This window comes from Engraulis encrasicolus, chromosome 16, assembly GCF_034702125.1.
Source record: "Engraulis encrasicolus isolate BLACKSEA-1 chromosome 16, IST_EnEncr_1.0, whole genome shotgun sequence".
In the NCBI taxonomy this organism is placed as follows: Eukaryota; Metazoa; Chordata; class Actinopteri; order Clupeiformes; family Engraulidae; genus Engraulis; species Engraulis encrasicolus.
The window spans coordinates 43,247,325-43,366,428 of NC_085872.1; the positions used below are offsets into that span (position 1 = coordinate 43,247,325).

Here is a 119,104-nt window from a genome sequence, read left to right on the forward strand (position 1 = left end):
TGGATATGGATATGGATACGAAATGGATCTAAGCATTTCAACACCTGCAGTGCACTCTGATTAGTCTTACTCTCAACACACTCCCCCAACATCTTGGTTTCATTATTATTTGGACAGCTGTCAGCATACAGTAGGCTGGGATAATTGTTTGTAATTTGCTACTGCAAAGTCTATATTGACACATTTGATACTTTTGTCAGAGTTCAAATGTAAAAAAGGTCAGTACAATGTTTTATAGAGTAGTAACATATCCTTGTGATACTTTTATATTAAACGATCTAAAACCTTTCCTTGACCAGGCCCATTACCTCAAGGTGGATTCGTATTCAGCTTGCAATAATTCACACAGCCCTTCGGGTGCAACTTGGGAAATTTACATTCATTTCAAATACTCTTCAAGTGAAATGCGCACTAAAATATGTCAAGAATGACAAGTCCCCAATCATAAAAGAATAATATAAATAATAAAAAACAACTGGTAAAAAGAGAAACAGGCTTTGATCAGTTACTTGGAAGCGGTATTTGACTCTATGCAAAGAAAGTGGTGGTAGAGAGAGATAGGAGTAGCCTACTATTTGTTTGGCATTTCTTTTGCATATTATTAAGATAGACCTGATTTTCAGTTAAGTGGAGCTTGGGATAATTGATTTTATTTTTGCCCAAATGATTCTCGTTTTAATAATAAAAAAAATTGTACAGTGTACTTATCATAATAAAGATTTTATAACAGATTTCTGAATTTCTGCTTCCTTTTGTTACTGCAGTACTGACTACTGAACTAATGAATGATCATTAATTTTCCTTTTTTTAACAGCAGTGACTGATTTTACATGGAAATTTTGCCTATAGGATTACAGCACCGTGGCCCCTTAATGTATGCCGTACCTCCAGTGGCACGCCATAATGGTCATTGAAAAGTTAACAAATATAGTACTTCACCACTATAACATAACACAGGGCCTTTAGTAATGCACTATGACTTCGTCATTGCCATTCTGGTAACAGCAATTTTATTGCGCCATGTCTTAACGGGTTAAGGAATAATGTTTTTTTATTTCAAGAACTTGTAAGGATAATGTTAAGATCGCATCCTCTTGCACAATGAATGTCACTACAATACAACTGCTCAGTATACTGTACATAACATTACTGTGCTAGGGCTAGTGTGCTTTACAAAACACACATGCTATCAATCAATGGAATGACAAATTGGGTGTGCTATACATTTGTCAGTTAGCGACCACCAGGAGAGAAGCAAAACAGAAAGATTAAATTTTCCCAGAGTGTGTGAGCAAGCAATAAATAAACCTGTGGTCTCCAATCCCAGGAGCTAGGTTAGGTAACTGCTATTGCTTAACAGGGCAGAGTCAAGCCCAGGGCATAAAATGCTGTCAAATAACTGTGTGTGCACGTAATAATGGTGCCATTTGGGAATGACGGTTTAATTCAGATATTTATTTTCATGCTTACAAAAAAAGTCAAGGCCAACTGATTGTGTGTGTGTGTGTGTGTGTGTGTGTGTGTGTGTGTGTGTGTGTGTGTGTGTGTGTGTGTGTGTGTGTGTGTGTGTGTGTGTGTGTGTGTGCTAAGAAATGAACTGAGCTGAACTGCATTCTGCAATTGAACACCTTTGCTGAGCATACAGTATTGTTTGCTGTATACCCAATTGGGCACCCCGCTATTTACTGAAATTTTCACTGTAAAGAAAAGCGAAAAAAAAACTCACTTTCTAACTAGCATGGGGTGAGTTTCTCAAAAGAGAAGTTGTTAGCCTGTTAGCAACTTCGGTAGTTGCCAATGGGAAAATGCATTGAAAACAACAAAGTAGCTAATGTAGTAAGCAACTTTGGTTTTGAGAAATTCACCCCTGGTGAGCCGAATACTTCTCTTAATTCGTCATATTCATTGTCTGGAGGTTCCTTTCTGGGGAGGGTTTAATAGGCTACCAGGCCAGTCAGCCAATAAGCGAACCATTGAGTGAGAGCTGTCCAATTGTTTCTAACCCGAACTGAGTACAATCCTCCCGCCCTTCTAATCGCGTCAGGCCAAAGAGCTTCCAGACCATGGATAAGAATGAAGAGAAGTATTATGGGCAGGTCATACCAGACTACTTTCTAACACCCTCTACGGGTTTTGTGTTTCTAGACCACAAGCTGATAGCAAATCAAAGTCTTGAAATACCTTCATCTTGGCAAACGGGTCACCAATGTCTTCTTCTCTCTGGCAGCCTGGCCACCCATTTCCTTTTGTCTTATCTTATTTCCCATGTCAATTATAATTCAACGAGTGAAACAGGTGATTGAAAAAGCACTGGGGCCCTGCCGTGGCCATCCGGACCGGGGTTCGATTCCCGGCCCCGGTCCTTAGCCGACCCCTCCCCATCTCTCTCCCCATTCGCTTCCTGTCTACCTCTCATGCTGTCCTGTCCATGATGGGGTCTAAGGGGACCAGGGAAATATATATTTTTTTTTTTTTAAAGAAAAAAGAAAAAGCACTGTATATTTATCATTGCTCCTCTTCCACACCATCATGTGCATTAAGCATACACAACTACTGACTCAGATGACCTACTCATCAGAGTAAACAGCTAAAAGACTTGGTTGGAGCAAAACTTCCATACATTTTAGAGGAAGAGGTTGTGAAAGACTGTACAGAATACCACAACAAGCCTTAGCTTGCAGTAGAATTATACACTCACCGGCCACTTCAATAGGAACACCTCTATAATGCTGAGTTGGACCCCCTTTTGCCTTCAGAACTGCCTGAACTGCCTGCAACAATACTCGGGTAGGCTGTGGCATTCCAACAAAGATAAATTGGTACTAGAAAATATCCTTATGCCATTATATCCCCAGCCTGAAACGTTGATGTAAGGCAGGGTTGACCCATGTTTTCATGCTGTTGACGCCAAATTCTGACCATTCCACCTGAGTGTTGCAGTAGATATGAAGACTCATCAGACCAGGCAACATTTTTCTAATCTTCTAGTCTCGTTTATGGTGAGCCTGTCCAAATTGTTGCCTCATTTTCCTGTTCTTGACAGGAGTGGCACCAAATGTGGTTTTCTGCTGCTATAGCCTATTTGCCTCAAGATTTGATGTGCTGTGTAATCAGGGATTCTCTTATGCATACCTCGGTTGTAATGAGTGGTCATTTTACTTAAATGTTGCCTTTGTATCAGCTCAAACCAGTCTGGCCATTTTCCTCTGACCCCTGCCATCAACAAGGAATTTTTGCCCACAGAATTGCTTTTTACTGCATTTTTTTTTCTTTTTCATACCATTCTTTGTAAACCCGAGAGATGGTTGTGTGTGAAAATCCCAGTAGATCAGTATTTTCTGAAATACTCAAATCAAGCCCTTTCGGCTTGACAGCCATGGCATGTTCAAAGTCATTTAAATAACTTTTCTAACCCATTATGATGCTCGGTTTGAACGGCATCAGATCATCTCGACCATGTCTGCATGCACAAATGCATTGAGTTGCCACCATGTGATTGCCTGATCAGAAATTTGCCTCAATGTGCAGTTGTAACAGGTGTTCTTAATGTAGTGGCCGGTGAGTGTACACAATAGACAGAAAAAAGGAAGTTCCTCCTGGTTATCACAGAATGCCAAGGTCAGCCCCAAACTGTGAGACTCAGGTGCTGTTTCCACGTAGCAGGATATTTTTTTAGCAGGGTATTTTTTTTCTCCTGCTAGGTGTAAACGCAACATGTGGATAAAAAAATCCTCCATTGTAACAAATGCGTTTCAGACCCCTAAACAGGATATTTTTTTCTCCTGCTATTTTTTTCTCCTGCACCTGGATTTTTAAATATCTGCTACGTGGAAACGGAAGGCCAAAACCAATGCAAAACCAATACAAGCAGGAGAAAAAAATATCCACATATAAAAATATCCAGCTACGTGGAAACGGCACCTCACACTTCGAAGTATTAGGTCCTAGAAATATCAAACATCTAGTTTATGCAACATTTTGGCTCTTACAGTACATGCATTTGCCAACTTGGGGGTTAAACTACTCTTCCTTTTAAACCGTTAAGACACGGCGTAATAAAATTGCTGTTACCAGAATGGCAATAACGAAGTCATAGTGCATTACTAAAGGCCCTGTATTATGTTGTAGTGGTGTAGTACTGTGGTAGTTAACTTTTCAATGACTAGTACAGCGTGCCACTGGAGATACGATGTGCATTAAGGGGCTATGGGGCTTCTGTTTTATCAACTCAACAAACTCAGATGCTCACTTGGTCACCCATGTGACAGCAAACAAAGGAGTACTTGGGGTGCATCCCAATATGTGACCTTGCCTCCTCCACTTGCCTCCTCCACTTGCTTCTCGTCATGATGACATCACTGACAACAGCATTATATTTCAATATCTTGCAAAAGCTCAATTGTAAAGTCTTTTTCTCATTTGCAATTGGGATGGTGAATGAAAAGCAGTCCCTCAAAAGTTATTGTGGCGAGGCTGACAGCTGGGAAACTTCATAGTTTTCTCCACGGAGGAGGGGCCAGGAGGCGGGACGAGGAGACAAGCACAAGTGGAGGAGGCAAGGACACATATTGGGATGCACTCTTGGTCTGGTAAGGTGCTGCTGAGAATGGCTGCTAGAAATGGTCGCTGACCATGGTGCTGGAATTGCTGCAGCAGAAAAGTAGAAGCAGTCATGCCTGTTAACGCCTCACGAGTCTTAGGCTATTGCTTAGGCCATTTTAAATATTTGAGACATTTAAACACGGTGGTATTTTGAGGTTTGTCATAATATAGTAGAGTCTATCGTGTCATCATGCCTATGCATGGTGACACAAAATGGCAATGACGTCCTGGAGTCCGTTTCTCGATTCTTGTCGTTGCTAACCGTCTTAAGTCGGTCTTGAGTTGGTCGTAAGTTGCTCTTGAGTTGGTCTTAAGTTGGTCTTAAGTTGGTCTTTAGACGCAAGACCAACTTAAGAACAACTTAAGAACAACTTAAGACCAACTCAAGACCTTGGTTACAACGTTGGTCTTAAGAACGAACAAAATGGCTAACGTTGTTAGCAAAGGCACTGTCGAGAAACGACCCCCTGATCTACTGCTGGCACGTGGCCCAGAAATCATCCTTCTGGCAGTGGACAGTGGACATGTTGGGTGCATCCCAATATGTGTCCTTGCCTCCTCCACTTGTGCTTGTCTCCTCGTCCCGCCTCCTGGCCCCTCCTCCGTGGAGAAAATGATAAAGTTTCCCAGCTGTCAGCCTCGCCACAACAACTTTTGAGGGACTGTTTTTCATTCACCATCCCAATTGCAAATGAGAAAAAGACTTTACAATTGAGCTTTTGCAAGATATTGAAATATAATGCTGTTGTCAGTGATGTCATCATGACGAGAAGCAAGTGGAGGAGGCAAGTGGAGGAGGCAAGGTCACATATTGGGATGCACCCGTTGTGACGTGAAGCTAGATGTACTCAGTATGTGTGACAACACCTATTATATCACAATGCCACTTTTATCAGGAGTCTCTCCACGCTGTCCCCCAAAAACTATTTCCACTTTCCGCCAAGTGATCATTCACCCTGCATACGATACATGCTCAGGGTCAAGCATTTGTTTTATGTGACAATGTTTGACTGACTATTAGATTAACTGTTCATTGATCCTTGAAGATCCTGCTGCGGCATCTGACCTGAGGCATACAATAAGCAAAATAAAAGGATCAATAAAAGGGATCAATCAACTTCACTTCTCGCACCTGAAAAAGTCAAACAATAAACAAAGCCAGGTCCTTCTACAAATCATAATCCAGTGAAGTCGTGCAGAGCTCAAATCACTGTACTGTACTGTAGTAATGCAACAGGAGTGTGTGGAGTCGAGTGGCATTTGCCCATGCAGCCACATCTGACTGAACAAGGCTCAGAGAACATCACCCTGTGTGGGAGGGCTGAGAGGGAGAGGGAGGCTCATTTTTTCCTCCCTCTCTCTCTCTCTCTCTCTCTCTCTCTCTTTCTGATTGTGACCTCTCAAAGACATTATTCAAGAGGGAAGAATGAATTATATAACAGGCACAAAGGAACCCCCTGCTGCTCGAGGGTTTTTCGCCCTCCCTCTGAGACCTTTTGAAATGGGTTTTTGCGCCTCAGTCTCCCCCGCTGGCTGTGGCCGTCGGCGAGATGCCCAAGCTATGTAACTGTACAGCGGCGGCTGGTGGAAGTCTGGGTCATGGCGCGCCGCACTTAGCCCACACGCTGCTTTCCCGGTCCCTTCAGGGCACTCTGTGCAGTTGTGAGTGTTCGGTAGTGGTGTGGATCGGCACTGCCCGCACGATCCGATTCGATCACGATTCGGGAGGTAGTAGATCCGATTCGATTCGATTCTATTAGATCCAATCCGATTCGATTCAATTCTACAATGCATTGCAATGCATTACATTTCTACTGAACGCAAAGCAAATATTCAGCCATGATGAGGAAATACAAGTAGTCAGATACTGAGCAACAATTTATTGGCTGTTTTCTGTATCAGTCTGTATCAGTCTTGCAATGTTTTGAAGTGTTTTTATTTAATTTAACATTCATTTGCTCCCGAAATATCCATGGAAGTAATTGAAACTTAAAAAAATTGGCGGATTGATTCTGGAACTTGCCGGATCTGGATCTGGATCGTCCATGCCTGGATCGATTCGGATCGCCGAATCGATCATTGTTGACACCACTAGTGTTCGGCATTACAGGCTGCAAGGGACGACTTTGATAAGCTCACAATAGCGACGGGGTGGTCAAACTTCTTTGGGTAAAAAGTGAGGCTTTTGAATGCATCTCAGATGGGTTTCCCTGTGTGAATGAATAATGTGAAATGTTACATTGCTTCAGAAGAGATATGACTCTAAGTCTGTGGCTTTTATGTAAAATACATTAACTGCAGACCCTTCAGAGGTCAATTATCTCATTTTATCTCTGAGAGATGCACAAATGACCAGACTCTTTGATACATCATTCAAAAGTTGGTAGTGAGTTATGAAGACCACACTATTGAGACTTGATACAATATATTTAATGAGAACATGGCTGTGACAGAATGAATGAATGAATGGATGAATGAACTTACAAACACTTCAGAAAAAAATAAGATCAGATGCAACTCTGATGGTCTGTCAAAAGCATGCCATCCATTTTGAAGCAGGAAAAGGGAATGTTAATCCATCCCATCCTTACACCACCATCTGACTGCCCAATGCCTCTTTTCCACTGCTGGTTTTCTGGTTGGCCTACAGCCTGACACAGCGCGACTCGGCCGCCACTTTTTGCTTTTCAATTGGACATGACACAGCTCAATCGTAAAGCAAAAAGTGGCGGCCGAGTTGCGCTGGTGTCGAGCTGTAGGCCAACCAGAAAACAGGCAGTGAAAAAGAGGCAGAAGTGATGCTGACCCGTTCAATACAACCACACAGTACTGGGTTAACAATGGCACAGCTTTAGTGAAAAGACTTGACAAGCAATCCACCCCAATTTTGAAGGACCAAGCGATTCAGGAACATTCTTTGCTCTCAGACTTCCAACTTGGGGAAATTTTGTGAGTGATAGCATAGAAAACAAACAAGATATTTAAAAACCTCCAGAGATTGGGTTTACTGGTTCTGTGAAGCCTGAACAGGTGCTGGTGCAGGTTATCTGGCTCTAGCATCAACATCTATGGTTTAGTGAACATCAAGTTGTGGGTACACTTGAACTGCAATGCCAAGGAGGCTGTTGACCAAGATTCCAAGTCGGGTAGGGTGACTCCTCCGTTCTTTAAATTGAAAATTTAAAATGGCTATCAACAGGCACGCTCAGTCAGGACACTTCACAAATCAAATCCCATTTCTTATTCTGTGAAGATATTGCATATAAAAATATGTATTTCGTTAAAGGGGCAATTTTCACAGACGACAGTAATGGGTGAAGAGCTACATTCACACCCATTATTTTTGAACAAACCTGGTTCTTAGTATGGGAAATGTAGCCTGCGTTAGTTCTGCCAGGGAGACTCAGAGCACCTGTGCATTTCGCAGAGCCAATCAGCGGCTGCCATCGCCTTTATAGCGACGTGTCTAAACTCTCCTTTCTTGCTGGCTCTAGGCATGGCCGGTCCGAAATCTCCTCCTCCATCCCCACCGCCACCAGTTGGGTCCAGTCTTCCTGTCCGGGGGGTTAAAAGTCCAGTTCCTGCTGCACGGCTACGGCAGGCTCTACTGGATCCGCCAGCGCAAGACCCGGGCTGATGATTGGACCTACGCCAAATACTGTCTACTTATGCCAATTCTATTGTCAACTATGTTAACAACATTAAATTGTTAAATACGAATTTATCTCTCTGAGTCTTAATGGCAGAACTGTGACTATGATTCTTGGCTTCGGCTGTTTTCTGTTACAATATGGTAGAATGTAATATGATGATGCACTCTTACAAAAAAGGGTTCTTTTAGGTTCTATATAGCACCATAGGGGTTCAATCTGGGGTAATGGAACCTTTTTCTGATAAAAAGGTGCTATATCACGCTCGTGAAGAATTATTTGATTTCCAACGAACCTTTTCCACGGCAACAACCTTTCAGGGTAAGTGGCAACACAATTAATAAATATTCTCTCTTGTCATAATATTGCGCAAATAATGGTGTGTTTCTCTTTAACAACGTGAAGGGATGTCTCTGAACTTCAAGTGTGTGTTTGACTGTTTGATTGGTTGTGAATGATGAAGGGGCGTTAACTTTTTAGCCACACAGTTGTTTTGCTAATGTGTTATCCATTAGCTATTCGCAGGCATATTTGGCTTTGAGCTTGTAACGTAGCATAAACCATTAGTTGATTTCACAAAGATAACAAACGTCAACATTACGGACTTAACGGCGGATGATGATCTATTTTGGTTGTGTGTAGGCAAGGTGGGTTTTCCCCCCGACAAGCAGTCGTGCCGACAATTCTTGTCGGTGGTTGTCACTTAGCAATAGAGGGGCACTCTGTCTCAACAAATAAGATAAACGCCATTAATGTGCGAATACAACAGTAAATAGCCTACATAAAACCCACACGCTTTGTTTCAGATATGCGCTGTTTACGTTTCATAACCCAAACGAATGCTAGCTAAGCAGGCGTCTCAAGCAAGTTGATCTCTCGGCCAAATGTGTGCGCTTTGGCGTAGCAAAATGAATGCGTGTTTTGGGAAAGTAGGCTACTCTCTACGTCTACACAATCTGGCTGATCACTCGTTCCGTTCGCTGTGTCTCCCCCCTGTATAAAAGTATGGGTAGGCCTATAACACGACGGTTTCATCAACAGACCGTTTCATGCCTGCTCCCGAAATAAACGCAGTTTTGACCCGAGTCAGATAAAGTTTCAAAGGCGAGCCGTGGCTCCGATTAGGCTAGGTGACGACTCATATCAGTCATATCAGCCCAGGGCATACAAATAGGCTGTACATATTGTCTAGAAAGGATGTGCATTGGGCCTATTTATTAGTCTGATGTGCAAACTAAAAATAGGCCTAATACAAGTGTTATTGTCAAATAGGCTAGTGTTGCTTGTCCTCTGCATTCACAGCCCGTTTTGGGGATATTGTTAGGCCTACCTAATATGTGTGATTTGTTCTTTCTTTTTTGTAGATGACTTAGCACTGGAGTGTTGATGATGTCCTGTCAGCTTGCTAGCCAGTGTGGTCACTGTTTTGTTTATTACTAAGTTCAGAAATTAAACAATTTTCCTATGACTAATTTCAGAGGGCGAAGAGACACGGCAGATGCAGTCCAGACATGTTGGGGGAGCTTGGATACAACACAAGAGGTACAACAATATGAAGGATTTAAACATGGTTCATTGTTCACATGATTCATCTATTATATGACACATTATTCACATTGGCTATTTTCTGTATGTCATGTTTTTATATTGTAGTGGAACTTGAGGGGAGGATGACCTGATGACCCGAGTTTCCAATAACATGCCATAAATAATGAGCTGCGCCGGCGACAGCCAGATCTTCCACATATCATGGACAGGATGAAGCGTACTCAAAGGCTGAATGGCCAAGCAAACAGGTGAAGTGATGTTCCCCTTTTCTCAGATGCCTGAGCTGTTGAGAAGCTATTTGTAGCCCTGGTAAAAGACAGACATTCTTATCAAACTGACAACTAACCACCCCCTCCTCCAATTGTCCTTGTTTTTGGGTGTGCTTGTTGCATTTTTTTCTCTAGATGCGTTATGAAATGAGGCTGAGGTTGGAGATATGGAGATAAACATCCACAATGCCCTGACAACATTGGCACCAAATATCATCACGGCGGCTCTGCTGGGGAGCCACAAGGGACAATTCACCACCTTGATGACTGAGGCCAAAGCAGACGGTATGGGCAGCTCCAGTTGTTGTTGTTTTTTTCTTTTCCAGACTCACACCCTCAATTACCTCAATGGATTTAAAAAACAATGTTTATTTTGTCATGTTAGATCATCTGAAGAGTGCTGCGGTCCTCATCGTACCAGAGCAGAGGTTTTGCTGCTTGGATGAGGTATGTACTCTGTAATTGTACTTCTGTAATTGTAATGTGCATCTTCCTTTTGTTATGGCATCCAGATTTCTATCAGGATGTTACTTATACTTATTTTTCATTTATACAGGAGCCATCCAGCCCATCTCCAGTAATGGTGTCACACAACGCTGTGAGTCCCCTGCTGTGTACTACCCAACGCATCCACCGCGACTGGGGAGATGGACGTCCTTCATGCCCTCTAAAGCCTTATTGAAATCTATTTTATTTTTGGTGTGGAATATCCCAAAAAAATCGCCACACGTCAACTCTTTTATTATTATTTTTTAAATTCAAAATATGATATGTTTGAACTTTGAACTATCTTCCGAAATGTTTGTTAGCCACTTTGGCTTTCCTTCATTTGTTTACTAATTTTTAATACAGTTTCTCTGAATAGCATTCAGCTCCTGTGTGCGACTCCTTCTTCTCCACCTTTTACTTGAATTTTATAATGCTTGAACTTTAGAGTGTATTTCACATTCAGTCCAATCACACATAGGCCTGCCTGTAAGTCCATACACATATCTGTGCTCGAATTTTAAAATGCTTGATCTTTAGAATGGATTTCACATTTAGTCAGTCACATATAGGACTAGTAGGCTACATAAGCATGTCTGTATTTAAATATAATAATAATAATAATAATAATAATAATAATAATAATAATAATAATAAAAGGTACCATAATAATAATAAAGGTGCCTTTTAGCACCCTTTTTTGAAATCATAAAGAACCATTTAAGGTTCTTTTAATCGAACCCTCTGAAATGGTTCTATATAGACCCCTTAAAAGGTGCCATATACGTACCAAGCTATAGAACCCAAAAAGGTTCAATTTAGAACCTTTTGTTTTAAGAGTGTGGTATCATTGGATTTACTCGGCTGGCCTGGGGATTGATGGAGGAAACAGCACGAGCACTGACCCATTGCGGTCACTGACATTATCATCCCAAGAGATAGAGTACCGGGCAACCCATCATCAAGCCAGAACTAAAGAAGCTTTTGCATGAAAAGTGAGATGTTTCCAAAATGTTCCCCCAAAATAACGTATTGCAGTACAACTCCTATCTCCTCCAACTTCTGATGTGGATGATTGAACATTTTGAGACACATTACCCTAGACAGATAGACACACTCCAGTTTCAGGTCTTGTCATTGCCCTTGCTTGGACAGTCTCCATAGGTGGGGAACTGCCAGCCAAAGCACAGTCTGTGCTCATGGAGGGGAGCAGATGAAACTGGCTTTCCCAAAGACTAAAAGAATATCTAGTCGCTCTTCACACTATAGGAGACTCAGTGCTTAATTTGAGGGGGGGCAAGGGGGAGCTAGCTCCGGAACCTTAGACGAGTGCTCCGGAACCTTGGATGGAACCTCATGGAAATACATCACAGATCTCCCTCGGGGAGGAGCCACCCATCCTCTGCACTCCAGGACCTCCCGCTTGACAAATTAAGCACTGAGGAGACTGATAACTGGCTCGAAGACTTTGCTTGAGGAGCTTACAAACTAAAACAATGAAGCCTGCTTATACCAACAATGTTCTCAGTGGTCAATTTCATGTGCCGAAACTCAGTTTTGATTCGACTTCTTTTGTGTTGCAGAGTAATTCTGGTGTCTTGCAAAGTGCCCTTGGCATACTCATTCAAAGCCATTGTCTGCCAATTCAAAAACAGATCAAACAAACAACAAAGTAATCATAGTAACTAAATTGCTTAAAAGAAAAAGTCTAACTTGTGTCCAATCCCACAAATTCACCATAAATTGCATTATGCAGAGTTTCACATTTAATTATTTTTTTTGTTTTGCCAAGAATAGCCCCTCTGGGGAAAAGAAAAGCAAAAATACATAAAAAGTGAAATTCCAGGAATAGTTTGTGTACAGGAGACCTTGACTGTTATCACAAAGACAGATGACAGCCAGCATGCCACATGTGGTACCTACGGTACGGCTGTTTCTCAAACCTTGTCACCCAACCATGCCCTGTCACTCCACGGCAACATCATAGGTCACCACAGTACATTACTTCAGGGCTCATTCAGCAGGTTCAGGATCGCTGTGACTGCATAAATACTATAGAGCCTACGTAACCCTTCCTCTCTTTGTCCTCTGTGAAAAATAAAAAGGACAGTGAGATTTTGATGGAGGCTGAAGTGCAATAGAAGTTAAGTTAACTTACAATATGTGTCAGAAACACCCAATGGAATTACACAAGTAATTAATTTCAACATTTCACCTGGGAATCTTTTCTATTCTGAGACGATGAACTTTTGTTCTTACTCAACTACAGGAAGTGACATCATATCAGCTCATCATAAGCAGATTGCAGAAAGACAAAAAAAAAAAGCTTTGGACGTGAAATGACACTGTCATTGAAGGCATTTTGGGGGATAGGGGAGGTATTGCAGGATTATTTAATACACAATTCAATTGTGGCAGAATAACGGAAAAGGAAACAAATAAATCAGTAGTATCAAATCTGTACAGTTGTTACAAATATTTTTTCCCTAATTTGAAAAAAATTAAACAAGTTTATAATTTGTCAGATTAACCTGACTTAAATTCAGTTCGCATGGGAGAACCCACTGAAAAGCTGGTTCAAGTAGGTTCTGATTATAATGAGTTCCCCATTTCTTGTGAGTCGCACCTCTGGCACATGATGCTTTTCTGGCTTTTCAAAAGTAGCTGGTTGGATACAATGGCTGGTTTTCAACAAACCTTACACATTGCCTTGGCTGGAGTGGGGTGCCGTGCGGCTTTTATTAATAAGCTTACACTTAAGCACTCTCCAGGATAAAATATAATCATGAGTTTGGTAGTGATTGCCATAAGAGATTAAATGGTGCCCATAATAAAATAAACAGGTGGACACCTTGGTGGACCTTTTTGGCTGTCCTACCAGCAAAAATATACATAAGCATACAAATAAAAAGAATACAACATCATTGGCTTGGGTACCACCTAAATCAGTGTATGGGACAGTTGTAGAGAGAAAACAACTGAACATGGTATACACACAATAACCATCACATACTATAAGACACAACTAAAGGAGTCTTTACCAAAACAAGTGTAGTTGTCTTTTAAGCCAACAATGAGCAAACAACTGAAACAAATATTTAGACTAGGAGTCATGTAAGGCGGTCACAAAAAAGATTTAAGATTTAAAAATTACAAACTAGCAGATGATTCAATTCCTGATTCATACTGTATTTTGTGAATAATCACTGATACCTACCTTGGTGTCCAAATAAATCAAGCTTTCTCTGGCACAGTGCTGTTTCCGTCTCCCATAGCCAATAGTCCTATTGGAACCATCTTAGTCAGCAGACGAACTGCCTCTTAGGCATTTCAGTGCTCACACTCTTATCACCTCCGACCAGTTCCCCCGTGTTCAAAACACTCTGTGATTAAAGCTTTAAAAAACATCTTCTAGACTCGTCATTGACTAACATTGACTGAAAGTTGTGTATAGTATACTGAAATACGTGCCGCCTGTTTTCTGACATAATCATAAAAAACCTTGCCCAGTGGAAAATGTGAATGCCTTACAGAACACACATCATCACATTTTCACCACCCAGAAACAGAAGTAGAATAGAATAAAATAAAATTAAGTAAAATAATGCTACATCATCCAAGAAATTAAGAAAATCAACTCATCAGATAGGTACTTAGACCGTGGAAAGTGCATTTGTGTATGTCCACCCATCTGAGAGTCTGTCATTTTTGTGTATCAGTGCACGTGTGCATGTGTGCGTTGAGTGGAGTGAGGGGATGCTGAAACACATTGAGTTGCGTGTGTCCGTGTGTGTGTGTGTGAGAGAGAGAGAGAGATAGATTAAGAGAAAGAGGGAAAGAGAGAGAGAGAGAGAGAGAGAGAGAGAGAGAGAGGGGAGAGAGAGAGAGAGAGAGAGAAAGAGAGAGGGGAGAGAGAGAGAGAGAGAGAGAGAGAGAGAGAGAGAAAGAAAGAATGAAAGAAAGAAAGAGAGAAACAGAGACAGAGATAGACAGAGAATGAGTGCCTCAGCCCCCTAGTCACTTCTCCCGGTAGTGGAGCAGGTAGGCCTTGAGGGCGTCGGGCAGGGGCAGGCTGAGGATCTTCTCTCTCAGCAGGTTGACGCGCGGCTCCTCTGGCTTCAGCGGCTGCTCCTCACCCCCTTCCTTCTCGTCCTCGTCCTCGTCCTCCTCCACCTCCTCCTTGATCTCCTGCTCCGCGCGGTCCTCCTCCTCGCTCTCCATGGGCTGCGGGATCAGCTGGTTGCCCACAAACACGTAGGTGCTGATGCGTCCCCGTCGGCAGCGTCGCCTCCTGCGCTTGTGGGGTGCGCGCTGCGTGGTGGGGTTGGTCTCCTCGATCAGGCTGCGGAGCGCGCGGCGGATGTAGATGCGCGACAGGTCCTGCAGGCTCCGGATGGAGATGGGAGCTGGAGTTGGGGGGGACAAATGTCACAGAGAATGGGCCTCCTGAGTTATTTCTGCCTGAATCATTTGCCATGATCTTCGAATACGTATGCATTAACTTAATCTTCCACACAACATTAAATACTGTTACAAAGAGTGCCTTAAAAGGCTCTGTGAGTAATGGATCGCGGTAAAGGCTTTGGGGTGTTCGCTATAGGCAAATTTTGTCTGCCTTAATGTGATTATAGTCAAGTGGAACTCAAAGGTTTGATGTATGAATTCAGTATTCAGCTGTTACAATGACTTGGGTGACGGATCAGTCTTCACTACTACAAACCGGACACCTCGGAGCAGCATCTGCCACCTGGAGGCGGAAGATTGAAGTGCAGTGAGACATTACAATTATGAGCTGGAAAATGTCTTTGGCAGTTGATTGAAACTGCACTCGTGGGTGAAATGCAATGTAGTCAAGTACCTTTAGTGCTTTTGGTCACATTTAAACAGAAGTATTTAAACATCTCTTGAATTCCACTGGATAATGTGCCTGTTCTTAGTGTATGTAAGGAAATAAAGACAAGGACAGTTTTTAATGGACTTGATCCAAAAGGCCTCGGGTATTTTTTTTTTTTACATGGATCCTATAACTCCTATAAGGTCACGATAAATTATGTACTGCAGTTTTATAGTTCACAGTTTAATAGGATTGTTTCTCAGAGATTATATTAAATACTATATTTCACAATTGTTGACCAGACCTTGAAATTATTTGCGGCACACCTAGTACATACAGCAATGGCTTTTATAACGTGTAAAATCTCTGCTTAAGCAACTCTAAGATAAGTACTGGTCTCATTACATCTAACTCTTAAATCACTGGACAGGATTTTGTTGCCCGATGTAAAGTAGTGTTTTATTCCAAGTGTTTTGTGCGTAAAACAAAAGGCATAGCAATATTTAGCCACGTCTATAGACTATAATTACAGTTAATTTGTGGCAAACATGCAAGGCGAGGAACATTGTTTATTGACACTTGTTGCCCCAATTTGCAGTTAATTGGTAGTACAAACAACAGACTGTCAAGTTTGAAGCCCACATCCATGGTACTTGACGTAAGCTGCTAGCAAGTAACAGATAACATTTATTGGGGAATTGGAAATTACTTTGTAAGTGAGGTCAAAGGAGAGAGAAACAGAATTGAGCTAATTAAATTTCAGCAACCAGTGTCACTCAACAATGTTCCACCGCTACAGCGTAAATGTTGTGACTAGCCTACCTTTGGTTACCAATAAAGTAAACTGAACTGAACTGAACTATCTAACAAGGATGGTCAAAGCAGGACACAAGGTCTGATTACGCTTCACATGATGATGCAACAAAATATCAAATTCATTAGAAGGGGCACAGGGGTAAAATGTAAGTAAAATGGACAGTGAAGTGCACAATACAAAAAGTGAAACAAGATACGCCTGTATTAGTGGTTTGTTCCCAAATGTACTACTGTACATGAATGATGGGATTAACTGATGCATCTTAGTACCAGACATGTGATATAAATCTGCATCTATTGAAGACAGAGAGACTATCCTAAGCAGCCCAATTGGGCGGGAAACCGCCCAATCTGGCAACACTGACTGCACTAGAGAGCCTCTGCAGCATGGCAACAAAAGCGAAGAGAAGCAATGCGGAGCCCTACATCATAGACTGTTTGGTATATGGTTTTAGGCATACAATTATTTTTTTACAAAGGCACAGCAGACTTCTGAAAAATGGAATCAGCAAGTTTTGCTGGACTACATTGTGCTGATTTAAAAAACAAAGGAAAAAAAAAAACAAAGAAAAAAAACAGACTTACGGAGTTCAACTGTTTCTGGTTTGCTGCCTTCAGCTCTGTTCTGTTGGACGAGAGGTGCAAAGGAGACGGCCAGGATGTCCTTGCTCTCCCAGGAGCTCTGGCCAGTCCGGGTGATCTGAGTTAACTGCAGCGATACACAGAGACAGACAGCGAGCCATAAGAACACCTGGCATGATATGATTTCCCACAGGCACTATAGCTAAATAGGTTTAAGAGAGCAGTTGTCGGTTGGTGTGGCAGCACTGAAACACGGCACAACAAGCATATGTGACTGCAGACTTGGGAACATTTAATAATGGGCAGTAGTTCAGATGTGGACCTGTCCAAATCAGTCCTTTTCAACTTGAGTTGCCTACATTTTTTCATGTAGACATCTGTATGTTGCTGATGCAATACACCACAGGAGTCTAATCTACTTACAATAGGCTATGGCAGTGTTTCTCAACCTTTTTTAGGCGAGGCACCCTTTCAATTCATGAAAAATCTCAAGGCACCCCAAACCAACAAGCCGTAACATGGTATCGCATCCGATACCACACAAGCTTAGAAAAGTAACACATTTGGAGACGTTGCAGCTTTATCTCAGACAGGCTATGTGTAGGCCATACTGTGGTGACCTAAATTTAATTTATTGTGTGTAAATGGTGGATGAAAGATTCCACTGACTAAGCATTAATTTATTAATTTAGACAAATTTGGTCAATTTCACATAACGTCAGCCACGTTTCCGCAGCACCCCTGAGGGTGAGAAACACTGGGCTATGGCATTTATAGTATCTGCAGAAGAAACAGTAATTGCAAAAGAAGGATCTAGAAATGTGTTACATGTACTATTCAATGTACAAGACACAGAAACGACACTTTTTGCTCTACGTTAATATTTTTGCTACACAGTTTAGCTGCAAACCTATTTGGTCTTATTGCTTTTACAAGTGCCCCCATGTTAACTATGGAAAGCAATAGTGAAAATAAAATACGCAATCAAACAGCATACTGCTCTGTATTTAAATGAACCAATTGAACACGTCATCAAAGACAAACAAAGACCTGCTCTATGTATTGCCTACTGGCTGAAGTGCTCACTGAAACACAATCACAGCCATTTTTTCTCCCTCATCAACATGCAAAATGTACAGTAAATCGGCAATAAATGTGGTCACAACAAAACAGTGCTGAATGCATTGCTTTTCTATATGCAGAGAAGGTATTGTAATTAAAATCACTTCAACTGCACTGCAGTTAGCCCACTCAAACCAGGGTGTGTTTACTGAAATACAATAGACATATTACCTACTCCATCAGTGGAAGCAGTGCCTCTATTTAATACAAAACAATGCATTGTTAAAATACATTGGGGGTTTTTCAGAGCATATCTACTGGCACCCTTTCGTAATGAGACACAGTGCTTTTTACAGCATATGCATAATGACAGTGCAGGTACTTACAGAAGTGATTTGCTGGTGAAAAAAAATCCAGAAAAGCTCAGTTAATAATGCCACATCACATTCAAATATCCTGGAATGTCTGGCCACACATGGCAGCGAGATGACTAGTCCTTCTCACAGTTATCTTGTAATCTAAATGCAGTATAACGGCACAGTAGAAACACCTCTTATCCATTCCAAGTGTCACCTTTGCATGGGTGAGGCATAAATGCATCTTTGGTGTTTGTATTGTGTGCTGTGGTGTGCTACGTCACAATGATTCACTGTGTTTGGCATCTAGCAACCAGGCATCCTCACCATGCTCAGTCGAAGGGATCACACTAATATCTTGAAAATAGTCTCTCAGTCCTTTTACTGTATGTGATCTAATGCAGTTGTGCAGCATCCAGCGTATGCAGCATGCATTTTTGCCATCTTGATGATCACCTTGTTTTTCTTTCTATGAGACTTTCTTCACTAAATGGTAAAGCACCTTGATAGCCTCCACTTGGTGAAAAAGCAGCTGTTAACTGTTTGCCTGTGGTTTGGGCATAGTAGCTTCCTTCATTATCAAATACAATAAAGTATCCTTTTCACTACAATGAGATAAAAAAAACACTTTGATAAAACATTTTGTGTGTATTGCATTTCAAAGAACAATGCTTAACACTGTTATTACTGTCATTACCATGTTGATACTACTGTACCGTACGTGAGGGTTTGTTCAGGCAGACAATTACCTGACAAGGCACAATGAATTGTGATTACATTCCTGTTATTTGAAGGACAACACCGGAGCAGCACAGATGTATTTCTTTGTGTTTTTATTCAAGTGCACAACATGACTAACGTTTCGATGGTTAGACCATCTTCATCAGAGTCCATGGACTCTGATGAAGATGGTCTAACCATCGAAACGTTAGTCATGTTGTGCACTTGAATAAAAACACAAAGAAATACATCTGTGCTGCTCCGGTGTTGTCCTTCAAGTGAAGATTTCCTGCCTCTCTCCCGTCGATGCACCAGATGATAAAGCAGAAGCGCGAGGAACTACCCTTTTGTTTGTACATTCCAGTTATGTTTGTAGGCAAGGGAATACAGGTCATGTTCTCCCATTATTTTCCCACATTTACTCTATTATTCTCTGCATATGTACCAATACATTACCGTTCATATTGTCACATCTTCAGTTACATAAGCACCAATGTAAATGTGCAGGCATACCGTATAACCTTCTCAGGCAGAATCACAGTATACCTCACACTACGCAGACCTCCTAGCTATTCTCTGCCCTACAGCAGGCATGATAATTTAAACCAGGTGTTCAGAGCTCCTCTGAGGTCAGCTTTGGCCCCATGTTCACGTACTCAGTCACCGGTAGCGCCCGACATCCAACCCAATTTGTGTGGGAGCCTTAGAGTACAGCAGAGGTTGCGACTACAGCAATTAATCAAAGCCTGAGATGCTCCTTTCTGCCTGTATGACCATGTGCTGCTCTGGCTAGTCCTGTCCCCATTAACTTCCTCATAGCATTAGGGATGTAAATAAAATCGAAATGTATCGATGTATCGGAAGTATCGGTCAGTGATTTAATCGAATCGCATCGTAGGACATTCTTAAGAATCGAAAACAATGGAATCGCTGGCCCCTGTGCAATGCCCTAGCTCCATAACACAATAGTAGTGGAAAAGTAATTGGAAAAAATCGAATCGAACCGAATCGCATCGTATTGTGTGGAATTCTTAAGTATCGAAAAAAAATCGAATCCCTGATTTTAGAAATCGATACCGTATCGTATCACCATGAAGGCTGTGATTTACATCCCTACATAGCATATCGCCCTTCTAGTCATCAAACAGCAGTCCATTACAATGCCCAAAAGAAACAAACAAACATCAAAGACAGAATGGACACCTGCGCTGAACATCTTCACTGCAGTGAGCGGGGATGAATGTGTCTTTACCTGGTCTTCAATTGGCACAACAAGGATGCCGCCGACTTTCAGCATGATTTTCATGTATTCCTCGTGGTCCTTCTGGACTCCTGCTCCACAGTAAATGCGGTCATATTGGTGACTGTCAGAGGAGATTTCTAGACAGTTTCCCACCACAAATTTTGGCTCGCAAAATTCAAATCTGCAATGAAAAGGCAGGACGTAAACAGACAAAAGTCACGAGATATTAGATGAAAAATAAAATCACGGTGAGAATACCGTTTTACATCTGATATCATTTACAAAAGCCATGAAGCAGTGTATGTCTGTGTTAAAATGCAAAGGTCTGTTTTACTCACTTGTCAAAGCTATCACTGTTTCTAATGAAACTATCCAGTCTCTCCTTGGCATACTCCACCACATCCTTGTGCAGTTCAATGCCATGGTTCACTCCAAAAGGACCTGAAAGCCAGTGTAAAACAGTTAACTGTCAGAACATGAATCTGTGCACTGTAATGGAACAAGCTTAAGGTTTAACATTTGGATAGCATATGCCTCACCAGAGAAGAATCTAATTTGGGCAGCCATATGTAAACCTGCAGTACAGTGCACAAGTACACTGTATTTGTCAGTCACAGTGTCTGTGCCATCTGCTTCTCAAACAGATCACATATCACTCAGCTACCTTAAGGCAAGAAAACACGGAGATGCCATGCATTTTTATCTTCAGATATACTCAGGACTGGGCTGAGACCGAAAAGTGGCCCGGGCATTCTTAGCATAGAACGGCCCCGAACATGCATAGGCCACATTCATAATCAAGTACATCTTGACTGGCTGAATCCACTGTTGGATTGCCACGATGGACCAATGGGCCTCCCCCTCTAATTTGTGGGCCAATCCCCAGGAAACAACCACAACAACAACAGTATCAGCCCCTGGGGACTGTCAGCCCACCGGGAAAATGCCCTGTATGCCAGATTACCAGTCCAGTCCTGGATATACTGTAGGAACCATCTTGATTGAAATTCATCAAACGTGAACAAGCTAAATAGTTAATCGTAGTAAAACTGAAATAACATCAATCATATCCTGTTGGATAGAATTATAAGTATGTTCAAGGCGATACCTTTTCCAAATGAGAATCACTCAGGAAACTCTCAACATGCATTTCATTTTGATCAGGCACTGCTGCACATGGGTGGTGCTGATATCACCACACCACAGAACTGCACAGTCCAAATTGTTTTATATACAGTCCCAGGAAAAAGTTTGTACACCCTTTGAAATTTCTTACATTTCAGTCAAAATTTATCATAAAACATGGTCTGATCTTCCCGGAAATCTCAAGAAGGAACAATCAGAGTCTGCTTTAACTAATTCCACACAAACATTAAGATGTTATCATATTTTTATTGGCCATAAGGCTATAACATTCACAGGAGAGCAAGGCATAAGTAAGTACACCCTTGCATTAAATAGGTTTTAACCGTCAGTTAGTTGCAATATCCTCAACCAGACTTGTCATGTAGTTGCAGATCAGATTAACAAAACAATCTGGATGTATCCTGTCTCCCTCTTCTTTAGAGAACTGCCTCTCGTCAGCAAGGTTTCTGGGATGTCTGGAGTGCATAGCTTTATTGACTTCATGCCATATAATCTCAATTGTTTTTAGTCAGGGCTTTGACTGGACTATTCCAGAATGTGTATTTCATTGTTATGAAGCCATTCTAATGTCGATTTGCTTCTAAAATATGAGTTGTTGTCACATTTCAGCACCCATCCTCTTATGTGCTTCAACTGTGTGACAGACTTCCTCACGTTTTTTCTGTAAAATATCACAATAAACTTGAGTTCATTGCTCCACTGATAATAGCAAACAAGGCAGCAAGGTAGCCGCATATAATGATGCTCCCGCCACCATACTCAGAAGTGGAGACGTAACCAAGAATAACTAAAAATGGGGTTCATTCTGCCAATCTAAAAATAATGGGGTTTCTGTCCCAAAAAATATTGCTGCACCTTTGGGGTTTGCGAAAAAGTATTTATATGCTTCAAAAAATTACAGCTAAATATTCTGTAGACCAAAGTTGAAACCAAAGTTGATTTTTTTCAGGAGAACACATAGTATCATGTTTGGAGGAGAACTGGAGAACCACACCTTCACCAAAAAATCATCTCCACCTTTGAGTATGGTGGCAGGAGCATCATTATATGCGGCTATCTTGGTGCCTCAGGCCCTTGTCAGTTTGCTATTATCAGTGGAACAATGAACTCATAAGTTAATTGATATATTTTACAGAAAAAAATGTGAGGTAGTCTGTCACACAGTTGAAGCACACAAGAGGATGGGTGCTGAAATGGGACAACAACCCATATTTTAGAAGCAAATCGACTTGAAATGACTTCATAACAATGAAATACACATTCTGGAATAGTCCAGTCAAAGCCCTGACCCAAAAACATTGAGATGATATGGCATGAACTCATGAAAGCTATTCACTTCAGACATCCCAGAAACCGAACTGAAGTGGGGCAGTTTTGTAAAGAGGAGGGAGACAACATACATCCAGATTGTTTTGTTAATCTGATCTGCAGCTACAGGAAACATCTGGTTGAGGTTATTGCGACTAACTTAGGGTTAAAACCTATTGAATGCAAGGGTGTACTTACTTATGCCTTTCTGTCCAGTGAATGTTTACATCTTATGGCCAATGCAAATATGTAAACTTGTAAATGTTTGGGTTGAATTAGTTAAAGCAGACTATGGTTGTTCCTTCTTGTGATTTCCGGAAAGATCAGACCATGCTTTATGACCAATTTTGACAGAAATGTAAAAAATTTCAAAGGGTGTACAAACTTTTTCCTGGGACTGTATATATATATCGACACGACAATGAAGGATCCAGACTTATCTTCAAGAGAAAAGGCAGTGCCCTTTAAAAGATGTATTTGGTACGCTGTCTAGTGAATTGTATCAAAGGGTTTTTCTAGCAGCTTGTTGAAAGCACAAAAAAAGATTCTAATGTTTAAACGTATTCCAGGCTTTGTGGTTGGGAAAAACATAGTGTTGCAGATCCAAGCCATTCTCAACTCCTGCCTACAACCATGAAGCCTGTGAGGCAGTGTAATTAATTGTCTATTGATCTGAAACATCAACAGCCCGGTCGCTTGAGGTTCCCTTCATCTCACACAAATCTCTCTCCTTTCACTGAAGATTTCAGCGGTGAGGAAAGCCTCAGAGTTTTGTGGAAGTCCAGAGGCTGCAAAGTACATAGTTTGGTGGTTGTCTGGTGGTCAGTGATCTGGACTTACAAAACAACAGACAGAAATTGATTCCGAGGAATTCTCCCTATTGTAAGTTCACTAAGAGTCATGTTGAACGTGAGCAGAGATTCTTTAAGTATATAGAGGTATGCCAACATAATAGGTTGCTATGGGCACCTAACATGACCAGGTTCCGGTCTGCCTAAAGGGACGTGTCATAATACTCCTAGCTTTGAATAGAACAGTCCTCAGGTCTACCTAGGTCTGCCTAAAGGGGGATTTTCCCCCCAATAATAGAACCCGGAAACAATGGGCCAATGGAACCTCTCTCTCTCTACTCTCTCTGACGTGAGTGTCTACACAGTATTAAATACCAGTCAGTGAAGCTGAGCCAAAGTCTGTGTCTTTGATGCAGCTAAACCACTTGTTTTGTTCCTACTAGTACCTTTGAATTACAGTGTTCAACAAACTGCTTCACCTGACATTTTTCCTTAAGCTGAGATGTTACTTTCAAATGTAAGTGGGTGACATTAACAGCCAATATTTTTAGAACACTAAACAGTATAATACTATTTAACACAGCACATAATGATAAAGACCCAATGTCACTGACATTTTTTCCAAATCACTCTGACCTTCTACAACAAGAGAGAAGAGAGTGCTGGAATCCACATTGTAGAACCCTGTCTCTCTGTGCTGCCGTGTGGTTTTTAAGATGCTGGTGTCGGAGAGGCCATCCACAATCTTGCCACTTCTTACCTGACTGATTTTCTACAAAATTGCTATCCCCTCTCACTCCTTTCCTTCCTTCCTTCTCCTCCTCCTCCTCCTTCCTCTCGGTCCCCTCTGCCCGCCCGCCTCAGTACCATTGGGAGAAGAGCTTTCAGATGCTCTGCTTCCCAGCTCTGCAATGCCCTTCCCTCTGGCATCCGTAATATTGACTCCCTACCCCTGTTCACATCCAGACTCAAAACTCATCTGTTTCATTATGACTTTTTAAACTCTACTTTGTTTTCTCTTCTGTTTACATTCTCTGAGCTTTTAATGAGTCTTGTTTTTACTATTAGTCTAGTCGTGATTTAATGAACCCGGAAATGTTGAGTACTCTAAAGTTTTGTATGGAATTTAGCTTGTTTATCTTTGTATAGCGTGTGTATAGTGTTTTGAAAGGTGCTCATAAATAAAATGCAATATTATTTTTATTTAATGTACTGTTACCCAGGATGAGGCCGACCATGGTGCTCAGGTAGCCTGTGCCGCTACCCAGGTTGAGGAAGGAAAGTCCCTGGCGAAGCGTGAGGGCCTCCATCACCTCGGAGTAGATGCACGGCGCCGATAGGTGTAGGTTGCCATTTTTCCAGGCCAGGTCCTTGTACGCGTTCTCCCTGTAGGTGTCCAAGTAGTAGTCACCGCGGTCGACTGCGCGGAACGCTTGCTCCACCCGTTCCGAGCGGATGTACTTTGCCTCCTTGAGATTGTCAATCAAGTCATCATTGTCCTCTCCGGCGCTGACAGCTCCTCCCATGATGACTGAGACGCCGAAAGAAAGCAGATGTAGACGCGAGCCACCCCCCTCCCAAAGCAACGTTTCAGTGGCAGGCCAGGCCTCACATGGGGAGAGCGTGAACAGAGGTAGGAGCAGCTGCTGCAGGCTCTTTCAGACTGCAATCTCAAACAGGCAGTGCCGCCAGGAACAGCTAAAACACAAGGGAGAAGATGGAAGAAAATAAGGCAATATATTAATAATAATAATAATACATTGTGGTAGAAAACTATATTCATTTATAAGACAATATTGGTTGTTTGTTTCCCTCGTACATCGTTTCCTCTTTAATAGACTTCATTATATCATGGCAATAAGCGTATCATTGTAAAAAAGGAGAACCCCCTGAAGCAAATTGTCCCAATGAGCCATGAGAGTTTGCATTGCCGCCTACAAATAAGCCCAGGAAGACACCAGCACTCAGTTCATCCTCACTAAAGTAATGGAGAAAAAAGTACTCTGTTTAAAATGAGGAAGCAACGAGAGAGAGAGAGAGAGAGAGTACCATAAAACACTGCATTCAGATGAGATGAATAATTGGAACATGTATGTCCATTTGTGTCGAGACAGATTTTTATGCTTTTGAGCCTGTTCGTGTTCGCCATGTTTTGAGTTTTTATAACCCGTCACCATGTGTCTTGCCTGTTTTTCATAATTAGTTTTTTTTCTCCTGTCCTGTGCTTTTTAAGTCCCCGCTACTGTGTTACACAATTAATCTTTCATGTATCTTTGCTGATCTGCTGTTTGTATTCATGTCAGTACTCTCTGGTTCTTTGCAGTATTTTTCACTCACCTCATTGGTGATTTGTGCTTTACTCGTTGTGATTACAAATTCCTGTGCAGTCATGCGCTTTGGTTTTAAGGAATGACCTGTGCTTGTTTTATGGTTATTGTATTTGGGTCCTAAAACCACTTAGCAATGTACTGTAGCAGAATGGGCCGAGCTCTGAAATGCCCAGCAAAGATGACCCTCTCTGGTCTGGTATTTTATGAGAGGATTTTTTTGGTGATGGGGAGGGATTGTAAGGCCTTTCTTTTGTCTGAGACTGATAGAAGTTGTATGGAACATATGCTCTGCCACTGGGGTTCCTCTACAGATGTTTACAATTCCACACTGTCAGTTTCCATATGGACCCCATACCTCACTGAGTAAGGTAGCCTGGTGAGCCCCTCCATGGCCCCTCGGCCACTGCTTCCCACGTCTGAGGGGGAACTCACTTAATAGTAGAGATGCACCGGATCCAAGATCCAGTTCCGGATCAGGCAGCATAATAGGGTTTTTCACAGGATCCGGATCCGGTTCCAGGATCCAGGATCCGGTAGCCGAGACTTTTCAGTCAGTCTTTCACAACCCCAAACGCTGCATGGAGTGAAAGCCCTTTGGAAGCAGCCTTTGCAGGCAGCGTGGCAGTAAGCCAATGAGTCTAAAAAATAGTTTGAGCCAACGTGATAAAAAAGGGCCCACGTGTGTGAGTAGGCTATGTGTTTCAACCCTTTCGTAGGATCCGGTATCCGGTTCCAGATCCGGCAGGATCTTAAGCAGTGGATCCGGTATCCGGCAGGATCCTAAAAATCAGGATCCGGTGCATCTCTACTTAATAGGTCTACCTGGCTCAGCCCTCCACTCCCACCCTGACTGAGTCGACCTCTTGGGACGAGGGGACCGCAGAGGAAGTCAGAGCTGTCAGAGCTCTGCCACCCTGCCGGTTGACAACATACCTGAGCTCCGACTGGCTACACCTGTGCTACTTTTTAAACATGTATATACAGGTATATTGGGGGCTTTTTGCCTTTATCACTTATCAGGGTTTCCGCCACATTCATTTCACTTCGCTATGCCCCGCCCCCCTCGGAAAAATTCGGAGTCCTGTCAGGGTTCTAGCAAGCGCAAACTTGCGTTGGGCTACGGCCCCTTACGCTATGATTTTGGACCGCTTACAGAGTAAAGGCGTCCTGTCTGACATTGATCTGCCTTTATTGTACAAATAAATACAGTGGGCTATCGCCCTTCTGCCAAACTTGACACTTTTCTGTGGATTTTTTACGGTTTTTAGTCATCTCTGTGAGCGATATCTCTCAGCGCTATACAGGGTCGGAAATGGCACCTTGGCTCTCAGAGCTCTGCCACCCTGCCGGTTGACAACATACCTGAGCTCCGACTGGCTACATCTGTGCTACTTTTTAAACATGTATATACAGGTATATTGGGGGCTTTTTGCCTTAATCACGTATGATGGGACAGTGAGGACAATGACAGCAAGCAAGTGGGGAGAAAGAGACGGGGAAGGGTCAGTAAAGGATCCGGGCCGGAATCGAACCTGGGTCCGCCGTGTAGCAGACGAGGGCCCTACCATTAATGCCACAGTAGGGACGCTGCACCTGTGCTACCGATGATCCTCAATTATTTGTAAGGTTTTCTGGACATGGAAGAAAAGCTCCTTTCTGTAGAGATTTTTTTCGTTGTACACAAGAAGAGAACTATTAATCTGCTTTTTTGTTAAACTATGAGCTTTACATGAATGCCATTGTGAGGAAGTATCATTGCATCGGTGTGTGTGTGTGTGTGTGTGTGTGTGTGTGTGTGTGTGTGTGTGTGTGTGTGTGTGTGTGTGTGTGTACTCTACTTTACAAAAAAACCCTAACTAACCCTTCTCTGCATCTGCACTTGTTGTTCTGTATATTTCCTGTGCACTTTGTATCTGCTAGTGATGTTGGCTATGATTATGTCCTCGTTTGTAAGTCGCTTTGGTTATAAAGCGTCTGCCAAATGCAATGTAATGTAATAATGTAAAAGATTAATATTCGTCGTGCTTTTGCATACAGCTCTGCGCTATACATCTAAAAGATGATTTGGGGGAAAAGGGAGCAGGGTGGAGGTTAATTTGCTGAAATTAAAATAGTCAAGAAAACCCCATGAATTACATTGTGCATCCAATGGACAGTGTGTCATAACCTATATATTAAATGACTGCTTTTTGTCTTGGCGCACCCGGGCCTAAGCAGTCATAACCTCTTCTTCACTAATAAAACAGCCAGGGCAATCTTTGTCCTACTTTTTTCTACACCTCCCCAAATTGCTGTCCTTTGAGTTTTCTGCAGTAAAAATAATGCAGAGAAAATTGGGTCAGACCATTTTTCTCCCCTAAGCCAGACAGGCTGACAGTGAATCTATACCGCCCCTGGCATTAGGTAGCTTACCCTAACATGCGTCAAAGAATGTTTATCTGAAATACATGCAGAAAAAATATTGTGCTTAATCCTGGAGACAACTGTTGTTAAGGTTTTAAAATATGAGTTTCACCACACACAATTTCACATAGGGATATTTCATTGCCTTTAGTTGTTTTCTCATATAAAGTGAAACAAACACATGAAGTGGTTGAATATGCGTTCACAAACATAACCAAAACGCATACCAAGGGAACACTTACGGGACAAATATAAAAGCTTTTTATGACACATCAGCCTCAATGAAAAATCAGGGGACCAATTATCATTGCTGATGCTTATTTTGTGTACTCTAGTTTTAAAAAATACTTGGAATGTAAAAATGTTCATTTACAGCCGCGGACAAAATTGGGAGACCACCTCGACATTAGGGACCGTTCGTTATTTATTTTTGGGTTCACCGGAAGAAAATAGGGGAGGGTCGTGTCATTTTTTTCATTGCTGCGGGGAGGGTCATCAAAGTTTTTAAGCTCGCTAGGGGAGGGTCATCCAAAAATGTTTATTACAAAAAGCATTTCAAAGTAGCCTTGTTTGTTTTATGTTTCAATGTAACATAGCCTCAGAAACGGCCCTTTCGCTAAGCAACGTTGGTCAATCAACGTCAAAAATAAGGCAGAATAAGGCTATTTCTTAATTCTCCCTAGGGGAGGGTCATGCATTTTTTTGACGGCGTCGTGGGGAGGGTCATCAAAGTTTTGAAGCTCGCTAGGGGAGGGTCATGCAAAATTTGACGAACAAAGGTGGTCATCTTCCGACGACCCCGGAATTAAATAACGAACAGTCCCTTAGCAGTTTTTCTGGTTTTACTACTTGTAGCCATGTGTTTCAAGAAATGGAACATTGTCGTTTCATTCATTCAATAAAATACTGACACAAATTCCACTGAATTTTGAATCAAAATATTGTCATTTACATCACTTATTTGCCGAGAGTAACAAATGGTCAAAATAAAAATGTTTTCAGACCTCAAAATGCAAAGAATAAAAGATGATATTCACTTTAAAACAACATAATAGTAATGTTTTAACAAAGAACGAGTTCAGAAATCAATATCAGGTAGAATAAGCCTGGATTTTTATCACAGCCTTCATATATCTTGGCATGCTCTCCACCAGTCTTTAACATCATTCTTGTATGACTTAATTCCACTCGGTGCAAAGATTCAAGTAGCTGAGCTTTGTTTGATGGCTTGTGACCACCGTTCTTCCTTTTGATCACATTTCAGGGGTTTCCCATGGGACTCAGGCCTGGAGATTGGGCAGACCATGACAGGCTCTTGACCAAGCTGTGTGGAGCATTGTCCTGCTGAAAAAGACAGTCCTAAGAGTTGGGGGGCATTGTCAGAGTAGAGGGGAGCAAGTTTTCTTCCAAGATAACTTTGTTTTTCTCTTCAATAGCCTGCCATTCGCACAGATGAATCTGACCATTTCCAGCCTTGCTGAAGCACCCTCAGATAATCACCTATTCTCTGCTAAATTTTATAGCAGGTGCATTTTATAGCAACACTGTGGTTTTTAGACCTCCCCAGGTCTCTATCTAACCATTACTTCAACAGGTGTTAGATTGGATGTTAAATTTGTCCAAGGACAGGTGATGATCTGAGGGAGCTTCAGCAAGGCCAGAATAGGGCAGATTCTTTGTTTTTGTTAAGGGCACGCTACTGAAGCCAAATACATAGTTATCTTGGACCAAAACTTGCCTCCTTCTGTTCTGACAATGCCCCTGAACTCTGAAGACTGTTGCCATGTAGTTTAGTCAACCAAGGTGTGAATGGAGTACCACTAGATCAATACCCTGCCATGGACACCCCAATCTCCAGGCAGTTGTCCCATGTAAAACACCTGATAAAAAGGAAAAAAGGTGGTCACAAGCCATCAAACAAAGCTCAGCAACTTGAATCTTTGCACCGGGGGTGGAATTAAATCATTCAAGAATGATGTAAACGACTGGAGGAGAGTATGCATGAAAGCAGTGAGTAAAAACCAGGGTTATTCTACCTAATATTGATTTCTGAGCTCTTCCTAAGTTAAAACATTAGTATTATGACGTTTTAAAAGTGAATATCATCTTGTTTTCTTTTCCATTTTTAGGGCCTGAAAACATTGCATATTTTGTATTATTTTGACCATTTGTAACTTTCTGCAAATAAATGCTCTAAAGGACAATATTTTAATTTAATCCAAATCAGAGGAAATGTTGTAGCTTATAGAATGAAACAATGTTAATTTTACTGAAACACATGGCTATAAGTAGTAAAACCAAGAAAAATCTAATTTCAAAGTGGTCTCTCAATTTTTTTCAGCGGTTATACTATATACGTTTAGTTTTATAGAGATATTCTTGATCAGATACCTTTTTTGTTGTTGTTTGGAGTAAATGGTGAGTGTATAAAGATGTTGTTCATATTGAAAGTTTAACATTAAAGGAATACTTAACTGACAAGTTTGTTATTGTATTTATATGTGTATGTATATCCTGTATGTATGTATGTATGTATACCCATCCTTTACACTTTTTCTTATTTTTCCACTCTAATTCCCTAATATTGATCATAGGTCTTTGACATCAGTGCTTATGTATATTCATGCTTGGATTTGATAATATAAAGCAGAAGATAGCAATGCCAATATCTTTCAAATAATCTTCAAAAACATTGCCACATAATAGCATTAGCCACACTGCACTCTGCTTAACTCTACCATCACAACCTGAATGTCATAGGAGACATTAAAGAGATGAGAGGAACATTGAGATTGTGTCATTGGGAACACATGTGCTGACTTTTATTTTAAAAGAATAGGACTTCGTACAATATGTACTATAATAATTATACAATTATGTAATTAGTAAACTCCAACTTGACTGATTGTTTTATGAGCTACTTCAGTGTTACTCCATATCTGCATCTACATAATAGAAGGGACACACCACCCTCTCTTCTGACCTACTTTCACGACAGAATGTTACAGGTTCTTGTAATGACCTTTACAGAATTCATACATCATCCTTCTGTTAGTAGAGACATTTCTGGTTTCAGTAGAGGAGAAGTATCCCTGTGGCATGGTGTTCCTACTGCCTACTTCACAACTGGGATTTTATTTCTAGAAAGATTAGAATCGTTATGTTGATGAAATATTCTAGGCTGGCGATGCCATCCTTTGTACTCCACCCAAAGATTTTGGCACCGCACCAAATCTGGCGAAACTGATTGGTTAAGGTAACAATATTCACACTTTTGTTTTGTTATTTGTATGCTTCTGCGACACTATATCGTAACAGTCATGTTAATAAAACACAATATGGGTTTTAATTTGAATTCGGAACTCCAATAAATTTAAATGGCAGAGTAAGCTTTCAAGATCAGACCATCTCCCACCCTCCACGGAGACGGATTCCCCTTAGCTTTCGCCAGACTGTTTGACGGAGTCAACAGTCAGCTTCGCCCAGGCTAGAAATATGCACCCACTGCTAAATCTATATTTAAATACATTTATTTCTTCATATTAATATTTAATGTTACCCTCTGCCGTTTTTGTGGCGCCCACCAACAAGCCTGTCTGAAAATCACGTCCCTCATTTTCCATAAAGGTTTGTCTTTTTGGGACTGATCTTACAGTATATAACATCTGCTGTAGGCCAGAGAGTGGTGTTTCATGTACCCACACATTAAGTCATGTTCAGAGGGACATTTCAACATCCGTGTCCTATGCTTAAGCACCTGATTCAAATACTGTAACCTTTTTGGAATATTTACTGTACATTCTGTTATTTAATACTCTGACTCATATCGAAAACAAAATGTCTAAATAAGCAGAGGATCTTTAACCATGTATGACACCCAGTAATGATCTCTTTCAGCATACCAACTGAAGTGTTAAACCGTTTTATCAAATAGTGTAAATGCGCTGCGAGCCAGTGTAGATAGCATTAAGTAGTGACGGAAAAGAGGTGTGATTCTCTGAGAGGCTCAGTGAGAGTGTGCCAGTGTGGCCCTGGTTGACCCAGAGGGTCACAGGAGGCAAGGACTGGAGTGGGGTTGACAAGAGGACATACATACCCACAGCACAGCGCCTGCCAGGAGAGTGTCCTGTTACGAGACGACGAGGAAACCCACTGCACTAGGTGGTGGTGAGGTGAATGATGTGGGCCACGGATTCCAGGCACAACACCCGCCTGCAATCACACGCACAGTGAAATCAGATACATAAACAGAAGCGTCGACCAATGAACAGAGAGCAGGAACTAGTGAGTGGAAGGCCATGTGTTTGCACAATGCATGCACATAACATATGGCATGACTGCAGTATGATAGGCCAAACTTGTGCAACACTGGTAAACATGGATAACAGGAATAGTTATTATTAGTAACATTAGGCCTATCTAAACAAAACTGAGGTTGCAACAGACTACCAAAACATTTACAAGGGTAAGTTACATTGTGGCAAATAGTCTTTGCCAATTCATAATCCCTTATAGGCCTACAACCCATCATTCCCATGAAAACTGAGTTTCTGAGATGATCTTCACAGGTGCATTACAGTATGTTCTTTTTAACTGTGTTCTTGCAAGAAAATTGAGGCGTTCTGTGTCAATGTTGATCTTTGGTAGTGGGGCAAACCTGCATCATACCAGAGTGGTACAGCAGAGGGCAGAGTCAAGGCGCAGGAGAATCGTGCAGCAGCTACTGTAGCCTACTCTGCATGCAGATAAAAACAACGCAGTTCAGAATCAGACAGATTTCAAGCAGTCATGCCTGCTGCCACATCCGCACTGTGTGCGGGCCCAGCAGAAACAAAGCAGAAGCACAGTGACAGTGAGAGCAGAGTCTGGTAACTAATTCACGTCGCCAGATGGAATGATGTTGCAATTTAAAAGTCAATCCCTTCTGCTCAGTGAAATGCTTGATGTAACGACGAGTGTCTCAACTGTACAGAATATCTCACATTTTACAAACCTCTGCTAAGCTGCTAGTTCTTGTTAGCAGGCTACGGTGCGTGCGCACGCAGAAAGAACTAGCAGATACTTGGACGAGAACAGCGCACTTTAGGAAGATGGTTTTATAACAGTTAGCAGGCTAACAGGCTAGCTTGCAACTTGAGAAATTGAAATGTTTACTGTCAATAAAACGACTAACAGCAGTGTCATTCACATTTCAACACAGTCCACCCGGTATGAACTTTGATATTGATATGACGATCACGAAATAAGTGTATGTGGCGTGATTAAATACAAGGTGAGATTAAGTCAAACAGATGGGGGAAACCGTAACACCATCACGTATGTAAGGCTATTCTTTGCTGAACACTTCATTCTGATTTTAACAGAACAGGAGTTAAGAATAGACCAGCTGCCATGAGATAATCGCTTACTCGGCTAGGCTACTGCAATTAGGTACGCGATGCTACTTTGTTAGGTAGGCTCCTCTCTCGCATCCAGTCCACAAAGATTCTGTTACCTGTCGTGACATTTTGGTTATTATTTACAGTCGACAGATGTGCACAGTAGTGTTTGGGGCTAAAGGCAATGTAGCACAATAATGATGTTCGTCAACTTGAGACCACTAACTTGAGTAGGCAACAACAGCATGACGATTCTCCTCTCTGAAACGACACAAACAAAATGTCGACATCAACACACAACTCCACAAACCTTATTGACTCGTGCCAGCCGCAGTCAGATGGGTGAATTGAGTGATGTGCATTTCTGTGGCATTCTTGCAAGACTCTTCCGTACCGCTGCACAGCTCACATAATAAATATAATTCTTCTTCGATGAGGGTCGATTGCCGCTGTCTTTTCTTCAGGAACAGCTGAGAGGATGTAAACAGATGTCACGTGGTTATAGGCTAATCAAAACAGACCAGACAGAAACGTTTTCGCGGGATGACAAGAATAGAATTCTGCTTCGATCGCATCCTCACCTGGCCAGGGGCCCAAAAACAAGCTGTTAAATATGTGTTTTGGAGGACCTCTTGCTGTTTTGAAGGCACGACAACATGACAGGCACGAAGACGAATGTCTTGTAATGACCTACTCAGAGAGTATCTCAACACTTAACCCTAATCCACTGCCTCAGCTGTGAAGACGAGTGTCGCAGAGAGATGTGCCTGTTACCTGTCCTTGCGTGACTTGGGAGAAAATGACAGCTGAGCTGACCAGGCTACAATGATTTAGCGAAACAGAGCTCGCAAGCCTATTTGGCCCTGCAGAATGCACGCAGTCTATTCACAACTGTAGGCCTATAATAGGCCTATACAACCTTTCAGCCAGTTAGCCCAAAACCTATTCCTACCCAAATCAAACTATTAAATGAAATATTAAAGTATGCTACTAGACTAGTAGGTTGGACAAAGGGAGAGTGATGGTTGTGTGAAATATTTTACAGTAGGCCTACAAAGCATTACAAAAGTGTGTCAGCATGGTTCAGCACTTTTATGATAGCCTACCTAAATGGAAATTAGGCTACAACAATATTGAATGCCATTGCCCTGCCTTATGTGCCAAGCAGTTTCGTATTCACTCCCCACCCCACTCTTGTCAACACCAACCCTTGACAAACTAACTATAAACGAATATGAATATGAAGGCATAGGCCTATGTTGATTACCCATGTTTGTTGGGCTTGATCCAATGTAGGCTACCATCCCCTGTGCACAAAGGTGTAATTCAGAAGGCTTGTGATATGATGAATTACTTGAATTTCACACCAAGAGATGTTATTACATTCATATTAGTCTTTGCAATATAGGTGACGCCGCTCCACCTTGTCATGTAAAGGAGTTGGGATATACAGTCTTTGGGTTGCTCTCCATGTCACTTCAACTTGCATATAGAAACCAAGCTTGCTGAAGCGTGGTGTTGCAAGGTGAAGGTGGCAGGCAATAGTAGGTCACACTACTCCTGCAGTGTGGAGTCTACTTCCCCAGATGGTTAGGAGGTGACCTGTTGACTGAGACTCCTTTCTTTTCTCTTCTCTGTATCTCCTCTGTCAGCTGGGTGCCCACAATACTTTGAGAGGAGAGGCAGCAATTTGTGTTCATTTTACTATCCCTTGCAGATTCCCAGACAGCCAAGAAACCGTGAGTTTTAAGGTACATTTTGTGCCACAGCCACATAACAAATTTTGTCATGTCAAGTGCCATCCAAGCTAGCATTGCTTCAGTGAGCTTACAGCTAGGCAGGCATCAGTTGTCCCAAAAGTGGCACTTTCATTCTAGTGGGTGTTGTTGATGTTGTCAGCACACAGGCCTTTGCCAAAACAGCACTGGAAGGCTTCCTTGCACTGGAAGCTTGCTGAGCTAGTATGAGCTATAGGTCCTGTATAGCTCCCTGTTGGCCCTTAACTGTGGTGGCGTGGCCCTACGACTGTGGTGCAGACTGTAGTTAAGGTGGTGTTCTATGGGAAAGAAAGTCACCCAATATACATGTATGCATGTAATGAGGACCCAGATCCTGGGCCCTCATCTCTTCCTGGGCCCAAGACAAGTGGCAAAGGGGTCACTTGTCCCAGGCCCAGGGTGAGAGGGGGCCCATAATTGGTTTCACATTACATTGTATGTATTGGGTTTGGGGCCCTTTCAGATGTACAGTATTTGTCCTGGGCCCAGCCAAAGCTCTCGGTGGCCCTGTGTATCTCTGTGTGTGTGTGTGTGTGTGTGTGTGTGTGTGTGTGTGTGTGTGTGTGTGTGTGTGTGTGTGTGTGTGTGTGTGTGTGTGTGTGTGTGTGTGTGTGTGTGTGTGCGCGTGCGTGTGCACTGAGGGTGTGATTTGTTCATATTCCGTAGCCTAGCCTAGGGCCATTGTTTCTTATTAAATCACATTATGTGTATCCGACAGCCCCATCTAGTGGATGAGACTGAAAAATACATTCTCATCCTTGCCAGCTTTTTTCCACAGCATGGAAATAATAGCAAGCCTCTCTGCCCATAGGACAGTCAGCTCATGAGAGTAGAGTATACATTACATCATATGTGCCAGCTGGAAAAGTGCCCTCACCACAGACACATACAGTATATCACCCTAATAGTCTCTCAGTGTACTGAATTGAACTCAGTGGGTTATTCATGCAAGGCCCTGATATGAGCCTTGGTCCTCCTGAGCCACATGATCTGCTAAAGTTATCAGATGTAGTGAGGTGAACAAGGACAAGAGGTTAAACAAGTGGACAAGGACTCTACATACAAACTGGTCTGCCACAAAGCAAGAGTTTAGCAAGGATTTTGTTTGCTTTTTGATCGGCCAACATTGGCAAAACCTAGAAAGTTTGGGTCAGTTGCATCCAATGTCGTCTACCCTATAGACCTGTTATTGATAATAGTGCATATATTTGCTTTTTATCTTAACATCGTTGGAAATGACATAGAATGGTTAAAATAGTGCACAAGCTGTTACCAATAGACTCCATATGATATGTCTTCTTCTCTTCAATGCAGTTTAATAGTGGCATCAGTCTTGTATAAGCTAATCATCAGCTAACCAGTTAACCAAAGCTAACCAGTCAGAAGTATTGAGAAATTGGCAGGCCACTGCAGATACCTCGTCCCTTCTCAGCTGCACCTCTTCCTTCTAAGAAATGCTTTTCAACACATGTCTCCAATGTCTACACCTTACGCAGTTCATTCGGACCTGTTGGGCTCCTCTGACATTTGCGATCACCATGCCTAGATAAGATGATAGATATAGGCAATGGCCTGGCACCAAATGTAGGTCTCTGGATCTGAACTCAGAGAACCAATGACATTTGCTTTTTATAAGTCTACACATTATAACCATGCTGTGTACACTCTGAAAACTATAACCTGGCCTGTCAGTACTCTTTCCACTGTACCATCATTATGGTACCTGCACATTTTTGTTAAAATATTGAATTATAATTGTTCAGCAAAGCATTTTTGGATGTACGGTATTTTAGAAGAAGACTCCTGTTGGGAATCTGGGTCAGGCCAGCTTGGAAATGTATATCTCTCGTGACTTGGATTCATACAACAGCATGTATCATAAGACACTTACAGTTCACTCACAAGACCCAAAATATGTTCCATGAAGTCTGTGCCAGAGTCCCAGAAGGGGAAGGCTTTTGGGAGAGGCACGTTACTTCACACAGTTCTTCAATAACAAGCATAAAGTGGGAAGGGAGCTGACCTCACCTGACCTGACCTGTCTTGCATACAATATGAGTTACCTCGCCCATGATTGGCTCTCTGTGCCTGTTTCATTGCTTTCAATTGATGTCCAAGCCTTTATGAATGCTGGCCTTGATATCACTTGAGACAGCTGTCTGGTCGTTCAGCTGTCTGTCTGGGGAGATGTGTTTGTACTTGCAGGCTACTCTTTGTCTTTTCTGTCTCCTACTGTACCACCTGGGAAAGCCCAGTTTAGTAGGCTATATGACACCTCTCTTGCGGTTTTGCAACTCTCAGAGTGAGAGCCCTGGGTGACTGCTAGGCCACTAAGGTGAACTTTTTATGTCCTGTCAAGGCATGTTGTTTTTTCTTCTGGTGGACGTTCTCATTTTTTCAATTCACAGTTTGTCTGCCGATTTATCATCAGCATCCATAAAAAAAGTCTCAGAGGAGGCGCTCAAGTAAAAGCCAGTAGTGGTCATATGCCACTTCTTGGGAAGGCAGCTGAACCACCCGCTCCACAAGATTGTGCATATTCCTGTTGTAGTCATAGGGAAAACATCCAGTGAAGCGCAAACCAATGTTTGTGAAATTTGCCTCTGAGTATTAAACGAGTGTATGACCCCCCCCCCCCCCCCCTTTTTTTTTCCTCCAGGAAATTGAGTTCGGCCCATGACTTCGTCTTAGATGTAGATTTCGGCTCCCAGTTAATTTGAGTGAGGCACCCCTGCTCTATGACCTTTTGGTGATTTTGACACACAAGGCACCCTGTTTAATATGAAGTGAACCATATGTCATTTTATATTTACTGGTGCTTAGTTGACACCTAGTTTAATATAAATTCAGAGTGTTCATGTTTCAGAACGAATAAGTAATGACTTGATGGACAGTAGGCTTAAAATGTGGTATAACAGGTGTAGTAACATTCTTACTGCCCTGTGCATTGAAGTGAATCGATTTTGTAAACTGAAAGGTATAATCCACTAGTATTTTTGAGGTATGCCAGTCCACCTCAAAAGTGCCCAAGTATCCATACATACATAGATCCTAAATAGACTTTATATACTGTACTTAAACCTTGCCCTGATGAAGGCCAGACGGCTGAAACCGGTCAGCGTTTTCAACATTGTTTTCTCCAATGTAAATTAGAGGGTTTTTAGTACTCCAACTACCCCTTGACTCAGAGATGAGTGCTTTGACTATAATTCATAAGTTTATGCGATCCTATATAGATTCTTTATCTCATTCTCACCATATTGGGCTACAATACCATGCAGTCCCTTTTTTGCTTACTGGCTTGTAAGTAACTTAATAGAAAACTGTAATTACAGGGTCTGAATTCCTTCATGTCTCAGTCAGCATTATGCATGTGGTTACTTTTATCATCAATGTCTGGCCTTTCCCCTCGGTGGCTTTCTGAACAGTGTCAGTAATTCGGTCCAGGAAGACAGATGCTGAGGCACTGAGGCAGGGCGTATCAAGATAGATCTTGATACGCCCTGAAGAAGGCCATAAGGGCCGAAACGCGTAGGCATTGTAGCCAAATACAAAAGTAAAAAAATTGCAACCTTGAGTGCCTCAGCATCTGTCTTCCTGGACCAAGTTTGAGAGCCCCTACACTGATGAGCACCAAGGAAAAAAGGTGAAGACCCAGAAGCACTCCAATTACCTGCTTGTAAGTGTCAGTAATTCATACAGTACTTGGATAGTCTGGCATTGAATGATGACACTGGCACAGGGTCCGATCTAGACATGCTCATTTTGAGGCTGGACTCTTCTCAGGTGATGCTGTCCTGCCAGTAAAAGGGCATCTCCCATAGACCTTAACCATGACATCATGACGTCGTATCCACTACATGTGTGATGAAGCGGTCCGCACACTGGGTATTAACTCCAAAAATACTTTATTTCATTTTAACATACGGCAACGTTTCGATCCAACAGAGGGATCTTCCTCCTTTTGTCTACCTTTTGTCTGGGACCTGGACAACTACTTGTGGATGTGCGCACACTACTTCTAAACACATATCCACTACATGCCTCTATACAATCCTTTCTCTCTAGCAGGCCGTTTTTTATTTTTCAGCTAAAATCACTTGTGTGTATGTAGCCTCTTACTGCAGATGCGGTCGTCGGCGGGCCTATTGACTATTTCCTGAAAATACTCAACTACATCATAACAACATTGCTGTGACAGTATCGAGAGCCTTAAGTAACAGATGATGACTTGGCCATTACTATTTTGGCGACAGTGAGGTTATAGCATAGCCTGATCATCATCGATGTGCAAATCTCTTCGAGACTTGGTCTGACCAAGAGCATAACAATTATCATTTCCCAAACAGCATGGTTGACGCGCCTCCCTTGGTTTTCTTATGGTTGTTTGCTTCCCGACAAAGTGAAAGGAGTTCCCGTATTTTCGGGAACTCAGAAAGTACTTGCATTGCTCTTGACCTGACTAGTTGCAAGGCCGAAGGTGTTGCGTCACTAGGACGGCGCTGCCTGGGTAGTTATAACACATAACAGACAGCATCATGAGACACTGAACAGGAAATGTCTCATGGAAAAGTGCAATATTATAATTATGTTTTATTCTCCCACACTGTAAATCATGCAATGTGCCAGCTATGCCTGAAGTTAATTGAAGTTCATCGCTGCTGCCATTGTCATGATGAAGTTATTACACTCTGCCATGCAAATCAAGTGGTATAGCTGCACTCATGCCACACACAGGCTGACCTCATTACAATAATGAGATTGTTAAGGTAATCACGGTCATAACTCAAAGCTGAGTTGGAGATGGCGCTACAATTAATTGTGTTGTGTCTTCTGTTACCAAACCTCAAAATTGTCTCTGAGTTGCGTCGTCAGTACACTTAATTCTGTACTGTTGTTTGTAATAGACCGTTGGACGGATCTGGATTTTTTTTTTGTTTAAGAAATATTCAGCATATTGAAAAATTGCAGCTCTTTTGGCAATATGAATATTTTATTTCTACCATACACAAACTGTACAACACTGCGCATCATCTGTTTATGAAATAGTAAAAGTTCAAGGAATGTTCAATATATAAACTACCTCAACTGAAAAAAGCATTTTGTTTTAATCAAAAAGAAAAAAAAATGTACAATACAATTCCATCATACTAATATCATTACACAAAAAATCCAGTTCACGTTACAAAACATCAAATACAAACAGGGAAAAATAAATATTCTTCACAAAACTTCCTGAGCAAACAATGTGTGGTATATAAATTAAGAGTTAAGAATTATAAATAAGTAAACATAATAATAAATTACAGTCATTAATTTAAACAAAAACAATTGATTCAGTTTATTAACTTATTAGCAGTCATCATTTGGATAAATCTTTTTTTTCGTCGTCAATACCCAATGGGTTTTCAGATAATTATTATATCTTTGCATTTTCATTTTTTGCATGACACAACATGTGGCAACTTAGTAATACAGAATGATCTAACATGATACCAGTCCATGCATCTGAGAATTTAAACCAAAATGCAGTGTCCTCCCTAAAGAACTTTTGCCGCCATCTGGACTACTTTCAAATGGGTGGACAACAAAAAGTGCACGATTTTTATATATACTGCTCCCAAAATTTTAGGAAATTTTCTTTTTAAAATCTAGAGACATTTCAAGATAAAAGTGGCTGAAATGTTGTATTTCATCATCAAAAAACTACTGAACTACCTCTCTGTTCTTTTTCTTAATAGGTCACTGGTCACTGTTTTGCTCCACATAGAATTCCAAAAGAATACATGTATTATTTTACCTTTTGCAGAAAAGAAATGTCACTACATGGAAAACGAGAGAGATTTGTGATACAATCAAAATGAGGCTATGTCGGGCTATGTTGGGCTCCTCATATCTCTCACTCACGTACATTGTCTGTCAGTAACTGAAGTGCTGTAAAGGAAGTCGGTGGTCACTAATGGCAATGTGGCTCTGGAACTTGCTTTCATTTGCTCTGTAACACTTACTCTTGCTTGTCTTTGTCACTTTCGCAACTTCAGAAAGAAAATGAAAACAAAAAAAATGGCCATCACTCGTGACGATTAAAGACTTCACCCCCAATATCAGAACAATAGCAGTATATATTCAAAATGGCATATAAACAGTAAATTGAACAGAGTATTTTTTCTTTGAAAATAGGTATACTGTGTAATAAATTAAACACCATTCACATAATACTGTTCTACCACAAAACAGAGTATATTTCATGTATTCATTTACATTTAGGCACATAAATGCACACACACACACGTGTGCACACCAAAGGCAAATATCGATATAAATTAATGAAAAAGTGTGAAGAAAACAAAGACTTGAGATTTGAGATACTGACTGTTAGTTTCTTTTCTACTGATACATTTGAACTGTAATGCAACATTCATTCCGACTATTATTTGTGATGAGTGAAGTTTCTTTTTGATTTTTATGTCCTTCCATTTCATTTCTTGTGATTATTCATGTGAGGTGATTTTGCACTGTACATTCAGTATTGAATTTCATGTAATTTTTTCCCTTCAGCCCTGGAGGAGGAACAGTTGAGTTTTAGTCACTCTGATGTAGGAGCTGCATATGACCACTAGATGGCAACACCAAGCAACGTTTCCCAGGAGTTCACAAGGTGGTCATTGGAACCGAGGAGTTCTGAATTTAGTTTCAGTGACAAACCCTTAAAAGAACAAAAGAGTGTGGAATGCGCCTGTTTTTCTCTCACAATTTTGCACTGCCCAGAGGTCAAATAATACAAAACAAATGAAGTTTCTGCTTCTGAACATCCATTGTATTAAGATATAAATTAAATATATTACTGTGTAATAAATATTTGAATTGAGAGAATAAATAGCAATAGCATGATCATACGCAAAAAATGTTTACACAGAAATCAATTATGCAAAGGAACAAACAAACGAAAAACAAATAGAGAGTAAAACCAAGCAAACCGTACGAAATAAATAAGTGCAAAGGGGTAAAAATCTCAATAACGTAAGTGTACTGAGCGAACTCAGAAGCTTTTAAAACTTTTACAAATTGTGGCTGGTAGAGCATTATTTTTTTTCTTTCAGTGCAATAATGTTTTCAGTGGAATGACAACACTTTCCCAATTGTCATTTTCCTTTTGCACATGGAGGTACACAAGGCCTCCCGAAGAGAGTAAAGCTGTCCACAAAAATGGCCCCACACAGAAAATACTCAGGCGGACAGTTTACACATGGATACCTTTGATGGCCTGCCTGATGCTGTCCAAAAGGGCCTTGCACTCAGGGGAGTAGTCGTGCTCAGAGTTGTTATACATATCCATCAGCGTGTTCACATAGGCTTCGAAATTATGCTCATTTATGGGACCCTGCGAGGAGAGAAAAGGACACCATTCACACCATGAGTTGTGGATTTAAGACAAGATGTAGGTATGTATATCCTATCCTGTCTATCTCTTACCCAGTGCTCATATGTGTATGCTAACCGCTCTTTAATGGACAATATACGGTAAAAAAAATATATACAAGTGATTAGGAATGCATATATACATGAAAGACAAATGACTTCCGCTGAATGACTCTACAACACCAATTATAACCGTTCATGTTGTAGAACAATAGCACATGATGAAACCTAGACTAATGTGCAAATGTGGCATGCACTGAATGTCATGAACTGGCTGGGTGATTTCAACAGAGACGTTCTTAATTTAGAATAGAGAATCTTTGGTTTCAATACAAATTATACGCAGCGTCAAACAATTTCCTGTTTATGACCAAACCTTTATTAACATTTATATAAACTATTAATAAACAAAACATTTACAAATGTTTATAACTGTGCTGTGACTGCTGTGCTAACATAGTATTCATGGGCTGGAATGGGGGAGAAATAGGCCATGCGCACTTTTGGCTTAAAGGGGCCCCTCATAATAAGCGGCACAGAACTGATTCACTAGTTGGCTCCGCAGCCTTGAGGGCTCCTATTTTCAGAAATGTTAAAAAAGGGGCCCACAAGGGTGCAGGGCCCACCGGGAAATTCCCACTATGCCAGATAGGCAGTCCAGCCCTGATAGTATTTCTTACTTATTTACCGACATTTGTAAATGTTTTGTTGATACTTAGATCATAGGTATATTTACAAAGTGATTTACAAACACTTTTTTTAGACTGCTATACTCTGCTATTCCAAAAAAATGTTGAGCTTCTCTTACCATTTGTGGTAGCTGGATGTCATTTAGACTGTTAATGAGAGCTTGACTTAAACGAGCTAATTCCTTCAACAGGCCATCATTATGTTGCTCGATCATCTTGTTCTCCTCTTCAATTGTCTTAAGGTTACATTCCATTGATGATATCTGTACATGTTGAAAAGAGGTCAATCAAAAAAGTACAGCATTAATGTTTTCATATAGGGCTACAAAGGCTGAAAGGCACCAATTTTCAATTATTTAACAGGACTCCAATGTATCTTGTATGCACAATAAATATTTGGTATAACATCCTCTCACGTTACCTTATACACTACCCACAATCATATTATTTATATTAAAACAACTTCAATAGCTGTTATGAATCCCCAAATGTGTCATCTGAAACCATTAGAGTGACTTAAGATTTAATGTTGTATAAACGTGAGCCTTTGCAACCCACACAGTAAAAATTTTTATTGTTAATTGATCACTTTGCGAGTTGATTTAACATCTTCTAGAGTGTATTTGGTCCCAAAGTACTCTGTAGGTGTTGATTTAACACTGCATGTTTTACTGTACAGGGCTCATGTATTCACTTGTCATTGGTAAATACATTTCCTCTGTTTCTGAACGGAGTGCCAGAGTGCTTACTTGAGTCTGCAGCTGCATCATGTCAGCTTCTATTTTCAGGTTGGATTCATTCAGTTCCTTAATCTCATTATCCAAGTGCTGCATGTCCTCATTATTTTCAATACCTGTTCGGCAGAGAGCGAGGAGAGACAAGACAATGGTGTTGAAGCAGGGCCATGCTGTATTGTCACTATGATTTTACACTCTTACAAAACCATCAATGCTCCTCAAATACACCACAGATGTCAAAATGAGCATGTTTTAGTAGCAAGGTCTGTCACATGTGAGAGGATTTTCTTCACAGGTAGCAAATGAGTAGCATGATACTAGCAAAACTTGTATCAAGCTGTATGTTTTGAAATCATAAAATGTGAGAAAATATTGATGAAATGGCACAATTCCACTCTGCTTCGCCCATTGTTTTCTCTTTTTTTGTGAGTATTACATTATGAGCTACGATAAAGTAAATAAAAACTACAGTAATAGCCTTATGGGGATACCATAATGTAAATTTGCTTAGAGAAAGACATTTCTGCAATAACAATTTATTTATCATGACAGTATGACTGGAAATACCAGAAAACAACTAATTAAAATGGTCTGTGGGGTCTGATGAGAGAAATGACGTATCATATAAATGACATATCTGCTGAAATTTAAAAGTACAGTGTTTTCTGTAGAACTGAGGCCCACATACCCAGCTCTATGTTTCTGATACTGCAGGGTGTATATGATATTGCGGCTACTACTGTAATGTACAGGATGCATATTGTTGCAGATTCAGTAATACACACTATTGCTGAGCAACATATCTTTTCTTAAAATAGAAGTACAGAGACATACTGTATAAACAGCATATTATCTAATTATCTAATCATCTAAAATTACATCTAAAACTAGCTATAAGTAATAGTTAATTAGAAGCTAAATTCATTGCATAGTATAGCGTGGCCATTGTCTTGCTCTAGAAGTGTTGAGCAAGAGTAATTGAATTGGAAACTACTGTAGCAGCTGTCCCTATTCAAACATGTTGAAATATGAATCTGAAGTCTCTGTTTTGGGTAGACTCCACAGTAGGAGATAACTAGTGTCACCTTGATGTCAAAGTCCTTATACAGGGTATATACACCAATCTTGAAGTCAAATTTACTACCATTTAATACCCTTTTTCACTACCTTTAGATTTTTTTTTACAACCATCACAACACTCCGATGCAAGTACTGACAAGACATCTTTTGTAATTTCTACCTCCTTAACATTACATTACACTTTCGTTTTTTTGCAAAAAGATGCCCGAAAGGGAGCAGTGCGACGGGACGTTACCATGCTCAGGGTACCCGTCATGTAGGAGGATGGGGGAGAGCACTGGTTAATTAGTCTCCCCACTAACCTGGCAGGTTGGCAACCTGACGCCCTAACCGCATAACCATGACTGCCCCTCATACTGCCCTCAGATACAGAATCAATCCATTTTTTTTTGTCAAAATGGTACAACAAAAAAAATAACCTCATTTTTCTAAAAATAATACCTTTTGAGCAAATTTACAACTTTTAAGGCCATTAAATTTTGGCTTTTTAATTTATCACCTTTTAATACTTTTTAAAACCCTGCATACACCCTGTTATAATCCCAGCAAGGCAACCACGACAGCATATAGGCCAGGCCAAGTACTTTTCATCCCCTTAGCACTAAGGTGCCATGAATATAGAGATGGTCTATTAATAACAGGCATGCTTATTAAGCAATTCTGCTTAAGAGGCATACAATCATACAATCATAACTCAACAATACTCTGCATTGAAGCGCATTCACAAAGTAAACTCACTATCAATATATTAAACACAGACAAACAGGTAAATAATATCACCGCTATCTCATAAAACGTACCACTGCTGGCTTTCACTTTAATGGTCATCATTTCATCTCCTGAGAGTTTCTTCTTTAAACTCTGGGCATTGAGTGGACAACCAGACAGGCTATAAAGAGAAACAAAATGGGACATGGTGAGCCTGATGCATTTCACTGTGTTTTTCATCATGGGTTGAGTTCTCCATTCACTGATTCATTGCCCCATTGTAGTGTGTATTTTCTTTTACTAAATAAAGGTTTCACATTTATTGGGTACGTGTTTACAGTAAGGAATTGCTTCTTACGATGAATGAAAGTTAACGTTAATCATTCAATCAATTAACTAGTCAAACCAATCAACTTTAATTACTGACCAATTCATTTTATAAACATCACACATTCATTGGCCTATATTTATTTTAGTACATGCAGTACACCCATATACGTTGTAGTAGTCTTTACAGTGTGTTAGTGTACATGTATGCATTTCACCTGCTGTACCTTCTGTGGGTAATGAAGACGTTGTTGGCATGTCCCAGGCCGTTGCAGCCGGGCAGTGGACAGTGGGGCAGCTCCTGCTTGGTCACCTTAGACCAGGGGAAGGCCCCGTTGATGGGACTCTCCTTCTGCCTCTTGGCGGCGATGGGGCAGCTGCCTGCGCTGCGGTGGGAGGTGTACTTTCCCGACACGTGACCCTGGCCATCACACCCCGTCACCGGGCATCTGGACACAACACAGAGGCAGCGGTTCAATATAACTTTCTATATACCATAAATATGCCTTTCAATATACCATAAATACTGCATAGAGGTTATTTCACACACACATACACGCATGTGTGGGTGTGGAGTGGACACATGTGCACACCCATGCACACAGGCGCACACGCACGCACGCACACACACACACGTATACATACGTACATACGTACAGTATGTGTGCGCAAATTCATGACTGTACACACACATGCATGCTTGCACACACGCACACACACACACATTTGTATTATGTTGTTACACATTGTGTCTTAACAGGTTTTAATGTCATACCCTTCTGGGTTTCAGACCCACTACTGAGTATTGTTGATAGCTTTACACACAGCATATACTGTATTTGTGTTGCTCTCTACTCTTTACGATTACCTCGACTAACGACTCATCCCTGTGCAGTATATACACTAAGCCTAAGTAACTTGGGATTGTTGAGACCAAATGTCTGCCTCTATAATTTAAGTCGTGCACATGTCCACAAACCCCAGTACTTATTCTGCCGGAAGATTTTTCATAGCCATTAACTTGATTAATCCAGTCAAATGCTGATTAAAATGTATTCGAATGACAACAAAAAGCAACGTTAAAATAATTGTATCCTTGAACTCACAAGCAGCATATCTAGAGGAAGCTTAATGATAACAATGAGTCGGGTTTAGATGCAGCCGCGCCACTACAAAACACACACCGGCACAAGTCACAGTGTGGCTGAAACACTGCTGAGAGTTGGGTAATTTATTTTGCAATTCGCTATTTTACAGGTCAGTAATGGGATGACATAAATTGCACATAATTGTCATATGTGTCCGATACAAAAAAAGAAATAAATAAAACAGAGAGAGGGAGAGAGAGAGAGAGAAAGGCAACGTGTTTTTGAGGTCACTGCCCTTTTCCTGAATAGCCCCTCTCTTTGGAAAGTGTGAAAGGTTGTCAGAGTTGTTCCAAATAGCATGGCCGACGCAACAGGGTTTGGGGTAGCTGGGTGGCGGGTGTATTTTAGCACTTTTCTCAGTTAATAGAGCAGCATCAACAAGAGGACAAAACAAGTCCTATAACACTCCTCTCTCTCTCCCAGCTCTGTAACACAGGTAGCCTAGACATGCATCTCTGAGACAATGGAAACATGCCATATGGCCACCAATTTACAGTAATCTAGCAATGTTACAGATGTCCTGGATGGGGGGGGGGGGGGGTGGGTAGGGTTGGGGGGAGGTCTGTCTCGCTCTTCTCTCCTTTAATGTGGATGAGACCAGCACTGGTCTAATTCCTAAGCTCTTGACATTGCATTAGTAATTAAAAAGGAAAAAAGAGATAATACTACCCCAGATGTAAAAGTGAAAGGATATTTGCATGGCTGACTTTGGATTTAAGCTGCAATCAATTATATTAATGTTTGTTTATTTATTTACGCAGTTTTAGGAATACAGTTCCTGGGATACACAGCCACTGGATTAAATGATACTTTACAATCTTTCCTGTGATGAAAGTCAAAGGGATATACAGAAAAAGCACACATGTTTGTAGTTATTCCTACTATCCATAGGATATCACTCATACTCATCATTTCCAAACTGAGTTATATAACGTTTGCTTTGTTATTATTTCATGGAAAAGACCAGAAACAACCCCCACACGCCCACCTCCCACCCCCACAAAAACACATCACATGAATAAAGACTATGATATATGAGAAAATGTATTAATAAATGTCATACTTAATTTCTTGGTCATCCTTTTCATCCTTGTTTGGTGTGAGCTTCAGAGTTCCTTTCCTTGCTCTGGGGCATCCTGACAAGCTACAATCAAAAGTTACAGTAGATAGTGAGCATCTTGTCCCCTCACAAGTAACATCCTGCATCAGTGTGGTGATATTTTTCCATGTTTAGTGTGGTCTGCTACAGACACAAGCTCATCTCTTGTGCTGTGAAGCTGAGTTTACCTGCGGTGGGAGGCATAGTTCCCAGTCACATGGCCAGAACCATCACAACCAGGTGTTGGGCACCTGCGGTGATAAAAATAGAACACTGACGTTAAGCACTGACCAAACACAAAGTAACGAGCCCGACCTCCAATGATGCCTGTCATATGCACATACAGTATGCAACAACATTCAGACATCGGTAATATAACTGAAGAGTTCAGATGCAAAACCCCCTAACTCCATTTCTGAAGACCTGCACTTCTATATTTTTAGAGAACCCCGTTGTTGGTTTGGTTTACATTCATGTACTTGATAATACATATAAATAGTTATATTACATAAATAAAATAAAAAATATGCAATTTTAATAGTTTTGTATTAAATAAAAATGAATTAAGATTATTTTCTGAAAAGGGGTTTTGCATCTGAACTACTCTTCCTTCCCATGGGGATCAGAGCAGAGCTGTCTTTTTTTTCAGCTATCAGCTCTGGAACAGGGGCCAAAATAATGTAATGGGCGGCCGGGTGGGCTATTACTCACTTTAGTTCCTGAGCATTGGCAGCCATCAGTGACTTCAGGGTCTTGTCTGCCAGTGGACACCCAGACACACTGTAGAAAACAACATTCATTTACATAACGGCACTGAAGCCAGACTGCAGAATCACAGCAGATCCCTACATTTGGTCTACTGTACAGGAGAGAAGGAAAAGTATGTTGAATCTGTATTTGTTTATTGGTAGACCATCATTATTATGTGTTGATAGAGCATTATGTGTGATTATTTGTATGTGTTTCTTTACATATACTGTATATCTATTACGATCAAACCCTCAACAAAAACTGAAGTTGGTCTTGTAATACCGGTACATAATGTGTGGTAGATATTGTATCTATCAGATTTTGTGGATTGCATTCAAATTTTGATATCTTGCATCAAATCTGAGTTGGTGGCTTCATTACTTAGTTTGACATGATACATTGCTACAATCATTCAACCTTTCCTATCTCAGGATATTGTCATATCTATGCAGCTCCAAACCCATCAAATCCACCACTGCATGTGGCTATATCTAAAATGCAAAACACAACTGGGCAAACTACAGCCAGATAACTAAAATGAGTAATTAATGAATAAATAAAACCTCCAAATATGTCAAAAATGTTCTTAATCTGCTTTCTTAATGTCACCATGACCTTTTGATTGAGGAAGAAACAATTCCCGATATCATTACCTTCGATGTGAAGCATAATTTCCAGTCACGTGACCGCTGCCATCACAGCCAGGGGTTGGACAACTGCAAAGCATTTCTTTAAGTTATATTACGTTGCATACAACACTGGGCTTATAGATAGATGTTATTTACATAATTTACAAATGATACATCGTGGATCTACCAAGAAATAATACCAACAATTCATGAAATATCAAGGCAATTCATTAAAGATGTACTCTACTGTATACTGTACATGCAATATGCGTTGCTGTCTAGAAATGTATTAATAAACGCATGTAATGCAGTCATAAATACAGTCAGATGGTATAGCAATGCTTTGTTTTCTCTAACCTTGGAAGGCAAACAAACCATGAACTACACATTTTCACAGTTATTCTAAGCAGAAGAAAATGAGCCATCTGTAACAAGTGCAACTAAATACCTCATGAGTTCTTTCTTTGCTTCTCTTGAAAGCATCTTTGATTTAGGACTGAGCAGACAAGGGTCTCCTCCATAGGCCTGTTCATCTAGTGATGTCTTGTCAAGTTGATCCTGTTTTTTAAAAAAATATATAAAGAAAATCCAAATACATATTGTGCAGTGGATAGTCAGGACATAGCAACATCAATACTATACGGCACATGGCACAGCAGGGCTAGACGACTGTGATTAGGTTAAAGGGGAAAAAACATCCATTTAAACGGCACTTTAATCCCCGAAAGTATTTATGACGGACAACAACAATGGTGTTAAACCTTTGGATTTACTTTTTGTTCCCTCTAAGAAAAGGATCTACGAGCACCAGCTGTACCAAAACGACAACTGTCTGATTCTCCAGACAACAGATTTGAAAGATTTGATTTTACACAGAAGAGCCATGACATCTGTGATTGCAGACCACTCAAAACAGCCTTATCTCCCAGATGAAAGACGACGCCCTATCACAAAAAGACAGACACCAGATACTGTAGTTTCTATTCCTTTTATGTAGTCTGATTATGATTTCACACAGTACTTACACTCCAGACTAACATAACATATAAAATCAATGTTGAAACAAATGTCTTACAAAAGATGAGATAAGAATAGACCACATGAGTGTCTCTTCAAGCACTTGATAACAGTGCACGACTTTCCAAGAACTGGCCTCTGGTTCCCACAAACACAGCCCAACTGATGGCAATTGTATTGCACTGCAGTAGAAGCTCCAGGATATCTCTTGCTCCCCTATTGCCTACTGGTCCTCACCTCCCTGTCTGGATGCATCATGTGGGGCTTGCTGAAGTTCAGCGGCGCATCCCAACTCTCCTGCTCGCACAGAGCCTGGTAGAACGCAGTGTGGTTGTGGAGACCGCTGGCTTTGGACATGGGGGTGACTGGGGTTGGCAGGCCCTCCCCCAGAGACATGGGGGGTGGCAGTGGCGGCGGAGGAGGTGGTGGCAAGGGGGCCAAAGACGACGTTGGGTCCTTCAGCTTGTCCCTCTTAGTCTTCATGCTCAGGTCCAGGGTGCCATTTTCATCCACTTCTATGGGCATGTCCTAATACCGAGAAAGGGGTGTGAATACATAAAAGCCTTTTTTTCACTCACATCAATGAATCATTACTAGTTAGAAATGCATGTGGCAAAATTATACTGCTTGGTTGTGTGTTTTCAATGTGCGAGGACCAAACATGACAATCCATGATGTGTATAGGCAGGTGGTTAATTGCAGAACAGCAGTGGAGCTATTCATCTAAAACTGTGGCCCTGACAAAACAGTCAATTAGTAAATCATTTCAGCGAGCTGTAAGTAAGCTCCTCACAATTGCTGTTTCCAAACATTGGGACAATGTAATCGGAGTATGCATGCTATGCCCTGCTCTACAACGCTATGCTCTTTAAATGATGACTCATAATATTATGTTTTGTTTTATTTGGAAGTCTTTACTGGACGTAACAGAATAAATTCAATACATCCATATATCGTTCTATACGAGACAACATTAAATGTGCTAGAAGTCACAAGCTGTGGGATTCTGATGTGAGATGTCTGATTCTGAGTGAGAGGCACTTACAGTGCATATGTGTAATGCTTTAAGCCCATCAGATGTGGGCTGATTATGTGGGGGGGAAAGTAGACAATGTAAAGTGTAGTGCTGGAGCGTAATTCTACAGACAGATCACTGGCATATAGTTTTTACGGTGACAGCTGTGTCATCTGTTTTCTAGGACACACAAGCAAGATGGCAGCTGGGGGTGATGGTTTTAGGTCATCATCACCATTAAAATAAAAATTAAAAAGCTTAATGTGTCCACAGGGCTTAATGCAGCAAGTTTTTTCCCATCAGTGACAGATGTGTCGCTCATTTATAGTGTGGTGGTGGCAGTAAGTATGGACGGACGCAGCTGAAAGGCTTATGGCACCCACTAAAACTTTTACCTCGTTAGAAAAACTGTCTCAGAGTAACACCAATTATTCAGAATCAGCACATATGGGAGCATTTTTTTTTTTTTTACCATTATTAGATATACAAGACAGGAGTCTGAGCGGTGAATAGAAACACAGTCCCAAAATAGTGTTGTTTATTTACAGTCTTCTGATAAACTGAATAGCTACATGCTTGACTGATCTCAAAAATAGAACACGTGACAAAAATACACTCATAGATATTATAATGTGAAAAAAAAAAAATCAAATTTGGTGGTGGAATCCTTGTGAGCTGCATTCATTTCTGGTGTCTGGTCTGAAGAAAATTCACTTACAGTTACCTTGGCACCGAAACACAGCACCCAACACTTCGTATTCAGAAAGACGCTTAATGCAGGCCAGGCACAGATGACGAATCTACTAACACTGTTTTATTCATGCTGACAGTTTGCACGGTACCTGGTCCCAGCCCACATGCTCAGCCCCAGTGTTGGCATTCAAGCACAGCACAGTCGCTGAGCGTTAGTGTGGGAGTTCTCAACGTCAAATCTCTTCATACTTCCTTAACTTGGGACATTTACTGACTTCTAACTCCCTCCAGATGTCCATTATACAGTGTGCCATGGCTGTTTAAAGAGCCTCCCTGTACTTTAAAAGATAACCACCGTTTCACTTGGGCACCGAGTCAGGGAGTGGAGTGAATTAGGTTTAAGTGCTCTGAGAGAGAGCTGTACTTAAAATGCTTAAATCCCTTTAAAGTGAAACTTTAAGAGGGCGCAGTGTAGCGCAGAGAGGCCGAGCCCTCGGTGTGTAAACTTACTCCACAAACGAAACAGGCTGCACTCTCCCACCAACTCATTTACATTTTTCATGTAAATGTAGTTAAGACTTCAGCTAATGAGGCCTTCTGGTGATTGGTTTAATCCATTCGAATGACCCCCATGGCCTATATCATAGAGTCTTCTGGTTGGCACAGATCTGGCCGAGCTTATCTCTGATAATGTAGGACAGAGTGAAACGTCTTCTGCTGTCTGTGACAAAATAGGGAGCCACATCCCTTGTAGATAAAAAATAATTTTCTTCTCAGTCCGTGCGTCTCTGTTTCTCCATAGAAAGTCCAAATCAGATGCATGACCGCATGTTTTACAAAAAGGCATCTAATTGTAATTGAGAAAAAGGAACAAGGCTGATTGTATTTTTCTCACTCGCTTTTGATGTGATTACACAAATTTTTCCTTTGTGTACATTAAAGCTTTACTGGAGGTGGTGGTGTTGGTGGGGCAGGGGGTGGGGGTAGGGGGGGCTCTTGTTTTTTTCTGCCACCAGAGCCACACAGTTCTCAGTGCCAAAAAGTGTCTTTTGATGTCCGCCCCCCTCCCCCAAACCCTCCCTCCTTTTTCATACACAAATCAGAGTTGCTTCAGTATTGACCACATTAAATACCTTTTCCAAGTGGCCTAATTTGATTACCTTTGTGGCTGTTGCCAGCGGCTGGCTGGACAGAACCTCCATCTTGTCACGGTAGCGGGTGCTGAGGTTGAGGATGGCGGCAGTGGCGGCAACACTGCTGCTGTGGAGACCGTCGCTCTCCGTTTTGAGGTGGACAGGACTTTGGCCACCGGGTATCACAAGACGTCCCCCCAGACCCAGAAATAAGGGGTACTGGGAAGGGGCTGAGGAAAGAAAATGGGACACACATTTATCTAACAGGCCTGATGTTGGGCAAAGGCTGGACCAAGACTCCAGAGGCCTAGTTCAGGGAATATTATGGTGGCATGAATCAAGGTTTCAGTGATCAGGAAAAAAAAACTGTCCTCCAACATTGAGAATATTAAAATGAGTCAAATTCTAGTGTGATATTCAGTAGCTGACGCATCGGCACTGAGACACTGAAGTAATAATGACGTACAAGACAGCATATGGCAACATGAGCTGACATCAATGCTCACTAATGAATGCTAGGCACTGATACCTCTGCTTTGCCACAACAGAGGCTCAGTCACATTGACTGCATAACAGTGTCATGGTAAGAAAGAGCCGATAATTTATGATGATGAATAGGCGATCAGGTGACGTAGCTGTGTTGTAACACTTATTTAATCAGAATTGGTAATGCGGCACATGGAAGCAGTCATTGTGTCATTATCTTACAATGACATCATTACAGAGCTAAAGTGACAAGTGACAAGCCTCATCCACATACCCGCAACCCCGCACCACCCCCTGCATTTATTGCATTCAGCCCATTTCAGCTAGTTAAACACAGACAAGGCATCAGGTAAGAGCTGTATGATTGATAAACGCTGTCTTTGATAAAAGTGTGTCAGCTGCTTCGGCTTGACCTGCTGCTGTTCTGATAGGCGATAGATTTGATATACGTCTGAACCCATGGCTGCGTATGAATCTCCTGAAAGGTGTGAAACTCACAGTCGGAGAAGTGAGAGATTTCCTGGTCCTGGTTGGGCGCCATAGGGGGTTGTTGCTTGCCGAAGACCTGTGCGTCAAAGCTGGCGTAGTCGAAGTTGATCTTGCTGTACTTGTCCATGTCCTTGGAGATGTTGGCTTGCAGGGCGGCTACAGGGTGAGGAAGCCCATAGCTGCTAAACTGGCTGAAGTCAAATTTTTTCATCAGGTCCATAGGTCTGAGAGGAAGCAATCAGCAGAGAGAGAGATAACATGAACATGGTTGTCATCAAAGAAATGTGACTATTAAGGACTGAAAATGACTAGTTCATGTGAACCAATGAAAATGTGACAATTGTAAGTGCTCTAAACAGATCATGTGAATTGCAGCATATCTTTATGTATAAAAAATACAGTAGATTAAGTCTGTAAGGCTCTGGCACAAAGGAACATCAGAGTAGTCTTTGCATTACCTGGACAGGCGATCAGGAGGCTGTCTAGACTTGTTTACATCTTCTTGAGGTTTGGAGATCTTTCCTGCAGCAGCTATGGGGCATCCTGAAAGACTGTGATCAGACACATGTATAGTTCTTAACCACGTCAGGCCATGCTAAAAATCCACACTATGCAAATGATATCCTTTAGGGATATGTTAACAACTTGTAACAATATCAAGATTCACATAATTATGTCATGTGCAAAATACATAGTGATATAAATTATGCATGTTGATACAATTTATACGATTTGCACTCTAGATTACAGAAGATCTGCGATGAAAAGGCAGACATATCATTAAGCTCCAAAAGGACCATTTATCACATACAAGAAGGAAGAACATAAAAATGGTTGCATTCCATGTCATAGAGAGACATCGTCATGTTAATGATTTTTTTATTCTGATAGTGGATGACAATGAATAAAAGTAAAATGCAAGCAATGCCCCTGTTTGTTTTTAGATGCCAGGCGAGGCAAGCAATTGATGGATATCTATTTGGTGTAGGACATGGGTACTGAAAGCAACAATTTAGACACAATAACACACCTGACTCTTTATTATACCAGCATAGGCACAAAGACCCACCTCCGGTGTGTGCTACGGTTGCTGTTGACATGACCTCTTCCTGTGCATCCCGGTGTTGGACACTTCAGGACGTTCTCGTGCATGGCTAAGACTAACACAGGAAAACCAACATCAGAACTCGTCATCGGATTCGTCACCTTGGCTGACATTAACCTTACACTATCAAAATAACAATTTGTTTATTTTCTCTTTATATCTCCCGAATAGCCAAGGTGTGCGAAATGCATGAAAATCATGATACACAACGTAAATATATTTCACAAACCAATACTTGACCACTTTGTGAGGCGCAAAGGGTGGTTGCAAATACTCAACTTTGTAGTGGAAACACACAGTAATGTCACAAGGGAAACGCATATTTGGCTTTTTCGTATGCAGGAAGTAATACGGGAAGTGATTGCTTTTTATCCCTCTGTCCATAGGTTTAAGTGGTCATGATGTGTATAATGATTCTGTTGCAATTACACATAAGTGTCACCTCAAATAGTGCACCCAACCATGTCGACATATTGGCATTATCACAAAAGGTTTTGGTTAAGGACAGAGAGGGCAGATATTGGTGTGAGTGAAGGACTTACAGCAGTGAAAAAAACAGGTTGCTAACGCAATGTTGTTGTGTTGTGTTGTGTGTATGTCTGTACGTGTGCGGGTTTCCATGGATACTGTCAACTTTCTCCTTATTGAAGGCATGTCTGTCAGTTTTTTTTCTTTAACAGGCTTTATTCTCTGTAACATTATGTTCTTCTCTTTAAAAAAAAAAAAAAAACTAAACTTAACTATAAAACTCAAACATATGGTTGAAGTTCAATTTAGTGTGGCCTTTAAGTATCCAGTAACTTTTTTATTCCGAACACAATTTTCAATTAGCTTGTCTGACATGTCCAGCTATTTATTTTCACACGCTGGCATCTGCCAAGTCTTTGATTACTAAATACAGCCTCTGGTCTGAGAGTCCACGCTTTCATATTGAGAAAAGTTAATTACAATTTTTCGTTCCTTTTGTTGCCTTTCTGTTAAATGGTGAATGTTTGTTATGCTGCGTTCAAATGCTGAAAAAAATTGCCAACAACTCTTCTTTGTGCCAGAGAGTTATGCTTGGCAGCATGATGACTCAAAGTTCATACAACAAATTTCCATTTCAGTCACTGCTGACTGTCACTTCCGTAGGCCATTAAGGAAGTTCTCCCTGTCTCTGCTACTGTGTCCTCAGCACCATATCATATAGTAGGCCTACAGCTGAAGATTAGGTTGCAGAGCACATGCACAACAACACTCTGCATGCTATTGATGTGTGACAAATTCACCTAATTACGAATAATTGTTGGCATTTGTAGTGATATTCCACTAACACAAGATGTTGTTGCACACATACTGTAGCTGGACACACATATTTTATGTGGACCACACCACACCACACCTTTTTTGCAACATGCAGTTCTGATGTTTTCAGACATGCCTTGTATGTAGCAAAACAACAAAATGTTCCAGTCCTGCACTGAGGCACCTATTTTTTTATTTCTATCGCATTTACCTCTCCCATTGCCCATGCAGGCATGTTGTTTCATAAATCCCAGCAGATAATGTGTGCTGTACAACACAGTGATGTTTTGGGAAAACAGTGGCCCAAAATATACTCACTTTCTGGGGGTACTCGGACTTTGTGTGGACACCCTGACAGGCTCCTATGGTGGGGGTACAGTCCCGTGACATGGCCAGTGCCATCGCAGCCTGGAGTGGGGCACTTCACGTCCTTTTTATCCGTGCGGATGGGCTCTGCATCCAGATCAAAACATGTTTGAAGAGACCAATTAGTTAGTGCATATTTCATGAAGCGATTCCATATCCATACAGTACACACAGATCTCTGTGCTGTACTGTATGTCACAAACTGGGTCAAATGCTAATCAAATAATGCATTTTTGTTGCACATGAATTTCCTTGTAAAGTTGTAGCACATCGATATTACACATAAAATCAAACGGAACAGAACAAGTATTAATTGGCCGATGAACATCAGCTTTAATATGTTCATCCGAATAACACCACTGACAGTGACAGCTGCCATTAGCCGCTCGAAACGCCCTTTCTTTTAATCAAATAAACTGATAACCCAGAACATACAGTTTCAATAGATGGAAAAATATGTACATTATCCCTCGCCACACGCAGCTCATGCAGCTCACTCACTAACTCTCTCTCTCCCCCACCCTCTCTGCATCTCTGTGTCTCTCATACTCAAAATGCTTATAGTAATCTCTTACATTAGTTAAGGCTACAGTTTCACCGAGGGCATGTATTTCTTAGTGCTCGGTCACAGAACGATTACACCAGGGATTACCCATTTACTAACAGCAGTCATTTGAAGACTCACGGGGAAACATGAGAGGTACTTTAGGGGGATTTAAGACTTATGGTCATGGTTAAATATCTACATGATTCCTATCAAAATCCAATATGGCAAGCCTGGACATTTTCATCACAAGTTTTTTTTTCCATTTTCAGGGCAGTTGTGTATTACCTCACTTGTTGGCAAATGTTCTAGGACTAAAGAGGATTTGGTCCATCTAGCTTTATGTAAAGGAACTCTTCCTTTTACAGAGTGGTGGCCCCATGACAATCTCCACTTCATTATATCTTTATTAGTGACACTAAAAGACTGAGGGTCAGGTATGAATACTCCGGCAAAGGAATTAAGCTGCTCTTTGAATGAGCCATGAAAACCAGCACTGAGAGAGAGCTAGAGAGAGAGAGAGAGGGAGAGAGGGAGGGAGAGAGAGAAGCAGCAGATGGTAGTTAGTGTGTTTCCTAGTGGCATGACCATTAAAACAGTTTAACATTATGCTGCCTGCGACTATCGTTGCAGCTCAAGGGGGGATACAGTGTGAGATTTCATGGCACAGTAATCACAGGCTAATTTGTGCACGCCACTGATTGGGTTCACGCACGCACGGTTTGCCTTGATGGCCAAAATAAATCAATATCAATCCGAATGAAATGTTATATTAACGAGTGCACGGTATCAGTTGTGCTGGTGTGCATGTGTACGTGTGTGTGTACGCGTGTGTGTACGTGTGTACACTATGGTACGGCGGCAGCATGGCTCTGGCTAAGGCGATACGGTGAGTGACAGTGTTATATTAACGAGTGCAAGGTATCAGTTGTGCATGTGTGTGTGTGTGTGTGCGTGCGTGTGTGTATGTGTGCATGTGTGTGCGTGTGCAGGCCATTGCTTGTGATACCATTATCACAACCATCTAAAATGTAACCGACGGGGACACTTGAGTTAACAGTACGGCTCTGGTAAAGTCACAGTAAAGCGGTGAGTGAGTTTACACCAGTGATTCTCAAAGTGTGGTCCGGGGACCACTAGTGGTCCGCGACAGAGTTCAGGTGGTCCATGAGGGGATTTCTACTTTTCCAAGATAAGCTAGCAGTAGGCTATATTTGTAACATTTTCATGTTTTCAACAAAATAAGACAGGCTTATGATGTGAATAAAAAGTAAGTGATCTGCATAAAAAATAGCAGTGTCAAATTAGCACCCATGAACTGCAAATTCAGTTGATAGGTGGTCCCCGATATTTTTTTGGGGGGACAAAGTGGTCCTCGGTCTGAAAAAGTTTGAGAAACACTGGTTTACACTATGGTACGGCGGCAGCATGGCTCTGGCTTACAGTGAGACGGTACGGTGAGTGACAGCACCTTTACATCCGTGGAAGGCGGCGCGGGCGGCGCTCATCTCCAGCAGCCTCTGGTGCCGGCGCTCCCCGTTCATCTGGTCCAGCAGGAAGCGGTCCATGTCCTTGTAGGCGTTGTGCAGCGCCTGCCTCTGCTCCGACTGCAGCAGCATGGCCTGCTCCAGGAGGCTCAGGTTGAGCCGGGCGCGATCCATGGTCAGGGGCCGTGCCGCCTGCAGCCCCCCGGGTCCCGCCCCCCAGCTGGGCTCCAGACGGGCCTGCGGGTGGTGGTGCGGCTGCTGCTGCTGGTGTTGTTGGTGTTGATGGTGATGTGGGTGCTGTGGGTGGTGGTGGTGGTGGTGCGGGAGGTGAAGCTCCTCCTCGCTGTCCTCGCTGGTGGGCTCCCTGGTGAAGGGTAGGTCGTCTGGCATGGGGAGGCCAGGGGGTCGGCTGGCGTAGCCCAGCATGGCGTCATCAGGGTGGAGCTCCGGGCCCAGGCACTTCCGTCCGCTTGGGGGCTCGTCGGCGAGTTTCGTAGGGCTGAGGTGCATGTGAATGCCATTGACCTTGCTGGCTGCGGGCGAGGAGGCGCGGAGCCACTCTGCGTTCTCCAGGTCGTGCTCCAGGTCCTGGCGCTGGGCCAGACGGTACGCCATGTCCATCTCTCGCAGCCTCATCTCTGTATGGATGTCTTCGTCTTCCTCCTCTTCTTCCTCTTCGTCTGGCATGTCAGGCATCAGAGTCTGTGGACGAGGTGATCCCTCGCTCACATTGTCAGACCAGTGCACAGGGTCTGGGGTGTGTGTGTTTATCTGAGAGTGCAGAGTAGGGTCCAGCTCTCCATTCTCCTCTGGAAAAGGAGAGGTACATACATCACATTTTAAAGTTTGCATACAGCGAACATCATAACATATAACATATAATATGTAACACTAGAAACAAACACTGCTAATAATGTAAACATAAAATACATTAATGCCGAAAAAAACATCTTAAATTGTACGTTTACATATATATATTACCATTATTATACAGTATATATCCCATATTTTGATTTTAAAAGAGGAAGCACTCCTTTTTTAAATGTAATCTATGGCACAAATTTGTCAACAACCGTATCGTTCACATCGCATTCTAAGTATGAAAAGATTATGAGTTGGGGGATGGGGTTTGACAAGACAGAGCCTAACAGAAGCCAGAGATGAATATTATTGTTTCCTTCCTCATAGAATTTGCAAATCCAAACCTACAACTTGACACAGATTTTAAATCTGCAGATTATGTTGTGAAAAACAGCAGTTGTGTCAGTAGACACGAGTTTTGCAATGGGAAAGGAATGTTACGGCAAGATGAAAAGACAAGCTCAGACTTTACCCGTTTATAATGTCAACCTCTAGTGACATCCTCGAAACAGATTGATGTGGACATTATTTTTCATGTGAGGGCACAAACAAACCGAAAACAGAACCTTGGAAATGACAGAAAATATAAAAGAAAGTACATGACTATCTAATCTGTCATCTTGATAAAAAGGCTTTGGATTAGGATGCCTTTCATGTTCGTGCGAATTGATAAAAAGATACATATTGAGGTTACATGTTGGAACTAAAAGACAGCAGGAAAGAAATTGAAAACTAATATTGAAAACCTGAGCAAAAACATGTACGTATATACTACAGATGTGTGTGGTGGAGGAGATATGAGAAATGGAAAATCCCTGACCATTCCTGGACCAAGACTGTCCTTGATACAAAAATAACACTGATCCATATTTAGAAAAAAATAATTGGGGTAATTAATGGGACGTGAATATAAGTCATTTTATATTTGCTATAAATTTCGCATCCTAACCGGATTATTTTTATGACAGCGCACTGCTAATTAAATAATAAAAAGGGACTTGCCTAAAAACAGTTAGGCAAAAAAAGAGATATTTTGGCTTCTGTGCCCAGAACTCTGCAAGAATAAGTCATTATTATTGGGTCAGACAGCTCGGACCTCTTAAGCACCCAAATCCCCTTTAAATGATACTTTAGAATTGAAAAAATGCCTGATTATATTAAGTCACAGTCAATGATTAACAAAGAGAAGCTATCATCTGGATTGATTCAAAATCTCTTTTGATCTGCACAACCACTGAAACTTACTTGCGTGTAAGGCTCTTAGGCCATAAGGGGTTTTTAGTTCAACTAAATCATAAGTAGGCGACAGATCTATCCTCTTAGATAACTTGACGTCACTGAGACCATTAGAAATAGACCTGAGCAGAGCGAGGCAGCGTGATAGGTTGATTAGATATTTTGGGAATCATTGGGGATCAAAAATTGTGTTGTGTTGTGTGGTAGAGTGCTCTCAAGAAGGAAACAGGCAGGCAGTAGTGAGCAGAGGAACAATACTTAATCCCCCCAAAAGCAACATAAATGCTCAATGGATCACCCTGTCTGCCACCATTCTGCCAAAAAAGATATGAGGATTTACAAATACAGGAAGGGACAGAGCTTTGTGGTGTGTACAACTGAAGGCAAAAAAATAAATAAAATGCTTCTCCGGCTTTTTTTTTACCAAGACAGACGGAACCTCCAACTGTCATTTGCAGGGTGACAAATTCCTCAAGATGTTTTTTGTCCCAAATCTACAATCAGCTGGGGTACGACTCAGGCACTCCTGCGCATTCGGTGGGAGTCTCCTAGTCACGGCCCTGGGCCCCTAGCCCACCTCGTGGCATAATACACACCACAGGTGTGGAACCAGCTGCTCACCCGCTAGCTCCATCCAGCAACATACTGCAAGTTACCGTACCATACCTTCCCCTGAGGAACGCAGCAACGCACATGGGGACACAAAAAGGTGCGACCCTGATGGTGTCCGCTCCAAACAACAGTAACAGTTGAAACCATGGCCAACGGATGGCAGAGAAATCTGATCTACCCATGTAAAGGTCTGTTAGCTTATGTTTCCCTTGAATATGACAAACTTGCTATGATGAGAGGAGTGTTTCCTAGAACCATGCTACCAATACAGTAACTACTAAGCCCCTAGCTTTAGCTTATTGGGTGCATATTAAGCACACTGAGCAATATTTATTTTGCTATCTCAGTGGAAAGGCTTGATTTTCCATTCAGATGATGCAGATGCACATACATGCCTTTTGATGCTGACACACACAAAAAAATCCCACCCCTCGATTATTTCCTCAAAAGAGAAAGGTTTCAGATTTACGCAAACGGCATGAGAAAATGAACACCCGTCAAGTGGAAGTCTTCCACACAAACCCCGCAGATTGTGTTGTCGCCTGGTGAGCCCCTCCCTGACGCTCTACTGTGTGTCACTGGAACATTTGAATTTTAACAGAGGCGTCAAAATGCAAGGCTGTCCAACATCGAGATGAAAAGTTCGCCAGTTATGCTTAGTTACAATTAACAGAGGACTTCGCTGCCATCCAGATGGATGCACAGCCCTAACCAATAGAGGAGGAGGAGGGGGGAGACATGGAGATAGAGAGTTAAAGGCAGAGAGAAAGGGTAGAGAGAGAGAGAGAGAAAGAAAGAGAGAGAGAAATAGCGGGAGAAAGAGAGAGAGAGAGAGAAGAGAGAAAGAGAGAGAGAGAGAGAGAGAGAGAGAGAGAGAGAGAGAGAGAGAGAGAGAGAGAGAGAGAGAGAGAGAGAGAGAGAGAGAGAGAGAGAGAGAGAGACTTGGATCCCATCTGTAATTTGCGTGTTGGAACAGGTGAACAGTTTGTACTCCAGAATAGCCATTACCGGAGCGAGGCTGCAGACCAGAAGCTTGGCTAGAGTCACATGCAGTACGGTGCCACCAAATGGAAGGCTTTCCCCCCCCAGCCTCAGCCTAGCACACCCCCTGCCACCACCACCACCACCACCAGCACCAGCACCAGCACCAGCACCACCCCAGCCCCTCTCACTTTCACAATGAAATGCAGATATTCTCTGCAGCCCCCAGACTCATCACTCTGCCACCAATACTCAATGCTGCCATGTGTTGTATCAGGCTGACATTCACCAAACCTTCGTCAACTACAGTACGACTGACTGCACAGAGCCCTTTTCAAAATACGATTGTGAGAATGACATACACCCAAAGAGAGAGGGTGTCCAAAGGGACTCCATGAATAAAGTTTGTGAGAATTATAAGGTTTGGTGAAAAGATTTTTTAAAAGGGTTAAAATAATCGTCATGTAACATGAGATTTGAAAACAAATTCCAATCCCCAGTAAATCTGCACGATTCATTGAGCTATTCTGTTGGTCCATTTAACAACCCACATGTGTCCAATAATGGGCTGTAGACATTATGCCTAATTATGTATATTTGGACTGTGTTAGATGGCCTAACAAAGGCTTTCGAAGGGGACAATTACATTTGTTGCTTAGTTACATCGTTAAAAATACACCAAATAAGTACTGAGAGGGAGAGGGCTGGGGAAATACGCACGTAAAACATGGACATTGTTGCCAAAATGTTCATAATTGATTCATTAGAAAAAAAAACGCGATGTTTTGTTTACCTAAAGGTCTGCTGCTTTAAAATAAAACAGCAACTTTGATTTTTTTTTCTGTGCCACTGTTGTCAGAAAAATGTTTTGGTGGGTTGAGTGCGCAGTGTCTTTTGTCAAAGGAAGCGCACAATCACAGTGCTACACTCTTTTCTATTAGTGGCATTATGCAAGCCATTATGCAAGCTCCTAAAAAGACCCTGCTAGCTGTGTACTCAACAAAAGTGAAAAGCATGACAATACACTTTAGTGACTTGATCCGATGCTTTGACTGACTGAATACGATGTGTCTTTTTGCTTCAAGCACACTACAGAAAATCTGCATCACATAATCACATAAAATAAACAAAACAAAAAATTAAATTTGAATAAATCTGAATTAGGCAATGCAATACAAACACACACATGCACATACACAGAGAGAGAGACAAGGGGGGAAGAAAAAGGTTTGCTTTGCCAGAAATATCATGGCAGATCAGCTGTTAAAACTTTGGTGTATGGACGTGACAGACTACTCATGTGGACCCAGCAGTGTAGTCTTTCACTCCCCAGCCACAATCACGGTGGAAATTAATGACAAAGGGGGAGGGAGGGAGAGAGAGAGAGAGAGAGAGAGAGAGAGAGAGGCTGGGAGGGAGGGAGGGGAGTGAGGAAGGAGGGGGGTGGGGGGGTTGGGCAGCAGAGGAGAGGAAATATGAATGCAACAGATGGCAGTTTAAAATTCAGCGTCAATTGTTCATCAAAACAGACAAAACAACAGGACATCTGTCTACCTGCTGGAGTGTCAATGTTCCTGGGCTCGTCTTTGTCCCGCGCGGCTGCCAGCTCCTCACAGTGCTGGTCCTCGTCCCCGTCCTCGTCCTCGTCTCCGTCACTGGCTTGGCCGGGGCTGGGGCCAGGGCTGTAGTGACGTGGCCTCATCAGAAGCGACTTCCGCTTGTTGACGGGGGCTCCCTGGACCCCTTCGAGAGCACTCCTCTTCCTGGCCGCCAGCATGCCTGCGCTGGAGGACCACAGGTGGGGGAGATGATCATGGGTGCACCACCAACCAACAAACATGTTCAGAGGAACCATGAGAAGCAAGATATAGTAGGCCACACACAGTGTGTGTATGTATTTTTCTTAAATCCAAAGACGCTGGACGCTAATTCCCAACACATTCCCATTTAATATCCCAGTGTTCTTCAAAGCGGCTGTGGTACCACGCAGGCATCCTTGCCTCGCTTTAGTTCAGTGTTTCTCAAACTTTTTCAGACCGAGGACCACTTTCCCTATCAAAAAAAGGTTAAGGGACCACCTGTCAACTGAACTGACAGTTGAGGGGTGCTAATTTGACACTCCAGATCACTCACTTTTATTCACAATGCAAGCCTGTCTTATTATGGTGAAAATAAGACTTCAGCTATGTTTAACTTTGTAATAATCTCACAATTATGGCCTACTGCTAGCTCGTCTTGGAAAAGTAGAAATCCACTCACGGACCACCTGAGCTCTGTCGCGGACCACCAGTGGTCCCCGGACCACACTTTGAGTATCACTGCTTTAGTTCCATGCCTCCACTGCACTGACCCTTAGTGATTATTTCCACCAGACTACAGAAACACCCAGAGGGTACTAATTAACCATAAAGGGATATGTAAAAACACAAATGATTAACAATACACTATGTGATCGTGGTAATTACACCACAATTATACTGCCTTACATGCTCGGAATTACAATAAGACTGTATGGCGCTCATTTAAAGACATGGAGAAGCTAGCGGTGGCGAATAGCACTTGAGGGCATGGGCAATGCACGTAGTGTGACTGGAGATGAGCTCAGCCCCAGACCAAGAGGAGGACCCCTGGGTGTTCCATTACACAGCTGCATTGCAAACGTTCAAATATCCAACAGAGGCCCCCATTCATGCATTTGATGAAAGGAAAAAAATGGGTGAGAGACACTTAGCGTGGCATCAATGCCAGCGCAGGGCAGGCCTGATAAAGCTGGGAACTGTAACTCTGGCTTACCTGGGCGCCTCAGCAACGCAGTCAGTCAGAACTGCAAACAGAGGGAGAGAGGAGAGAGTGGTAAACGTGCATGTTTACATTTCCATTGCACCAGGCCACGGGCGGCCACAGCTGCCCACCCACTATCAGCCGAGCCGCATTGCGTCTGAAGTCAAAACACCAGCTTATTGACCTTGCCAGACAACTGGGCAGGTAACACAGAAACAAGATGATAAACACACACACGCACGCACGCACGCACGCACGCACGCACGCACGCACGCACACACACACACACACACACACACACACACAATGTAAGATCATAAGATCATGTGGCTGAAGATTAGCTTTTGATAGTTGAAAATTAGTTTGTGATAGCTGACAAGATAACAGCTCTGGGGCACAAAAGAAAGATCTTGAGTGTTTACTCAGGAAGTCCTCCGAAGAACACACAAAAACACACACGCACACACACATACACAGTGACAGAGGGAACAGAGCAGAGAGAGAGAGACAGACAGATAGACAGACAGACAGACACAGAGAGACACAGAGAGAGAGCGAGAAAGAGAGAGAAAGAAAGAGAGAGGGAAGGAGAGAGAGAGAGAGGGGGAGGCATTAGTGCCAACAGTTCAGCATTTTCAACTATTTTTCTTCTGTGAGTGGCAACTGAGGTCCATTTTATCAAGAAATTAAATGAAGCTGGAATGCAATGAAGCTGGAGGCGTTGATGAGCACCCACAGGGACGCAGGCCAGGAAGGGAGACAGAAACACACAACACTTCTCATCGGGTGAACAGAATTAACACACTGTTTACACATTTTTGTTTATGCACCATTTATGAGCAGAGGTTTAGCATGCACTGCCATTTTGTTTTTTTTCCCTAGTGTGTATGTGTGTGTTGTACTTCAGGTATTGTGGTTTGAATAATAGATAAATGTTCATGCTGAACTTTTAATTCAAGACCCCAGGGGTAGATCGGATTTGTAGTAGATTTGTAGTAAATCAGGGGCAGAAGAAGTTTAAAAACAGCTAACAAGACATGGGAGGGCTGGATGAGAACTCAAGGGATACAGTGGGATTCTCTTACCCAAAGCTCCTGCCCACCCCTGGAAGTGCGAGCCAAAGGATTCTCCAAATGGCCCGTATATCTTCATTAAATGGCTTGTGACTATCTCCAAAGTGTGAAGGTCCAAAAAAAAGGTTCCTTGTTGAAAGTGGTAGTCAGAAGAATGATCCGAGGCACACTGATCTTAGTGAAAAAAGTTAAAAATCCTTTATTTTAATGGATAACGCCTACGCGTTTCGACTACAATCAGTCTTCATCAGGACAAACTCTGAGACCTTCACACTTTGGAGATAGTCACAAGCCATTTAATGAAGTTATCTTGTCCTTTCTGAAGAGCACCTGATTATTTTACAAACAATTGACCCAACGCAGCACTCTCCTTTTCCTCCTCTTTTTTGGCCCGTATATCTATTCCACCAATCGCTACAAGGCTCTGAGCACTTAAATAATGATATGCTACCTCAGATGGAGCAGGCGGCGGGTACGGACGCACTCCTTAACTCATTTGAGCCAATATTGCAATTTAATGAAGTGATTCCCCTTTGAATAATGTATTGGCTTTGCTGGCAATGCAAGCTCTTCATGTTGAAAAGATGAAATATTAAAGCCGACAGGTTCTGATATGAAACTGTTGAACTGATACTTCAGCTGAATTGAGCTGAGTGGCGTGGATGAGCGTGAATGGGACGTGGAGTAGGAGGTAGGGCCATGTTGGACTAGGTTACGGCACGACAAGCACAAAATGCTACTTACCCCCGCTGCCATTGCATACTTGGGTCTGGGTCTCCTCACCTTCAGAGTCCATCTGCCAAAAGCGGAATTTGGTTATGAGCAAGGCTGACAGGTAGGAGGGACAGACTATCATAATGACCAGCTCAATACTGATGATGATGAATGATGATGTATACTCTGAAATTAGGGAAATACTGTTTGTCGGCCGCTCCTCAACAGCTGAATTGAACAAGATGTTTTGGCCCTCTATCTCATCAGTGGGGCAAGGTATTCCACGTTTTGGAATACTTTCAGACTAAGTTTGATTTTGATGAATAGCATGCTGTTTCACAGGCTTCATCGTAGCATGAGATTGATTTTAAATAGCATCTAATAGCTAAATTAATTAATAATGGAACAATCCCATGGCGATAGCATCCAAAGCACATAGCGGTATATTGGAAAGCACACTGTAGCACCTCTTCCAATTTCAAATATCCTGGGACAGTTTCACAAATACAGCGTAGAATATAATTCCAGGGAATTGCCAGCGCATGGCAATGGAAACGGGCAACGTAGTAGCATGAGGTGGAAATTGTAGTAGGCGGGAGTCACAGTAGATGGCAACTGACAGTTGGAACGGCTGAACAGTTAAATCGTGAAGAGGTTAATAGTTTAATTATTTCATAGGGAATGTATAGTGCTGAAGATATGTTTTGTGAAGAGTTGGTGGCATGAAAAACGGTTGACAGGAGACATAGTTGTAGACAACTGATGGTTGGAATGGCTTTATTGTACATGTAGACGAGTTCGATTATTTAAATAGTTTAGGCATCTAATAGTGAGTCATTGCAATCTGACACATTGGCGTAGAAGAAAAAAAGATCAGTAAGTATGCCACATAGAGAGATTCACTCACTCAATTTATTTTGGAATCAGTTGCTATGCAGGAGGTCACAGAGAAGCCTGTCGGTTACAATGCGTTTGAGTCAAAATGGAGTGGCATTTTAATTTTTTATTTTATTTTAAACAATTTACACTCAAATAAAATTCACATTCGTGAAAAATGTGAAAAAAGTGAAAGAAGTGAAAGTGAAAAAAATCTTTATAAATATTTTTGTCTATGTTAAGTTCGAGTGATATTTTATCTATCTATCTATCTATCTATCTATCTATCTATCTATCTATCTATCTATCTATCTATCTATCTATCTATCTATCTATCTATCTATCTATCTATCTATCTATCTATCTATCATGGTCATAAACATAGCATACTGGTGGGGTAGTGGGGGGTACATCAGAGGTTGGGGCTGACTGTTTTGTTAGGTGCTAATATGTTAGTACCAGGCCGAATCAGACAGTGAACAAAAACAGCAGTAAAAACAAACTGCCCCCCCCCCCCCACCAGACTCATCTAAATACCAAAATAAATACAATTCTGAGGTGCCAAAAAATATAATAACACGCTGCAAAAACATCGCCACGAAAGGTGTGGAAAAAGACAGCCACCACACCACACATGTTTAGACAAAAAAAAAGAGAGTTGTTAATGCCTGGCCACTCTCTCCACTCTGCTAGTGGCAGCGTCGCCTTGCCGATCCCAAATAAAACCTATTAAATGTAATTATTCCGGGCTGATGGCTGTGTATAGTGGTCACCGGGGCGGCGGGTAGCACTGAGTCACTGGCGACGGCGTTACTTTCCCCCGCAGTAATGGGAAACCTGACTTCTCTCGGTGGCGCGCTGTTGTGATTGAAGCTACTGACCTGTCATACATTTATAATGGGGGGGAGCAGGTGTGGCAGTGATGGACCTTAATTTCCTTTAATAAACCTTTTTATGTGGCCCACTCCTAATGCCACGCCAGTCTCTCTGAGGTCCCGCGCGTAATAGGTTCATTACTTTTGATTACCAGGGCCCTATTGAGACAAACAACTCCCTACCACTATAGATTACATTCTGTAAAAACTAATGTACCTGATTAGTTCATTACACTCCTCCATTTTCACTTGCTGTGCAGAGCTCTGGCCATAAGCTGATGGGCATGCAGATGCACGGACACACGAGCACACATGGGCACACTCCAAAATGTTTGTTTCCAAAACACACACACACACACACACACACACACACACACACACACACACACACACACACACACACACACACACACACACACACACACACACACACACACACACACACACACACACACACACACACACACACACACACACACATTGGCAAATGACTGAGCCTGTTGAAAGTGCTGGGCAAAGTTCTATTTTGTTATGATTATTTTGCTCAGATTCCCATAGAAATACACACATACACTATATTTAGTGTACATATGCCATACATATCTATGCCATTATGTACTGTAGCGCCAATCACCATTATAACATTACAAAGCAGATGCCAATGCATTTAGATATTCACTTCAAGAACAGCGTAAAAACACAAACGCATTGATTTTCCCATATTTGCATTCTAGTGCTTTCCCTGGGCAGCAGCAAAGCACAGCTGTGATCTCTGTCATATGGGCATTCAGGTCTCAAATGGACAGATATATTTTTCTAATGGTTAAGAGGTTCAGTTGACAACAAGGACTGTGGTAACAGTAAGACTACAGTAGATGTGTGTGCATGCAAAGGCTATTTGCCTGAAGTTGGAGCCAAGAACTCAATAGCTGAACACAGCTGCTGTTTCAATACAGCACGGTGTTTTTTCACTGATAGACAACCATGAACAAGATGATTCAGACCAACCCATAAACAATTCCAGTGATCCAAACCTTCCGTTAGGAATGCTGAATGCCATTTGATCACCCCTTAGATGCTAATGTCAACATACTGCTTTATCCAACACCAGGTTAGTATCAACACATTCCTTACCGCACCCCAATTTCACGTCAAAAGTGGCCTAACGGTAGGGCACTGGGTTACTACGCCGGCGACCCGGGTTCGATTCCGGCCTGGGTCATTTGCCGAACCTTCCCCGTCTCTCTCTCCCCGCTCATTTCCTGTCCCTCCGTAACTGTCCTGTCACAATAAGGGCATAAAAAGCCCAAAAATATATTTTAAAAAAGGAGCTCGGTCTGGATCAAATGCCAATCTGATGATCTTCAACAATGACCATTCTTTTATTTACCACCACCGTAATATCCAGTCTTCTACTGTATATCTGCCAAATCCAAAACTTTCACTCCAATGTTGTTTTTGTTTTGGCAGTAAAAAGAGTGTTTTCATCTTTTTTTTCTCAAAAAGCGTTTCTATTCCTTCACAGTGACTTGACTCTGGCCAATTTGATCTGGGTCCTTAGGCCCGGCTTGAGGATCAGCCAGATCTGCAGCCAGTGAGGCGGCGGCTGGCCGCAGCCCGCCCAAGAGATAAAGGCAGCGCTGCCATGCCATGCCATGCCCAGCACCCGCCAGCCAGGTGCGCCCGCGTCTCCGTCCAGCGCCCAGTCACCAGAGGTCCTGCTCTGGCGTCGTCGACGGGAACAAACTGGACCTAATTCCCACATCCCTAGCTTAGTCATGGTGCCTGTTTCAGGGGCTTTTAATGTAAGACATCAGACAAGACTATGTGTGTGCATGCGTGTGTGCACGCTCGTGTGTGTGTGTGTGTGTGTGTGTGTGTGTGTGTGTGTGTGTGTGTCATTCTGTCATTCCAAAGGCAAAAATCTAGCAAATTGGCAAATCTTTAAAAAAAAAACCAAGTTAAGCCAAAGGAAGGGAAGTACCTGTCTGTGTATTCTGCACGTTGATGTATGGGATATGTTGTCAGGTGCACCCGATCCACACTGCTCAGTGTGTCCACAGGAATCAGTCTTCCTCAGGATGTGAGTGTGCAAGTCATCCTCTGAGCAAAAACAAGAAAAAAAAGAGACATCTCAGTCATGTCAACTCAATGCCCCTAAATCTCATTCGTGCAACTGGTTATGACGTTTTTCAAAGCCCATGAAATAACAATGCCATCTACAAACTGACAGCTCCTATCAATGTCTCTTTTATTCTCATTGTTGACGACATCAGCAGCGCGTGGCCTCTCTCTCTCTCTCTCTCTCTCTCTCTCTCTCTCTCTCTCTCTCTCTCTCTCTCTCTCTCTCTCTCTCTCTCTCTCTCTCTCTCGGGAGTCTCAATGCAGAGATTCAGGGATTCAGAAGATGATGGCAAAACCATTCTCTGACCCCATGTGGCTTATGGAACAAGATGCAAATTGATTGCTCAACAGAAATCAAATAACTTGCGCCTAATTAATATAAACTCCCTCTGATGAGCTGGGGTGGGACCTCGGGTGGTGTTGGGGGGGGGGGGGGGGGGGGGGACCACCAAGCCTCCAACACTTCAGACCTCTTAGCTCAGAATTATTTATTTCTGTTTGCTTTGAAAAAACAAACTCTTCCCCCCTCTCGATCCCCCCACTGTTAGTAAGACACACACAGAGACATACGCACATGCACACATACACATACGCACATGCACACGTACACACAGAGGCTGATACAACATTTTCCTAATTATAGCCAGTGTGTAAAGCAACCCATCTTACACACACGCACGCGCACGCACACACACAAACAGAGTCACACAAAAACACACTCGGGCGCATTCACAAAACCACAGCTAAAATCACAGGAAGGGCTAAAAGAGGGAGGAGGGGACCGGGGGCCTCATTAGCATAAGAAAAAGACGAAAGACAATTTAAACCCCGGATTGTCATCTGCTGAATCATAATTTGATCTCTCTCTCTCCCGCTCTCTCTCTTTCCCTCTCTCTCTCTCTCTCTCTCTCTCTCTCTCTCTCTCTCTCTCTCTCTCTCTCTCTCTCTCTCTCTCTCTCTCTCTCTCTCTGTGCTAGTTCCCTGCTTTCTCTGGGGAAAACAAGGGGGCTTCCTGGTGTTGGTAGTCTGGATGTAATAGGGTTGCTAGCTGCTTGTGGCTGCTGCTCCCTGCCCTGACCCCATCTGCTGTCTCCCCTGAAAGAAGCATCTGACAGCGGGACAGAAACAGTCCAACTCGCACCCCCCAGGCCCCTCTCTTCCCAAACAAGCCCCTCTATAGTTGCTGCACTCCGTAAAGTAGTCTTAGATGAAGTGTAAAACAAAACATTAAGAGGGCACGAAATTTCAACTTTTTTCAATTGTAAATTCTGATCTGTGAGCTATATATATATACACACCATGCTGCTAGTACTTTCGTCATTTTTACATCTACTTCAAATATACAGTATCATCACACCGTCATTGCTAGTTTTTTTAAAGTAAAATATCCAAAGCGCAAAAAACATATGGCCTATATAGAAACACCAGTTAAAACTGTATGTCTGATATTTTCTTTGGATGATTTAACACTTTGAAATCCATGAAGTTAATTAGATTGTTTACCCAGACCTCAAGAAGGTGCTTGGCCAAAAAGGTTGGTGGAGAGAACCGAAATTACATTAAATGAGTTTTTGAGATGGCCACTTGGCCCACTACTGAATGGCTGTTATGATTAGATTACATACCCAGTGTAATTACAGAATAAACCTGTGTGTTTTTGTGTGTGTGTGTGTGTGTGTGTGTGTGTGTGTGTGTGTGTGTGTGTGTGTGTGTGTGTGTGTGTGTGTGTGTGTGTGTGTGTGTGTGTGTGTGTGTGTGTGTGTGTCTGTAGTCTAGTGTAGTCTAGTGTAGTCTTTAGCGTGTAGTGAGCCACTATGCATTTGTGTATTGAAAGATAATAAATAAATAAATAAATAAATAAATAAGGACCTTGAGCCACTATCACCACTGATATGCATTCCCCTCCTCAATGGCCTTGCCTCTGTTTTGAACCTTTCTTTGGCTATATCGGTCTGAGTTATGGGTCTGTACATGGGGGCTCGTTGCAAGGTCACTCCCAGGATCTCTCTTTTGCTTGTTGTTTTGTCTCCTGTCCGCCCTTCCCTCCCAGAAAGGGTTAAAACGGGAATGGATTTAATTATGGAATGAATGGAATTATAATGCGCCTGCAGCAAGTTTGCCTCCTTATTTATTAAAGCAGCTGATGGGCCAGGTTTGATGAGGCACTTCTGGCATAATTGAGTCATCACACAAAGAGGGTTCCTCGCATTCAGAGTGGTTTTATCAGCAGCAAACAGACCTGATTACTGGCAATTACACTCTGATCTAGAGGAAGGAGGGGAGAGGGAGAAAGAGAGAGGGAGAGGGGGAGCGAAATAGAGACAGAGGGAGAGCGAGAGAGAAAGAAAGAAAGAAAGAAAGAAAGCGAGGGAGGGAGGTAGGAAGAGAGAGCGAGAGAGAGAGGAGAGGGAGGGGTAGCAGAGCGTGTGGTGGTAACTTCTGTGTTTATAGTTTACCTTGGGAATAATTTCCACATTCATTTTACATGCTAAGTGTTTCCTAGGTCTGCATAATAAAATGCAAAATGGCAAGAGATAGCAGCGTTTACTTTCATATTTCCCTTGTAATGAATGTCCAAATGTATGGAAGAAAAAAAAGGGTTGTAATTGCACATGAAACACAGGAATACGTTTTTTTTGTCCTCATAGTCTTTGGATCAAAACACAAGTGTGTAAAGCAAACGAACAAGCAAAAAAACAGTCTACCATTAACACAATGCTTAAAGCACAGCGTTGACATGAATCATGTGAACAGTGCTGAATTTAATCTGGCAATGTATATAATGCTAAAGAACACACAAGTGCGTTCAGTAACTTTCATTGACATGCAAATGAATTCATGACAAGTACATCAACCACCAGCCTGCCCTCCCATGCCAGGATCAGAGTATTTTAATAAACAAATATTTCTGGCGGGATTTTCTATTTTCAGGGTTGCCAGACAGTGCCGAGCAGCATGGTACAGTATATACATGCTCACTGTCTGAAGAGAGCAGGCACCTGCTGGACAGGAGATTTCCAGCACAGAGATACTGCACTGTACATGTGCAGACACAGGATGTGGTGACAGATTGTGGTGTCTTTAAGGAGTTTTATTTCTAAATAGTTATTCTGGGAGATAGTGCCCATGACACCATTTTTTCATGACAACAGTATACAACAGTATTGTTCCGCAGATACATTTATTTTTAATGTAATTAGTGTATGTACAGTACTTATTAGTGGTGAAGTCTGAGCACAAATTGTGTGCATGCAATGACAGACGACTGTGTTTTCAGAACAAAATCTACCAACTTCAATGTACTTTTCCAACAAAAAATGGCAGTGAACACAACTCTCAAAAGGCATTTTTATCTAAAACCCAATGTGCCCTAGGATGCACTTGCACAGAGCACTCTCCAAGTTTCCATGTGTACCAGACATTTTGGTGAAAAAATATACTACAGCAGATGTCACGGCTGAGTCCATCGGCGGACTCCAACAAACAAATGTGTGCCCATTCACTTTCAGCTTCAAGATGGGGAAAAAAAACTCAAATCTTGCCTCTCTATGGGGTGCTGGGATCAGAGAGATATGAGGAAGAACCCTTGAAGACAACTGTGATTTCTGGTACAGAAGTCAGCAGCAACTGAGGCCGCCAAGCAAAGTGTTTGCATGCCGAGCCAAATTGGTCATTTTACAAGGAGGCCTGGCTTTTCATCGCTTCTCCCAAGACATAGACACTTCAATAAAGGAAAAAATGCGCCCAGAATTCTTAATGCACAATTATAGGCTTGGCTGGCAACCGTCGCCCCAATAATCTGCGATGATGGCAACACTACAGGGGAAACTTGTCATTGGCCGCAGCGAGTAGAGTGGGGACAACATTAAAAGAAAAACCCGTCGCTGACACCTTCGCCGAGGTGATTTGGGCGAATTTCTGTGATGTTTCCAAAGTCACTCCTGAGTTTTCTCCTTAAAAAATATGAAGATCGCCTGCCACACAGCCCTGCTGCAGCGGACCTCCAGAACAGTCTGGAGTGTCTTATTTGCCATCAGAGATACGGTCCGCCTAGCCCCACTGATGTCAGTCCAGTGTCAGCCTCTCTGCGCTTTTGAAGGCGTCTTTAAAGCAGCATGTCACTTTTTGATGATCAATTTTGGTCCAAAGCTTCATTTAATTGTTTGAGGACCAAATGTGTTTTTAATATGGGCGATCCAAAAAATCTACTGTAACTTTCATCAGCGTCAAAGCTAATCTTAACTTAAGAATATATATCTCTCAATATAGCTTATAATAGTTATATAAATGAAGATGACAAAAATAATGCCTGCATGCAATACAATAACTAGTAATTATCCTCCAGAGCGAATTCACTGCTCCACTTAGACACAACTAAAAATCAGTGTATCAAACAAACAAATCACAACCACAACCTCAACCGTAGCATGTCGACTGCACGTTCTGATGCCAAACAACCCTATCCTCTCATTCAATCTTGGATTGAATTTACTTGTAATGCACATATAACACGACCAAGCCAATCCCTGTCATAAACAGCATCGCAAGCAGGAACACAAGGTAAATAATATGAAGCCCTTATAACATGTTGTCTCTGCATCTACAAAAGGCCTTTGAGCTCCACGTTGTTGAAACAAGACACACACACTGAGGGCCAGGTGTTAGTGGGGAGGGGGAAGTTGTACGGCTGTTTTCCGCGCTCACCGCAGCCTGATCCTGGCCATTGTCTATGGCCGAGGAAGGCTTTTCAGCAGAGAGGGGGCATGAATGCGACCAGGTGGTTGGCAATTTTAGAGAAACGTGGTTACTGCTCAAGCTAAATCCCTCCCGACACAAAAGGCAGGTCTCCTGTTCTTTAGGAGCTGGGGGTTAAAAAAAAGAAGAAGGGAGGGGTGAGGGGGTGGTGAGGTAGGGGTGGCCACGTACACGTACATAAAGGGAAAAGTTCATCATGGATGAGATTGGGAAAAAAGCAAGCACGCACGCTTTTCAACACACACACACACACACACACACACACACACACACACACACACACACACACACACACACACACACACACACACACACACACACACACACACACACACACACACACACACACACACACACACACACACACACACACACACACACACACATTCCTAATCAGATTGCAGTGAAATGAACAGCTCGCATGGCAGCTGTACTTTTCCCAGGGTTAATTACCTTTCACTGCTCCCCTCTAATGAGTCAGCTGTTCATGTCATTAAACAACTCCACTTCATCCCAGGCAGCTCCTCTCCTCTCCTCTCCTCTCCTCTCCAGCTTCCACAAACACTCAGCCCTGCACTGCCCTGCTCTGTTTGCTCTGCCCTGACTCTCCATCCATCCAGCAGCGGCAGCGAGCGAAGGGAAACAAACGCTTTTAGGCTTTTGGCCCCCCCCTGGGATCAGGCTGACCAGTAGCCCTGGCTGGACTTGGGTTACAGAGTCAAGATGAGTTGGTTGAACCCGAGTGACCTCTCTGGCAACATATGCTGAGGGTAGTGGTATGGTAGCGGAGGAGAATCATGTCAAAAGTGGGGATGGTTTTGTTGAGAAGTGATACTAATACTAATCTGTTGTGATCCAGCGTTGAAGCATTGGGATCTGAAAAGTCGAGCTTACTAATACTGATACTGTACAAAGGCTGGGAGGGGTGGGGGGCTGACGCACAAATACATGCACGCACAAACGCACACGCACACGCACACACTCGCACGCACACACACGCGCGCGCACGCACGCATACACACACACACAGACTCTCTCTTTTCTCTCTCTCTCTCTCTCTCTCTCTCTCTCTCTCTCGAAGCGCAGAGAGCCCAGAAATGCAAGCTCCTTAGAGCAAACACAAATACACGTGTGAATTGTTCAGCACATTTATCGTTTGGTTTTCATCAAGTCAGGAAGAATCAGAAGCTCACTGGATACTCTGGCTCTGAACATTCGGGGAGTTTTAAGTGATTTTTGCCAGTGTGTGGCAAAATCCCCTGGCTACCTGGATTACAAACTCTAGTCCTTTAACTCATGCCAGTATAAATCCGTGTTAACTCGGCTTTACCTCTGGCATATGAATTCCCAGTCCGAATAAGCTTTGTTTGGAATGAGTTATGCATAAATATTTTATGCTGCAAGACAAAACTCTCTCTCTGTGTGTGTGTGTGTGTGTGTGTGTGTGTGTGTGTGTGTGTGTGTGTGTGTGTGTGTGTGTGTGTGTGTGTGTGTGTGTGTGTGTGTGTGTGTGTGTGTGTGTGTGTGTGTGTGTGTGTGTGTGTGTGTGTGTGTGTGTGTGTGTGTGTGTGTGGTGTAAGAGACTTGAAACCTTTAACAAGTTATCACTACACCAATAAGGCTGAGGGATGAACACTTAAATTGCCTCGTTAGACTGCCCAGGTGAGTGCTGTCCAGGTCCACCTCTGGTAGGTAAAAAAAGAAGAAGGGTACTGATCTGTCAGCAAACAACCTGCTTACTAAAGCTGATTCGTGTGGGTTTTCTGTCAACAAACCACTTTTAATTTTTAAACTAGTAAACACGTTATATTGTTTAGCACCATGTCTTTAGTGAAAAAGCACTTCATACATTGACATTTATACAGCAACACTCTATCATGAGCGTGATTGCCCGATCTGTGGCTATCAGAATAATGATGAAAAATGTATCTGCCAGAACTCCATTTTCCAATGTTCAGAGAGAGAGAAAGACAGAGAGAGAGAGAGAGAGAGAGAGAGAGAGAGAGAGAGAGAGAGAGAGAGAGAGAGAGAGAGAGAGAGAGAGAGAGACAGACTTCAGGGATAACATGCTTAAGCCCCCACTATTTTGTACTTAAAAGGTTAGCAGGGCTGTATGATGAGTTTGAACCAAGCTTGCCAGATCAGCAGATGGTGCATGATTATGATTATGTGCATCAATAAAATGAATAATCTTTAACAAAATGTAAAGTTGACCTAACTCCAGCATTTAATAAAAGATATGGACTTCCACAAACACGAATTTTGTATGTGTGAGGTGTTTTAATGCAAATACACTATTTCATATACACAAGGATACACATAATGTGCAGGCTATTGTATTTTCAGATACCATGTTTAGCAAGTGCAAAATAAGATTTAAAAAAATGTACACTATCATCCTTTTTTCACTTTTAGCAAACATTCCTGAAAAATATTTCAATGGAAAATAAAAATACATTTTAAATCAATTGCCAATTCTGGCATGCTCGTTAGAATTAATTTTCAATTCCATTTAGTTTAATCACAGATTAGCCTGGAGTGTATGGATTAAATACACATTTACACAACACACAAATATGGAGCCATCACAACCATCACCTTAATTATTTCACAAATAATGAGGTCATTTGAAAACATCAAATCTTGAAATGTAATCCATAAACCATCCAAAAGACTTTCTGCATAAAGCAGTTCTAAGCAAGTGACTTGGGACAGCAAGAATTCTGTTTACACATACATCTACTCTACAACATCAATAGCAAATATTTAACAGTTTGCAAATCACAACACAATTAACTTAGCCTTTCATTTCTAAGAAAAAAAGGAAAAACAGAGCGATATAACAGCACACGGCATACAAAATGAGATTAAGGTGACAGCAACAACAGAGCACAAGTGTAGCCAAACACAGAGAAGAAGAAGTGAAGTCAAGCGAAGAGCACCGAAGGTAAACTCTAATGTACCACGCTGCACTCATAGTAATACTTTCAGATCCCGCAGCACTGGTAAAGCAAACTAAGAGATCGCAAACGGCTGCACGCTAACCTGTCCTGGATCTGGATGTCTGTTAGAGCACAACTCTATTAGCCCCTCTCTCTCTCCCTCTCTCTCTCTCTCTCTCTCTCTCTCTCACTCACTCTCGCACTCTGCCGGTCTGCGCTCTCTGTATCTCTCTATCTGTTGCCTATATCGCTCCCTCTCTGCCCCTTTCACCATTGCCAAAAGCTCCGAAAGAAGCGCAATAGACACCATTCGCGTCTCCACAGGGCAAGGTTGTGCGTGCCTGACTTACCATATCCCCCTTAGCCTTTGTTTTCCCTTTCATAGTGACATGAAGGAGGCGCCGAGCCGAGGCAGAGCAGAGCTGAGCGGAGTGAGATGGGATAGGATAGGTTAGTCCAGTGTGTGGCTGTCGTATATCGAGTGGTGTGCGGGGGGACACTGCTACTCAGCCGAGCCACGCTTGGCTCTCTCTTTTTTTTTTCCTCCTCTCTCTAGGCTTTGTGTCATTCGCTTAACGACCAATCTCATTAGCAGCGAGGCATAATGGGCAGATTTTTTTTGTTTTTTTTTGCGGTGTAAATATACCACATGGTGACCCTCTAGGTAAGACCTCTGGAGGTCTTTCTAAATCATATAAAAGATGCGAGCAAATCCCAGGAGAGGATATCAATAAACTATTCAATAACAGATTGACACATGTGAGGAGCTCTGTGAAATACAGCTGTAAATACAGAAGTTGCGGGTGTATGTGTTGTCAGATGTGTGGGGAAAACCTGATAGACATGTTATGAACTAGAAAGTTGAAATACGCATTCACATGGTACAATGTGTGGTCACCCCAATTAAGTACAGGGGTGCATTTCTCAAACCCGTAGTTGCTAACTATGTTAGCTACTTTGCTGTTTGCAGTGCAATTCCCCATTGGCAACTACCAAAGTTGCTAACCGGCTAACAACTATGCTTTCTAGAAATGCACCCCAGGGTTGTTTAGGCTACTGCACAGGAGGCATACAGACGTAGAAGGAAAGGTAAATACTGTATGTGAATGGATGACATACAAGTGCAAAGTGTTGGGACTGGCACTGACATGGACTCATCATGCTTGGATGCCTAGATGCATGGAAGGATGATGAGTGGGTGGACGGAGAAGTAAGTGCAAAGTCGAGCTGCTTAGTGGATGAATGTGTGAATGGAGGATCATATGGGCTCACTTGGAGGGATGGGGGTGGGGGGCAGGGAGGGTGAATGATGGCAAATGGATAAGATGATGCATACTACTGTAAGTAAAATAGAGCACAGTGTGACTAACCGGATGGGTAGGGAAAAGCAAATAAGTACACAGACTGGCGTGAGCCGAACCACTATTTCAATATCTAATGTAACTTCACTTCTTTTAAAGTTTCTAGGACCAAACATCCTGTAGGACCGAATGAGTGTTGCTAAAAACATCAAGTGAAGATTTCAAAAGAGAAAAAAAACACGAAAGGATGAGATCTCAGCACAGTCCTGGGACAGCGCAAACTACGGCGCACAAAAGCTGAACATTTTAAGATAATGCTGAACACAGTTGTGTTTCTTGTCCCTTGTCCCTGATGTTGGATTTGTGCTAAGAGTCCTGTAATTCCATGAAAAATGAATTATTGTAAGCACTTGCAGCAGTGACAGCTGTCCATATGCATCAGGGACATGTCTACTGGCCAACTTGACCCTTGTTAGAAAACAAAACAACACACACACACACACACACACACACACACACACACACACACACACACACACACACACACACACACACACACACACACACACACACACACACACGCACACACACACACACACACACACAAAGAATCCCACAGCCTGGGACTTGCCGAGCGAGGTCACTGGAGATTTTCCAGACAAACGCAATCCAGGGAGGAGGAGAGGAGAGGGGGGCGAAGGGGGTGGGGGTGGGGGTGGTGATGGTGTGTGTGCGTGTGTGTGTGTGTGCGTGGAGGGGGTGTGTGTGGAGAAGAAGAATAAAAAGGACAGGCACAGAATCTCATTTTAGCAGACCGCACACAATCTGGGCTCCCACAGAACTATCTCTGCCTGACCGCTTTCTATTTATCCCTTATCAGTGTTTACCAACCGCTACTTTTCTTTCATTCACACTGTGAGGCAGTTCTCTTACTATCAGTCAACAGCTGACACCGTGGAACAGCCTCAAAGGCAAGAGGAAGGGATCAAAACTAAACCAAAGCTGTTTAAACAATACAACAGAGGAAATAAATTCATAAATCCTAATTCTTCCCAGCCCACAAGGGTACCGGCAGATCCTTTATAGTTAGGCCAACAAACAAAACCACAGCCAATGAGGTAACATTACAATCAAGGTAAATGCTCAAATATATTCAGGGAAAAAATAATGTGGACAAAACCCATGTAATTTTAATTAGAAACATGGATGCTCGCCTCTTGATCTCAAGCAAATAAAACTTATATCAGGTAACTCCTTTTTATTTTTTATTTTATTTTATTTTTACCGATGCCATATTTGAGGTAGGTGTTATCTTTTTTTTAACACTGATATCATCACTGCCACACTTCGCTTTCGACATAAATTGTGATTTTCACATGTTATCAAGATGCCACCTCTCCTCTTCTGAGCCATTTAATGGTGGGTTGAGGTCTATGCAAAATGCGAAATTAAACATGAGCATGGCATAAGGTATCCTGCCTGCTCTGTCTATTCCCATGGCAAAGACAGGGCATTTAGACATTGCTTTGTGGTAGGAAGCAGACTCTCTGCATCAGATCAAATATCTACTGAAGATGATCTGATCCAACTCATTCCAAGATAGGACAGGTGGTCTACATGGACACTGGCCATCTCACTCTTTAGCTCAGAAATAACGCACAAAGTTCGCTGTCTCCAATTCATGGGCAGCATTTAGCCGGGTGTACCTGGTGATAATCATTATTTCCAATTATAAATAATGACCACAATAAAATAAATCCCATTCATGTCAATTCAATGCCACAAAAAAAGAAAGTGATTGCTGAACTAGTGGGCAGTATTCTGTAGGTTTTGAACTACACGTGAAATAGCCGTGCAGCTGAATCAAAAATTCACCACCATTTCCCAATCACACTCTATCAGCAGCGCTGCTCTGGACTACTGTTCAAAAGTTAAGTAATTAATTGCATTTATCCCTTCACCAGCTGCTCGGCAGCAGATGGAACATTTCTGAAACCTTGTTGAATTAAATCCACATAATTCATTTCCCTGGATTAACTGGGGTGAAGTTTCCATAAAAAAAGAATAAAAATGTAAGCATGCACACTACAAACAGATTGCCACATCAACACAGCAAAAAATCACATACTGTATTTACTTTTTTTTCCCCTTCACTCTGTGATTCCCTAGAGCTCATCTGTCACAAGTTTGCTTCCACATCTTTAACCATATTGTAAAAACCACAATACTGAACGCAAGATGACAGGTTTTGCTTGTTCTTTGTGAGTTGTTCATCACACTTTTTATATGACTGAGGTTGCAAAAAAGCACTTATCACACAGCAGAGGCAGAGGAAAGAGACAAACATGTTCACTTCCTTGTTTGAACACAGTGTCTTCGCTTGCAATCACTTCATGTTTGCACATTTAAACCAGCAACCTCTAGGTTACAAAAAGCCCAGTCTGTCTTAGATTACACTGGGCATCACTATGCAACAGTACCATGGACAGTTCCTGGGCCTAACACACAAGCAGAAACCGGAGGCAACATCACAACCAGCTGTAGCCTACTGTATATTTCAACTGAATAAATAAAACAGCACGTTTAAAGAAATTGCGAGTGGGTGTGGGGGACAGCGAGGAAAAGAGGGTAAAAGATGCCTGTTTGCTCATTAGCACAATGGCGTATAATTCTGTCATCTCCCTGTTGCTTGTATGGAATCACGAGAGCATCAAAAGAATGCCTAATGCCCCACAGCCCCTGCGCCCCTTTTCAAAGGCATTAAACGTCTGCTTATAGCTCACAGGGCTTTATAGTTGGCGTTTGAATGTATATGCCCAAGAGACTGTTTTTTTCCACCCATTGCCAATTATGCCTATTTACACTAGGCTATTTTCTTCGTGTCTATTATGTGGTTATGCTCCCCCCTGTACTTCTTGCCCAACACCAAAAGCCACAGCTTTCAGGGTGGCCATCCATGTCCACCTGTCTACATCTCTCTTCTCATTTCCCTCAAGGACGACTTGGCCATGTAAGACACAGCAAAATATAGTTGCTCATTTAAATATGTCAAAATGTGACTTTATTGTCAGATGTCCCACACACTCCTCTACGCCTCCAATGTCACCGAATCGTTGGATTTACAAAGTGTATTTGAAAAACAACTGTCTCCAGTAATAATCACTTTATAATAATAATAAAACTGATTGCTACTAAATAGTTTTTTCATTAATATATAGCATGTTGTGTTTAAATATAACAGGAGTTGCAGGTATATTTAGGAAGTTTCAGGGATTGTTTTTGATCATTTATTAAAACTGAAAAAAATATGCTGTTTTTATTTGACACACCGTCAGCTAAGCTTGACAAGAAACCAAGTACAGATTATTCAAAGCACAATATTCAAAACGATTAATTTTCAACTTTTCAACCTCTGAAACTTTGTTTTCCAAACATGACTTTAGATGTCAAAAATATGTGCAACTTTACCAATGCTATTTATAGTAACTAAAATGATTACAACATAAGATGTCCTTTTACCTACATTTTTACAAACTCTTAAAGTAAACACAGGATCAAGAAAGCATATCCAATTACAATGAAACACTGAGTGACACAAATAAACAGATTTAGACAGACATTCTCTTCCCAAGGAAATTGAATCAAAGTTTGAATGACTAAAAGCCTGATAGTTATGTGTGTACAGCTGTCAGAGTTAAAGTCTGGCACAACCTATCTATGCTTTGTGCACATACACAATGCTAACATGTGTTCCTCTAAGACAAGCTTACACTCTCCATAAACGACAGTGGGTTTAATTTGGGTAGACGGCATCTAATGTTATCTGGAGGATCAAAAATAGGTCATGCTTCTTAAAAAAACAGTTTGAGCCATTTAATCTCCTCTTTTACAGTCTAAAACCTGGAGAGAAGCTGAACTCTTTTTACGAACAGCATCTGTGACGAGAATAGTTTAGTGCTAAAGTAAGCAGAACAACAGCTAAACAACAGCAACACCGATAAATCTGGATGTATTTCACTTGTCGTAGAAAAATAGAGTAAAATCACAGCTTTAGACTAAGTATATGCTCCCTGTTCAAACATTGAACTAACCTGGTCAAACAAATCTGGACGCTGCTTCACTCAACTTTGTACGTGCACAACTGTCTAAAATACTCTTTAAAAGCTGTATTATTTACAAGAAGAGGCAACACACACCAAAGCTAGCATGAGGTTATCCCTGAAAATTCACTTGCTATGATAGCCGTGTCGAAGAAATGATCACAAAGGACACAACACAATGACTGTCAAAAAAAGGCAAATGAAAAAAAAAAAATCACAGACCTACTTCAATGATCCTGAAAGTTTTGATTTAGATTTTTCCTGTGCCCTCCGTCTCTTGAAGCCTTGTGCTGAAGCTGTGTGTGTTTTTGAAAGGTAGTCCCCAGGAATATGACACACTGTGCCTTTGACAGCCTAGAGATAAGCACCTGCGTTCTGGGCCCTTTTTACGTCACACCTCCCTATTCAGAGCGCTTCAATATGATGCACATTTGCACATCAACAGCATCCCCCCATCTCCACCACTACACACACATGCGCGCACACAAACACATACACACATGCGCGCGCGCACACACACACACGCTCTCCCTCCACTCCTCTCCACATCCGCAAAACATACAAATAGAGAGGACACAGAGGTTGTGAATGAATGTGCATAAACACACACACACACACACACACACACACACACACACACACACACACACACACACACACACACACACACACACACACACACACACACACACACACACACTTAGGTTTCCCTCTCCCTCTTTCGACATGTTACTATAATCCCCCCCACCCCCTCCAAGCTTCTAAAACTTTCACTACCATTGTTGTCTTGGGTGCGTGGCATATGCCCTCACAAACTACACTGCCCCCCCTTCAACCCAGTACACACACACACACACACACACACACACACACACACACACACACACACACACACACACACACACACACACACACACACACACACACACACACACACAGAGAGAGAGAGAGAGAGAGAGAGAGACCAAGCCCTTCACCCCCCCCCCCCCCCCCCCCCCCCCGCCAACCCCACCCCCACCCCCAACCCATATCAGTCCTCATGCAAATGAGCGGGAATGTCAGTCCTCGGCAGCAGATGGCCAGGGACGATAACAATGGCTCAACAGACCAGTTTCAATGTCTGTGACTTTATTGCTACGGAAACAACCCCCCACCATCATCATCACTACCTCGAGAGAAAAAAAGTGCACACCTAAATGAACGAAAGGCCCCTCTACTGATAACGTTTTTTTTTTTTCTTTCCTCGACACTAATCTATTTTATTTATATTCGTGTCTTATCATTGGTGGTCATCGCTAGAGTTGTTTAGTGAATGGAAATGATTTGTCTCGATGGCTTAGTGTCTGTTGGTGGGGAGGGTGATGTCTCTCTGAAACCCAGAGACCTGGAAGTGATTTTTTTTTCTTTTTTTGCAGTGACTAAGGGGACGCAGCAGCCCGAGCAATTATTTGATTAATTAGGTGTAATTCCTCCCAGCAGGCCACTGCAACCCCTTCTGAGCTGCCATATTAGACGGGCCTCAAATAAATGTGTCTGTGTCAAGCAAGCATGCATGTAATATGTGTATATGCATATGTGTGTGTGTGTGTGTGTGTGTGTGTGTGTGTGTGTGTGTGTGTGTGTGTGTGTGTGTGTTCATGTGTGTCTGAGTGGTTCTACATGTGTCTTCTGGGGGGGACTATAGAGTAGAGACTAGAGAGCAAGTTGAAGGCATCACCGACCCTGGCTTATGACAAAAGCCTGATGTCGCTGGCCGTGACGTCAGGCGGTCGGCCTCCCTCCTGCTGACTCGGGGAGGGTGCGGCGGAGGCAGGAGGGCAAACAGAGCCCAGGCGCAGAGCAAACACAGGCCCCCATTACAATGACAAAGGCCTGCCACACTTCTGGGTGGAGCTTTTTAAAGGGGATGGTGGTGGTGGTGGTGGTGGAGGTGGTGGTGGTGGTGGTGGTGGGGGCAATAGTGTCTGTGGGCAGGACGCCTGTGGCCAAATCCTCCGTTTTGGAGGGGAGGAGGAGTAGGGATGGGTTGGGGAGGGAAGGGAAGGGGAGGGGAGAAGAGGAGAGGGGGAGGGGAGGGGAGAAGAGGAGAGGGGGAGGGAAGGGGAGGAAGGAGGGGTGGAGAGGGGGAGTGACACATACACGAGGGGCCCCACTCGGTCTTGCTCTTGGGAAGAACGGGAGCTAACACCCCACGCTCACATGCACAGACAAAACACACACATATATACAGGCTCGCACGCACACACACACACACATGCACGCGCACACACACACACACACACACACACACACACACACACACACACACACACACACACACACACACACACACACACACACACACACACACACACACACACACACACACACACACACACACACACACACACACACCACTTCCCACCCCTGAAAACCCAAAACCCAAAGCTCTCTTGTCCCCAAGTTTGATGTCAGTCCCAGGAGAGAGACGTGTGAGCCCCATGTGTACCGTCAGGCGGAGTTTTTCATGACACACTTTCAGCTCGTCAAAACACACACCCAGAGCAGAGGGGGCAGTGTGTCACTGACCAGCGTTTTAACGGTTGATCATTACCATGCTTCTACGCTTCATTTGAAAGTATAATTTTTTTCTATGTGTGTGTGTCTGTGTGTGAGAGTGGGAGAGAGAGAGAGAGAGAGAGAGAGAGAGAGAGAGAGAGAGAGAGAGAGAGAGAGACAGACAGACAGACAGACAGACAGACAGACAGACAGACAGACAGAGAGTATCAGAGAGTATCAGAGAGAGAGAAACAGAGAGAAACTGACTGTCTGTCTATATGTATCTGTATATCTGTGTCATTTCCTCTACCATTAGGATATGTCAAAAAAAGGACAGAGCCTATGGCAAGGCTGTTCCATTTCAAAAGTAATCAAGAGCTGTGTGCCATTCTCCTAAGCATCTTACAAAAATCATGTCTCTCTTTTGTACATAATTACAGTACAATATGACATGACAAGCATCTGTCAGAGACACTGTTGATAACTTCATGTAATCAAATACTTGAAAGCGTAGAGAGGTCAGAACAACATAAAATAAATCAACTGTAAAAAGGATGAAGTTTTAAACAACAGCCTTGATAAAAAAAAATGTAATGACTAGGGCGCGCACACAAACACACACACAGCGCACACACAGACACAGACACACTCACACTCACACACGCACACGCACACGCACACGCACACACACACAAACAAACACACTGAGAGGTTTATTTTATTTTGTAATTGCACTACCATAATGGGAGAATTCAATGGGCTCAATCAAAATATATTCTTCCAAACAAGATGAATTTTCCATTATTGTGGAAGTACATCAAAGTGTTGATATTTAATCTGGGGTATAAAAAAACATTTTATGAAGAACAAAGCTGACAACAGTTGTGGATTAGTACAAATATGAGAGCAAAGTGGGCGAGCTGAAATTACATGTCAAAAAAGGGCTCACATTTTATCAAAGTACACTGTGTGTTTTCAGAAAATGTTCGATCGCATCTATTAAAGTATCACAGTGGGTCACACCTGTTTAATGTCTAAAAGCTTTTTTTTTGCTTCATACTGACAATTATGCAAGCAAAGTTAAATGTCAATGCACCCTATTGTTTAGCCCTCCACATAAGGCAATGGAAAACCTATACAAAGAGCTAATGTATCCCAGCATTGCATGAAATAGAAACTTTAAGTGCTGTGAACTGTTTTTCTGTCAGGTAAGCAGTACATTTCCATCTGTCTTTTTGGGTGTATGACATTTGATGCCATAATCTAGTGTGCCATCACTCAGTTTGTATCGCTCTGTCTCTCTCTCTCTCTCTCGTTTTTTTATTTATTTATTTTTAAAGCTAAGCTCCTGTGGGATGAAACATACACCGGCAGTTATGTATGTCAGTCAGCTTCAACCTCTTATAAACAGGAGGTGGAAATGTGGATACTCAGTGTAAGATGAAAGCTTGTTAGGCATCTGAGGATGCTTAAGGCATGCGTATACGTCAAATATCAAGTCTCTGTGCATGTATGGAAAACACGCCCTGCAGCTTGTCAGACAGTAATCTGGGCATGACTGTGCTCTCCAAAATCTCTACCCGATACCCGTGTGTTTGTTTCTGAGGAATACATCAAGCACCAGGGCTGGACAGGCCATCTAGCATAGCAGTTCCAGGTGGGCCCTACACCCTTGTGAGCCCCTATTTTCAGAAATGTAAAAAGATTTTTTTACTTTTTTTTTTAACATTTCTGAAAATAGGGGCCCATGAGGGTGCGGGGCCCACCGGTGAGTAAGTTCTGCGCCGCTAATTTGAGGGGTCCCTTTAAGGCAAAAGTGCCCGGGCCCTATTTCTCCCCTAGCCCAGCCCTGTCAAGCACTGTGCTGTTGTCATTTGTCTCCACACACAGATCCCCCTCAACAGGGCACTGTACCTCCATACATACATCCCTCCCTTCATTCACCCATCCATCCATCATCCATCAAACCTGACAATGCCCACCCACTCTGCCCATTCTGCTCCTGGTTTTCTCGGCGGGGATTCCAGGTGACTAAAAGGACATGTTCGCTATACTGCACAGGCTCAGACAGATGATTCAGCCATGCATCCTCAATGACTGCCAATGTCTCAGAGTATGTCAAGTTCTTTCTCTGTCCTGTGAATGATACTTAACCCCTTAAGACACAGCATTATAAATTAGCTGTTACCAGAATGGCAATGACCAAGTCGTAATGTATTACTAAAGGCCCTGTGCACTGTCAGAGTAGTGTAGTACTATAGTAGTTAACTTTCAATGTCTATTACAGCGTGCCACAGGAGGTACGGCGTGCATTAAGGGGCTACCATGTTTTAGTTGAGAAAATGTTTTGTTGTTTACAAGTCTATTATGACCACACTGGTGGTAAATGTTCGATGAATCACATCAAGGGCCAACATTGAACATATGCATGATTACATCTTATGCTTCATCTGAATGAGTTGATATGGCAAGTAGTGGTACAGTATGGCAGTAGACTAGTGTTTCTCAATGGAGGCTCTATTGCCCCCCAAGGGGCATTGGGTAGACCAAGGGAGGGCGTTGAGAAGGACACAGCTGAGAGGGGGCAATAATTACTCGTCATTGCGGGGCATTGGTATATTTTATTTTTTTATGCAAAGGGGGACATTGGGAGGCTTATGAGGAGGTCAAGGGGGTGTTGGGAGACTTATGATGAGGTCCAGGGGGCGTTCATTCAGAAAAGGTTGAGAACCACTGCAGTAGACAGTATGATGATGTCAGTGTACACTATGTCTCGCAGTATGCCCATATTTACTTTTTTTTAAAAAATATATATATTTAGGGGCTTTTATGCCTTTATCTGACAGGACAGTCTGAGATGTGACAGGAAGCGAGTGGGACAGAGACGGTGTGGGATCGGGAAACGACCCCGGCAGGACTCAAACCGGGGTCCCCGTGGGCATGCAAGCCCAAATGTGGGGGGCTTAGCGCGCTGCGCCACAGCACCCCCCCCCCCATATTTACTTTTTTTTAAAGATATTTTTATGGGCTTTTTGTGCCCTTATTAATGACAGGACACGAAATCAGTGTGACAGAGAGATGGGGGCAGGGTTGGGACATGACCCAAGGCCGGACTCAAACCTGGGTCCCCAAGTGCATACAAGCCCAAATGTGGGGGGCTTAGCGTGGTGCGTTACAGCACCCCATATTTACTTTACTTTAAAAAAGGAAGAGGAGGACCATTTGTCTTGTTTCCCTCTCAATTGGCCACGCCATTGAAGGCCAACATTGTACTAGAAATAACTCTCCAAACCTTCAGAGAAACTGACTGAATTTCACATACAATCATGACAAAACCATGACCTTCAATAGTGCCCTATGCTGATGAAGTATACTAAAGATTAATTAATTAAAAAGTAAATAATACCAAATGGCCTATATTGCCTTTACATCTCAGTCCAATATCATTTTATATCACTGAGGCCTATCAGAGGAGGGTCTATCACAACTTGGTGCATGTCAGTGAATATCAATCAATCAATCAAGAGTTTATTATCATTGTCAAAAAGGCAACGAAATTGTGTTTCGGGTACAATACTTAGTAGCAGCAACAAACTAATACAAAGTTTAGTACTCCTGGGACCGCTGCGCACTGCGCGCATCCACCATCAATTTATCATTTTCATATTGTCGAATAATCAAAAGCAAAATCATATGAATTGGAGACTGAATGACAATTGACATCCCAATTCATAGAATGTGGTCTTTTGAGTTGTGAAATTAATATGTTGTGGGAAAAGAGTTTGGTACCCCTGCACCACATAAAAAACGTGCCCTTGGTCAGACAGGTCAGCACATGGTTATCTACTGTAGTGCTAAAGACTCAAGACCTGTAATATGCAGTGTGACTGAGAAGGGTTCTTTGCCATCAAGCTGGAGGCAATGCCACACCCCCTCACACAGCTGGACTTTCAAATCTCTTCGAGACTTGGTCTGACCAAGAGCATAACAATTAACATTTCCCAAACGGCATGGTTGACCCACCTCCCTTGGTTTGCTAATGGTTGTTTGACAAACTGGGAGGAGTTCCCAATTTTTCAGGAGCTCAGAAAGTACTTGCATTGCTCTTGAACTGACTAGTAGCAACGCTGAAGGTGTTGGGTCACTAGGAGGGCACGGCCTGGCTAGGGCAAGGATGCACTTCAGGATAGGAAAAGCAGGGAGTGCAATACTAACTATTACTATTCAGTAATAATTTGTATCCCTTCTTTAAAAGAGACAGATGTGTTCAGAAGGCTATGTTGTGCATGTTCATACAGGTGCCATGACATGCCATGCAAATACAAAACAGTGGCACAGGTGTGCATCAGTAGGATAAGTGGCTACTACCATGGGAGAGAACCAACGATGGTTGAACTATGCTTAACCAGCATATCTAATGTGTTCAACAACTTGTGCTGTCTACTCCTCTTTTCCTCAAAGGATTTGTTCTTATTGTCCTGCCAGAGTATGTAACGTGTTACTACACAGTGTTATACAACATTAATACATGGCACCCTATCCTACCCTACCCTATTAGTACATCTGATGTTTCTGAGAGCTTGTCTTGTCTATCCTTGTATTGTTTTATTTCCCAGTACTTGTGTTTGTGTATGAGTTTGTTGATGTTGTCCTTTTTTGTATTTTTGTACTGCTGCAACCCCCTGCCTCCGAAACAAATTTCTCCCTGGTGGAGACTAATAAAGTAACCTAACCTAATCACCAGGTTCTAACCTACTGTACGCCTAAGGTAGGTCACCTGGGATCTGATACGGTATGTACTGTCCATACGCGGAGTAGCACATCTATAAAACCATCAATTCTATACAAACAACAACTAGCATGTCGGATAAGTGTGTGTATCTGTGTGTGTTTGTGTTTGCATTTTGAACCAATCAGGGACCTTCAAAAGAGGCCACACAGCGCTGCACGTGCAAGAGAGGGGGTGTAGTACTGCTGTGGCCAAGTCTGGCACCAGTCGGCAGGAGCTGATAACGTTGTTCTCGCCACCTTTAGGTAGCGTTCCATTTTGACAGTCCCACTACGGTTGTGATTTGGACAATGCTGGACAATGAAATCCGTTAACTTCAATGCCTACTGTAGGCTTTTTCTGTGCATGTGACGACTATTGTGAAAAAATGAGCATATAAAATTACTTTCCTAAATTGCTATCATGCCAAACGACCAGACAGTGGTGACCGTAAGAAGATAATTCATTTCAGATTTAGACTACAGAGTATACACAGCCGATGTATGCAAGTGGATGTATCATTCAAAACAAACCCCTCCAAAACACATATACACAAACACATACACAAACACTCAAACAATCTACCATCATAAACTCCCCCTGTTTTCCATAACCCAAGATGAAGACTTGAATTCGGCCTTAATTATTAAAATGCATATTTCATGTTTCAATCTGGCCGTTAAAACTAGTTTGAATTAGTGTTTTAGTTTGTCTCTGCTGCTCCCATGGACCACTCGAGAGAACAAATAAGCCCACTTATTAACATGGATGACAATGTTTTGATTGCATCCAATGTGCTACACCGAATCAACATGCAAATGCCCTTTGAACAAAACAAAGAAATTGATTATGAGGTAAGTTTCCCCCTGCACAAGGAGCTCGCTCCGAGTGATTAGTGGGCACGGCTACTGATTTCCTTTTGTTTAGATCTTTGCCAACTTTTTACCAGATACAATTATAATTTGTCCTCCAACAATAAATCCAATCTAGCCTGCTCCAAAGAACCTCTTGAAAAGTCCTGTGTTATTTATCTGTACTGTATTTATTCTCTTCAAAATGCAAAATGCAAAAAAAAAAAACACTGACTGACGGGGGGAATTATTAAAATGATTTGTTTACATGAATTTCCCATCTCAACACAGACGGCAAAAGAGTTGTCTGAACAGGCACACCTTTTTTGTACCACATAAAATGAAAAGTGACTGCCTGATATGACTTCAGTGCACAGAGTGTGAAAATCTGTTTAGACGAGGAATTGTTGTAGGTGTTTGGCATTATAGGAAGCTCCTATGCCTCAGCACCCTCAACACACTGAGCTGACACATATCTGTCATAGATGTACAGCACACCATCATCCTGCATGAGAGGTGCTCAGCCAGAGATATTCCCATATATACATCTGGCTCTGGCGTCCCATTGTCCCCATTCTGAAATAACACCACAAAAGGAATCAGACACATCTGAGTTTTTTGCTGTACAATTTAACTATTAGCATTTGCAAGTCAAATTTGTGTGTCGTGCTCGTTCAGAGTAGTCGATCAAAAGGCATTTGCAATATTCTTTAGATTTGGCACTTTGAAAACTTCCCACAGATCCAGACACTTTCTGCCTTCTCGCATCATCACTCTAAGATAGTGATAATACGATTTCAGTGTTTTCTCCCTTCTTCTTGTTTTTTTTCCCCCTTCTTTTTTTTGCTGTTGAGAAACAAACTGGATTATGAACAGATCACTACATAAACAGCTTTCTAAAAGGAGGCAGCTATTTTAAAAGAGGCTGAAGAAATGCAAAGAAGGATTTAAATTTTAATTTGAATTTATTCCAGCAACTGAAAGGTTCTTTTGAGAGGGGATTTCGGCAAAGATGATGGTATTTAAAAGTGATAAACAAGCATCTAAACCTCCAGTAAATGCAGTAATTTTTGCTTCTTTCTAGTAGAGCAGAGGAATAGGACTTGCTATGGTCATGTCCAAAATCAAAGGGACAGGGTGTAAAATAATGTGCATTTATCAAATATGGACTCCGTGACAAATGCTGATTCTCAGTCAGTCCATCAGAGGTGCCAGTTGGATAATGAATTGTAGTCTAAGGAGACAACACAATTGATTGAGGTTGCGAAAAATGATCAGAAAACACCAGATGACATATTTTTTAAATATACGAGCATTAAAGACTCCATTAGAGATGGACAATTAAAAGTCCAGTCACCAAATAACGCCAGTGACAAAAAATACTGTTGTAATAGGATCTATCATATAAGCGACCACGTAACATAAATTGTTTTATTTTCTTAGCTTTTAACTAAGTACATATGAAAAATAAATATTTTTTTTCACAGTTCAAACCTTTTGGACTTAATAATATAATAATATATTCAATCCCTTCTTATTCCACTACAGACAACATCTTCAAAGAAATAACACACTTAGGTGTAGTCACACTTATGTAAATGCTTTAACTGCAGTGTATTTGTGAGACTTTTATAGCATGTCTGCAGAAATCCATTTGTTATGGTGACTGTGGTCCTGTGTGCGTAGGAGAGCTGATTCTGAAAATGGTTACAAATCTGATATTATGTCGCTAATGTTTATTATCATTATATTAACAAAGCTAGTTGTATCATACAAACTGGGAACCTCATGATAGCCCTACTGTTATTATGTGACTCTGTGGCCTAAATTTTCAGGTTGACCAGTACTCTGTTGCCATAGAAAACATGTCACACAAGCAGAGACAAAAGAGTTACATCATTCCACAGCGCAGTTAATCCGATCATGGGCAGTCTTTGTGTCTTTGCTATCTTCAGCAAATGCCCCGCAAAAGTGCCAAGTAAACCATTTAACAAGACTCCCTCGGAACGATTACAGAATCTGTACCGGGATACAATTTCACACTTCAGGATCGCTCAATGGCACAACCTAAGCAGGCTTAACAAGAGCGAACACTCCAGAGCACAGAGCTGCACTTCCTCCAAACACTTCACACAGTTCAATTGAGAGGAAGTTAGGTAACTTCACTCTAATTATCACAGGGTTGTAACACACACATGCACACAGACACACACAAAATAACCCACACAAACAGAAACAAACACCCACACACAGACACAGATATACACACATACTGTAGACAAAGACACACAAGGAGACAGAAACAGACACAGACACACAGACACAGATATACAGACATATTGTAGACACAGACACACAAGAAGACACAGACACACACAGACACAGACACAGACACAGACACAGACACACACACACACACACACACACACACACACACACACACACACACACACACACACACACACACACACACACACACACACACACTGTATATCATACTACACAAATGTTTACAAGTAGTGACGGATTACAAGTAGTTTTAGTAGTGAATTGAGGACTATGTAAATTATGAAGTGTGCCGTTAACGGAAAAAAAATTACTGAGAAAACAAAAATCTAAAATTGCACTTCCTCTATCATAATTAGTTCAGGGATTATGTTAAAATAAAGTCAACACAAAGCTATTAAATGATCTGACAAAAAAAAATAAAAAATGATGCATCAATTAGTATAAGCATTTCAGTTAAGCATTTGGTTATTCCGAGCACTAGGTTTTTCACTCCATTACTAACACTTAAACGTTGCACAAAAATGGCTGAAATAGACATCTCGCCATCGTGAGGCCCCTATCTCTGTTGTGCTGCATTACTCCCTGGCAGCCGTCCTAGCCCATAATTACACCACACATTCGCCACTACAGGGTTATGGCAGAGATGGGAGCACTGTCCGCCGGGACTGGCCTGCTTAAATGAGTCTGCAGAAGAGAGCCAAAAGGTGCAGATGACAACGCCTTTGATGCTATTTATAAAAGACCATATAGACGGAGCATGGAAATGTGCTTAGGCTGCGCTGCACCGCGGCAAGCTGGAGAGTGCAGGTGAAAAGGACGCGGAATATGACACACTGAGTGCTGTGTGTGTCTCTGTGTGTGTGTGTCTCTCTCTCTCCCTCCCTCCCTCCCTCCCTCCTTCCCTCTGTCTCTTTCTGCCCCTCTCTCTCTCTCTCTCTCTCTCTCTCTCTCTCTCTCTCTCTCTCTCTCTCTCTCTCTCTCTCTCTCTCTCTCTCTCTCTCTCTCTCTCTCCCTCAGCCTCACAGTATGGAGATATAGCACAGACAGCAGTCTGGAGGAGGTAATGGGAGCATTCCAGCAGAAACATATAAAATATGCACTTCACTAGTTGTTCCAGATATGGAAAATAGACAATCAACAATGTATTTACTTTTACATTTTCAGGCACAGACACAACAAGCCAAATGAACTTTAAAACGACTCAATGACTGCATTCCTGTCTATTTTGCATATCCATGTCAGTGAGAGGGAATTTTAGGCCGAATGTATGACTTCTAAACATTGAGAGACAGTTTATTCAACAATTCTATTGTGAAACAAAATAGCTCTGTCACATGAATTTGAATTGTGCTCCACAGTGTGCACCATTCCGTTTAGCCTAGTGCAGTGATTCTCAAAGTGTGGTCCGGGGACCACTGGTGGTCCGTGACAGAGCTCAGGTGGTCCTCAAAGGGATTTCTACTTTTCCCCGATAGGCAAGCTGAAGGCTATATTTGTAACATAATCACAAAGCCAAACGTGTCTGAAGTCCTATTTTCACTACAATAAGGCTTGTAAATGTGAATAAAAAGTAAGTGATCTGCATCAAAAATTAACAGTGCTGAATAGTACCCTTCAACTGTCAATTCAGTTAATAGGTGGTCCCTGAACATTTTTGGGGGGACAAAGTGGCCCTCGGTCTGAAAAAGTTTGAGAAACACTGGCCTAGTGCACCATTCTATCAGCACTCCTGAACAGCTGTTTGGCCTTTGAAAACTAATTGTCTACAAGAACTAAAGAGCTGTCTACAACAACATCCACTGAATCAAAAGTATTTTGCCAAAGCATTAGCTTCAAACACCAGCAATGCCAAATTCCTATTGCTAAGTCAATCATGTTCATGTCTTGAGAAATTTAGATGACCTTTTTTCCGGAAGTGATTGTGTCCTTATATGGTTAACTACTGAATATCTTAATGGCAGACAGACACAACATCAGTATCAGTATCACTTTGAATAAAAGTGTCTGCCAAATGTAATGTTAAGTATCTACTCTAAACAGATCCTCCATGGGGAGTAGGGGTGGGTATTGGCAAAGGGTTCACGATTCGATGCGCATCACGATACACATGCCACGATGCGATTCTATCACGATGCATTGCGATTCATGTACTACTGTGATGCATTGCGATATTTACTTCAGTAAATGTGTAAAATACAGCTTATTTGTCAGTTGCTGTGTAGCTTTCATAAGTCAGTTAATTCTATTTAAGCATTTTATCATCTGGGAGAGAGCTTACATCACAACAGAAATATTACCTACTCTCTACTGAACAAAATCAACCCGTGGCAAATAGAATTTTATTGTTATCAAATAATCAATTGTCATGAATCCATGCAGTATATTGAGAAATAAGTATCACGATACCTTGTCATGAATCGATGCATTGTATCGTGAAAGTAAGTATTGCGATGCATCGATTCGCCGATTATTTTGCACACCCCTAATGGGGAGGGGAGGTAGTAGGCCAAAATTGCTCTATGGCTTACAGTATGCACTATTACTGGAGCATGGGACATTCCTGGAATACTTGGAAGGAATGCCTGAACTCACAAATGCATGATGATGATGATGATGATGATGAAGTTTACAGTAGACTAGGTAGACTAGGCTAGCCCACAAGATGTGTTTCACTGGGGAAACAGTTGGCAACTCCAGAAAGCCCGCCCCCAAATCACCAGACTATTTCAAGAAAAGGCAATGAAGACTTGTAGCCCAAAGGTTGTCGGTTCGACTCCCAACCAGGTTGCCAGGTTGGTTGGGGGAGTAATTAACCAGTGCTCTTCCCCATCCTCCTCCATGACTGAGGTACCCTGAGCATGGTACCGTCCCGCCGCACTGCTCCCTTTCGGGCGAGATTGGGGGCTGTCCCCTTGCACGTGTGAGGCATAAATGCAGTTTCTTTGTGTGTGGTGTGCAGTGTTCACTTGTGTGCTATGGAGTGCTGTATCACAATAACAATGGGAGATGCCGTTTCCCAGTTGGGCTTTCACTTTCACTAGAAAGAGTCATCTCTGACCAATGAGTGTGTGAAAACACATGTATCTGTATAAATGCATTGTATGATTAAATTACACAAGGAATTAACAACGGAGTGTAGGAACTTACTATGTGTATCTTATCTTATGTTCCTCTCAGACAACTACACAAGTCAAATTAGTCCATCTACAAGTATTCATATTCAAATATTGAGTCAAAAAGTGCAAGTGCGTAAGTGCAATATAACTTATCTTACTTCAACAATGTGTTAATTACAAGAAAATACAAATATTGGCAATTATTTACATATGAAAAATACTATAATTTTCATGAACAATAAAGTGTGTTTCCAATGTAGTAATACACCGTGCCTACAGTTGACCGTAGCCCTTTAATGCGCGCCGTACCTCCAGTGGCACGTTGTAATAGTCATTGAAATGTAACTACCATAGCACTGCAATACTATGACACAACACAGGCCCTTTAGTAATGCACCACGACTTGGTCATTACCATACTGGTAACAACAAATTCATAAAGCCGCGTATTAAGGGGTTAATAAAATGGCACACATGGAGCAATACTCCCAAAACAATTCATGACCAGATATCCATCTTGCCAGGACAGTAGCACTAGAGAGGATCTGGTTTAAACCTCCACTAGTTAGTATCTCTCATTGTTATACATCCATTTCCTTCTTCAGAGAACTTACTACCCTGTAATAAAACCATACTATGTGAGAACGAGAGAGAGAGAGAGAGAGAGAGAGAGAGGACTGATACTGATAAAGATTAAGCATTATAACAGATCCTGAGATCCTGATGAGTGAGGAGAGAGTGATAAAATAGGTCTGGACCTACTAGAGCATTTATCATATGTATAAAAAAAATGCCATGTACAAAAAGTCATTGCGGTTCTGCAAAGTTCAAGTGTAGTCAAACATGTCTGTAACTGGTGACGACTGTACTGTATGTCCTTGCCCTTGCAAAAGCCATACTGCCCTACAAAGCAAAAAGGCAGTAACTGCGTTGTTGTGGAAAATGAGTTACTGTGACTTTACTGCCCTACAAAGCAAAAAGGCAGTAACTGCATTGCTGTTTAAAATGACTAACTATAACTTTAATGCCATATATATCAAAGTCTACAGATAAATACAATGATTGATTTGGAAAAAGGGTGGTAATAAAAAGTAACAAAACTGTCACATATCAGTAATATCCCAAAAAACACTTAAACTGGATTGCAGCATCATTTTAAAGTCAACTGACTCAGTTTTGAGCTCTGCGCAGTTACTGCCTTTTTGCTTTGTAGGGCAGTTTAATGACATAGGCTATATATCAAAGTTTAAATTTAAATAAAATGATTCATCTGCACAAAAGGTGGTAATATAAAGTAACACAGCTGCTGAATGTCAATTATCTCCCCAAAACTACTTAGACTGGATTGCAGTATCATTTAAAAGTCATTTTACTCAGTTTGGAGCTCTGTGCAGTTACTGCCTTTTTGCTCTGTAGAGCAGCATAACTGCAGTGGTGTTTGATTGCTGCTCTTGCTTTCATTATCCCAACTCATTAGCACAAGTCTCACCCACTATTATATGCTCGTCATTTACATGTGTGGAGTTAAATGCAACATCTAGGCTACATAGTGAGACAAGGCAGCAGTTTCAGCTCTTTAATAAGATTTTATGTAAATGCTAAAGGTTACTGTAGAATCAAAGTCAGTGGTGGCAATCAACTCACCCTTTGAGCCATTAATTCAATACAAATGTAAAGTTATAAAACTAACAGCACAGGAAAATACTTTCTTTGCAGGTTGAAAAATAAAATTATGCTTCAAGGGCAGTCATTCGCGGTTTCAACAGACCAATTACAGTGTGCTCTCTGTCTAATGCAATGCGAGTAAGCACAGTATGCAATACGTCTTCAGCAAAAGGGTTAATTAATGTCAGTGAATTTCGCACTATATAGCATCTTCATTCAAGTTACCTTGATTTCTTTGATGAAGATTTCAAGAAGATGTCTAGCTTTTTTAGTGAATATGAACACAAACAACTAGATCTCAACCTTCCAAATATGTATAGCTAAATGGATTTTTAAAATGGTTAGAAAACCATTTTGCTTGTATACAATTTTCTCGGTCTTAATGTGTCCAACAGCAGCCACCCTATAATTATTTCTGCCCAGCACTGAAGTAGAAAAATAAATAAAAAGTTTTTTTTTGAGCCACATTAGCATATGAATAGTAGTTTATGGGAGCATGCTCAGTTAACCGCTCCACCTGGCTCTGAACAAACGTCCTTGTCAAAAGTCCACCCACTGTACTGGCGGCCAGTGAAAGGCCTCCTGCGGGACTTCAGTGACCATTCACTGCGTTTTTCTCTTTTCCCAAGCACCTGTGACTGTTTTTGTGCTTTTTTGCTTTGTCTTTTTTTTCTGGCAGGCCCGTATCATTAGGGACACACTACCACCCCATCCCCATTCAAAAAAAGGAATTCTCTCCTCCCATCTAACAATGCTGTTTGTTTGTTTATACCAGGGAGGCAGGCCACAGCATCAGTCCAAACAAGTCACAGTTAATCGCAAAAGCAGTCCATAAGCAGTGGCTTTAGTTAAATGTTATGTGTGTGTGTGTGTGTGTGTGTGTGTGTGTGTGTGTGTGTGTGTGTGTGTGTGTGTGTGTGTGTGTGTGTGTGTGTGTGTGTGTGTGTGTGTGTGTGTGTGTGTGTGTGTGTGTGTGTGTGTGAGTGAATGAACGAGTTTGTATGTGTTATGTCTTGTACATGTTTTTGTGTTTGCTTATGAATGTACACAGTGCTTGTGCTTGTGCTTGTCTTGTGCATGTGTGCGTAGCCTACATGTCTGTGTGTTAGTGTCTATATTTACAGACATGAAGAAACAACAAAACGGGGGGGAAATAGTTCCTCCTCCCCTTGTATTGGTTCCTTGCCTTTTCTGGAGCACTCACAGGTGCAGCTGGAAGGGCTCTCCTCCTCCTCCTCCTTGCCTTCCTCCCGCGGCTCATCCGGCTTCTCCATGGTCCTGGACCTTTGAGAGCTGCTTTGCCATTTTCCAAAGGACTTCGCCACAATCGCTTTGTCCGCTCCTTTCATTGTTTTCTGTAAAACACATTTACAGCATGACTTCCCAGGTTTATCCCTCTTGTGAGCCATCAACCTCTGTTCATTCGCATTCTCTCTCTCTCTCTCTCTCTCTCTCTCTCTCTCTCTCTCTCTCTCTCTCTCTCTCTCTCTCTCGCCCGTTCCCTTTCACTCTGTCTCTGTGTATCTGTATGTGAATAAACCTGGTATCATCCCACTAACCCAAACTGTGAGAGAATTGTATGACTACACACACACACACACACACACACACACACACACACACACACACACACACACACACACACACACACACACACACACACACACACACACACACACACACACACACGCCTAAAGCTTTCCAGAAAAAAATACTGTGATTGCAGTGTTTGTAGTGTACATGGAAGTGTTGTGTTTGCAGTGCTTTCCCTGACAGACACACAGCTAAATGCTACATTTCCATTCGGCAAAATCAAACACATGCAAATGAAAAAAGTAAACACTGAGGAAGAACTGCGAAAACAACCATTTTTAAATTTAATCCAACATTACAGAAACAAAAATAACACATTATGCCCTAATTGGGTTCTGTACAGTCCACAAATACTATTACAAGGCCGATCAGGATTAGCTGTGGAACACACCTAGTCTATCTATTCTGGAGTGCCAACACAGCTAGCAGTGGGCAACTACATTTCAAAAGCTGGGAAATCCAGTTGTCTCCTAAATACAGAAAGTACTTAAATCCAGCGCTAACACAAGAGAAAGAAGGATAAAGGATGCTCTGCATATCACCAAAAAGCTGGTGCACTTTTCAGAATCACTGGCTAGGTTAAACAAATATGCTAAGTAGAGATCAAAACAATCCTTTGATCTGTAGCCTAGTTTCCAGAGGAATGGCTTGGCTCTTGTTGTAAATAACTTGTATAAATCTGTACCATTTGCCTTCAGGTAATATCAAAAGTGCCAGGGATTCACCAGCAAAATAGTTTGCCGTCAGAAAATAGATCAGATAAAAAGCATATAAATTATTTAGCTGGATAGTACAGTAGTAGTTTCTGTTTGCATGTGCTCTGACATCCAAGAGAACACAGCATTCATGTGTTTCATTTGATTTAGGGGAGGAAAAAACAAACGCTCAAAATATCTGTCTTTTATGATCAACTGAAAAAAAATCCTGCACATTCTACTATATAAAAAAGTTCAACTCTTACCTTCAGCATGGCTCCCGGCAGGTCGAACACAGTGAAAAACATTGTGTCAAACTTCATACAAAAGAGGCTTGAAGAGTCAGAATGCAGAAGCTATGCAACTTGCTGACTAACTTTGCCCCTCTGTTTTGATCGATGGACACAAAGGGAAACGCTGTCTATTCAAAACACACAGCAGCAGCATAACTCTCTGAACAAATGGGGCCATGTCCTGAACTGCCATCAGAGTCGCCGCTGCTGCTCCCCATGAGGGCCTGCTGGACTGGCACCGACCGCCACCAACACCAACTCACACTCACAGACACAGACACACACACAGACAACACACACACACACACAGACACACACACACAGACACACACACACACACACACACACACACACACACACACACACACACACACGCACGCACACACACAAACTCACAGGCCAACAGAGAAACTTTTGTATACATAGCCTCATCTTTCAGGAGTAGTCTTCCTCCCTTCTCCTCCCTCCTTCTTTCTGTATCTTCCTTTCTTCCGTATTTCCTACTCAAACAACTTCAACAGAGTGCTTTTTCATCCCCACAGTTGGCAGTTGATGTATACCTCCATTTAACTCTCTCCCCCCCTTTCTCTCATATGGGTGTAGGCACCACGTGTTCTCTCTTGTTAGAACTTGGGTTTAACTGAGCCTCCTGTTAGAACTTATTTCGCTACTGCTTACATCTAAAGGAAGAATACTGGATAAACGCTTTAGAGACTTTAGACATCAAAGCTTCAGCCTGAAGTTTTGGCCCTCCATACTGCTCTGTGTAGTTAGTCAAATGGCAATTGGCAATACTTTGTGAATGGCTGTGCTTTCTTAACACATAGTTTTAATAAAATCTGTTATGTGTACTATGTTTCAAGAACAGCTATTGCTAACTAACACTGGTGAACAGTGATGATGTGACTCTCTTCTGTGGTCTTTTACACACCACACACGCACACACGCACACACACACACACACACACACACACACACACACACACACACACACACACACACACACACACACACACACACACACACACACACACACACACACACTGAAACTAACACCTAGGAGAAGATACCAGGACACAGTGGATTAAACATACCCATGTAAAAAAGTAAAAAAGGAAGAAGGAAGAGGAAAAGGAGAAACAGACAGTTGCAGTTTACAGTAAACAGTACACACAGTCCTAATCCCCTGGTCTTTATGCCTCTCCTCTCTCTAATCCTAATAAAATAGCGAGCGACAACAACGGCATGTCTGCTTGGGGGGAGGAAAGTAGAAAGGAGGACCTAATTTAATGCATCCGACAATTTATGGCAACAGCTTCGGGTCCCAGATTTTTGAGAGTCGCAGATCAGTGCTGTTCTATATTACCATGTGAGAAGGCAGGCCGGGGTTCGTTAGGCAGCGCGAGCTGTGCATATGCATTACGGGACAAAATTGTGAGATGACAGATCTCTGGTGTGATATTGGTAATGACTAACTAATAAGAAGGGGAGGCGTCAGTCTGTTATCAGAGAGAGAGAGAGAGAGAGAGAGAAACACTTTCTGTCTATCAGATCCTCTTCCCAAGTCCAGGGGAAGGACAAGGGGAAGCTGCTTCCATTCTAACGCAGATCAGACTTGACAGTTTTTTGTCTGAATTATTCATTGGGCAGAGACGAGCCAAAGTGACGGGCGTAAATGAAAGACAAATTAAACCAGGATAAAAACACACTGATGACACAAGTCATGTTTGAAGGGACCGTGTCATTACAGTCAGTTTCTCAAGAGGTTCTTTTTTTTTGTTATTGTTGTCCCAAGACTGACAATGACAGGAAATTGAAACATCATTTGTTTCATTTGCTTTTTTCTTTTCATTAAAAGTGTTCTGGTAGTGTAGATGTCTCTGTTAAGTCTGTCTCCACATTAACCAAAAAGCTACTGAGTGCACGCATGGCGACAAATTGCTCTTTAGCAGTGAATGTGAAATTGTGAACAAAACCAATTGTGGGTGAAACTTCAAGGCGCCATGACAGAGGACACATTTCTCCAACGAGAAGAAAAACCAGCTCGAACTTCTAACGCGGAAGAGTCTGCCAGGTGGCGAACTGGCTGTACCAACAGAATGCACAATCTGTCTACTTCTCTTTCCAAACCATTGACAGCTGCCACCAACAGCCCCACACTCGCACTCACGCACGCACACACACACTCTGTTCACACTCACACTCACACACAAGCGCACACACGCGCACACACACACACACACACACACACACACACACACACTCAAATGCACACAGACACACACGCACGCGCGCGCGCACACACACGCGCACACACACACACACACACACACACACACACACACACACACACACACACACACACACACACACACACACACACAAGTAAAATGTGTCGATTAGCCTTCTCTCATTGGTATTTTATCTGTAGTGAGACAGTCACCTGTGTCCCGGGCTGCAGTCTCCTATGTGCTCTCTGCCCTGCTCCATGACCCTTCCTTACAGTATACTTGACTAAGTCACGGTGTCACACCGACATCTTTAATTACAGCCTGTAAGTGTAGCAATTAGCTGTCGCCTCTAGGGCTGCATGATATCAGAAAAAAAAATCGATATTCGATATACAGCATGCAATACCTCGATAACGATATTTAGAAATATAGCAGAGTGTTTTTCTTGTCACTAATTTGTCGGTCTGTGTGGGGGGGGGGGGCGTAGCTTTGTTCATGGCGGGCTTCTTGTGCATTTGTTGACATTCAGCAAATGATTGGACAGCACAGAAATGTTTTAATTCTTTGCAATAATTACGTCATTTTCTCATATGTACGCATATCGCCACTCTTGATGTCGATATGTCGATGTCGATACATTTTCTATACATTTTTTACAGCCCTAGTCGCCTCTTCATTTTATTAGTCCTGAGCAGGGGAGGGAGTGACACCCACGGGAACAATACACAGTAAATTCTGCAGTGCTCATTTAACACTTAGAGAGTTCATTTGAGTCCATTTGGACTTAAATGAACTCTGTAAGTGTTGAATTAACACCACAACATTTACTGTATACCCCACTACCCAGGCAGTTTGTGGTTAGGTGCCATTCAGGCAGGCAGGGATTCAACTTACAGTACATCCTCCGGTCACACCACATCAACATGAGCCATTCAAACCCCTTTTGAACCCTGGCGCAATATACATTACACAGCAAGCATTTCTACAGGATTACAATCGTTCGTTCAGCAAGTATCTATTGAATATACGTACAGTATGGCTATATGTTGGAAAGGTGTAAGCATATTGGAGAAATGGAAGTATGTCAGGTCCTTTTCAAAAGTTTAGCCCTTCACTGATGTGGCATGATGATGTTGACTTTATATATGCAACAAAGTTTCATAGCAGTGGCACTACAGAAGATGCTCCAGCGTCCAGGATCCTCATGCAGTATATACCAGTACAATAATTACATACATTTCATACACTTCAATACATTTCTCTCACACTGTCTATTGCATTTCTATACAGACTCCTGATGAAACCTACAGCAGCATGCATCTCTCTATACTTAAATTCATTTTTTTTTCACCCAGACTAAAAATGTTTTCTCCTAATGTCTTCTTTGCCATTTTCTTTTTTGGAGGGTAGGGAGTGGGAGGGGGACAAATCTAACACAGAAAATCCCTCCAACAATTCTTCAGAATCTCAGACAGGCAGAGGATGGCCATAGTACTCCTGCACTAGCTGTGCAACCGAGGCTAAAAATAAAACCTGGCAAAGTTCTCCTGATCCCTTATTGGTCCCGTAGTTTGATTTCACATTTTTCGAATTTGCATTCCCCTCCGCGTAAACATTTCATTCTTCTCCCTCCCGCTCCACAATGAGGACTTGAGTGACTCTGGCAGGCGATTTTGGATCGCTGCTCCTCAATCCACCAGTGTATGTTATCAGCAGGTAAACAAGCTTTCGAACAAAGCCATAATGGAACCGCAAGCAGCATAAAGAGGCTCATCTCCAAAAGCTATACAGCCCCATCAAAGCCAGTGTCATTGCAGCTGCACTGCTCCGCAACTGGAAAACGCATGGCTGTTAGTCACCATGCAGTCCCCCCCTGTCTCCTCTTTTTTTTTGCCTATTTTCAGATGCTCCTGAACTATTTGGATCGATTATATAACTTGTCAAAGACCAAACAGCTTATGGAAGTTCCAAAAGACGGTTCCTGACATGGATATCATTTGCTGGTTTGGTTTTCCTGTATGGCCTGTTTTGAGCTTTATCCTTTCTTCGTGTCCTCAAATATGACTACAATACTCCATTAAAAAGCAGACAGGCTACACAATGAGATCAGGGAAACAAACAATCCATTAACAATGACATGAAGAAAGGCCATGAGTTGTATAGTGGTGGTGTGGACCTTCTTAAAACTGAACCATCTAAATGAGCGTAAACCACCCCTGTTCAGAGTTGTGCTCCCAGCTAAAGCACATGTTATACAGTGCTGTGTACATGCATATACTTACAAGACAGAGCTCAGTAAATGACTTCCTGACCTCATTCTAACCGTCCTGCGGAACCCTTCTCCTGGAAGAGTCCCTCCTCTTTCATGGCTCTGGTGAGACAAGGAAGCAGTATGATGGCAAGGAAGTCACAAATGGCTTTTTGGCTGATCTTATGTCACAGATACTAAAAGGGGTCACCATAAAGAAATGTCACACTGAGCTGTAGACAGAAAACAAAACAAAAAACAAAAACGTGGGATGTGACCATGAATCTGTGTATCAAAAATATATGCTGTCACCCGCTTTGATGGTGACCCTCATCCTAGTGGATATTAGAGTCCATTGCCTGTCAATCCAGTGTAATGGTAAGGCATGACAATGTGAGTGCTGGGGTGTTTTTGTGATCATGTCAGTCTAAAGGCTTCTCGAGCCTTGAAGTGTGTGATTCCACTCCACAAGTATCACCCCTTCTCAATCCCTATCCCCCATTTAGCTGAATGAAAAGGGGGAAATTTGATGGCATTAAGTAGATTTTGCTCCATGGTTTACACTTCTTGCCTCATTAATGCAAACTGTGAACTATATTTCTTCCCTCCTCCACACTCTCATTTCATTTACATTTCCGGAAAATATTTATACTAAAGAGACATTTCCTTTCATCCCTCCTCTCGGTATCCTCCAGTCTTGGCACTTATTATTAACTGAAGATAATACTTATGTTCTTTTGGCTTTATAATACCATGGTGTAGTTATATATCATTTCGGGGTTAAATGAGGGGAATCAAAGTCAGAATAGGACGTTTTGCAAAAGGCAATCTAATCTGCGCCAGAGCGCTGGGCCATTTGTGAGGCTTGCCATCACAAGGCCAATCCTCTGCAGATGGGTTAAGTGTAAACAACCATTCCGGAACCTTTGTGGGTGGCGTTATGCGGCACACAATGCTTCACAACACCTTCTGACAGCCCACGGGGGCTTTGCAGACACACATGATGCACAATAAGGACTATAGTCAGTCCTGTACATGTAATATCCCCGAAGCAATCATGACCATCTCAACATGTCACAGATGCACCTCCTCTAAAAACATGTGCTTCATATAAGGCTGTGGTACCAAAAAGGTTGTGTTTGTGCTCCATTATGGTTCTCTCTCAATCAAGTCTTTTGAACTCCACTCTTAATCTTAAAGGCGTTGGCTTGATCTTTAAGCGTGTTCTCCAGGTCTGTATGCAATTGACAGTGTTGTCAGTTAATGTGTCTATTTAAAAGGTGATATTGAGGTGAGCCTTTTGGCATCATAATATATAGAGAGCAAAAATCTAAAAAATAAAAGTCAGATTGACATTTACATTAGTGGTAACTAGTGGTAACTTTAACCTTGGGAAAATTATTATTATTATTATTATTATTATTATTATTATTATTATTATTATTGGGAGATGGAACAGTTTTTTAATACTAACTTGAAAAGCTGGATCCAATCTAGTATAATGATAGGCAAACAGACTCCTTTAAGAGGGTGGAAAGCAGAGGGGGTTCCCTCATTTCAAGAATGGACTGCTGAACTGACCAGAGTGGCGGTATTTGAAAAAATGTCTTACAGAAAGTTGGGAAGGAGGGAATGGGAGATGTATCATTTACAACCAGTAAGGCCTCTGACGGAAGTGTGGTATGATGCAGATTTTTGTATTTTGAGTCTGTTTTTGAAATGCACATTACGTGCAAATGGTTCATGTATTACAACTTCAACTTCATAGATGTAGTGGCAAGTTGGGAGTGGAGGGTGGTGGGTGGCAGACATGGGATTTTCCTGGACAAATTGTCAATCAAATAAATATTCACCACCCCTGCAGTTCAACATTCCTTCTCTGGCCATTTTTGGGTAACACCATATTTTATCAGTCCTAATACTAAAAATATTCCAATACATACTAAACAAAGTGGTTCAGTATGAGGCCATCTAATCTACATGGTGATCAAGACAGATATTGTAGGGTGTCTAATTTCTGAGCGCTGTTATATCAGAATTATGGATTTGCAACTGCAGTGATGTTTACTGGTTTGTCTGTAGTAATAAAATATTTTCAAGTTAGTCAAAGATACCTCCACTGCTTTACACACAGAATATTAAATGTCATCATTAATGCAAGTCAAATATGTGTACACTGTTTGTTCTTGGCAAATAATATCAAAGTGCATTTAAATGTCCTACCAAATCACGACCATTAATCAAGAATGCCAAAACATTTTCTGTCGCAACTCTTGTATACATCTCTAAAGTATGAACTTTTGTCAGTATGTGAGCATGACTTTCTGTGGCACACTGTCTATTGAACTACTTTTTAGAAAAGCTATTTGCACATTTATTCACAGGAAAATGCTTTTAGATGTAATGACAAACCGGCATAATTTCATATAATTAAGGCTTGTGGTGTGCAATTTTTTCTTGTTTGTTTGTACTATTAAAATAGCTCTATGAAAGGTTGGTGCTCAGCATGAGTTTCCTGATGCAGTCAGGAAAGGTCTTTTTTGTTGAAATTACGATGAAAAGAAAAATCCACTATATGCATAGCAGCATCTAAACAACTGTGAAGCCAACAATGGGCAAAGTGACCAAGTTAGAACACCATAGTTCACCAGAGCAATTTGTCTATTTCTAAGGGTCCCTGATATTTTTGCCATGCCTTTGGAAAACATTAGTTCTCCAGTTTAACCTATAACACAGTTGAAAGAAGCACCTGTGTATACCCCACTTGTCAGGTGAAAGACAAATAAAGTTCATAACTAGAGTACAATCTTTGCTGAAAAGCTGAAACTCGTTTTTTTATTATTAAATAAAAAGAGCACTACCAAACCAGCAGTCTGCTCATTCTATCCCACCTCAGAAAACTATCATACATTCAATGCTGTAATGTCATGTTTTGTTTCACATATAATAGTATATGATAATGTGACTATTTAATAAATTCTGTCAACAGTACATTTGAGAAATAACACCTGATGGAAATAATCCTATAGTCAACTGACAGATTTCTGATTAATTTCACCACAACAGGCAGAGCTCTCCTTTGGGGTGGACCAGCAACAAGGCGATGAGGAATCCCATTTTGCCTGCGGATTGTTACTCCCAGCAACACAGTAGGGGGTTGTAAACATTTACACAGAGAGCCTGTCCATTGCACATGGTTGCCTGTCGCCAACAACCCCGGTATCGAATGCTCTGGTGCGTATTTAGTCATTCGGCCCTATCCCGAGATCCTAACAATCACACCATCGATTCATGCAACGACCTGCTATCCAAAAATGTGACAGCAGACTTATGCTAAGCGGAGAAAATAAGGCAAAACATTGTTAAAACACCCTTAGGCCCACATGGTACCGAGCGTCTCGGCACAGAGCTGCTATGCTCCCTGCTGAGAACTGGGAAAGTGATGTTGGTGCGCCTTGCTCATGCACCAGGGCACTGCCGTGGCTGGGCCCCCGATTCAAGCCCTTTTGAAGTCTGTTGCCTGAGAGTGCATGCCAGCGAGCCCGCCGTGTGCCACGTGGTGGGCTAATGCCTCTGCCTGCCTGCGCACAAAAAGCCAGGAACCTGGGGGCTGCCATAATGTCATGCCCATATGTATAACGGGGGAAAACTAGAGGGCTTGACAACAAATGCTTTTCCCTGCCTGCTGGACCGATACACAATTGCCTTTTGTGTTTTCAGAGGTATTCAAATAGGTTATGCATTTTCCACTCTGCTGCTGATGAAAATATTAAATAATGTAAGCGCAAACACCCTCATATGACATTTGCCTAACTTCACAAAGATCTGTGTAACTTGCAAGAGTAGATGGGGCATGCACAATGGCACCATGCTCCACACATTTAGGGTGTACAGCGCTCTGCTGCAGAAACTGTGCTCTCAGCAAAATCACTACACAACAATGACCCTCAGACAAGTCAGATAAGGATAGGAATTTTAGACTAAGTTGGGTTTAAGTCACTAAACACCACAGGGGACTGTCACACTAGCACTTTGTGAGCATGTGATAAGTTGATTATAGTCAGTACAGCCATTTTGGATGGGTTTAGGGGCCAGCTTACATGTTAAAAAAAAACAAAAACAAAAAAACACTGATACTGTGCTGGCCTATAAAGGCAAAGTGCAGTAACTACAGATTTTTTCAAAATTGAGTTTATACAGAAAATGGTCTTCACAACACCTCCTTTATCTTGTGACAAAGTCTTATGGTTCAAATGTGTCCCGATTAGAGATATTGTAAAAATTGCAGTAACAACATTATCCCCCCTAATATCAAAACTAGGGCATTTGTGTCATGTTTCAATGTTGGCGTAGATAATTAACTTTGCCCTTGAAGGGAAGTGTGATGTAATTGTTATGTTTTCTCATCACTACATCACATTGTCTCAATGACCTGCACTTCCACCTGGTTGACTGTCATTCACTATCTATAGATGGGCATTCCAGTGTCAGGCTGGGGCACACACTGCCATTGGCCATGGCCTGCTGTGTTGTTTCCGCCTGTACTTACCAAGGTCACCACTAGTGAAGAGAGTGGTTTGGGATTCAACTTTAATTTACAGATCCATGTTAGGGAGGAAATTATATTGTAATGTCTCTGTTTTCCTATGTTCTACATTTCTATGTAATTTCATGGTAGTAATCACTTCTAACGGGACATTACAAGTAGGCCTAAATACCATGCAGTTCCTCGTTAAGCTTCATGGATTAGACACATAGGCCTTTATTGTGTAGAACTATAGCGTACAAGCGCGTACAAGCGCGCTCGCATGCACAAACACAGATGCACTGTGTGAAACTACATTTCTGGAAAATGTGTATGGTCGGCTAATTACCTGTATAAAATATTAGTACAATTACATAGAAATGACCATGAAATAGCCCCCTTATTAACAATGTGTTCAGTGTTTTCATATTGAGATATTCTACTATTTGAATTATTGGTAGGCTATGCCTATTGATTTGAATAGTAGACTATTGCTAAACTATTTGAATATCTTTGGCATTGTAGCCTATGGCTATGGTCCTTTTATTTTGCAGTCGATATGTCGAAAAGACCTAGCCTGAGCGAATAGCCGACTGTTGACTCCCGTCAATCATGTGCGGAGCCAAAATCTTTGGGGGGAGTACATGGATGGCGTCGCCAGGCTACAAAAGTCCTACCTTATTTGGACAATCGCAGCCATACAGTAAGAAATGAATGTATGAATAGTTTCGCTTTGTCAGGTGTGGATGGCAGCTCGTCTGTCTGATCTCTATGGTGGTGAGTCGGTGACACTGAGACTGAATCTGGCCTACAGCTCATTTCAGAGCTACAATGTCTGTAGCGTTCATAAAACTGCACAACAATACCTTGAAGGCCATATGCAGTCAGAAGTCCTCCTCACTCTTCTACATCCTTCGTGTGCTGTGCAGAATCTCGTCAACGAATGGATTAAAAACCAGTGAAATTACCTTGCATGTATTAATTTACAGCAGGTGAATGAGGCTAATGGTAAGCGTAGGCCAAAAGAAGCGCGTGGTAGTGTCTATCCTACACTGTATCTGTTGTTGGCTATCCTATCAGAACAGGAGAAAAGACATTTAACTTAACAGATAGGCCTACACTATTGCACTAATATTGCAACCAAAGCATCCTACCCGTCACCATTATATGGCGCGCGCTTTTCCGGTCGAGCATCTAGTTGTCTAAACTTTGGAATCTGCCAAGTGCCACCCAGAATAGGCTTTTAAGTGTGTTTTGTTTTCATAACGGATGCAATTCTTTCTTTGTACATGAGAGCAAACATGTCGTGCTGCAACATATAACATTGCATGCTTAACATCACCACACCAAGGCGCACGAGTCTGGATTTCGGAATGGAGCTGTGTTCTTTAAAAAAAAAACAAAAACAAACAAAAAAAAAAAACCTAGAAATGCACTCAGTGCAGACCTCCGCCAACTTTAAGGAAGCTGTTTGATAGAAAATTTGATTATGTTACACCCTAATTTGCATGCATCACTTAATAAATCATCCTTAAAGGTGAGCCGTGTAATATTTTTAGTATTTTATTCCCAGAATGCATGCCGCCCATTCACAAATGTTACCTCTTTCATGAATACTTACCATGGCCTTCAAATTCCAAGTATTCATTGTGACTGAGAAAATGGCACTTTTCATACATGAAAAAGGGGATCTTCTCCATGGTCAGCCATTTTGGATTTCTTGAAATAGGCATGTTTAGCTGAAAAACTTTCTGTACTTTGGTCATACTAATAAATGTTAGTTTTTTACTTTGTAAATATTCATGAAAAGATCAAATTTGGCAATAGGCAGCACGGTTTCAATGAGCTGCAGTTGCAAGACCTACTCTGGCCACCCTGCGCCACCATCTTACACGATGCAGCTTTAAAATATTCCAGCAAAACACAGTTGCAATAATTATATTTGTGATGAATCATGATAACTTAAATGCGAGTTAATTTATTATGCTATACACTGCAACGGCAACATGGCATCGTATGCACCACATGAAAAGTATAGGCCCTATAAGTTAATTTAAATCTTTATAGTAGGCCTACGTTGTGTGGAGTTGTGTGTGTTGTTTGAACACAAATTTGCAATTCATAGGTTTACACAACTTACAATTAGGACTTGAATTAACTTGGAATTCTGAGGCAGCTGGTATTTTTTACAGTGTGCAGTCAGTGTAGGGCTATTTGAAATCAAGGCCTACTTTTCATGTGGTGCATACAACGCGTACTCTATAGCCTACTATAGAGTTACATGTAGTAAGGTAGACATGCAGACACTATGCCACCCAAGACCTCCCTCAAAACACATTTAGCCTAATAGTAATGACGAAAGGTCATGTTCATTCCAAATACCTCCACACACAAAGATTTAAGAAAAAGAAAAAAAAAAGGCCAATGTGTTATATAGTAGGTCCGATCTGATTTAGAGAGAGTATAAAGATTAGGAACCATGTTGCACTCCTCTGGTGTGGAAGCTCATGCAAGAGACATAGCCCACTGTATGCACGAGAATATGAACCATGTTGCACCAAATCAGATATTTCAATAAAAAAAAATATGTGCCCACGAGGGTTCTGCATCCAAATCTCAAATTGAGAGCACTAAATAGTAGTGGTGTGGATTGGCATTGCCCTCACAATACGATTCGATCACAATTCGGAAGGTAGCGATTCGATTCGATTCTATGCGATAGGATTCGACTCAATTCTACAATGCATTGCAATGCATTACATTCCTACTGAAAGCAAAGCAAATGTTTAATCAGTCATGATGAGGCAATACCAGTAGTCAGATATTGAGCAACAATTTATTGGCTGTTTTCTGTATCGGTCTGTATCAGTCTGTATCAGTCTTGCAATGTTTTGAAGTGCTTTTATTTAATTTAACATTCATTTGCTCCCGAAATATCCATGGAAGTAATTGAAACACTGAAAAAAATGCCGGATCTATTCTGGAACTTGCCGCGTTGAATTGGATCGTCCATGCCCCGCATTAGATTGCATCGCCGAATCGATCATTGTTGACACCACTACTAAATACGCTTCCCACTTTTGCTGCCTAGTGCTTCTTTTGGACATAAATTACAGGATGGACCAGTATGGAGAGGATTATGAAAAGGTATATATGTTTTAGATATATCACATTTAGATACCACGTGATATGCAGATGCTTGCATAGTAACCTGCCATTCTGCTATTTCTTACAGGCAATTGGTGTTAGTGACCCTTGTGGGCAAGTGGGCAATCTCACTGATGATTGATCACAGAGTATACTACCACTACTACTACAACTACTTTGTGTATTTATGTAAGCTACTGGACATCTGAATTTCCCCTTGGGGATCATTAAAGTTACTCTACTCTACTCTACTCTACTCTACTCTACTCTTAGCCTGGTGAACCAGCGCCACCCGCTGGACGACAAAATGTTTTGTCTACGGGTGGGTCTGGCCTCGCATAATGATTCAATGAAGCCAGAATGCCATGAATCTGGCAAACCAATTACAACGCAAAGATGTGTTTTGAATCAAAGCGGGCAGGGTTTTGAGGGAAGGTTGTTCTCATCAACAATCTTCGGATGTATTATGCATCGAGGCCAGACTAAATTAGACATCCACATTTAGTCTGGTTTATCAGGCTACTCTACTCTACCACAATTAAAGACCAGGCACAACAAAAGCCATTTGGCTCTTTTTCCGTATGGCTATGCAAGAATATTTTACAACATATATATTTTTTTACCATGACCAAAGTATGTAATCACTAAACTCAAACCTGCACATTAAAATTTCTTATATAATAGGTTATTTTGTCATTGTGTGATTGGTGGCGACCTGTCACGAAGGCCTCCTCCTGTCAATAGGAGTCTAGGGAGTCAATAGGAGTCTCTTTGCCAAGCCGTAGGGACATCTCATCTGAGATCTTTATGTTTATCACGTTTCTGGCTGCATCTCCCAGTGGGCTACAGTGGGCAAGGTGTACTAGTGTTGAGCATGGTGCCCAGTGATGATGATGATGATGACCAAGGGTAGTGCAGCGTGGCAGCTTTCCAGAGCAGCACACTGCAGATTCTCAGTAACAGGAGTATAGCGGCAGCTGAGAACTACCCAATCCATATACCAACATGCTGGACACCACAGTCCATTTTGTGTCAAGGGTATAATGTTTGAAATGTGCACATCAATTTTAAATGTTTACTTCACTGTGGCGATTCCATCATTCATACGGTAGTTAAATACACAGTACATTGCTGTGCAACTTGCTGGAGATATAAACATTAATATCTGTGGTCCAACTAATTCAAACTATACCTGCTTTGCCTCTTTTATTGTCATTCAATTTAACAAAAGGGCTGAACAATACACTTTGTGTCTGTCATTGCGCTCTGTTTTTGTGCTCGAAATATTTTACATCTCTGCCTCTTCATTTGCCTGATCCCTCACTAACCCCCAGACCAGTCAGCTGCCAGTCTGTAACAGTGGGTCAAGTTAAGTCCAGTGGCTGCTATAGGCATCACCCATATCAGGTTTTGAAAAGACTGTCATGTATTTACAATGAAATATGCCTAACCATTTCCATATTATTAACATCTCATTAAGAAATAGTGTCGTCCACTTGTTATTCAATAAAGCAATTGTTGTATCCATTCTAAAAATGAAAAAAGTAGTCTATTCTATAAGCCGATCAATGAGGCGGAACCATTGAGAGTAAATATTTACTGTCAATGGGCGGAACTGATGGTTCCAAAGTTGCAATACCTCCCACATCCATTGGGTGGTAACTGCAGAAGCAGGAAGTTGATACGACCTCCCTTACATATTCAAATTAAAGACAGACCCACAAAGCAATAGATCCACAATATTAGGCCTATTCATTTTTTTTTAAATGTGTATTCCATGGTTATATAGGCCTACCTCTTGTTTTCACACATAACAAAGGAGACTGGACCTGATCTTTTTGTTACCCTTTGACAATTATTTACAATTATTCTCTAAGTCTAAAGAAATGGATAGCAACACAAACATGCATACATTTTTTTCTTCCCCCTATAGAGCACAGAAGCATTCTTTAAAAAAACCAATAACCTCCTTGAAGCAGCTGATTCTGCATTATTTTTTAATGATCTTCCTACTGTAAGTGCACCTTTTGACCTTGTTTTTCTCATCAGTTTAGTTTAAATGATCCTTTTCAGAAATATACAGTAGTCTATACCATCATTGGTTGAAATTCCTTCTGTCTGGTTACAGTCTCAGTCTCTGAATTATTTTGCATGCACCCCCAGCCTTCCTCCATCACTTCCGGTATGTGNTTGCATCCCAATATGTGACCTTGCCTCCTCCACTTGCTTCTCGTCATGATGACATCACTGACAACAGCATTATATTTCAATATCTTACAAAAGCTCAATTGTAAAGTCTTTTTCTCATTTGCAATTGGGATGGTGAATGAAAAACTGTCCCTCAAAAGTTGTTGTGGCGAGGCTGACAGCTGGGAAACTTTATCGTTTTCTCCACGGAGGAGGGGCCAGGAGGCGGGACAAGGAGACAAGCACAAGTGGAGGAGGCAAGGACATATTGGGATGCACCCTGTGTCTTTGGCCTCTCTGCCCTGGCACCTCCTGCCTCCATCATTCATTTCCGTAGCCATGGAAATAGCTTTCGATATCAATGCCCATTATTATGCGAATGACACTCTACTTTATCTCACCAGTGTGCCCACATGCAACTTCTCTACCTGTTTTCTTTTTTCATAACCTGATTATCTTCAAGTTTTCTAAAAAATGTACGCCAAAATGACTTTTCTTAAGTCAACACTTTGTAACACTTTGTCCTGTGCACTTTGTATTTGCTTGTGATGTTGGCTTGATTATGTCCTCTTTTGAAAGTCGCTTTGGTTATAAAGCGTCTGCCAAATGCAATGTAATGTAATGTAATGTAATGTAACACAAAGCGAGATCAGCAAATTCTCTCTTAATTCCATTCCACACATAGCTTAAAACCACTTCTTTCCCCTGCGTGTGTGTGTTTTAAGGGTGTTATGTATGTGTAAGGAATTTAAGGTATCATATAACAGGGCCGACATGTCACCAAACAGATGTTGAATTTAAATATTGCCTTGACTCACAATACAATGCCAAATGTAGCTCTAATTCAGAGTTTCATTAACAGTCTGCAAATGTGCATTTGTTTTTGTTTTTTTAACTTTTTGCCTTTAGACGGGAACAGACCTGTAGTGATCTAAATTGGTTGCAGTACCCAGGTTGGCCACACTGACACAGTACCTTCATTACCCGGGCTGCTTACTTTCATTTCTTACACTCAAGAAGTATCCGCCTCCTCCCTCACTCCCAATGCAACACCTGTCCTCCCACCTATCATGAATTTCAACTAATCTAAAATTAAGTTCATACTGTTATATTTAATGGTGCATTTTTATTGTTTGTTTCTCTTATTTAGGCCTACTGTATGTTTGTATTATTGTCCCTGGTCACAACTAGATATAACCTATTCACAAGTTTTGCCTTTAACAGTTTCCAATCTTACCGTCATGTTTGAATACCCTATGTCTATGAGCATTTGTTGTTCAGCCAATGTCATGTATGCTTGACCTTTTTAGTTGTTAACTTATGGGGCAGTTCTAGAAACTAGTGGCAGTTAGCTAGTACAGTAGGCTTATCTAGTTGTCAAGCATGAAAATCAGAAATGTGGTCCTGCTATGGCCTAACGTCCCACTGGGTTACTGTGCCAGCAGCCCGGGTTCGGCTCATGTGCTGATCCTTCTCCGTCTCTCTCTCCCCACCAATTCTCGATCTCTGCTTCACTATCCTGTCAGAAATAAAGGCAAAAAAGCTTTCCCTTTTTTTTTTTTTTTTTAAAGAAAATCAGAAATTCATCAGTTCATCAGTAACTAATTGCAGTTGTCATGTAATACAACCTCAGATCATTTATGACATGATTATATCTTTATATACCTATAAGTACATACTGAATTTATCATTTATCCATATTTTTTTCAAAGTTGATTATTTTGAAAAAGAGATGTATAAACATTGTCTTTCAAAAACTGAAAGGAACAGAGCGATGAGCTTGGGTTCATTTGCAATCCGGTTTTAATAGCGTGCGGATTAGCAGCTGTAACACCATGGCATAAGCTACAGGCAGAATGCCTGGCACTGTTCTCTCCTTTGCCATCCAGCAAGGAAGAAAACAGTCATTAATAGTTTTTTTTTTCTTTTAAAAACAACTACTACATCACAATGACAAACTGGCTAGAATCAACAGCACATTTATTTGGTTTATTTGGAGTTCTGCTGTGCCTTGTGACCAGGGTGAGCAGAGTTTGGGCAGTTGGAGTCGATCTTAAATGCTAATGTGATGAAAAGGCCAAATGTTCCCTCCCTCCCAAGAAGCAAAACCAGCCCTGTATCCAGGCAACTGAACATAAAATTAAGCGTGGTGTGACATATAAAGGAGTTCATCATCATCCCACACACAGAGCTCACACAAGTAGAGGGGTTTAGGATCCAA

General features: G+C 41.9%; 2 protein-coding genes and 1 long non-coding RNA gene across 5 annotated transcripts; 1 reads left to right on the top strand and 2 right to left on the bottom strand.

Annotated features, from left to right (window-relative positions):
• The first annotated feature begins 8,691 nt into the window (after positions 1-8,691).
• On the top strand, positions 8,692-10,728 carry LOC134466611 (uncharacterized). Its single transcript, XR_010038340.1, has 6 exons — positions 8,692-8,899; positions 9,731-9,794; positions 9,906-10,048; positions 10,205-10,354; positions 10,455-10,516; positions 10,626-10,728. It is a non-coding gene; the product is annotated as an uncharacterized LOC134466611 (long non-coding RNA).
• A 3,745-nt stretch (positions 10,729-14,473) lies between these two features.
• pcmtd1 (protein-L-isoaspartate (D-aspartate) O-methyltransferase domain containing 1) lies at positions 14,474-33,986 on the bottom strand. Of its 3 annotated transcripts, none has more exons than XM_063220507.1 (7): positions 33,835-33,986; positions 32,243-32,358; positions 24,633-25,111; positions 20,507-20,609; positions 20,178-20,349; positions 16,791-16,914; positions 14,474-14,961 (listed from the first exon to the last, which is right to left on the bottom strand). In XM_063220507.1, the coding sequence occupies exons 3-7, from the start codon at positions 24,937-24,939 to the stop codon at positions 14,573-14,575; spliced, it is 1,095 nt and encodes a 364-aa protein (XP_063076577.1). In that variant the 5' UTR covers positions 24,940-25,111; positions 32,243-32,358; positions 33,835-33,986; the 3' UTR covers positions 14,474-14,572. The 3 variants fall into 3 exon arrangements, with proteins under 3 accessions (XP_063076577.1, XP_063076578.1, XP_063076579.1); XM_063220508.1 differs by lacking the exon at positions 33,835-33,986 and adding an exon at positions 33,751-33,826; XM_063220509.1 differs by lacking the exon at positions 33,835-33,986 and adding an exon at positions 33,140-33,724.
• An 8,535-nt stretch (positions 33,987-42,521) lies between these two features.
• st18 (ST18 C2H2C-type zinc finger transcription factor) lies at positions 42,522-102,575 on the bottom strand. The gene is made up of 24 exons (XM_063220002.1): positions 102,519-102,575; positions 101,138-101,319; positions 71,501-71,621; positions 67,796-67,847; positions 65,991-66,036; positions 64,752-64,981; positions 59,492-60,316; positions 57,429-57,563; positions 55,791-55,881; positions 55,180-55,272; positions 54,731-54,945; positions 53,774-53,976; positions 51,133-51,433; positions 50,914-50,921; positions 50,337-50,446; positions 49,913-49,975; positions 49,221-49,289; positions 48,698-48,760; positions 48,474-48,554; positions 46,490-46,711; positions 46,028-46,116; positions 44,160-44,263; positions 43,530-43,673; positions 42,522-42,683 (listed from the first exon to the last, which is right to left on the bottom strand). Exons 1-24 carry the CDS (start codon positions 102,573-102,575, stop codon positions 42,543-42,545), a joined length of 3,645 nt encoding a protein of 1,214 aa, XP_063076072.1. The 3' UTR covers positions 42,522-42,542.
• Positions 102,576-119,104: the final 16,529 nt, after the last annotated feature.

Coding starts and splice junctions, on each gene's coding strand:
- pcmtd1 (XM_063220507.1), bottom strand. CDS start 24,939: ATGGGAGGAGCTGTCAGCGCCGGAGAGGACAATGATGACTTGATTGAC. Junction 20,610..24,632: donor CATGGTCGGCCTCATCCTGG/GTAACAGTACAT, acceptor ACTGGCTTTCAG/GTCCTTTTGGAGTGAACCAT. Junction 16,915..20,177: donor TTGTGCCAATTGAAGACCAG/GTAAAGACACAT, acceptor GTATCGCTGCAG/TTAACTCAGATCACCCGGAC.
- st18 (XM_063220002.1), bottom strand. CDS start 102,575: ATGAAGTTTGACACAATGTTTTTCACTGTGTTCGACCTGCCGGGAGCC. Junction 46,712..48,473: donor AAGGATGACCAAGAAATTAA/GTATGACATTTA, acceptor TGTTGTGTCCAG/ATGCCCGGTGACGGGGTGTG. Junction 44,264..46,027: donor TAAAGTGAAAGCCAGCAGTG/GTACGTTTTATG, acceptor TCTGCCGAACAG/GTATTGAAAATAATGAGGAC.